At 47.6% G+C, this 143,317-nt stretch overlaps 3 protein-coding genes, 1 long non-coding RNA gene and 4 other non-coding genes across 19 annotated transcripts in view; 5 read left to right on the forward strand and 3 right to left on the reverse strand.

Moving 5' to 3' along the window:
• LOC142499439 (uncharacterized) overlaps positions 1 to 17,422 on the reverse strand; it is a 30,103-nt gene extending 12,681 nt beyond the window's left edge. The window contains exon 1 of the transcript XR_012802673.1: positions 13,755 to 17,422. The gene's annotated coding sequence lies outside the window, so the exon portion shown is untranslated. The remainder of the gene's footprint in view (positions 1 to 13,754) is intronic.
• Positions 17,423 to 22,242: 4,820 nt separating this feature from the next.
• FOSB (FosB proto-oncogene, AP-1 transcription factor subunit) lies at positions 22,243 to 45,583 on the reverse strand. Of its 7 annotated transcripts, none has more exons than XM_075608788.1 (5): positions 44,338 to 45,583; positions 38,646 to 38,918; positions 38,143 to 38,250; positions 23,545 to 23,748; positions 22,243 to 23,453 (listed from the first exon to the last, which is right to left on the reverse strand). In XM_075608788.1, exons 1-5 carry the CDS (start codon positions 44,440 to 44,442, stop codon positions 23,352 to 23,354), a joined length of 792 nt encoding a protein of 263 aa, XP_075464903.1. In that variant the 5' UTR covers positions 44,443 to 45,583; the 3' UTR covers positions 22,243 to 23,351. The 7 variants fall into 7 exon arrangements, with proteins under 7 accessions (XP_075464903.1, XP_075464906.1, XP_075464905.1 ...); XM_075608791.1 differs by lacking the exon at positions 44,338 to 45,583 and adding exons at positions 40,332 to 40,482; positions 40,551 to 40,825 and having other exon boundaries at positions 22,243 to 23,748; positions 38,646 to 38,947; XM_075608790.1 differs by lacking the exon at positions 44,338 to 45,583 and adding exons at positions 40,332 to 40,482; positions 40,551 to 40,824 and having other exon boundaries at positions 22,243 to 23,748.
• Positions 45,584 to 67,018: 21,435 nt separating this feature from the next.
• TRNASTOP-UCA (transfer RNA opal suppressor (anticodon UCA)) lies at positions 67,019 to 67,105 on the forward strand. The gene has a single exon. It is a non-coding gene; the product is annotated as a tRNA-Sec (tRNA).
• A 14,858-nt stretch (positions 67,106 to 81,963) lies between these two features.
• On the forward strand, positions 81,964 to 82,050 carry TRNASTOP-UCA (transfer RNA opal suppressor (anticodon UCA)). The gene has a single exon. It is a non-coding gene; the product is annotated as a tRNA-Sec (tRNA).
• Positions 82,051 to 87,798: 5,748 nt separating this feature from the next.
• On the forward strand, positions 87,799 to 99,191 carry LOC142499443 (uncharacterized). The gene is made up of 3 exons (XR_012802678.1): positions 87,799 to 88,093; positions 94,486 to 94,581; positions 98,858 to 99,191. It is a non-coding gene; the product is annotated as an uncharacterized LOC142499443 (long non-coding RNA).
• TRNASTOP-UCA (transfer RNA opal suppressor (anticodon UCA)) lies at positions 94,249 to 94,334 on the forward strand. The gene has a single exon. It is a non-coding gene; the product is annotated as a tRNA-Sec (tRNA).
• TRNASTOP-UCA (transfer RNA opal suppressor (anticodon UCA)) lies at positions 98,620 to 98,706 on the forward strand. The gene has a single exon. It is a non-coding gene; the product is annotated as a tRNA-Sec (tRNA).
• On the reverse strand, positions 98,794 to 117,866 carry LOC142499441 (calpain-1 catalytic subunit-like). 6 transcript variants are annotated; one of them, XM_075608794.1, is made up of 22 exons: positions 117,845 to 117,866; positions 116,919 to 117,042; positions 116,627 to 116,696; positions 116,359 to 116,483; positions 115,758 to 115,891; positions 115,349 to 115,520; positions 113,107 to 113,190; positions 112,850 to 112,935; positions 111,602 to 111,676; positions 108,834 to 108,973; positions 108,373 to 108,563; positions 108,092 to 108,106; positions 106,837 to 107,039; positions 103,775 to 103,814; positions 101,999 to 102,052; positions 101,339 to 101,384; positions 100,985 to 101,046; positions 100,520 to 100,588; positions 100,038 to 100,116; positions 99,561 to 99,677; positions 99,047 to 99,093; positions 98,794 to 98,956 (listed from the first exon to the last, which is right to left on the reverse strand). In XM_075608794.1, the coding sequence occupies exons 2-22, from the start codon at positions 117,039 to 117,041 to the stop codon at positions 98,930 to 98,932; spliced, it is 1,959 nt and encodes a 652-aa protein (XP_075464909.1). In that variant the 5' UTR covers position 117,042; positions 117,845 to 117,866; the 3' UTR covers positions 98,794 to 98,929. The 6 variants fall into 6 exon arrangements, 2 of the variants coding, with proteins under 2 accessions (XP_075464909.1, XP_075464910.1); XM_075608795.1 differs by lacking the exons at positions 101,999 to 102,052; positions 117,845 to 117,866 and having other exon boundaries at positions 116,919 to 117,454; XR_012802675.1 differs by lacking the exons at positions 98,794 to 98,956; positions 99,047 to 99,093; positions 99,561 to 99,677; positions 117,845 to 117,866 and adding an exon at positions 101,634 to 101,701 and having other exon boundaries at positions 100,048 to 100,116; positions 116,919 to 117,460.
• Between the last annotated feature and the right edge of the window lie 25,451 nt (positions 117,867 to 143,317).

The raw sequence follows: 143,317 nt of genomic DNA on the forward strand, positions 1-143,317 counted from the left end.
AAGTGCGTGTGGCAGCAAATGACTCCACCAGGTTAACCACTCCTGGGGTGCCATGATAAAATAGCCCGGGCTACATATCCGCACTTCCCGGCCATGACCAGAGGACCAAGTGCACCCTTTTAGGTCTGTCCTTCACAGAACAGACCCTACACTTGATCTTAGCCAAAAGGCAGAGAAGTGACCGTCAGCACTTCCGCGTCTGCTTGCGCAGCAGGGTACGGTGGCTCACGAGGGACTGGACTCTTCCTCACAAGCTACGGAGTCTTCAGAGGGCCAAAAACCCTACGCGTTTCGCCTACTTTCCAGTTTGGCTTCCTCAGGGGTTATGATTGACTGGGCAGTTACTAGATACAATTTGTGCACTGTTAGAGAGAGGGCGGGACTCAAGAGCCAGAGCCTATCAGAAGGGGAAGGGGGCAGTCACTTTGGAAATGCTTCTTACATTAGAAACATTAAACATTTCTTTAAAACATTTTTTTTTTAAATTTAAATGCTACAAGTATTTTCTCATAGTGCAGAACTGATTTATAAAAAAAAACACACACACATAGAATATTGCTTTAACTTCTGCTTTAAGTTTTGGGACACCTTGGGGTGGGTGGGGCTACTGGATGAGTGACAGTTGAGTGGGTAAGCAAGGGAGGTGATAGGTAAGTGTTGTTGGCAGTGTGATCTCATAAGCTGGAAGAGTAACAGCATAATGCAAATGCAAGGCAGTCTCACTCAGGAACCAGTCACTCATTATAAAGTAACCTCACTAATTAGAAAGTAGCCTCACTAATTAGAAAGTAGTCTCACTAATTAGAAAGTAGTCTCACTAATTAGAAAGTAGTCTCATATGAAGGTTGGTACTCATTGGAAGGCAGTCTCAGTCATTGAAGGAGAGTGTCACTCATTACAAGACAGTGTCACTTAAAAAGCAGTCTTAATTCATTAGAAGACAGTCTCACTCGCTATAAAGCAGTCTCACTAATTAGAAGACAGTCTCATTATAAAGCAGTCTCAGTAATTAGAAGGCAGTCTCATTATAAAGCAGTCTCACTAATTAGAAGGCAGTCTCATTCATTATAATGGAGTCTCGCTAATTAGAAAGCAGTCACTCATAACCAGTCTCCCTCATAGTGTAGTCTCACTAATTAAAAGGCATTCTCACTCTTTATAAAGCATTCACTCAGAAGGCAGTCTCCTGCATTATAAAGCAGCCTCACTAATTAGAAAGCAGTTATTCATTACAGAGTCTCACTCAGGAGGTAGTCTCACTCCTTATAAAGTAGTCTCACTAATTAGAAGGCAGTTTCACACATTACAGTACTCACTCATTTAGAAGTCACTGAGTGATGGTGACACCCAGTGGTCCCTTTGTGTATTGTATGCTTATAGTTGTATAGGCACAGATTTACTACAGGTAATCACTATATATACAGTATAACAAGATATATTCGAATAATATTTTTTATTTTGTATTTATGTATAATATATATATATATTTAGATTTTTTGCTTAAATATATCATTATATTGTCCTCACCCCCTTCCTAGACTCTTATTATATATTGAGGCGCATTAAGGCACTTAGGAGCTAGGTTACAGGAGCAATAGAGCACTCAGGACCTGGGTTACTGCAGTGTTACAGGGGAAATAAGGCACTCAGGAGCTGGGTTACTGTTGTGTTACTGCTGCATTACAGGGGAAATAAGGCACTCAGGACCTGGGTTACTGCAGTGTTACAGGGGAAATAAGGCACTCAGGAGCTGGGCTACTGCAGTGTTACAGGGGAAATAAGGCACTCAGGAGCTGGGCTACTGCAGTGTTACAGGGGAAATAAGGCACTCAGGAGCTGGGTTACTGTTGTGTTACTGCTGCATTACAGGGGAAATAAGGCACTCAGGATGTGGGTTACTGCAGTGTTACAGGGGAAATAAGGCACTCAGGAGCTGGGTTACTGCAGTGTTACAGGGGAAATAAGGCACTCAGGAGCGGGGTTACTGCTGCATTACAGGGGAAATAAGGCACTCAAGATCTGGGTTACTGCTGCATTACAGGGGAAATAAGGCACTCAGGACCTGGGCTACTGCTGCGTTACAGGGGAAATAAAGCACCCAGGAGCTGGGTTACTGCTGCATTACAGGGGAAATAAGGCACTCAAGATCTGGGTTACTGCTGCGTTACAGGGGAAATAAGGCACTCAGGAGCTGGGTTACTGCTGTGTTACAGGGGAAATAAGGCACTCAAGATCTGGGTTACTGCTGCATTACAGGGGAAATAAGGCACTCAGGACCTGGGCTACTGCTGCGTTACAGGGGAAATAAAGCACTCAGGAGCTGGGTTACTGCTGCATTACAGGGGAAATAAGGCACTCAAGATCTGGGTTACTGCTGCGTTACAGGGGAAATAAGGCACTCAGGAGCTGGGTTACTGCTGCGTTACAGGGTAAATAAGGCACTCAGGACCTGGGTTACTGCTGTGTTACAGGGGAAATAAGGCACTCAGGAGCTGGGTTACTGCTGTGTTACAGGAGCAATAAGGCACTCAGGAGCTGGGTTACTGCTGTGTTACAGGAGCAATAAGGCACTCAGGAGCTGGGTTACTGCTGGGTTACAGGAGCAATAAGGCACACTAAAGAATTTTTAAATTATCCATCATGTGGGGAGGGGAGAAGGCAGTGAATGGTTATATACAAAGTATAATTTGGTTATTCGATCAGCAGACAGCAGGCAGATGCAATTTGCATCTTACAGGTAAACGGCAAACAATGTCAGCTATAAGGTAAATCAGTTTTTTAAAAGGGGTTCCACAGGCAACCCTAAAGGGTTCAGTGTGATTTTCAGGCCATTTAACAATTGTACCAAATACAGAAGAATTTACAATGCATCTAATCTCAGACGCGCTATTAGAGAGGGTTGGGGTTCCTTACAATGCATCTGATCTCAGACGCGCTATTAGAGAGGGTTGGGGTTCCTTACAATGCATCTGATCTCAGACGTGCTATTAGAGAGGGTTGGGGGTTCCTTACAATGCATCTGATCTCAGACGCGCTATTAGCAGGGTTGCCACCTTCTACTGAATGCCAACCTGGAGATAAATGTTTTAAAGAATTCTCTTACGTGGTGTGGCGGCGTCTCCCGGCATCTTCCTGCAATTCCCCCTCCAGCTGCAGTGAACATGGCTGCGCGGAATTGCAGGAGAGGGGAGGGGGAATTGCAGGAGAATGCCGGAGGATACCAGAGACGCCATCTCGCCATGCCGCACCCCGCCACCACCTGGAGATTGACATGCTAAACCCGTAGCCCGGAGGTAAGTGCCCAAAACCCAGAGTCTTCGTGTCAAACCCGGGGAGGTGGTAACCCTGGCTATTAGGGAGAGGATTGGAGTTCCTCACAATGCATCTGATCTAAGATACACTATTAGAGAGGGTTGGGGTTCCTTACAATGCATCTGATCTCAGACGCGCTTTTAGAGAGGGTTGGGGTTCCTTACAATGCATCTGATCTCAGACGCGCTATTAGAGAGGGTTGGGGTTCCTTACAATGCATCTGATCTCAGACGCGCTATTAGAGAGGGTTGGGGTTCCTTACAATGCATCTGATCTCAGACACGCTATTAGAGAGGGTTGAGGTTCCTTACAATGCATCTGATCTCAGACGCACTATTAGAGAGGGTTGGGGTTCCTTACAATGCATCTGATCTCAGACGCGCTATTAGAGAGGATCGGGGTTCCTTACAATGCATCTGATCTCAGACACGCTATTAGAGAGGATCGGGGTTCCTTACAATGCATCTGATCTCAGATGCGCTATTAGAGAGTTGGGGTTCCACAGAATTTCACAATATAATTATGGGGTTCCTTAAGCCCAAAATGGTTGAAAACCACAGAGGTAAATGAAAACCAATAACGTTAGCTACAAAGTAGTTGGCAGCCAGGGCAGATTTAATAACAACTGTAGTTATTAAAGCATCAGTCCAACCTGACGTTAAAAAAAAAAGTGCGCCGCACGGCTGAAGAAGAGACTGACAAAAATTTTTTTTCTGGCGACGGCCGTATCACGTGAATGGTTCAGCCAATGAGGGCGAACCGCTCATGGCCACGCCTCCAAGCCGCCTCTGCCCTGTCTCCCCGGTATAACCAAGATGCTGATCGGCAGCAGCGCTGGGTGATGTCACAGAATAGCGCTGCTGCCCTGCCGCTCTTGGTATAATCACAGCCTAAGGTTAGCATCTAGAGATTAGCCTTTAGTTACTTTTGAGAGACGGATGTGCAGTGGATGCCCTGAGCCTCCATAGAGTTCTGGCCGGCTAATCACCACCCAACCTACCTGGAATGTCTGTAACTAGCTTCTTACTAAGGGCTCGTGAGACAGTGGATTAGAGCAGGGGTGTGGAAAGTGGTGGGCGCGAGATGTTGTTGGGGGGGCGTGGCGGTTACAGAGGCCCCGCACTTTCCCAAAGGCATTTAAATTAAATGTTGGTTGGGGTGGGGGGGCGAAGCCTCTGTACCTCACTTACCTTGGTGTCGGGCGACACGTCGCCATGGCAACCCGGTGTCAAATTACACCGCGGGTCACGTGATATTGCATTTCCATGGCAACGTGACATCCCATGACCCCTACAAAACCTCCTCATACATTCTCTTTCTATCTATGCTTCTCCTCCTTGCTTCTGGGGATATCTCTCCCAATCCTGGTCCCTGTCTTATTCCTACATGCGCTCGTCCTCGCCTGCCAACTGCAACCTCTACGCCTTCTGGTGTCAACCCCTCCAACCTCATACCCATCCCCTGCCACCCTCCCTCCTCTCTCCCTTTCTCCTGTGCCCTTTGGAATGCTCGCTTTTTCTCTAACAAGTTCCTCTCTGTGCATGACTTCTTTCTCTCTCACTCCCTGCTTCTCTTTGCTATAACTGAGACCTGGCTCACTCAGTCTGACTCTGCTCTGGAAGCTGCCCTCTCCTACGGTGGCCTTTCCTTCTCCCACACTCCGCGCACTGATGGCAGGGGTGGAGGCGTGGGGCTCCTGCTCTCCTCTCTCTGTCGTTACCGAACCCTTGCTATTCCTCCCTCTCTTGCTTTTCCCTCCTTTGAGGCTCACACTGTCCAGATTTTCTCTCCTCTCCCTGTTCATGTGGCGGTCATCTATCGCCCACCTACCTCTACTCATCCCCCTTCTGCCTTTCTCTCTCACTTTGAATCCTGGCTCTCTTTCTTCCTCTCCTCAGACTCCCCTGTTCTTCTCCTTGGGGACTTCAATTGCCACATTGATGACCCCTCTCTCCCTTGGGCTTCCCGCTTTCTTTCTCTAACCTCTTCTTTTGGCCTTCAACAGTGGACTGCAGCCAGCACCCACAAGGATGGCCACTACTTAGACCTGGTTTTCACTAAGAACTTCTCTCTCTCCGATTTCTCCATTTCCCCTTTTCCTCTCTCTGACCATCATCTCATCTCATTCTCTCTATCTCGCTTCTCCCCTTCACCTCCATCTACACCCCGGTTCTGCAGAAACCTGCTCTCTATTCACTTACCTGACTTTGAGTCCACTTTACGCTCCTCCCTCTCCTCTCTCAGCTCTGAAACAGACCCCGACAACCTGGTCAGGAACTACAACTCTGTCTTGTCCTCCTCTCTTGATCTACATACCTCACTTTCTCTCTGCCGCACTCGCCCTTCTAACCCTAGACCCTGGCTAAATTCCCACACACGCATGCTGCGTTCCTCCACTCGTTCCTCTGAATGCCTCTGGAGGAAATCTCATACTCTCGCAGACTTCCTTCACTACAAATTTATGCTATCCTGTTTCAACTCTGCCCTCTCGCAAGCTAAACAAGCCTACTTTTCTGCACTAATCAACATGCACAAGTCTAACCCACGCCGACTGTTCTCTGTCTTTGATACTCTACTCAAACCACCCTCAGCTGCCTCTCCTTCCTCCATCTCCGCTCAGGACTTTGCTGACTATTTTAAGGAAAAGGTGGAATCCATACGTCAGAACATCCCCTCTGTTTCTTCTTCCCATCCTACACCTCTTCCTAACTCTCCTCCTGCCTTTCTTGACTCTTTTTCCACTGTCTCAGAGGAGGATGTGTCGCTGTTGATCGCCACTTCTCCCTCTACCACTTGCCCTCTTGACCCCATTCCCTCCCATCTCCTAAAACCTCTTGCTCCTACTATAATCCCTATGCTCACACACATTTTTAACTCCTCCCTCTGCTCTGGAACCTTTTCATCCTCCTTCAAACATGCAACAGTCATACTATTACTCAAAAACAGCAAGCTTTACCCTACCTGTCTTTCTAACTATCGACCTGTCTCCCTCCTGCCTTTTGCCTCTAAACTCCTTGAACGTCTTGTATTCTCTCGCTTGCTCCATTTTCTCAACACCTATTCTCTCCTAGACCCTCTACAATCTGGCTTCCGCACTGCTCACTCCATGGAAACAGCCCTCACTAAAATAACTGACGACCTCCATGCTGCCAAAGACAGAGGTCATTACACTCTGCTCATATTACTCGACCTCTCTGCAGCATTTGACACCGTGGACCACCCTCTTCTCCTTCACATTCTCCATACTCTTGGTATTCGGAACAAAGCTCTATCCTGGATCTCATCCTACCTCTCCCATCGTACTTTCAGTGTCTCTTCTGCTAACACCTCCTCCTCCTCTATTGATCTCTCTGTGGGGGTACCCCAGGGCTCTGTCCTGTGACCTCTTCTCTTTTCTCTGTACACACTCTCTCTAGGTGACCTAATAACATCTTTTGGGTTTAAATATCACCTCTATGCTGACGACACACAAATATACTTTTCAACACCTGACCTTACACCTGCTATACAGACCAAAGTTTCTGAATGTCTCTCTGCTATATCATCCTGGATGGCCCTCCGTCGCCTTAAACTCAACATGGCTAAAACAGAGCTCCTCATACTTCCTCCCAAACCTGGCCCTACTACCTCCTTCCACATTACTGTTGGAACTATGATCATCCACCAAGTAGCCCAAGCACGCTGCCTAGGGGTCACACTCGACTCCTCTCTCACATTCGCCTCTCACATTCAAAACATTTCTAAAACTTGTCGCTTTTTCCTCCGCAATATAACAAAGATACGCCCTTTCCTCTGTTGCTCGACTGCTAAAACTCTGACTCAGGCCCTCATTCTCTCCCATCTTGATTACTGTTACCTCCTGCTGTCCGGCCTTCCTGCCTCTCACCTGTCTCCCCTACAATCTATCCTAAATGCTGCTGCCAGAATCACTCTACTCTTTCCTAGATCTGTCTCAGCATCTCCCCTCCTGAAATCCCTCTCCTGGCTTCCAATCAAATCCCGCATCTCACACCCCATTCTTCTCCTCACTTTTAAAGCTTTACACTCTTCTGCCCCTCCTTACATCTCAGCCCTAATTTCTCGCTATGCACCACCCCGACTCTTGCATTCTGCTCAAGGATGTCTTCTTTCTACCCCCTTTTTATCTAAAGCCCTCTCCCACCTTAAACCTTTTTCACTGACTGCCCCACACCTCTGGAATGCCCTTCCCTTCAGTACCCGACTAGCACCCTCTCTATCCACCTTTAAAACCCACCTTAAGACACACTTGCTTAAAGAAACATACGAATAGCACTGTGAACATTCTGAACACATGATACATAAAGTTTGGCCCCCTGCAGACGCACTTACCAGAACTCCCTCCTCCTGTCTCTGTATGTTCTCCCTACCTACCAATTAGATTGTAAGCTCCTCGGGGCAGGGACTCCTCTTCCTTAATGTTATGTTTGTCTAAAGCACTTATTCCCATGATCTGTTATTTATATTATCTGTTATTTATTCGATTACCACATGTATTACTACTGTGAAGCGCTATGTACATTAATGGCGCTATATAAATAAAGACATACAATACAATACAATACAATATGCCAGAGCACTGTCTGAGTCGCCTTGTAATAGGACATTAGGCAAGCGAGCGCTAATCCGCCCACACTGGATGGCTAGGTTAGGATTTGTCTACGGATACATGGTCCTTTATTGCTCCATATGAATTTAGTGATCAGAGCTTGGAGGTTGAGAATATTTTTTATTAACAATTGGAATTGGAAGAGTCTGAAATAGATATAGTATATGGGCCAGGAGATTCATCTTTACGGACTATATTCTACCTATCTAGGAGATGTTATAATTTGTTCAGGTAAGAAAATCATCTCTAACAACCTATAGCAACTTGGCGAATTTGACTTTGAATTGAGTACAGGGGATAAAGGGCTTGTAAGTTTCAGATTGAAATAAAGCAGCTTTAACATCACTTTAACATCACCAAACATCAGCGAACGGCAGCAAACGGCTCACACCCTTTGGCTGCTCTTCAGCTGCGCCAAGAGCTCTCCGCCTTTGGGGCAACGCAGATGCACACTGGGGTGGTTGAGATTCAATGCAGCTGTGAACACAAAGTTCTTTGTGTCCTCTTGGCTCATTAACATTCCAGTGGGTGGAGTTGACGTTCCACAAAGTACAAGAAAATTTTAAGCCTTAGCACGCTGGTCCCATGCAGAGGGGAGTAGCTCTTGGGGAGCCCTATCAGGCTGTCCGCCTTTGGGGCAACGCAGATGTACACCGGGTGGTTGAGATTCAATGCAGCTGAGAACTTCCAATTTTCAATTATTGATCTTGAACCCTGACAGGCTATTAAAGTGTGAAAGTTTGCTTATTGGCCAGAGAGGTGAGAGGGCGAGACAGAGAGAAAAATACATAATTGGAGAAGGCTAGTTTAAATTCCTCCGAATCCCAGAGATATCGGGATTTTTTCTAATGTGAGCCGCTAGTGGCTCCATACAGAGAGCAAATATCAAAGGGGAGAGTGGGCAGTCCCATCACGTGCCACTTTTAATGGAGATTTGGTTTGAGGGGAATCCCTGGCTTATGACTTTAGCTGACAGGGCTGTGTATAGAAAAAGGGTTGCTTGTAGGAAGATGCCTCTGAATACCGAAGGCTTTTAGAGACTCTTCCATGTAGAGCCAATCGACTCGATCAAACGCCTTCTTGGCGTCCAAGCCAAGCAACATCAAGGGGGCATTGCTCTTCCTTACGAGAGCTATTAGATCCACCGTGCACCATATACTATCAGGGGCTTGCCTGCCAGGTATAAAACCTACCTGATCATTATGCATGAGGGAGGGCAGAACTGTAACGATGCCTATTTGCCAGACTCTTGGAGACATTTTTTTATACTGAATTTATTAGTGACATTGACCTATAGCTGCCACAAAGGCACTGGATGGCGCTCTATCTATAGCCAAAAAGTGCTCAGGGAAGAAAACAGTGAATACAGTGATAGTTAAAACAAAGGCTTAGAATTAATAAACAATGAAAAAAATTCCAATGAAGTGATATAAAAATAATACAAAATGCAACTTCTCTCAACCATTGGAGGTAGACTGTTTCCAAAGTCTAAGTAGGTATCGAAGCTTCAAATCTCAGGGGAGCGTAGAAGTCACGTGAAAAAGAGAAATAAAAATATAGTGCAATATGCTATAAACAAGTAGTGATAAGCAGTGGTTGACAAATCACCAAAAAATCTACTCGCCACACAAAAAAATCTACTCGCCACCTAGTACCAAACGTGTGCTGCTTGGGCCAATATTTACTCGCCCGGGGGTTAAATCCACTCGCCCGGGGCGAGCAAATGTATAGGTTTGTCGAACACTGGTGATAAGTGTGAAAGGCTCCCAGTATACCAGTCAGTGCTGGTGGTATCTCTGGATATCCAGGAATGGTGTAGCCAAGGTGGGTGAAGTATCAAACAAGTGCTGGAAGTGGCACTTGTAGATGGGGAAGAAAGTCTCAGCATTCTTGAAAAAAGAGAGGGCAGACCATGGTGCAGGTCAAATACAATTGATCCCAGTAAAACAAACTCACAAATGGAGGCTTACATTAAAGAGATGAACAACAAGCATGAAAACAGTATGCAGGGTGAAGGAAAACCGTTATTCCTCGCCTAGGCTTCAGAACTGAGAGGAACCTTTCCTCTGCCAAGAAAGCTGAAGGCCTTATGACTGGATACACAATCTGCACCGTTTGCAGCAGACTTCTCGAGAAGCTTTCACGCCCTGCGACTTGTTATCTCAGATTTTTGTTAAACTTACAGGCCCGGGGATATGAAAGAAATGAAACGTAACGCACGCCAGGTTTCAAATCTTTTGTCTCAATTTATTACTCATAGGGTAATGACTTTTATACAGGAAAAAGAAGATATTGGTTAGAGGCGTAACATAGGCATAACATAGGCATAACCTGGGTGTGTCTTGGGCGTAGCTTTGATTAGAGGCGTGATTTAGGGGCAGGACATATTAGTGGCATGATTTTGGGACGTGTTTCTCCCAATACAAGCAATGTCTGAATACATAGCTTATTCATTGTCTGTTATCAAAAGAGACCTTGAATCTTTAGCAACTAAATGACACTATTTTACCTCTTTAAGAGAATCAGTCTATTATATTCTAACTAAAAGAGCAGGAGACTGACGATACAAAAAGTATCTTAGCAATATCCTGAGCAGGAAGAAAGGAAATGTAATTTGGCAGAAATTGAGTGCATTTAGGAATTATATTTCAGCAAAAGGCTGACTACAGAATCTTAACTAGTTATGATCAGACAAAATGGAAGCTTAACACAAATGTAGATTCTGGCCTGACCTACTGGTCCTAACACAGGGGGTACAGGTGAGTAGCGATCTCACTGCTCCGTTGTTCCGTCTCGCGTGCCGACACTGTCTTCCGCATCTGTCTGCGTCCTCTCCGTCACATCCGGTCGACGCTTCACCGCTGCATACGTGATGGACGCCGGGAATGCCTCTGATGCTCTCTCTCTCACAAACTGCCTCAAAGCCACGCTCTGCGCGTTTCGCCGTATAGGGGTGGACGGCTTCCTCAGGAGTCACAACAGGCTGGGTCCTTGCCCTCTGTGTATATCAGGGAAATTAAATCGTGAAGCATATTTGGTGGAAAGGAAGATTCCTTTAGAGTCAAGTTAAAAAGGTTCAGAAGATGGGGTGTGAGAACTTGTGAGAAGTTTTTATAATAGATATTTGCAAACTTGCCTGGGCCAGCAGCTTTAGAGGATTTTACGTTTTTGATGACAAAAGCCAATTCTTCTAGGCTAATTTGTTGGTCTAGTACAGACTCATCTGAAGTGGATAAGTGAGGCAGATTAGCCATCTGTAGATAATTAGAGAGCAAAGCCATCTGTTTGGTGTTATGGAAAACCTTTTCCCTATCGTATAAATTGTTATAAAATTCCTGGAATTCAGAAACTATTACATCTGCCGGGCGGAGATGGCATCCCAGCTGAGTTATACACGAAACTGTGGGACCTGATCAGCCCGGACCTGCTCGAGCTTTATAGGGAGATGAAAGCAGAGGGTAGGATGCCCCCCAACGCTGGGAAGGAATGCTTACGCTCTTGTACAAGCGAAAGGGAGAGAGGTGCGACCTCAAGAACTGGCGTCCCACTTCGCTCCTGAACGTGGACTACAAGATCCTAGCGAAAGTACTGCCAAACAGACCAAAGAAGGTCATCCAACAGATCATCCACCCATACAAGACGTGCGGCATCCCAGGCCGCAGGATCGCAGACAGCCTCGCCCTAATCAGAGACACAGTCCACTACATCAAAGACCGCCGCATACATGCGGCCCTGGTCAGCTTGAACCAGGAAAAGGCCTTCGACCGTGTCTCCCACGATTTAATGGGCAGGGTGCTGCGGGGGTGGGATGAGGGAGATGTCTGGTTTGGTGTGGGTAGCGAAGGCGCAGCCCTGAAGAGCTGGAATGAAAGACTGAACAAAGTGAAGGAGAAATTTGGAATGTGGTGCCTAAGACCCCTCACCGTAGAGGGGAAAAAAGTGGTGCTGCAGAACGGGGTTCTTCCTGTTCTGCAGTATGTGGCCTAGGCATGGCCACCCTCGAGCAGAACCTGTCAGGCAATCTCCATGGCAGTGTTCCGCTTCATCTGGGGTAAAGTAATTCCTGAAATCCCTACTATGTTGTGTGCTTTCTTTGCAAGCAACTGTGTGCGAATCACCCTGAGACTGCGACAAGGACTCTTCGGGCTACTCCATATCCCGCTTCCTACTCCTGCCGCACTGGAGAGCACTGGGGTGGGACAAGTGGGACAGCTCCATACCTTACAACTGGCACATGCCCTGGTTCTATAAGGACTTGAGGAGGTTCGTGAGCCAGATCTGTTTACAAAATGATCAGGGCAAAGGACATCATAGAGTCGGTCCCAGGACTCCACCCCAACCCTTTTGAACGGTGTGGAGGAATGTGGCATCGAAAGAACTAATGAACAAGTATAAGGACATTGCATGGCAGGCCATACACGGGGGACTTCCCGTGGGGGCAGACAAGTATGAAAGTAGACTTAGCCTTGTGAGGGACTGCCCCAGGTGCAACCCATTGGAGAAAACTGTTCTTCACCTCTTCTGGAACTGCCCCTTTGCGCAGGCCTTGTTGTAATCTCTGGACTCTGAACGAAGGGATTGTATACCGAGGAAGTACATTATGTACTATTCGTGTTCTACAGACTTTTTTCAGGAACACACACAGAGGACGCAATCGAAACTGGTTGGCGTCTAATGTGTTGTTTCAAGGACATTTTGCTATTCGCCAGGGAACGTTTGACCAAGGGGAAGAAGAGGATGTCGGTACAGGACTGTCACAGGCTGATTCACAGCCTGCTCAAAGACTATTCCATCATTGACGGCCTTGAGAAGGACTAAACCCGCTCCCCCCACCCATCCTCCAAAAGGTTTTTCTGTGCAAATAAAGTTTGAGATGTATGTATGACATGTATTAAACTAAACGCATGACACATGTATAGGTAATGCACTAGCCCGTGGTGCACGTCACAGATTTTTTACTTTGGAGAAAATATTCATAAAAGTTAATGTATGAGAGATGTGTGGGTTATGCACTGCACCGTTGTACATGTCGCAGTTTATTTTTGTTTGGAAAATGATTTATGTATTGTTATGATCTTGTTGTAAAGATTCACTGCATAATAAAAGAATTTTCAAAACAAAAAAGCTACCTGTGAGTGGTTTGACTGGCTATGCATCGTAACCCAGGCTGTGCCGAAAAGCTGTGCAATGCAGCAAGCATAAGGTTATAGGGGTCCATGTCAAAATGGATTTTAAGAAAAAGGTGGCACTGTGTGCTCATTTTCATGTCATTTCCGAGAATCCCTTGCTACAGTGGAAGCACTGTATGCTGGGCGATAATGGTGAAAGACAGGGTTGCAGACCTGCCTGTGAGCACACAGTAATATTTCATATATATATGTAACACCTTCCCCCCCCCCCTATCGCAGATGGGGACCATGTGGGGAAATCTACACTTATGTTACCTGGTGTGGTGCATTACCTGATAGGCTCACAGAAGACCTGAACCTCTGCCACTGGGAGCCTGGGGTTACCTGATTCGTCGTACACAGCGCCTCCACCTGTAAGGGTTCCCACCTGAGTGGGATGGTCCTCTTACAGGAACCACAATAATAAGACACGCACACAGTGTATGCTAATAACTGTTTACTATTGCTAATACTAATAACTTCGGTACCTGTACCACACAGAATAATGCATATAGCCGTACACATAGAAGTGCACCGGGTGCACACATCAACATAAGTATTCCCCAGAGTACCTTATGTCCAAACCCACCCACGTGTGATGGAGATAGCGCTATCCCTGGACGTGTTGGTGCACTATTTATAGATACCTGCCCGGGGCTCCAGCCCGCGGGTACCGCTATACAACCGGTATGGATCCGTCTGATCCGACGTGATGTCCTCCTACGCGTGGGGTGACTTCCAGCGTGGATAATATCACCACAGCTCCACACCGTCTGTACCTTGACGGGGATCCGCCTGTAGCCGGCAGGCCACAGTCACTGCTTGGCTTGGCCTCCACGAAGATAGTCTCTATGTAACTGAGGGGTCTGGGCCCAGACCCAGCAATCAGGCTGCTGGACACAGGGGGTGTCCTAACTTAACCAAATAGCTAAAGGGGCAGATCTCCTTACGTAGGGCCTGTCCCTGAAGCAACCACAAACTGGGGAATGGTAACTTATCTGGGACCTCTTGGGGTAACTAGGCCTAGTGCTAGGGGCTACTGCTCCCTGCACACACACCCTAACTCCCCCAGCTCCCAGCTCTAACTGACACTCTTTTTAAAAGCTGTCTAAAACTGTAATCTCTCACAGCTTCACTGGTTGCCTAGCAACATGTAACTGCAGCCTCTGTTAACTGTCTCTATTCAGAACTGCCAGCGCAGGCTCCCTTGCACTGAAAAGGCCTCAATTGCAAATGCAGCCGCCCTATTGACTAAGCCGCAGCATGTGACAATCCCCTGAGGAATACGGGGGCTATACACTTCCCCTTGTAAAATCCCAACGGCCTCGCTTGGGTAGCAGACATATAACAGAGATTTATATAATGAAAAATGCATTGCATAAGTTATACAGCAAATCACATGCACTTGATCAACGGTACCCAACATCATCACGTTGATACCCGAGGCCAGCTGAGTCTCATAGTGGGGTACCCCTGACAAATTGAGTGACTGACTCCTGGGAGTCTTTTGGAGCTCATGATCTGGGGATACAGTCTCTAATCCCAAACCCTCTCCTCCCCCTGGTAGAAGGAATAGTAAGGGATCTTGGTGCCAGACATTTGCCCGGCCATCCGCAGCATGGATGATACAGGCCAGGGGGTCTCGCCCCTTGCCTCGGTCCACCACATGGTGAATGAAGCGCTCCATAGTGCGCATGAAGGAGGCAATAATTACCCGAGCGGTCTCAGCACAGTCTTGGTTCGCTCCAATAATCTCTTGAGCGGCGACGTCTTCTGGGGACATCACAATATCTACGGGCAGGTCCATGTCTTGGGACGAAAGAACTTGAAGCTTCCTCTGGTAGGAGTAAGCACCGCGCATCGCCGCTGTACTGGATATCTTGATGGGGTCAAATCTGCTCACTGGTCTGCAGAGATATTCTAAGGGGGACACCTCCACCAGGACGCGATGACAGGGTGAGCCTATCGCCCGCTTGACCCTACCTTTGGAGCCACCATGCTCCACGATCACTGGGGAGCTCACACCTGACACCCCTGGGGCAGTCAACTTACCCCTGTCGTCATTGGGAGGTACTGATCCCAAGCCTGGGACCGATGGTACCATCGTTGTAGGCCTGACCGGCCGCAGTAGGGCACACGGGCCCACAGCAGAGTCTGCAGTAGGTGGGGCAATCAGCTCGTTGTCCTCAGCTTCACTTGAGTGGTCTGCCGGCAGGCGCATCACCACGGCTGATTGACTACTGTTGTCAGTAGAAGAGAATGGGGGTAGGGACGCCTTACCCTTCGTTGGTTCAAACACCTGAGGTTCCGGCATTGGAACCGAATCTGGAACCGATTCTGGAGTTGAGTCTGGAACCGCTGTTAGGACGCACGGGCCCTCCAAAACCTCTGCTCTTGAGGTAGGTAGATTGGCAGCATTGAAAGACCCAGTAGAGGGGTCTGTCGCATCTTTCTCTGCGGTTTCCGTGGGCCGCAGCAGCATGTGTTGCAGGAACTGTGCTCCGCAGCAAGCACTCTTGGGTCCCCAAGTCAGTTCTCCATCTGGAAAATCACATTTGCTGCAGAAACATCGTACGCACCCCTGCCTGTCCACTTTTGCCACCAGAAGTTCTACTGGTAGGTGATAAGGGTCAAAGTCCATACCGCCATACTTATTCAACTCCTTTTGTAAGCACGGGCACAAAAGATAGGGTGCTTTCACTCCTTTTACTCGCCAACCTCTGTATAACTGAGGGTGCAGTTCGCTGCATCCTGTTTCTCCCTGCCGGGGAACAGAAGTGGTGGACTGAGACTCACTTACGTCACGGGGGTGGAGCTCTGGTTCTCGCGCCAGACCCGGGCTGGTTACTGTAACGCATTGTGGCGCAGCCTGGCCGCCATTAGCACGTGCGCTCTCCTGACTTGGTGGGAGACGCCATTTTGAGTGGGACTCATTATTAGCCTCCCCGGATGCGGGAGCCAAAGAAACTTCTAGGTCAGGATAGATAATTGGGCACCCATTAATCGGACCCTCGGGCAGAGTTAGGAATTGGGGACCGTCTTCCTCACATATGGCATGGCCTACCTTTATTATCATGGCACTCCATTGACAGAGGGAATCATACTTTCGCCCTATGACCCATGCTTGTGCCAGTCCAGGGAGTTTGCGAACATGCGCCTGGATGTCTGACGCGAATGCGGATGCAGGAACTCCGCCCACAACGACCAGGCAGTTCGGGGTCGGGCTAAGTTTTGTGGCCCATGCGTGGACCTCCTGACTTGATGGCACCCACATAGTGGAAAAGTAAATTGGACAATTTGCATGAAAAATAGGACAGGGCACCCCAGGTCTGAGATCTCAGCAGCTGCCTCCAAATGTAACACCTTTCCCCCCCCCCTATCGCAGATGGGGACCATGTGGGGAAATCTACACTTATGTTACCGGGTGTGATGCATTACCTGATAGGCTCACAGAAGACCTGACCCTCTGCCACTGGGAGCCTGGGGTTACCTGATTCGTCGTACACAGCGCCTCCACCTGTAAGGGTTCCCACCTGAGTGGGATGGTCCTCTTACAGGAACCACAATAATAAGACACGCACACAGTGTATGCTAATAACTGTTTACTATTGCTAATACTAATAACTTCGGTACCTGTACCACACAGAATAATGCATATAGCCGTACACATAGAAGTGCACCGGGTGCACACATCAACATAAGTATTCCCCAGAGTACCTTATGTCCAAACCCATCCACGTGTGATGGAGATAGCGCTATCCCTGGACGTGTTGATGCACTATTTATAGATACCTGCCCGGGGCTCCAGCCCGCGGGTACCGCTATACAACCGGTATGGATCCGTCTGATCCGACGTGATGTCCTCCTACGCGTGGGGTGACTTCCAGCGTGGATAATATCACCACAGCTCCACACCGTCTGTACCTTGACGGGGATCCGCCTGTAGCCGGCAGGCCACAGTCACTGCTTGGCTTGGCCTCCACGAAGATAGTCTCTATGTAACTGAGGGGTCTGGGCCCAGACCCAGCAATCAGGCTGCTGGACACTGAGGGTGTCCTAACTTAAGCAAATAACTAAAGGGGCAGATCTCCTTACGTAGGGCCTGTCCCTGAAGCAACCACAAACTGGGGAATGGTAACTTATCTGGGACCTCTTGGGGTAACTAGGCCTAGTGCTAGGAGCTACTGCTCCCTGCACACACACCCTAACTCCCCCAGCTCCCAGCTCTAACTGACACTCTTTTTAAAAGCTGTCTAAAACTGTAATCTCTCACAGCTTCACTGGTTGCCTAGCAACATGTAACTGCAGCCTCTGTTAACTGTCTCTATTCAGAACTGCCAGCGCAGGCTCTCTTGCACTGAAAAGGCCTCAATTGCAAATGCAGCCGCCCTATTGACTAAGCCGCAGCATGTGACAATCCCCTGAGGAATACGGGGGCTATATATATATATATCCAATAAAGAATATCACGTGAGCACATTCACATGTCTTGAGACAGATCTGCAACCCTGCCTTTCACCATTATCACCTAGCATACAGTGCTTCAACTGCAGCAAGGGATTCTGGCAAATAGGCACACAATGTGTCACCGTTTGCCTGAAATCCATTTTTACATGGAACCCTTATAAGCAAGTGCAATGCTGTTCCCATAGCTTTTAAGCACAGCATGGGATTAGATGCAAAGCCAGTCAAACCATTGACAGACAGCTTTTTTTTTTTGTAGAAAATGTTCACCCTAAAAAGCCGTGCTCCTGGTCCACAAAGGGTACCAGGTGCGCTCCACTTGTGACTGTCTTTTCCGCAGATCAGGCCATGACTTTATCAGTCCTCTTCAGCCAAAAGGCCAGAAAGAGTCCCGACGTTACACTTGACGTCGTCATCCGAAGATTCCAACGTCCATCCTGTTTCCTCCTTGGCCAGAAGGCCTGACGGGAGGGTCCAAGTCTTAAGGGTATTCAGCCTGATGGCCTACTAACCCACTGCAGTCGTGTCCCGAAGGAGGGGCGACCACAGACCAGCATTCAGTCTTTCTCTCTCCGCAGAAAGGTAGGTGATTGTTAACCCAACACCAAAACAAACCCATGGTGCGAGTGCTTCGCTGCGCTGTGCAATGCAGTGCTGAACTGCTCCAAACAAGCAACAACAACAAAAATATGCAGGAGTGTGCACCCCGGCCAAAAGGCCAGGCAGGTACAAAAATATTAGCTTCCTCCCAGCCCGAAGGCCAGGGGAGGTGCCGGTGCAGAAAAACATAGGGGTCGTGCAAAATTATCCGTGCAGGTGCCAAGTGCTCTAGTGAAGGTTGCTTCGCCTCAACCAACACAACCCGAAGGTGCAGCTAAATGGTCCTCACCAGGTTGACTAGACCTGGGGTGCACCAGAAGCCACTCGCAGACAGCTGTTTCAGCCTTTTGGGTCTCATCAGTGGGAGGTTGGTTGTACTGGCTTTGCCAGTTTCAATCTGGGTAGGTTTACCATACACATTAAGTTATGGTGGGTGAAAAATGTGACAAAAAACCTCCCCCGTTAGCATATAGCCAATAAAGAATGTCACTTCTGAGCATATTCACATATGTCTTAGACTGGTCTGCAACCCTGCTTTTCACCATTATCACCTAGCATACAGTGCTCCCACTGCAGGACGGAATTCTGGGAAAAACATGCAAAAGGACACACAATGTGTCACCTTATGCCTGAAATCCATTTTTACATGGGACCCTTATAAGCAAAGGCTCGCTGTTCACACAGCTTTTAAGCACAGCATGGGTTTGCAGACCTGTCTAAGACGTGAATGTGCACACAAGTGATATTCTTTATTGGCTATATGCTAACGGGGGAGTTTTTTTCGCCTTTTTCCCCACCATAATTTAATTAATGTGCATGGTAAACCTACCCAGCTTGAAACTGGCAGAGCCAGCCTCACACAACCAGCCTCACACAACCAGCCTCACACTGAGGAGACCCAAAAGGCTGAAATAGCGTCTGTGAGTGGCTTCTGGTGCAATGGAAAAAAACGGTAACGCACTACCGATGAAAAAATGAAGAGAACGAGGGTGACTCGAAACTAAAAAAGTTTATTGGATCAACATAGAACATAGAACCAACATGTTTCGCACTTATGGCGCTTTCTCAAGGTCCATATATACACCATTCTCAACTCATTTTATAATATGTAAAAGGATATATATATATCCTTTTACTGTAATGCCTGCGCTCACCACGAACAAGGCGGGACCCTGGTACTGAGGTGGGAAAGTATTAAACTGCGCACCCACAGCAGCAGAGGCGCGCCTGGAGGGTGGATAGTCGAGATCGCCGGGTCTGTGTTGGAGAGAGTGGGTTAGTCTGGATACTTGCCGAGGTCGTAGGTAGGTGCCAGGAGAGTAGTCAGTGTCCGGAGTGCCGTGGTCAGGGGTTGGAACCAGTAGGAAGGTAGTTAGTCCGATAGCCGTGGTCAGGAATTGAGAAGTGCGGATGGTTTGAGGCAAGCCCGACGTCGTCAATAAATAAGGAAATGATGTATGCTACTTTAGATCGGGAAGACATGAAACGAGAAGGCATCAGCTCGAATTGGATGAAACATTGATTGAGAAACCCACGACACCCATGTGGGTCACCGCCGTAGCGATTGGGGGTAGGTAGTCATGGTTCAGAAGCGGTAGCCTCAGGGATGAGTGTAGAAACCGCCGCCATGGGGTTGCCGAAGGAGAAGAAGAGTGTTGTGTTAGGGAGGTAACGGGTTGAACAGACTGTTGGAGCATGTCCATGCGCTGGTTATTTAACTCCTGAATTTTGTCCAGTCTGTCAAACATGTTGGCGTGCGCTGTCAAGAGTCGACTCACCTCAGCGGGGTCAATGTTTGTGGGGCTGAGCATACTGTCAAACAAGGCGGGACCGTGAGGCTGAGGTGGGGATATTGATAGCCACCGACCAACAACCAAGCACACACGTCCAGAGTGCAGAGTGGTAGGCGGTCCCCGCGGTGTCAGTCTTCCTTGTGGCGGCGCCTGCGCGCAGGCTGTGGCTGACGTGCGTCACCTGTGATGTCGTGGGATGTGTTAGGGGCCGGAGCCAGAGAACAGTCCCTGCGGTGTCTGCCCTTCCAGCAGCGCGGTGCCTGGGCGCAGGTTGGTGACGTCGCGAGATGCGTGATGGGGGCGGGACCTTGCGCTGATCCTCACAGGTCTCCTCTCCACCCCTCTCATCTAAAACCTTTCCCCCCCCTTCTCGTCCCCCATACCTGTGAAACTCCCTCACACTTGGTATACACCAAGCACCTTCTCTCCCTTAAAATAATCTTAAAACATTCCTTCTAAATGAGCATTTAAGTAGCCAGGACTCGTGGTTACTGTCCCACATCCACAGTCCCACTAACCAACCATTGTGGCCAAGCACTGCCATCTTCTGCACTTATTTCCTCACCTGCTGTCTGTCAGCAACGGAGCGCAAGGAGGAGCGTGCGCCCGTGCGATCTGTGGACTCAGGTGCACTCGCGACGGGGAGTTGTGGCCATGGTGTCACCAGGCTGGTTCACACTGATTGGCTCAAGCGCTCACGTGACGCGGCCGTCGCGCAAAAAATCAAAAAAAAATTTGTCTCTTCAAAATTCTGCCGTGCTGTCGCGTGCGGCATCGCGTCCACTATGGCCGCAGCCTTACTTCAGTGCTACAGGGACAATAAGGCACTCAGGAGCTGGGTTACTGCGGTGCTACAGGGGCAATAAGGCACTCAGGAGCTGGGTTACTGCGGTGCTACAGGGGCAATAAGGCACTCAGGAGCTGGGTTACTGCGGTGCTACTGGGGCAATAAGGCACTCAGGGGCTGGGTTACTGCGGTGCTAATGGAGCAATAAGGCACTCAGGAGTTGGGTTACTGTTGTGTGATAGGACAATAAGGCACTCAGGAGCTGGGTTACTGCGGTGCTACAGGGGCAATAAGGCACTCAGGAGCTTGGTTACTGTGGTGCTACAGGGGCAATAAGGCACTCAGGAGCTGGGTTACTGTGGTGCTACAGGTGCAATAAGGCACTCAGGAGCTGGGTTACTGCGGTGCTACAGGAGCAATAAGGCACTCAGGAGTTGGGTTACTGTTGTGTGATAGGGCAACAAGGCACTCAGGAGTTGGGTTACTGTTGTGTGATAGGGCAACAAGGCTCTCAAGTTTGTGTTTTTTAAAAGCTTTATTAATCACTGTTCCATATAGACTCTTTAACAGACAAATACTATAATGCAGTCAAAAAAAATATATAGTAATATTTCTAGTTACACAATATAACTAACACATTAACCTAGGGCTAAAAATACTTACAATACTCCGCCTCCCACAGCCACTGTATACAGTATAATATATATATATATATAATATATATATATGGGATTTAAAGGTGCAATCAGTCTTACAGATGAAAAATACATTGGAATATATAAATACATACTGAGGGAACTTTAACTTATGTTACGACTTTACAAAATATTCATGTTCTGGTTTTATCAAAACTGTTTGGTTTTGGATTTTTATCAAATTATGTGAAACAAAAATCTCAAAATAAGTAGGAAAATGCTAAAATAGCACGTAAAAAGGACGACAAACGCTTAAAATAAGTATAAAATCATAAAAACCATCAGGAAACTTAAATAATATAACTAAAAAAAAAAAAGATATGGCGAGAATGACCCCTTAAGTTTTCCATTCCACTGGTAACCCTACAATAGCACTAAGTCACCCCAAAAATGAGAACATGTAATAGTAATCTTGACTGTACACTTGTAGCTTTAATGATGATGCAAACTGTATAGATGGGCATCTGACCTGGCGTTCTGGTTTTGGAATGTAAGGTTCTGGTAGGTTCTGATTTCACATACGCGGTTTTCTGGTTTTGCCCATCCCGAAAATATATACACAAATATATGTATATAGTCTCTATAACAGCAATGAAATATATATATATATATATATATATATATATATATATATATATATATATAATATGCACATACATGTGTGTATATAAATATTTCTATATGTATAGAAAAATATAATTACAAATATGTATATCTTACTATATAAGGGTCTACACACAAATATATATATATATATATATATATATATATATATATATATATATATATATGCATGCGTCAATATATTTATTCAAAAATACATAGAAAAATATAAATATATTGATATAAAATTTTGGATATATATGTTACATATATTCTCGCTTTCTGTATATAATGCAATATGTATACATATTTATAGTTAATGTAATGTACGTATACACACACATATATTTAAAAAAATAGCATTTGTAAGAATAATTGCACCTGCTGTTTGTGCATGTGTGTGCGCATGTGTGTGTATATGTGTATACACACACACACACACACAATAACACTTCTGATCAGATCCTCAGTACCCCCAATAATCATATATTATTGGGTGTCTCACTGACCACTCTCATCTTTATGATTATGAAAGGGCCTGAAATGCGCCTGTACCCCTTTAAAAATTAAGCTTTGCAATGCACCCAGATCCCTGTCATACTGTGAGCGCTCTGCAGGTATCTCTATGGCAGGTGAGGGGTTAAGAGCTCTGCAGGTGTCTCGCGCTCTGACAGGGGAGGGGTTAAGTGCTCTGCAGGTCTTTGGCAGGGAAGAGAGGTTAACTGCTCTGCAGTTATATCTCTCTGGCAGCGGAGGGGTTAAACACTGTGCAGGTGTCTGGCAGTGACATAGTTAAAGGAGCCCTCCCTTAAATCGGATATTATCTCCCTCCCACCATACATACACATACATCTTTGTGGGTCACATGACAGTTCACGGGGATCAGTGCATTCTAGGTTGCGTAGTCTTCACTTTGCAGCAGAGGATTCTGGTCCCTGTGGGTCCTGGGGGCTGGAGTTCAATGCTTGCTGGTCTTTGAAGTGGAATGCAGCGAAGCGAACCTTCTTGACAGCGCTCGCCTCTCCACCACACATCAGGGGGGGGGGGGGGGGTGAGGTGTATGAAATGTCTAGGATGGTGAAGGGGAAGAGGGGGAGAGGAGAGGATAAGAGAGAGAGGAGTAGGGGATAAGAGAGAGGAGAGAGAGAAAGGCAGAAGTAGGACAGGAGGGGATAAGAAAGAGAGAAAAAGAGACAGGCGTAGGAGAGGAGGGGATAAGAGACAGGGTGAAGGAGAAGACATGGGGGGGAAAGAGGAGGAGTAGAGGAGTAGGGTGGAGGAGAGCAGGGGGGGGGTGGTAGTTTACGTATCAGAGGGCCATGAGTGAGGGGGAGCTGAGTGAGTCGGAGGATGAGCGCTCACTCCCGCTGCTCCGCTGGTATCGGACTCCACAGGCTCCTCCCTCTGGGTAGGTGAAGACAAATGAAGAGGTATAAGAGGCCACAGCTGCACAGTCTAACTCCCGTGGCGGCAAACAGACAGGGAAGGTGGCTACCTCCGGCTGGGGGTAGGAGGGCAGGAGGGCTCCGGGGGGGTACGAGGCCGGGCCCGGAAGGGGCAGGTCGGAGTCCTCGTCATAGGGTAGTTTACACCCCGGCCGGTGAGATAGCAGTGTAAACTCCAATTGCTCCTTCTGTCTGCGAAGGTCACTGATCTCCGACTCCAAGGTGGACTTCTCCTCCTCCAGGAGGTCTGTCTCCTGAATGGAGAGAGGGAGTGAGAGAGAGAGAGTGTGAGAAGAGAGGTAGGGGGGGAACAGAGGGGCACAGATAGGGAAGGGAGAGAGGGAGTGTGAGAGGAGTGAAGGAAAGGGAGATAAGAGGGAGGAGAGGGCATCTAAGAGATAGATGAATAGGTGATGAAGATATATACACACTCTGCAGTCTGACAGAGGGATAGATACAGAGGGATGACGGAGGTATACACACTCTGCAGTCTGACAGAGGGATAGATACAGAGGGATGACGGAGGTATACACACACTCTGCAGTCTGACAGAGGGATAGATACAGAGAGATGACGGAGGTATACACGCTCTGCAGTCTGACAGAGGGATAGATACAGAGGGATGACGGAGGTATACACACGCTCTGCAGTCTGACAGAGGGATAGATACAGAGGGATGACGGAGGTATACACACGCTCTGCAGTCTGACAGAGGGATAGATACAGAGAGATGACGGAGGTATACACACGCTCTGCAGTCTGACAGAGGGATAGATACAGAGAGATGACGGAGGTATACACACGCTCTGCAGTCTGACAGAGGGATAGATACAGAGAGATGACGGAGGTATACACACGCTCTGTAGTCTGACAGAGGGATAGATACAGAGAGATGACAGAGGTATACACACGCTCTGCAGTCTGACAGAGGGATAGATACAGAGAGATGACGGAGGTATACACGCTCTGCAGTCTGACAGAGGGATAGATACAGAGGGATGACGGAGGTATACACACGCTCTGCAGTCTGACAGAGGGATAGATACAGAGGGATGACGGAGGTATACACACGCTCTGCAGTCTGATAGAGGGATAGATACAGAGGGATGACGGAGATATACACACGCTCTGCAGTCTGACAGAGAGATAGATACAGAGAGATGACGGAGGTATACACACGCTCTGCAGTCTGACAGAGGGATAGATACAGAGAGATGACAGAGGTATACACGCTCTGCAGTCTGAAAGAGGGATAGATACAGAGGGATGACGGAGGTATACACACGCTCTGCAGTCTGACAAAGGGATAGATACAGAGGGATGACGGAGGTATACACGCTCTGCAATCTGACAGAGGGATAGATACAGAGAGATGACGGAGGTATACACACGCTCTGCAGTCTGACAGAGGGATAGATACAGAGAGATGACGGAGGTATACACACGCTCTGCAGTCTGACAGAGGGATAGATACAGAGGGATGACGGAGGTATACACGCTCTGCAGTCTGATAGAGGGATAGATACAGAGGGATGACGGAGGTATACACACTCTCTGCAGTCTGACAGAGGGATAGATACAGAGAGATGACGGAGGTATACACACGCTCTGCAGTCTGACAGAGGGATAGATACAGAGAGATGACGGAGGTATACACACGCTCTGCAGTCTGACAGAGGGATAGATACAGAGGGATGACGGAGATATACACACGCTCTGCAGTCTGACAGAGAGATAGATACAGAGAGATGACGGAGGTATACACACGCTCTGCAGTCTGACAGAGGGATAGATACAGAGAGATGACGGAGGTATACACACGCTCTGCAGTCTGACAGAGGGATAGATACAGAGAGATGACGGAGGTATACACACGCTCTGCAGTCTGACAGAGGGATAGATACAGAGAGATGACAGAGGTATACACGCTCTGCAGTCTGAAAGAGGGATAGATACAGAGGGATGACGGAGGTATACACACGCTCTGCAGTCTGACAGAGGGATAGATACAGAGGGATGACGGAGGTATACACGCTCTGCAATCTGACAGAGGGATAGATACAGAGAGATGACGGAGGTATACACACGCTCTGCAGTCTGACAGAGGGATAGATACAGAGAGATGACGGAGGTATACACACGCTCTGCAGTCTGACAGAGGGATAGATACAGAGGGATGACGGAGGTATACACGCTCTGCAGTCTGATAGAGGGATAGATACAGAGGGATGACGGAGGTATACACACTCTCTGCAGTCTGACAGAGGGATAGATACAGAGAGATGACGGAGGTATACACACGCTCTGCAGTCTGACAGAGGGATAGATACAGAGGGATGACGGAGGTATACACACGCTCTGCAGTCTGACAGAGGGATAGATACAGAGAGATGAAGGAGGTATACACGCTCTGCAGTCTGACAGAGGGATAGATACAGAGAGATGACGGAGGTATACACACGCTCTGCACTCTGATAGAGGGATAGATACAGAGGGATGACGGAGGTATACACGCTCTGCAGTCTGATAGAGGGATAGATACAGAGGGATGACGGAGGTATACACGCTCTGCAGTCTGATAGAGGGATAGATACAGAGGGATGACGGAGGTATACACGCTCTGCAGTCTGATAGAGGGATAGATACAGAGGGATGACGGAGGTATACACGCTCTGCAGTCTGATAGAGGGATAGATACAGAGGGATGACGGAGGTATACACACGCTCTGCAGTCTGACAGAGGGATAGATACAGAGAGATGACGGAGGTATACACACGCTCTGCAGTCTGACAGAGGGATAGATACAGAGGGATGACGGAGGTATACACACGCTCTGCAGTCTGCAGAGGGATAGATACAGAGAGATGACGGAGGTATACACACGCTCTGCAGTCTGACAGAGGGATAGATACAGAGGGATGACGGAGGTATACATGCTCTGCAGTCTGACAGAGGGATAGATACAGAGGGATGACGGAGGTATACACACGCTCTGCAGTCTGAAAGAGGGATAGATACAGAGGGATGACGGAGGTATACACACGCTCTGCAGTCTGAAAGAGGGATAGATACAGAGAGATGACGGAGGTATACACGCTCTGCAGTCTGACAGAGGGATAGATACAGAGGGATGACGGAGGTATACACACGCTCTGCAGTCTGACAGAGGGATAGATACAGAGGGATGACGGAGGTATACACACGCTCTGCAGTCTGACAGAGGGATAGATACAGAGGGATGACGGAGGTATACACACGCTCTGCAGTCTGACAGAGGGATAGATACAGAGGGATGACGGAGGTATACACACGCTCTGCAGTCTGACAGAGGGATAGATACAGAGGGATGACGGAGGTATACACACGCTCTGCAGTCTGACAGAGGGATAGATACAGAGGGATGACGGAGGTATACACACGCTCTGCAGTCTGATAGAGGGATAGATACAGAGGGATGACGGAGGTATACACACGCTCTGCAGTCTGACAGAGGGATAGATACAGAGAGATGACGGAGGTATACACGTTCTGCAGTCTGATAGAGGGATAGATACAGAGGGATGACGGAGGTATACACGCTCTGCACTCTGACAGAGGGATAGATACAGAGAGATGACGGAGGTATACACACGCTCTGCACTCTGATAGAGGGATAGATACAGAGGGATGACGGAGGTATACACACGCTCTGCAGTCTGATAGAGGGATAGATACAGAGGGATGAAGGAGGTATACACGCTCTGCAGTCTGATAGAGGGATAGATACAGAGGGATGACGGAGGTATACACACGCTCTGCAGTCTGATAGAGGGATAGATACAGAGGGATGACGGAGGTATACACACGCTCTGCAGTCAGATAGAGGGATAGATACAGAGGGATGACGGAGGTATACACACGCTCTGCAGTCTGACAGAGGGATAGATACAGAGAGATGACGGAGGTATACACACGCTCTGCAGTCTGACAGAGGGATAGATACAGAGGGATGACGGAGGTATACACACGCTCTGCAGTCTGCAGAGGGATAGATACAGAGAGATGACGGAGGTATACACACGCTCTGCAGTCTGACAGAGGGATAGATACAGAGGGATGACGGAGGTATACACGCTCTGCAGTCTGATAGAGGGATAGATACAGAGAGATGACGGAGGTATACACACGCTCTGCAGTCAGATAGAGGGATAGATACAGAGGGATGACGGAGGTATACACACGCTCTGCAGTCTGACAGAGGGATAGATACAGAGAGATGACGGAGGTATACACACGCTCTGCAGTCTGACAGAGGATAGATACAGAGGGATGATGGAGGTATACACACGCTCTGCAGTCTGCAGAGGGATAGATACAGAGAGATGACGGAGGTATACACACGCTCTGCAGTCTGACAGAGGGATAGATACAGAGGGATGACGGAGGTATACACACGCTCTGCAGTCTGAAAGAGGGATAGATACAGAGGGATGACGGAGGTATACACACGCTCTGCAGTCTGACAGAGGGATAGATACAGAGAGATGACGGAGGTATATACACGCTCTGCACTCTGATAGAGGGATAGATACAGAGGGATGACGGAGATATACACACGCTCTGCAGTCTGACAGAGGGATAGATACAGAAGGATGACGGAGGTATACACACGCTCTGCAGTCTGACAGAGGGATAGATACAGAGGGATGACGGAGGTATACACGCTCTGCAGTCTGACAGAGAGATAGATACAGAGGGATGACGGAGGTATACACACGCTCTGCAGTCTGACAGAGGGATAGATACAGAGAGATGACGGAGGTATACACACGCTCTGCAGTCTGACAGAGGGATAGATACAGAGGGATGACGGAGGTATACACACGCTCTGCAGTCTGACAGAGGGATAGATACAGAGGGATGATGGAGGTATACACACGCTCTGCAGTCTGACAGAGGGATAGATATAGAGAGATGACGGAGGTATACACACGCTCTGCAGTCTGACAGAGGGATATATACAGAGGGATGACGGAGGTATACACACGCTCTGCAGTCTGACAGAGGGATAGATACAGAGGGATGACGGAGGTATACACACGCTCTGCAGTCTGATAGAGGGATAGATACAGAGGGATGACGGAGGTATACACACGCTCTGCAGTCTGATAGAGGGATAGATACAGAGGGATGACAGAGGTAAACACACGCTCTGCAGTCTGACAGAGGGATAGATACAGAGGGATGACGGAGGTATACACACGCTCTGCAGTCTGACAGAGGGATAGATACAGAGGGATGACGGAGGTATACACACGCTCTGCAGTCTGACAGAGGGATAGATACAGAGAGATGACGGAGGTATACACACGCTCTGCAGTCTGACAGAGTGATAGATACAGAGAGATGACGGAGGTAAACACACGCTCTGCAGTCTGACAGAGGGATAGATACAGAGAGATGATGGAGGTATACACACGCTCTGCAGTCTGATAGAGGGATAGATACAGAGAGATGATGGAGGTATACACACGCTCTGCAGTCTGACAGAAGGATAGATACAGAGGGATGACGGAGGTATACACACGCTGTGCAGTCTGACAGAGGGATAGATACAGAGAGATGACGGAGGTATACACACGCTCTGCAGTCTGATAGAGGGATAGATACAGAGGGATGACGGAGGTATACACACGCTCTGCAGTCTGATAGAGAGATAGATACAGAGGGATGACGGAGGTATACACACGCTGTGCAGTCTGACAGAGGGATAGATACAGAGAGATGACGGAGGTATACACACGCTCTGCAGTCTGACAGAGGGATAGATACAGAGGGATGACGGAGGTATACACACGCTCTGCAGTCTGACAGAGGGATAGATACAGAGAGATGACGGAGGTATACACACGCTCTGCAGTCTGACAGAGGGATAGATACAGAGGGATGACGGAGGTATACACACGCTCTGTAGTCTGACAGAGGGATAGATACAGAGGGATGATGGAGGTATACACACGCTCTGCAGTCTGACAGAGGGATAGATACAGAGGGATGACGGAGGTATACACACGCTCTGCAGTCTGACAGAGGGATAGATACAGAGGGATGACGGAGGTATTCACGCTCTGCAGTCTGACAGAGGGATAGATACAGAGGGATGACGGAGGTATACACACGCTCTGCAGTCTGATTTAGGGATAGATACAGAGGGATGACGGAGGTAAACACACGCTCTGCAGTCTGACAGAGGGATAGATACAGAGGGATGACGGAGGTATACACACGCTCTGCAGTCTGACAGAGGGATAGATACAGAGGGATGACGGAGGTATACACACGCTCTGCAGTCTGACAGAGGGATAGATACAGAGAGATGACGGAGGTATACACACGCTCTGCAGTCTGACAGAGGGATAGATACAGAGAGATGACGGAGGTATACACACTCTCTGCAGTCTGACAGAGGGATAGATACAGAGAGATGACGGAGGTATACACACGCTCTGCAGTCTGACAGAGGGATAGATACAGAGGGATGACGGAGGTATACACACGCTCTGCAGTCTGACAGAGGGATAGATACAGAGGGATGACGGAGGTATACACGCTCTGCAGTCTGACAGAGAGATAGATACAGAGGGATGACGGAGGTATACACACGCTCTGCAGTCTGATAGAGGGATAGATACAGAGAGATGACGGAGGTATACACACGCTCTGCACTCTGATAGAGGGATAGATACAGAGGGATGACGGAGGTATACACACGCTGTGCAGTCTGACAGAGGGATAGATACAGAGAGATGACGGAGGTATACACACGCTCTGCAGTCTGATAGAGGGATAAATACAGAGGGATGACGGAGGTATACACACGCTCTGCAGTCTGATAGAGAGATAGATACAGAGGGATGACGGAGGTATACACACGCTGTGCAGTCTGACAGAGGGATAGATACAGAGAGATGACGGAGGTATACACACGCTCTGCAGTCTGACAGAGGGATAGATACAGAGGGATGACGGAGGTATACACACGCTCTGCAGTCTGACAGAGGGATAGATACAGAGAGATGACGGAGGTATACACACGCTCTGCACTCTGATAGAGGGATAGATACAGAGGGATGACGGAGATATACACACGCTCTGCAGTCTGACAGAGGGATAGATACAGAGAGATGACGGAGGTATACACACGCTCTGCAGTCTGACAGAGGGATAGATACAGAGGGATGACGGAGGTATACACACGCTCTGCAGTCTGACAGAGGGATAGATACAGAGGGATGACGGAGGTATACACGCTCTGCAGTCTGACAGAGAGATAGATACAGAGGGATGACGGAGGTATACACACGCTCTGCAGTCTGACAGAGGGATAGATACAGAGAGATGACGGAGGTATACACACGCTCTGCAGTCTGACAGAGGGATAGATACAGAGGGATGACGGAGGTATACACACGCTCTGTAGTCTGACAGAGGGATAGATACAGAGGGATGATGGAGGTATACACACGCTCTGCAGTCTGACAGAGGGATAGATATAGAGAGATGACGGAGGTATACACACGCTCTGCAGTCTGACAGAGGGATATATACAGAGGGATGACGGAGGTATACACACGCTCTGCAGTCTGACAGAGGGATAGATACAGAGAGATGACGGTATACACACGCTCTGCAGTCAGACAGAGGGATAGATACAGAGGGATAGATACAGAGGGATGACGGAGGAATACACATGCTCTGCAGTCTGATAGAGGGATAGATACAGAGGGATGACGGAGGTATACACACGCTCTGCAGTCTGACAGAGGGATAGATACAGAGGGATGACGGAGGTAAACACACGCTCTGCAGTCTGACAGAGAGATAGATACAGAGGGATGACGGAGGTATACACACGCTCTGCAGTCTGACAGAGGGATAGATACAGAGGGATGACGGAGGTATACACACGCTCTGCAGTCTGACAGAGGGATAGATACAGAAGGATGACGGAGGTATACACACGCTCTGCAGTCTGACAGAGGGATAGATACAGAGAGATGACGGAGGTATACACACGCTCTGCAGTCTGACAGAGTGATAGATACAGAGAGATGACGGAGGTATACACACGCTCTGCAGTCTGCAGAGGGATAGATACAGAGAGATGACGGAGGTATACACACGCTCTGCAGTCTGACAGAGGGATAGATACAGAGGGATGACGGAGGTATACACGCTCTGCAGTCTGATAGAGGGATAGATACAGAGAGATGACGGAGGTATACACACGCTCTGCAGTCAGATAGAGGGATAGATACAGAGGGATGACGGAGGTATACACACGCTCTGCAGTCTGACAGAGGGATAGATACAGAGGGATGACGGAGGTATACACACGCTCTGCAGTCTGACAGAGGATAGATACAGAGGGATGATGGAGGTATACACACGCTCTGCAGTCTGCAGAGGGATAGATACAGAGAGATGACGGAGGTATACACACGCTCTGCAGTCTGACAGAGGGATAGATACAGAGGGATGACGGAGGTATACACACGCTCTGCAGTCTGAAAGAGGGATAGATACAGAGGGATGACGGAGGTATACACACGCTCTGCAGTCTGACAGAGGGATAGATACAGAGAGATGACGGAGGTATATACACGCTCTGCACTCTGATAGAGGGATAGATACAGAGGGATGACGGAGATATACACACGCTCTGCAGTCTGACAGAGGGATAGATACAGAGAGATGACGGAGGTATACACACGCTCTGCAATCTGACAGAGGGATAGATACAGAGGGATGACGGAGGTATACACACGCTCTGCAGTCTGACAGAGGGATAGATACAGAGGGATGACGGAGGTATACACGCTCTGCAGTCTGACAGAGAGATAGATACAGAGGGATGACGGAGGTATACACACGCTCTGCAGTCTGACAGAGGGATAGATACAGAGAGATGACGGAGGTATACACACGCTCTGCAGTCTGACAGAGGGATAGATACAGAGGGATGACGGAGGTATACACACGCTCTGCAGTCTGACAGAGGGATAGATACAGAGGGATGATGGAGGTATACACACGCTCTGCAGTCTGACAGAGGGATAGATATAGAGAGATGACGGAGGTATACACACGCTCTGCAGTCTGACAGAGGGATATATACAGAGGGATGACGGAGGTATACACACGCTCTGCAGTCTGACAGAGGGATAGATACAGAGGGATGACGGAGGTATACACACGCTCTGCAGTCTGATAGAGGGATAGATACAGAGGGATGACGGAGGTATACACACGCTCTGCAGTCTGATAGAGGGATAGATACAGAGGGATGACAGAGGTAAACACACGCTCTGCAGTCTGACAGAGGGATAGATACAGAGGGATGACGGAGGTATACACACGCTCTGCAGTCTGACAGAGGGATAGATACAGAGGGATGACGGAGGTATACACACGCTCTGCAGTCTGACAGAGGGATAGATACAGAGAGATGACGGAGGTATACACACGCTCTGCAGTCTGACAGAGTGATAGATACAGAGAGATGACGGAGGTAAACACACGCTCTGCACTCTGATAGAGGGATAGATACAGAGGGATGACGGAGGTATACACACGCTGTGCAGTCTGACAGAGGGATAGATACAGAGAGATGACGGAGGTATACACACGCTCTGCAGTCTGATAGAGGGATAAATACAGAGGGATGACGGAGGTATACACACGCTCTGCAGTCTGATAGAGAGATAGATACAGAGGGATGACGGAGGTATACACACGCTGTGCAGTCTGACAGAGGGATAGATACAGAGAGATGACGGAGGTATACACACGCTCTGCAGTCTGACAGAGGGATAGATACAGAGGGATGACGGAGGTATACACACGCTCTGCAGTCTGACAGAGGGATAGATACAGAGAGATGACAGAGGTATACACACGCTCTGCACTCTGATAGAGGGATAGATACAGAGGGATGACGGAGATATACACACGCTCTGCAGTCTGACAGAGGGATAGATACAGAGAGATGACGGAGGTATACACACGCTCTGCAGTCTGACAGAGGGATAGATACAGAGGGATGACGGAGGTATACACACGCTCTGCAGTCTGACAGAGGGATAGATACAGAGGGATGACGGAGGTATACACGCTCTGCAGTCTGACAGAGAGATAGATACAGAGGGATGACGGAGGTATACACACGCTCTGCAGTCTGACAGAGGGATAGATACAGAGAGATGACGGAGGTATACACACGCTCTGCAGTCTGACAGAGGGATAGATACAGAGGGATGACGGAGGTATACACACGCTCTGTAGTCTGACAGAGGGATAGATACAGAGGGATGATGGAGGTATACACACGCTCTGCAGTCTGACAGAGGGATAGATATAGAGAGATGACGGAGGTATACACATGCTCTGCAGTCTGACAGAGGGATATATACAGAGGGATGACGGAGGTATACACACGCTCTGCAGTCTGACAGAGGGATAGATACAGAGGGATGACGGAGGTATACACACGCTCTGCAGTCTGACAGAGGGATAGATACAGAGAGATGACGGTATACACACGCTCTGCAGTCAGACAGAGGGATAGATACAGAGGGATAGATACAGAGGGATGACGGAGGTATACACATGCTCTGCAGTCTGATAGAGGGATAGATACAGAGGGATGACGGAGGTATACACACGCTCTGCAGTCTGACAGAGGGATAGATACAGAGGGATGACGGAGGTATACACACGCTCTGCAGTCTGACAGAGAGATAGATACAGAGGGATGACGGAGGTATACACACGCTCTGCAGTCTGACAGAGGGATAGATACAGAGGGATGACGGAGGTATACACACGCTCTGCAGTCTGACAGAGGGATAGATACAGAAGGATGACGGAGGTATACACACGCTCTGCAGTCTGACAGAGGGATAGATACAGAGAGATGACGGAGGTATACACACGCTCTGCAGTCTGACAGAGTGATAGATACAGAGAGATGACGGAGGTATACACACGCTCTGCAGTCTGCAGAGGGATAGATACAGAGAGATGACGAAGGTATACACACGCTCTGCAGTCTGACAGAGGGATAGATACAGAGGGATGACGGAGGTATACACGCTCTGCAGTCTGATAGAGGGATAGATACAGAGAGATGACGGAGGTATACACACGCTCTGCAGTCAGATAGAGGGATAGATACAGAGGGATGACGGAGGTATACACACGCTCTGCAGTCTGACAGAGGGATAGATACAGAGAGATGACGGAGGTATACACACGCTCTGCAGTCTGACAGAGGATAGATACAGAGGGATGATGGAGGTATACACACGCTCTGCAGTCTGCAGAGGGATAGATACAGAGAGATGACGGAGGTATACACACGCTCTGCAGTCTGACAGAGGGATAGATACAGAGGGATGACGGAGGTATACACACGCTCTGCAGTCTGAAAGAGGGATAGATACAGAGGGATGACGGAGGTATACACACGCTCTGCAGTCTGACAGAGGGATAGATACAGAGAGATGACGGAGGTATATACACGCTCTGCACTCTGATAGAGGGATAGATACAGAGGGATGACGGAGATATACACACGCTCTGCAGTCTGACAGAGGGATAGATACAGAGAGATGACGGAGGTATACACACGCTCTGCAATCTGACAGAGGGATAGATACAGAGGGATGACGGAGGTATACACACGCTCTGCAGTCTGACAGAGGGATAGATACAGAGGGATGACGGAGGTATACACGCTCTGCAGTCTGACAGAGAGATAGATACAGAGGGATGACGGAGGTATACACACGCTCTGCAGTCTGACAGAGGGATAGATACAGAGAGATGACGGAGGTATACACACGCTCTGCAGTCTGACAGAGGGATAGATACAGAGGGATGACGGAGGTATACACACGCTCTGCAGTCTGACAGAGGGATAGATACAGAGGGATGATGGAGGTATACACACGCTCTGCAGTCTGACAGAGGGATAGATATAGAGAGATGACGGAGGTATACACACGCTCTGCAGTCTGACAGAGGGATATATACAGAGGGATGACGGAGGTATACACACGCTCTGCAGTCTGACAGAGGGATAGATACAGAGGGATGACGGAGGTATACACACGCTCTGCAGTCTGATAGAGGGATAGATACAGAGGGATGACGGAGGTATACACACGCTCTGCAGTCTGATAGAGGGATAGATACAGAGGGATGACAGAGGTAAACACACGCTCTGCAGTCTGACAGAGGGATAGATACAGAGGGATGACGGAGGTATACACACGCTCTGCAGTCTGACAGAGGGATAGATACAGAGGGATGACGGAGGTATACACACGCTCTGCAGTCTGACAGAGGGATAGATACAGAGAGATGACGGAGGTATACACACGCTCTGCAGTCTGACAGAGTGATAGATACAGAGAGATGACGGAGGTAAACACACGCTCTGCACTCTGATAGAGGGATAGATACAGAGGGATGACGGAGGTATACACACGCTGTGCAGTCTGACAGAGGGATAGATACAGAGAGATGACGGAGGTATACACACGCTCTGCAGTCTGATAGAGGGATAAATACAGAGGGATGACGGAGGTATACACACGCTCTGCAGTCTGATAGAGAGATAGATACAGAGGGATGACGGAGGTATACACACGCTGTGCAGTCTGACAGAGGGATAGATACAGAGAGATGACGGAGGTATACACACGCTCTGCAGTCTGACAGAGGGATAGATACAGAGGGATGACGGAGGTATACACACGCTCTGCAGTCTGACAGAGGGATAGATACAGAGAGATGACGGAGGTATACACACGCTCTGCACTCTGATAGAGGGATAGATACAGAGGGATGACGGAGATATACACACGCTCTGCAGTCTGACAGAGGGATAGATACAGAGAGATGACGGAGGTATACACACGCTCTGCAGTCTGACAGAGGGATAGATACAGAGGGATGACGGAGGTATACACACGCTCTGCAGTCTGACAGAGGGATAGATACAGAGGGATGACGGAGGTATACACACGCTCTGCAGTCTGACAGAGGGATAGATACAGAGGGATGACGGAGGTATACACGCTCTGCAGTCTGACAGAGAGATAGATACAGAGGGATGACGGAGGTATACACACGCTCTGCAGTCTGACAGAGGGATAGATACAGAGAGATGACGGAGGTATACACACGCTCTGCAGTCTGACAGAGGGATAGATACAGAGGGATGACGGAGGTATACACACGCTCTGTAGTCTGACAGAGGGATAGATACAGAGGGATGATGGAGGTATACACACGCTCTGCAGTCTGACAGAGGGATAGATATAGAGAGATGACGGAGGTATACACACGCTCTGCAGTCTGACAGAGGGATATATACAGAGGGATGACGGAGGTATACACACGCTCTGCAGTCTGACAGAGGGATAGATACAGAGGGATGACAGAGGTATACACACGCTCTGCAGTCTGACAGAGGGATAGATACAGAGAGATGACGGTATACACACGCTCTGCAGTCAGACAGAGGGATAGATACAGAGGGATAGATACAGAGGGATGACGGAGGTATACACATGCTCTGCAGTCTGATAGAGGGATAGATACAGAGGGATGACGGAGGTATACACACGCTCTGCAGTCTGACAGAGGGATAGATACAGAGGGATGACGGAGGTAAACACACGCTCTGCAGTCTGACAGAGAGATAGATACAGAGGGATGACGGAGGTATACACACGCTCTGCAGTCTGACAGAGGGATAGATACAGAGGGATGACGGAGGTATACACACGCTCTGCAGTCTGACAGAGGGATAGATACAGAGAGATGATGGAGGTATACACACGCTCTGTAGTCTGATAGAGGGATAGATACAGAGGGATGACGGAGGTATACACACGCTCTGCAGTCTGACAGAGTGATAGATACAGAGAGATGACGGAGGTATACACACGCTCTGCAGTCTGACAGAGGGATAGATACAGAGAGATGATGGAGGTATACACACGCTCTGTAGTCTGATAGAGGGATAGATACAGAGGGATGACGGAGGTATACACACGCTCTGCACTCTGATAGAGGGATAGATACAGAGGGATGACGGAGGTATACACACGCTGTGCAGTCTGACAGAGGGATAGATACAGAGAGATGACGGAGGTATACACACGCTCTGCAGTCTGATAGAGGGATAGATACAGAGGGATGACGGAGGTATACACACGCTCTGCAGTCTGATAGAGAGATAGATACAGAGGGATGACGGAGGTATACACACGCTCTGCAGTCTGACAGAGAGATAGATACAGAGAGATGACGGAGGTATACACACTCTCTGCAGTCTGACAGAGGGATAGATACAGAGGGATGACGGAGGTATACACACGCTGTGCAGTCTGACAGAGAGATAGATACAGAGGGATGACGGAGGTATACACACGCTCTGCAGTCTGATAGAGGGATAGATACAGAGGGATGACGGAGGTATACACACGCTCTGCAGTCTGATAGAGGGATAGATACAGAGAGATGACGGAGGTATACAAACGCTCTGCAGTCTGACAGAGGGATAGATACAGAGAGATGACGGAGGTATACACACGCTCTGCAGTCTATCGGTTAGCTCTCTCCGCCGGTTCCTGCATTTTGCAGCCGCCAGTTTATTCCTCTCTCTCCTCACTCGTCTCTTTTCTTCCTCCTCCGGTGTCAGCTGGGGGGGAGAAAGGCATATATAGTCCTACTGGTGCCACATTCAACCAGTCCTAGAGGTCCCGCACATTATTACAATTCTAGAGATCGCCCATATTATAACAGCCTTAGAGGTCCCCCGCATTACCCCAGTCCTAGAGGTCCCTCACACCATACCTGTCTAAGATGTTCCTCCACAATACCCCAATCGTAAAACTCACACATTACCCCACTTCTAAAGGTCCCCCACGTTTTTCCAGTTCTAGATGTCCCCTACATTACACCAGTCCTAGAGGTCCCTCTTAATTACATTAATCCCAGCGGTACAGCAAAATTACCCAACTCCTAGAGGTTTCCCCACATTAAACCAGTCCCACAGGTCCCAAACATTACCCCAGTCCTAGAGGTGCCACTCACCGCCTCATCCCTGGATCGCTTGGCCCGAGCCCGTGCTGGCCGGGTCCCCGCCCCTGGCCCCTGTGGTGGGGGTGGTCCGTACCCCCCTGGGAGGGAAGAGTAGCTGGTGCCCGGGAGGTCGTAGGGGTCAACGGAAGGACCCGGCAAGGGTTGTGACTGAGCCATGGAGGAGATGAGGGCTGGTGTGACCAGCCACTGCAAGTCTTGGCTACTGGTGATGGCCGTGACAGTGGGGACAAAGGAGGTGGGGACATCACACAAAGCCACACACTCCTGGGGGGGGAGAGAGAGAGTGTCAGCTCCTGGGGAGAAATTGAGAGGTAGGGAGATACATACAGAGACATACAGTAGACAGACACACACAACGACAGACACACAGATACATAGAGACACACAGACACAGATAGACAGACAGATACAGGTAGTCCTCGCTTTACGACGTTCCGCTGTCCGTCATACGCGTTTTCCGACGGCGGCTAATGCAATACAAAAACTGCATTATCCGCCGCAAATTTCACGTATCCGACGAAATCGTCACCGGTTAACATTGGTCACGCTTTCCGACAATCTGTCATCCGACGGGGGTTTTCGGGAGGCATTGTGTCGGATAAGCGAGGACTCACTGTACACACAGATACATAGACAGACAGTATATACAAAGATATACAGACAAAAACACACACAGCATTAGACAGATACAGATAAAGACACAGATAGGTTGATCGATATCACAATATATATTTTATACACTGTGTTCTTCTATATTTCACACTCAATTCCCATGAAAATGCGCACAATTGTAGGTCTGTTATGTAGATTAACCCTATGTAAGAAACACAACGGAGACAATCAACTGATGTTAACTAAATTAATGTCACTGTATTAAGTCAACAAGTACCACATACACTGCGGGAGGTTCAAGTTCATTAAACGAGAAATAGATTTTTCTTTGTAGCTCGTAAATGTGTTAAACTGTTGTAATTTAATCTGAAACACTAAAATTACTATAAAGTTTGAGTTCAAAATATGGTTTAACATGTGTGTTCAAAATGTCCTTCTGCCGAAACGCCCGAAGACGAGAACGCCGCTGACTGATTACATAATCGATAACGCGCTGATCCAGCTGCTCCCATTCCTGAACGATACGTTGTTTTACGAATTAGTTTTTTCAGTCCTAGCGACCATTCTTTATCAGGAAACATTTTATGGAAGTGTTTTGGACCATAATTCTTGCTCTGTCTCACCACTTTATACCGTGCTTATCGTCTTCACTTAACACCATTCTGTAACGATGCACGTGATGAGGTCATCACGCCGTCACCAATTCCAAAGAATATTGATTAGATTATAAAATAATTCTTAAATGTAATAATCTCTGTGACAGACCTATAATTAATCATTGTCATGAAAACGTAGTGATTTTTCTGCAAGATATGACGAAAAAATAAAAGGGGTCCTATGTTTTCTGAACAGTGTCTGTGTGTTTGTGTGTCAGTACTCATAGGTAAATATTCTGATAATGCAGAGAAGGGGTAGGGGAGTAATTACCCACTTTGGGAAATAGGGGGTGTGATGGGTATATGTTCCCAGGGTATTTATATGGTGTGTGTGGTCCCGGACAGGAATTCCCTAAGACTTTAATGTGATTATCTGCCCAGTGACATCAAAAGGCAGGGCAATACTGACCTTTATCTGCCCCCTCTATCTCTAGCGGCACCTCTGGATCTTTATTTGCCTCCTCCACCTTATTGTCCCTCCTATATAATAATAATGTCCTCTTCTATTTATTTTCCCTACCCCTAATTACCACTCCTATCTACCCCCTCTCCCCAATTACCTACCAGCCCCTTTGCTTATTTACCCCACCCTAATTACCACTCCTATCTACCCCCTCTCCCCAATTACCTACCAGCCCCTTTGCTTATTTACCCCATCCTTCCTGACCCTTCCCCTAAATACCATCCATATCTACCACCTTACCCTAAATATACTTTGTATCTGCCCCTTTCCACTGATTATTCTCCTTTCTATCTCATTCTCCTATATATCCCTCCTATCGGACCCTTTCCCCTTAATACCACTACTATATACCCCCTTGCCCTAAATACCCCCATCTGCCCCCATCCTCTAAATACACCACCTATCAGCCCACTTCTCCTAATTATCTCCTATATGCCCCATTCCCCTAAGTATCACTCCTATCTGCCCCTTCCCCTAGCTACCCCCAACTACCCATTTTATCTGCCCCTTCCCCTAATTACCCCTTCTATCTGCCCCTTCCCCTAACTACCCCCAACTACCCATTTTATCTGTCCCTTCCCCTAATTACTTCTATCTGCCCCATTCCCCTAACTAACCCTCCTATATGCCCCATTCCCCTAACTAACCCTCTTATCTGCCCCGGCCTCCTCCTAAATACCCTGCACATCTATCCGCACCCTAAATATCCATTGTATCTGCCCTTTAACCTAATTACCCCTCCTATCAGCCCCTTCTAAATATCCAGCATATCTCCCCCTTCCCCTAACTACCCCTCTTATCTGCCCCTTCCACTAAATACACTTTCTATCTGCCCCCTTCCACTAAATACACTTGCTATCTGCCCCATTCCACTAAATACATGTCTATTTACCCCATTACACTAAACACACGTCCTATCTGCCCCATTACACTAAACACACTTCCTATCTGCCCCATTTCTCGACTTAATTTTCCTATGTGTCATATTCCCCTAATTACATCCCTATCTGCCCCTTCCCCTAATTACATCCCTATCTGCCCCTTCCCCTAATTACCCCCTATTTTCCCAATTATCCTAAATACCCCTACGATATTCCTCATTCTAGTTACCACATTCCCCTAATTCCCACTCCTATCTGCCGCATTTCCCCTAAATTCCCCTCCTATCTGCCCCTGTCCTAATAACCTCATATTCTTCCCCTAAATACCCCTTCTGTGTGCCCAATTCCCCTAATTACGCCTCCTATTTGCGCCCTTCATCAGATTGCCCTACCAATCTACCCTCCCCCCATTTCTCTCAGATCCGACATCAGGGTGGGTGTGGCCTCCTATAACCCAGCCCCTTGTCACTGACATCATTAGCTAATCCTGCCCCCTTCGTCGGCGCTGCGTTCCAAAATAGAACGCGCGTACGTTAAGTGAACGCAGCGTGTGTGCCGAGCGTCACCCGGGGGGAGCTCCCCTACGTCACGAAGCACGCACAGTACGTCAGCCCCGCCCACAACTGCTGAAGAGAGTGTGTATACGATGTATATACAGCGACTATATATACACACACATTTATATATAGAGGATATGTATACTATGTATATACAGCGACTGAATATATACACACACATTTATATATAGAGAGTGCAAACTAACTGCATGTGCTAGGGAGTATATATATATATATTATTGCTGTGTATATACTCACTGATACTTTAATACTACAATAAATATATAGTGGTCTATATATATATATATATATATATATATATGTATGTATGTATGTATGTATGTATGTATGTATGTATGTATATATATATATATATATATATATATATTTACACCCATTGTGATACTATACAAACACTCACGTTTTCTTATAAGCTGTAACTGTTAAACGTTTTCATTGTGTCTAATTCTTATTAATATATATTTATACATCTCTACATCTATCTATCTCTCTATCTATCTACCTATCCACTCACACATGGCACACACATTATATATAATTATGCATATTGATATATATAAAATCCTTTCTGTAAAATACTGTAAGTACCTGATATGTATTAGAAATAAATATATTTAACTATACCATGTATATATAAAATGGGTTGATTTTAAAATGACTATATTTTTACATTGAAAGTGTATGTGTATGTATCTATATATACACAAGTTATGGTGGGTAAAAAAAAAAGTGACAAATACCCTCCACAGTAAAGCATATAACAAATGGAAATATTACTGTATGCTCATTTGCATGTCTTAGACATATATATATATATATATACGTTAATAGTTTTGAAGCAAAAATGTGCTCATTTGCATGTAATTTCCCAGAATCCCTTGCTGCAGTGGAAGTGCTGTGTGCTGCGTGATAATGGTGAAAGGCGGGGTTGCAGACCTGTCTAAGACATGCAAATTTAATTTGCTATATGCTTTGCTGTGAAGGGTTTTTGTCACTTTTTTTTTACCCACCATAACTTAACCAAATATATATATGTCGTAAAAGATCACTGGCACTGCTATATAGGTTTAGTGGTGAACTGGTGCACGTCCCATATAAGTAATAAAGTTATACATTACCAAAAAGCGGCAAGGAGGCGACAGCACACAAGTAGTAGGTAACAAAACGTATGTATCAAGCACAGCACAAAACTCCAACGTTTCGATCCCTCTGGGGGAAGATCCCCCAGAGGGAAAGAAACGTTGGAGTTTTGTGCTATGCTTAATACATAAGTTTTGTTACCTACTACCTGAGTGCTGTCGCCTCCTTGCCGCTTTTTGGTAATGTATACATATATATATGTCTATATGTCTGTGAGGATCCCTACAGATCCAATATACTGGCACAGCACAAGAGACAATCACATAAAAGTAGTTTATGGGGTCCAAAATGCACATATATGCCCAATGTTTCGGTCCCCAGGGGGACCTTCTTCTTCAGAATTGCTTACCAGCACGAGAGGAGACAAAAATAACATTTTGAATATTGATATTACTTTCTCATAACATGCATCACACCCAGACCCGACGTTTTGGTTCACAGGGAAACCTGATGAATATCTATATTAAAAATCTATTTTTATATATGTATGTATGTATATATTTATTTTTATATATATATATATATATATATATATATATATATATATATATATATATATATATATAAATAACAAATGCTCCACCAGATTAGAGTTGAATAGTAAAAAGGATGTTTACTGTCCAGAATAAACCATAAACCAACGTTTCAGTCCTCCCTGGGACCTTCCTCAGGACCATGGGACCTACCTCTCTCAGAGAGAGTAAAAAGATGGATACTCCTAAACAAAAGTGTGTAACGATTTTCAGGGTAGTGATGAAGGTCCCATAGCAGACCGAAACGTTGGTATCACTTCTGGACCACAATACAATTGATCTACTTCAAAATACTGAGTGTGCTATGTCGTTTATCCAAATATATATTTTTAAAATATATATATATATATATATATATATATATATATATATATATATATATATATATATATATATATATATATATATATATATATATATATATATATATATATATATATATATATATATATATATATATATATATATATATATATATATATATATATATATATATATACCCTTCTGGAGACTTGTTGGACTGTTTTCACTCTGGTATATACTAACTGTACTGTTTGGGGAGTCTCTCAGTTAATTTGTACTTTTATTTCTATATGCATATTATATATTTCTATAGGTGTATATATCACACACACTCATACAGTACACATAATACTGCATATTTACAAACAGACTGCACTGCAGTATAAACACACACACACACACACACACACACACACACACACACATAACACTTGAATCAACTCTATGCAATGCTGTCCCACTCATATGCCCACTCTGCCCCACGATATCACCACCTGTACCATGACGTCACACTCACCTGCGGGGCTGTGGCGGTGGGGGGGCTTCCAAAGGAATCCACTGATGACAGGTACTGAGACTCAGCAGAGGGAGAAGAGCTGGAGGAATCGTATCCCTGGTACATGTCCTATTGGGGTTTGGGGTAAAATATTGGGGGGGGGGGGGGGGGTTGAACCAGAAAACCCAAATTAAAAAAAAAAACTTAAAATCCGAAATTCCTGGAAGGACCAAATCCACCGAAACTGACCCCACAATGCAATGTATCCACTTAGAAAAAGAACCTTTAGCCAGAAACCCAATATATCAAAGTGGAACTGTAAAATTATTCCAATGAAGAAGTTGAAGTGTGCTGCTGGAGGCTGAAGAAAATGACTTCCACGTGTGTAAAATTCCAGGTATTTCGCAGTACTCAATCATTTAAAATGTTTTTTTAAATAGGAAAATATACAAATAATGAAATTATTAACCAAAACTAGCTATTTGGAGTCTTGAAGCTGGTGGAGATGTGAAATATGCAGCATATAAGCATATAAGCTAGTCTGTATTGACTTTTGTTTGTGTTCAGAAGTAAATAAGGTATTCAATCAGTAAAAAAAAAATACATATTGTTCCCAAAATAATTCTAAATAAGAATTACACTATTTGAAAGACAGCTATAGAAGATTGTTGTAGGGTAAAACAATTGGAAACAACCCTACAATCGCAGCAAATCCCCTATAACCAGGATCTCTTCATTATTTCCTGGCAGTGATGCTTATTGGGGAATGTTTGATACCCAAAATCGTAAGCCAGATCACCTTTCAAAGTCCTTTTAGTGTTGAATCCAGCCCTCAACACCCCCCCAACTTTAAGAATTCAAATCTTCTGCCTTCCCGGTTATGGGTTAAAAAAAAAAAAGAAAACTTGAACTACTCAAAACCCTTTTATTTTACCCCAAAACAGAATTCTTTCTCTCCAGTCTGATCCCCTATTAAAAGTATTTTCAGTGCTGATTGCACCCCCACAATATCAGAATTTCCTCTTCTCCCCTTCTTTTGTGGCAGATTTCCTTGTAGGAGTTCCAAAAATAAGGTTTTATAGGGTTTCCATGAAAACTAAGGTTTTGTTTTAGAATATTCCCAGTTAAATCGTTGTGCGTTCTGTTGTTCTCCAGAAGAAAATCCCATCAGATAAGTGGAGGGGGGTAGAAAAATATAAAATCCTATTAAAATCCCATAGACTGCAATAGATAAACACACAAGATCAGCTCACAGATTTATGAATGAAACTCACAGCACCAACCGTATTTATACAATAGGTGCCCACCCCTTGTTGACGTCACCACCCCCTTTGCTTTCCAATATCTCAGGACAGGGGTGACCCATGAACCCCAAACTTGACATGACTATAGCTGACCTGGAGCTGCCACAGACCTGTAAAAATCATCATGCTACCCCCCAGGCGAAAAGGGATATCGGGGGCAAAAGGGATGTAAGGCTTGCCCCGCCTACCCGGAGTTCCTGTGACGTAGATAGCCATATATGGTATTGTCTTTGCTGTGTTTATCTGGTTACCTAGCAGTGACGTCGGAGGGAATCCCTGTTCTCAGCTACTGGAGGGAAAGGCAGATAGAGAAGTATTTATAGCATTCTTTACTATGCTCTAGAAAAGAGAGAGAGAGGTGTATACAAGAATACAAGCATGAGCGTGTATAACACACACTGTGAATGGATTGGGGACAATAATATAATTTTCGTGCATATTTATGGCGTGGTTATCCCTATATATATATATATATATATATATTTTTTTTTATACACTGTTGTTACTACAGTATGTATGGGATACTTGCTACTTTATGGATTAAATAAGCCCTTTTAATGATTTTCCACAACCTTTGTCAGTGCCGCTATCTTACATCCACCACCAGCCTAAGTTCTTTCAAATCTAAGGCTGTCACACATTTTAATCTGGTCTGTAACTGTTTCATTCGCCCATAATATAAATTATCTTTAACTGTGCATGCAATGTCTTGTATATAATGTATACCCTGCTCATTATGTAACTGTATTTGTAACAATGTATTATTTGTCTTAACTCTGTGCCCAGGTCATACTTGAAAACGAGAGGTAACTCTCATCTTCCTGGTCAAATATTTTATAAATAAATAAATAATGTATTATTTATACACTTACACCCCTACCTATATATGTGAGTATATATAGAACATATATAGAGCGGTGTATATATTTATTGTGAAATATAATATAATTTAATATTAACTTATAGAGGAGCATATATAGGATACTTTACAATGCTCTAGAACAGGTAGTGGAGTATATATAGAGATTCAAAAAGGAGTGTGTATATATATATATATATATATATATATATATATATATATATATATATATATATGTGTGATAAAAAATCACTGGCACTCCAATAGAAATTCAATAATGAATAGGTGCATGTCCCATATAAATAATAAAAGTATACATTACCGCATAGCAGCAAAAAGGGAGACAGCACTCAGGTGAATGAAAATAAATGTATTAAATACAGCACATAACTCCGAAGTTATGTGCTGTATTTAATACATTTATTTTCATTCACCTGAGTGCTGTCTCCCTTTTTGCTGCTATGCGGTAATGTATACTATATATATATATATATATATATATATATATATATATATATATATATATATATATATATATATATATATATATATATATATATATATATATATGCAAATATAGCTGTATGCTCATCTGCATGTCTTAGACAGGTCTGCAACCCCGCCTTTCCCCATTATCACCCAGCATACAGCACTTCCACTGCAGCAAGGGATTCTGGGAAATGACATGCAAATGAGCACACAGTGTCACTTTTTGCCTCAATAACTATTTTTAACATGGTTCCCTATAGGCTTAAGCTTGCTGCATGGTCACAGCTTTGAGCACACCCATCAAGGTCGAAACAGCTGTCTGTGGGTGGTTTTCTGGGTATGCACCTTTACCCTGGCTGTGCTCAAAGCTGTGACCATGCAGCAAGCTTAAGCCTATAGGGAACCATGTTAAAAATGGTTATTGAGGCAAAAAGTGACACTGTGTGCTCATTTGCATGTCATTTCCCAGAATCCCTTGCTGCAGTGGAAGTACTGTATGCTGGGTGATAATGGGGAAAGGCGGGGTTGCAGACCTGCCTAAGACATGCAGATGAGCATACAGCTATATTTGCATATTTGCTTTCCTGTGGAGGGTTCTTGTCACTTTTTTTACTCACCATAACTTAACTCAGTATTATGGTTTATCTATCTATCTATCTATCTATCTATCTATCTATCTATCTATCTATCTATCTATCTATCTATCTATCTATCTATCTATCTATCTATCTATCTATCTATCTATCTATCTATCTATCTATCTATCTATCTATCGCAGTCCACGACTGGAATACAGAAATGATGGAAGCAGGCTCTCCAGGACTTAGACAAATAAATAAAGACCATAGTCTTGAGAAAGACTCCTGTAGAGAGCCAAAATGTTAATAGATTTGCAATGAACTTTCCTGCTTCCATCTTATATATACAACTGAAACGTTGGGATATGTTTGCATGATGGACTGTGAATTTAAAATATTCTAGCGGCTCAGTGAGTAAAGACTCAGGCACTGAGTTTGAAACAGGGGAACCTGGTTTAATTCCCAGGGTTAGCTCCTTGTGACGTTGGGTAAGGTACCAAAAAACATAGATTGTAAGCTCTACTATTATTATTATTATTACTCACTGTGTTGGTATTCTGATCACTTTTGTGATCTTCCATTAGTATTGTGACTAACTTTTACCATGCAACACCTACACCTCTACTGAGGGATCTCACTCAGTGTTTGCGAAAAAAAATTGTTTTATATATATATCTCAAATAAAAAGATCACTTGTGAGCACATTCACGATAAGTCTGCAACTCTGCCTTTCACCATTATCACCTAGCATACAGTGCTTCCACTGCAGCAAGGGATTCTGGGAAATGACATGCAAATGAGCACACTGTGAAATCCATTTTCAGGCAAAAGGTGACACGGTGTGCTCATTTGCATGTCATTTCTCAGAATCCCTTGCTGCAGTTGAAGCACTGTATGCTAGCAGAAAATTGTGAAAATCAGGGTTGCAGACCTGTCTAAGACGTGAATGTGCTCACAAGTGATCTTTTTATTTGCTATATGGTGGAGGTTTCTTGACACTTTTTTCATCTACCATAACTTAAAATGTGTGTGGTGTATACACACACGCACGCGCGCATGTATATTAATATTATAATAATAACTGGATAGTATCATATTTATTATTCAATAAAAAAGAGTATATATATATATAGGTTCTCTAGAACATGATTGATGTTATATATGTAACGGGTGTTCCCTCTAGTCTGACCCACCCAATCTCATATTGGCCCCTGTGGTCTAACCAGTCCCCCATTACATGGTCGTGTCTGATGGTGCACCTGTAGGCAACAGGACTCCTGAGTCTCCCGCATGATGGTATTCAGGGATTGTCAACCCAGACAGGTAGCTGAGGTAGTGTGTGCGAGTCCTACCTACATACAGTGCAGCGCCTCCACCTCATCAGGATCTCGGCGTCCGCCAGGAGATGGGTCTGATGAGGAACTCCTCGGTGGTGCCTTCCGCTGGAGAGTAACTTCAGTCTCACACAGTGGAATGTCTTTGACCAAGGGCATCTTTATTATAGTGGTATGGGCAAGCTGCCCCTCACAGCCAGCTGTCTCAGCCGCACATATTCCTTTGCTATCCCTTTGACAGGTACACCCTCCCAATGGAGTGGGATCCCCTCTCCCCGCAGGGAGATCACCCCTGTGCCCGGTCCCTGGACACAGTGTGGCTCTTATCCAGCTTGCCGTAGAAATGGACCACTAGTTACGGCACTAGTGGGTCCTTTCGTCCCAACGCACTCCAACAACTCAGTAACAATTCAGCAACACTAAATTTGGGCAGCGCTATGCCTTATATACTTCAGGAACTGTCACAGCTCTGATGTCACTAATAATGGACTCAGAGTATGCAGCCACTCCCATCCATACATAGGGCACCTCACCAGGGTGTGAGGGCAAACCTCCATGATTACTGCTGGCATCCCTGTAACTTACCAGGTTTACTGCCAGCAGGGGAGACAGCTGCAGACCATTTCACAGCATGGCACATATATACATATATACATATATATATAGAAGCAGTAGTATATGTAACCCTCCTCCTAAAGGGTTACTAACATGACTATTGTATGCTGAGACCCACCGTGGGTTGCTATGGGGATCCAGACAACTTTAAGTAGGAGGGACTATGAAGGGACTATTCTAGAAGATTAAGTTCCAGGAGGACATGAGGGGAGGAGCCTCGGGGAGAGTAGATCAGTAATGCTTATAAAGTAATAATATAGATCAGACCCCCCCCCCCCCCCTGTTTATTATGGCCCAGATTCCAGCGTGAAAGAGAGGCAGGCCCGGCGTGGGAAGAGGCAGGCAGCAGCTGGGAAGAGCCAGTATCCAGCAGCAACTAGAGGTAAGTGGTAATTTGTGTGTTGGTAATAATTATAATGGTAATATTGAATCTGGGGGTAATAGTGGTGTTTGTATCGGTATCTGAGGGGGGTAGTGTTGTATTGGGGTGGTAATTGTTGTGGGGGCAGGGGTTGTATGGGTATTGGGGGGAATTGTGTATGACCAGGGAGAAATTAGTCTTGGGAGGGGAGATCAAGGGAGCGGGGGTAATTGAGTGATAGCAGAAGGGGGGGGGGGGGAGTGAGAGGAGAGAAATACAGGTGGCCCTATAAGCCCACATTGGTTGAAGACTAGTTTGGTAGCTGTGAACCACCTTAACTTATTTTAGCTAACCACCGGGACCCGGCTGGGGAGTTCCCTACGGCCCTTGGTTCCACGCAGTGGGCAGCTTTAAAGCTTCTCTTTCTCACCACCGCCGATGACCATGCTCAGCTCACTAACTTTATGAAATGTTTCTACTGGTTCCCTTTATTGTGTCTGACAGTGACACTAACTGTGTGTAACCTGTCTAACTGGTGCATGATATCTACGTGTTCAGATATGTAAGGGAATCCTCCCTTCTCTCGCTTTCGTCTTTCTGACGCTCTTACACTTCACTCTGGCCCTCTGCAGACTTGTCTGTCTGTCTCCATCTGTATTTTTAATCTCTATCATCAATCTTACTTATTATCTACTATAACTACAGTATATATACCTATTTATTGAGAAACATTGAATTTTAAAATAGCACTTTACTCCCAATGGGACAGTGCTTTACAATTACAGTATAGCACACAGCACGTTTTACAGTCCCAGTCCCTGCCTAGATGAGTTTACAATCTATGTTTTTCGTGCCTGAGGCACAGGGAGATAAAGTCACTTTCTCAAGGTCACAAGGAGCTGACTCCGGGAATTGAACCAGGTTCCCATTGCACACATATGTTATTGCTATCAGACAGTACCTTTACTCACTGAGCCACGCCATATGAACCACACAGCCCCCACAGCCCCCACAGCCCCCACAGCCCCCACAGCCCCCACAGCCCCCACAGCCCCCAAAGCCCCCACAGCCCCCACAGCCCCCTCAGCCCCCTCCCCACTATTTGCCCTGTTTTTTCTCTTTATATAGCCTGGCCTTCCGCAGCTATTGCTAATTCTGGGCCTTTCCTCTGTCAGTCCTGTTAGTACAGGCAGTGGAAAGGTTAATTCCTTCACATGGCCTGCATGTAAGTTTTCAGCCTTGAATCATGTAGCAATATTCGAGGACGGGCTTTTCAACATGAGGTATGGCAATCAAAAGGGTGGATATTGGTTGGAACGCCCCCTGCTGTGTGTGAGCCAATCTGTATCCAGCTTTGTCTTGTAATGATTCAAAGTTAGAGACACTCCCCTGAGATGTTCAAATTGGGATATACCTCCTAAATTAAGTTATCATTTATGAAGAGAAATCAGTTAGTAGGAGAAGAGACATTGAGTAGAGCTGATAGAGAAGCGGTCTCTCCCTCTTACCCCACCTGGGTAAGGAGGGAGGGAAATCATGCTGCCATAAGCAGAGGGCAGAGAAGCAAGAGCAGGCCTATGCTGTGTTGCTGTACTACTGTATGCTGTGTATGCTGCTCTGAATAAAGAACCACAGAAAGAAGCTGCTGTGTGAGGAGGATGGAGTGTCAGTGGGGGTCTCTCCTCTGGAGACCCCAGGGGATCCCTACTGTCTGGAGGCGCTGTGCACCATGAGATGACAACACAAGGTAATCTGTCCCACACCACCTCCTGTCCTGGTCCTCCCCACAACACCGCAAAGCCCTCAGCCCTCCTGTTTGCCAGCAGGTCACAGCACCAAGACCGTGTACAGTAACCAGAAGGAGTGTACCCCACCCAATCTCATGTCGGGTGGGGTGAAAGAGGGTTACATTTATATCATTGATTCTTTCTCTCTTGCTTCTTTCTTGCTCTCAATCTCATTTCTAAACTTTCTTGATTCCCTGACCCACTCACTCTTTATTTATTCCCTTGTCTCTATTTTCCTCTTTGTTTTCACTCCTTCATCTCTGCTGCTCGCATCCCTTACTTCTTTTTCCTCTAATCGTCTCCCATCTGTCCAATGGTTCTCTAACCATCAGACTACTCTGCCACACACATCACCGACACACCCGCGTGCAAGTGGCTCACAAGAAGGGGGTGTATGCAGAGGGGCTCCCAGACTAGATGCCCCTTCGGATCAAAAGTATTACCGGAGTACTGATACAACAATGGGGAAAGGGGAAGGGGTGGAAACCCTCGCATCAGCCTCTAATCAAGTAAAGTCAACAACGGTGCAATAAGGGGAGAGAACAGAATTATAACTAAAAAACAAAAGACACCCTGTGGGCAGCACTCGTTGTATGCAAAGATGAAATGGTGATAAACTTAAAATTCAAATACTTTAACCTTGTCATTGCTGAACTAGGGGGTTGACTATTTCGTCTTTGATTGTTCATCTCTGCTAATTAGCAGTTAGGTGGGAATTCCACCTTCCCCCCCTGAATCTCAGTTGTAGTATTGTATATTTTTGTCTGTTTTTTGTGTTGTGTTACCACAGTCAGTTATCCATTTATTTCAACGATTTTGACACTTATTTTAACAAAACATAATTAAAGTATTTGAATTTTAAGTTTATCACCATTTCATCTTTGCATACAATGAGTGCTGCCCACAGGGTGTGTTTTGTTTTTTAGTTATATTACCGGAGTACTACAGGAAGTGTGTGCATATATTATTAATATAATAATTATAGGTATAATAGCTAGAACGCCTTGGGTTCCACGGGCATCCCTTAAGGGTTCCCTGCCATTTTCAGGCCATTTGAAAAGTGATCTCAGACGTGCTATAAAGAGGGTTGGGGTTGCTTACAATGCATCTGATCTCAGACGCGCTATTAGAAAGGGTTGGGGTTCCTTACAATTCATCTGATCTCAGATGCGCTATTAGAGAGGGTTGGGGTTCCTTACAATGCATCTGATCTCAGACGCGCTATTAGAGGGGGTTGGGGTTGCTTACAATGCATCTGATCTCAGACGCGCTATTAGAGAGGGTTGGGGTTCCTTACAATGCATCTGATCTCAGACGCGCTATTAGAGGGGGTTGGGGTTCCTTACAATGCATCTGATCTCAGACGCGCTATTAGAGAGGGTTGGGGTTCCTTACAATGCATCTGATCTCAGACGCGCTATTAGAGAGGGTTGGGGTTCCTTACAATGCATCTGATCTCAGACGCGCTATTAGAGGGGGTTGCTTACAATGCATCTGATCTCAGACGCGCTATTAGAGAGGGTTGGGGTTGCTTACAATGCATCTGATCTCAGACGTGCTATTAGAGAGGGTTGGGGTTCCTTACAATGCATCTGATCTCAGACGCGCTATTAGAGGGGGTTGCTTACAATGCATCTGATCTCAGACGCGCTATTAGAGAGGGTTGGCGTTCGTTACAATGCATCTGATCTCAGACGTGCTATTAGAGGGGGTTGGGGTTCCTTCCAATATGTCTGATCTCAGACACGCTAGTAGGCCTCGGACATGGTGTTCGCGTCCATGCGGCGTGCGGGCGTGTGGAAGCAGGAAGGGGCGCGCGTTGCATGAGAAATCAGAAAAACTGATTTCTCAGCGCGACGGACAGGTCACGTGAGCGGTTCACCCAATGAGGGCGAACCAGCTCCGTGATGTCACTAGGAACGCGCCCAGGAACGCGGCAGCCAATATGGACCTGACTTACTGCAATCTAAGTTCCTAAGACTTGGTGCTTCAGCCATTGCCAAACCACTTGCTTCCCTAGTTAACTCTATTCTGTGAGTTGTCTCAATCTTCAAAAGTGGGGATAAAAACACTGTCTCAAACTACAGGCCAATTTCTCTTCTCCCAATACTATCCAAAGTTATGGAAAAACGTGTTCAATCCCAATTAAGCAATTACTATACCAAGACAAATTTCCCTAGCCAATTCCAAGCTGGTTTTCACCCCAAACACTCCAAAGCTGTCTCACATTGTAATCTGTTCTATAACTGTTACATACGTCTATGACATATACTATCTGTTACTGTGCATGCAATGTCTTGTATATAATGTAGAACCCTGTTCACTTAATGCAACTATGCATTTGTAACCATATATCTGTCATCATAACTCTGTGCCCAGGACATTCTTGAAAAGGAGAGGTAACTCTCAATGCATTACTTACTGGTAAAACATTTTATAAATAAATAAATAAAATCTTTGATCTGTCTGTCAGACAGTCTGTCTAAGTGTGTCAGTCTGTCTGTCAGTCTCTCAGTCTGCCGGTCTATCTATCTGTCTATGTATCTCAGTCTGTCTGTCTGTCTCTCCCTCACTTTCTCTCCCCCGCCCCCTTCCTCTCCCCTTTTCCTCTGTCTGTCCCTGTGTGTCTCCCCCTTTTCCTCTCTTCTCCCCCTTCCTTTCCACCACCCTCCCCCCCCCCCATTTTCTCATCTCACTCTCTCAATCAAATCAAATCAAATCAAATAAGCTTTATTGGCATGATGAATGATGAATAATAGGGGGTGGGGTACAATGATTACACAGTACATGAATAATAAATGGTAGGGTATAATGGTTACACTACATGAATTATAGGGGGTAGGATACAATGATAACACAGTACATGAATAATAGGGAGTAGGGTATAATGGTTACACAGTACATGAATTATAGGGGGTAGGATACAATGATAACACAGTACATGAATAATTGGGGGAGGGGTACAATGATTACACAGTACATGAATAATAGGGGGTAGGGTATAATGGTTACACAGTACATGAATAATAGGGAGTAGGGTATAATGGTTACACGGTACATGAATTATTGTGGGTAGGGTATAATGGTTGCACGGTACATGAATTATAGCGGGTAGGGTATAATGGTTGCAAGTACATGAATTATTGGGGATAGGGTATAATGGTTACACGGTACATGAATTATAGGGGGTAGGGTATAATGGTTGCAGGGTACATGAATTATAGCGGGTAGGGTATAATGGTTGCAAGTACATGAATTATTGGGGGTAGGGTATAGTGGTTACACGGTACATGAATTATAGGGGGTAGGGTATAATGGTTGCACGGTACATGAATTATTGGGGGTAGGGTATAATGGTTGCAGGGTATATGGGTAACAGTTACATACAGGGATGTGGGGTTCGTGGGCGTCTCTCAGCCTGTGGCAGGTGCTGATATAGTGTGCAGCCAGTTCTGCTGTGGTTTCATCTCCTCCCAGTCTGGCTGTGTCATGATGTCAGTTCCCTTTGGAATGCTGAGCACACAGTACAGTATGTTTGTGTGTGTGTGTGTGTGTGTGTGTGTGTGTGTGTGTGTGTGCGTACATGCGTCTGTGTGTGTCTGAGTGTGTCTATGTCAGGCACAACTTATAAAGTGAAACGGGCCAAACTACTCCAAGGAAAGCAGATTCGGGCCACACTTTACCGCCCCCCCCTCACAACTCTTACCCCCCCCCTCACAACACTTACCTACCCCCCCTCACAACTCTTACCTCCCCCCTTCACAACTCTTACCTACCCCCCCTCACAACTCTTACCCCCCCCCCCCTCACAACACTTACCTCCCCCCTTCACAACTGTTACCGGCGGTGGGGTGCGGCAGCAGGGTGTGGCGATCTCTGTCTTCTCCCCTGAAAATTCTACAATTTCCCCTGCAGGTCATGAAAAAAATGGCCGAGCGGTGTCAAATGATGCTGCGTTGCCATGGCAACGGGACGCCGTGACGTCACGGTGCGACGCAAAATGGTGCCGTGTGACTTCACGACGTCACAGCGTCGCATTGCCATGGCATTTGTTTCAGGACCTGTAGGGGAAACAGTAGAATTTTCAGGGGAGAAGACGGAGATCGCCGCACCGGCCGCCGCTGGACCCCGCGGGCCGCACAGTGAGTCAGGGCGGGCCGCATGCAGCCTGCGTGCCATATGTTGTGCAGGCCCGCTCTATGTGCATGTGCGTAACTCTTTCTGGAAATACAGCAGGGCCCCACTTCTCGGCGCTTCGCTTCTCGGCGATCCGCTGATACGGCGGCACCGAGAAGGGAGCCGCCATGTTGATTTGTAAATCGCGCAGAACGGGCGGGTGCGCCCGGCGCGCATGCGCAGACCGCAGGTTGCGCGTGCATACCATAGGTTGCGCGCGCATACCATAGGTTGCACATGCTCAGAACGGCAAAAATGCCGGTTTGCGCATGCGCAGAAGTGAAAATCTCCGGATCCGCTTTCCGCCGATTTTCACTATACGGCAGGCCTCTGGAACGGAACCCGACGTATACCCGGGGCCCTGCTGTATATTTCTTTGTCTGTGTGTGCTTAAATGTTTGTCAACATATTGTTTGTCAGTGTAAATATATGTGCGTGTCTCTGTCTGCATCTGTCCAGTGTGTGTATCTTGTAGTTTAGTGGTATAGTTGTGTTGTGATTGTGTAGTTGTGTTGTTATGTACTGTGTAAGGAACATGTGCAGAGGTACACACATGGAGACAGATTTGGGGAAATGAAAACATGGCTTTATTCAGCCTGTCCCTTTAAACAATGTACAGCATACAAAATAAACAAATAAATAAACAGCCTATCCCTGTGTAAGGGCTAACTCACTTCCCCTGTCCCTATCTGCAAGGCTGGGAGGAGAAGCCCCTTACCAGCCTATCACACCAAATTCTCAAGAAGTACCTCAAAGCAGGTGGCCCTTCAGGACAGTCTCTGGTTCTCGATCTGGATGGGTGTTCATTGAGGGGCCAGCCTCTGGTAGGTTCCTGGCTTTGCTGTACCCTGGAAGAGTGGTCTGTTCCCTTTGTGTCTTGAAATCAGTACGCAGTTAATCCTGTGTGCTCAACAGTCTGGTCTGATTAACCAGGTGGAGACTGGTTAATTGTTTTTAGTTGCAATTAACCAGCTCCCTGCTGTATTCCTCAGACCACTGAGGCTTTCTTGTGAAGCCTCATTGAGACAGGGTTAATTCCCTGTTACATACTGATTGTGCATTAATCATAATAGTCGTGTAGTTGTGTTCTTGTTGTGTTGTGTAACTGTGCATTGATCACAAACTGGTGTTAGTAGCAGTTGTGTTACGGTTGTACACTTGTGTTGTGTTACAGTTGTGTAGTGATTGGGCACTGATCACATACTCTGCTGGTAGTTGTAGTGGTGATGTTGTGTAGCTGTACAGTGATGTTGTGTAGTGATTTATGTAGTTGTGTTGTGATTGTGCACTGAGCACACTGCTGGTACTGGTGGTAGTAATAGTAGTGATGTTGTGTAGTGATTCTGCAGTGATCACACACTGTTGGTAGTTGTGAAGTTGTGTTGTAGTGCAGTGATTGTACACTCATAATACTGGTAGTTGTAGTAGTAATGTTATGGAGTTGTGGTGTGGTTGTGCCCTGATCACACATTCTGCTGCTAGTAGTAATGTTGTTTTTTTAGTGTTGTGTAGTTTTGTTGGGATTTTCAGTTGTGTAGGGATTTTGCACTGATCATAATCTGCTGGTAGCAATTGTAGTGATGTGTACTGGTGGGTAATTATGTAGTGATTGTGCACTAATCACACACTCTGCTGGTAGTTGTGTAGTAATATGTAGTTGTGTAGTGATTGTGCACTCATCACATACTCTGCTAGTAGTAGTAGCAGTAATGATGGTGTGTAACTGTAGTGATTGTACACTGATTACACTGTTGGTAGTAGTAATGATATTGTGTACTTGTATAGTAATGTGTAGTGATTGTGGGCTGATCTTTACACACTGCTGGTAGTAGCCGTGATGGTGTTTGGTGATTTTATGTAGTTGTGTAGGGTAGTTGTGTAGATATGTAATGGTGTTGTGCAGTTATTTAGTAATTGTACACAGATCACACTCTGCTGGTAATTGTAGTTGTGTTGTGTATTGATTGTATGTAGTTGTACTGGTAGTGGCAGATTTTATGTTATGTAGTTATGTGCAGTTCTGTATTGATTGTGCACTGATCACACACTCCTGGTAGTAATTGTGAGGTTGTGTAGTGAGTTTGTTTAGTGATGTTAATTAATTGTCACAAACTGCTTGTAGTAATAGTGATGTTGTGTAGTGATGTATAATTGTGTAGTGATGGTGCACTGATCACACGGCTGGTAGTTGTGTAGTTGTGCAGTGATTCTGTATTGATTACATACTGCTGGTAGATGTGGAGGAATTGTGGACTGCTCACACACTGGTCTTGTAAATGTGCAATTATTGTGCACTTAGCACAAACTCAGGAAGTTGTAATAGTGATATTGTGTAGGTATTGTGCATACATCACACACTTTGCTGTTAGTTGTGTAGTGATTACCACTGATCACACACTTTGCTCGCAGTTGTAGTAGAGATGTTGTGTAGGGGTTATGCACGGATCACACACTGCTGGTAGTTGTGCAGTGATTGTGCACTGACCACACACTGCTGGTAATGTTGTGTGGACTGTGCTCTGATGCATTCTCGAGAGTGGAGATTCACACCAACTGGAATTGCAGATGCGGGGTGCACATTCACTGCGGTCCTGCAGCTGTATACATGTAATCAAAAATATAAAAAATCGAATTGCACACCAGTTTAATGAAGAAAAATTCAAACTCATTAAAAAAATTTTTTTTTAAAAATCACCTTAAGATAAACCCCCAAAAATTCAAAGCACCTTGGTCTACTAGCCCCCCCAAACAATCGGAGAGCAACACGGGGACACCTCTGGGCAAGCCCACATACCCCCCCTCCCCCCTTTTCCCCTCCCTCCCATGTTTGTCTCCTCCCCAACCCCCCCCCCTCCTCTCCCCTTTACTCTTTCTCCTACTGAAAACAGTTATTGGTCCCTCTCTCAAAGTAATGAGCCGAAATGTTGTGGGCCCACTGTATGTAAACTTATCTATGACTGTGACCAATAAAAAAATTGTTACAAAAAAAAAAAATCACCTTTGCAGTGCAAAATTAAACCTTCATCAGGACTTCATACCGCGAGGAAATGTACATTGTATTGTATTGTATGTCTTTATTTATATAGCGCCATAAATGTACATAGCGCTTCACAGTAGTAATACATATCATATAAATAACAAATAATATAAATAACAGATCATGGGAATAAGTGCTTCAGACATACTGTAAAAGTAACATTAAGGAAGGAGTCCCTGCTCCGAGGAGCTTACAATCTAATTGGTAGGTAGGGAGAACGTACAGAGACAGTAGGAGGGAGTTCTGGTAAGTGCGTCTGCAGGGGGCCAAGCTTTATGTATCATGTGTCCATGATTATCCAGTGCTATTCATATGCTTCTTTAAGCAGATGTGTCTTAAGGTGAGTCTTAAAGGTGGATAGCGAGGGGGCTAGTCGGGTATTGAGGGGAAGGGCATTCCAGAGGTGTGGGGCAGAAAGTGAGAAAGGTTTAAGGCGGGAGAGAGCTTTAGATACAAAGGGGGTAGAAAGAAGACATCCTTGAGAAGAACGCAAGAGTCGGGATGGTGCATAGCGAGAAATTAGGGCTGAGATGTAAGGAGGGGCAGAAGAATGTAAAGCTTTAAAAGTGAGCAGGAGAATTGAGTGTGAGATACGGGATTTAAATCGGAAGCCAGGAGAGGGATTTCAGGAGGGGAGATGCGGAGACAGATTTAGGAAAGAGTAGAGTGATTCTGGCAGCAGCGTTTAGGATAGATTGCAGGGGAGACAGATGAGAGGCAGGAAGGCCGGACAGCAGGAGGTTGCAGTAATCAAGATGTGAGAGAATGAGGGCCTGAGTCAGAGTTTTAGCAGTTGAGTAATAGAGGAAAGGGCGTATCTTTGGGATATTGCGGAGGAAAAAGCGACAAGTTTTAGAAACGTTTTGAATATGAGAGGAGAATGAGAGAGAGGAATCAAGTGTAACCCCTAGGCAGCGTGCTTGGGCTACTGGGTGAATGATCGTATTTCCAATAGCAATGTGGAATTGCATCTTTAAATAAGAGTCATTCAGTCATGTTGCCTGTTGGTGGCGGTACATCGACGATATCTTCATGGCGTGGCAAGGCTCCCAGGAGGCTCTTTTGGACTTGACATCCTGAATCAACAGGATAGATGGGAATATTGTTTTTAACCAAGAGATCTGCAACAGCACCTTCAATTTTCTTGATGTAACAATCACCAAAATGGAGGGTCCCATACATACAAGACTATTTAAAAAAAACGACAGGCTGTAATACCACATTGAGGGCAGACAGCTTCCACCCAACCGGGTTGCTAGAGGGGTTGCCTATTTCTCAATATCTTAAAGCAGTGGTGCTCAACTCCAGCCCTCAAGACCCCCCAACAGGTCTTCGACTGAGCCATTGATTGAGCCACCTGTGCTGAAGCTGGGAAATATCCTTAAAATCTGACCTGTTGAGGGGTCAGGAAGATTGGAGTTGAGCACTCCTGTCTTAGAGTAATGCGCATTTGCAGCGACCCAGCAGATAGTGAAGTAAAGATGAAAGAAATGGAATATAGATGTTTAAGAAGAGGGTAACAGCAAAGCATTCAGATGAGGAAACAGTACAAGGAACTCCCCTGGCAATCAGTTTAAATGTTGTGGGGAAGAGTGCGGGGCGAACGCACACATGGAACCGCCATCAAGATGGCCCTGACTGCGTGAATTGCATTAGCAATTACTGTGTATACATATTCAAATGGCCATGTTGTAAAATCTATGTGGGCAAAACTATTAGGCCATTCGAACGGCGCTTTGCCGAACACAAAAGCAACATCAAAGAGCGAAGGAGCACATAGAAAAGGGAATAAAGAAGGATGATGAATGCTGTGGCGTTACACTTTATTCAACAAAACCACCCTGATTGCTCTTCAAGGGGTGTGATTATTGAACAGATACACCCCTTTGGCGGGACAGAGACGGATGTCGTCTATTAATACAATGTGAAGTCTACTGAATTTCTAAGTTGGATGCTTTGGCAGCAAAGGGCATAAACATCAGCTTAAACTACAAGTGTTGTCTTAACCACAGGGGAAGTGAAATGGCCTTAGGGTACCGGTCGTCATTGTGGTGTAGACAGTTTACACAATACACAGCATCCATTTGCTCAATCAAGGGTAACGTATGTGATAGTGGCTTCCCTTTGGCGGGCACCGCATAGGAATTTGTAAAGGCCAAAGGTAAAGGCCAAAGGTCCTTGAACCGATGACCTGTGACACCTTGTCCTGGCCGTTGACGCAAGTGGGCCCCCAGAACTCACGTTTTAATGAGCCCTGACCACTAGTCACTCGCAGCCCCACCAGGCTTAACCAAGCACAGAGCCCCATCTTTTTATTTATTTATAAAATATTTTACCAGGAAGTAATACATTGAGAGTTACCTCTCGTTTTCAAGTGTGTCCTGGGCACAGAGTTAAGACAAATAATACATGGTTACAAATACAGTTACATACATGAACAGGGTATACATTATATACAAGACATTGTGTGCAGTTAAAGAAAATATATATTATGGGCGAATGAAACAGTTACAGACCAGATTAAAATGTGAGACAGCCTTAGATTTGAAAGAACTTAGACTGGCGGTGGCTGTGAGAGTCTCCGGTAGGTTGTTCCAGTTTTGTGGTGCACGGTAAGAGAAGGAGGAACGTCCGGATACTTTGTTGAGCTTTGGGACCATGAACAGTTTTTTGGAGTCAGATCTCAGATGATAAGTGCTGCATGTTGTTGGGGCGAGGAGCTTGTTCAGATAGACAGGTAGCTTACCCAGAAAGTATTTGAAGGCAAGACAGGAAAGATGAACTTTGCGCCTAGACTCAAGTGATGACCAATCTAGTAAGGATGGCCACATCTGGTAAGGATGGCCACATGTACCCCCCAACTTCCAACACCTATGGGGCAATTTAATTCCCTTTAAACTAGCCCCGTAACGCCATACCCGCCAGGACCCTCTCAAGCAGTTCTTGCATGGTATTATTAAATAAATCAGACCCGATGTGTGACAAATGTACCCCATCATCCATGGACAACGCTCTAGTAACAGAATCAGTCAGGATGGTTTAGTACCCAACCCACGAACTGCGACACGAACCTTCCGATCACTCTATTAACCTTCTTACACGTGCGGTCGACGGCCGTGCAACCTGGGCCCCCCTCCACAATTCCCTGTGAATGATGTTGGACCATACGATCTGCACCCCTCACCAACCCCCATGGGTCGCATTGCTCACACCAGATCCATTGAACGCGCCACCGCCAAGTCGTTACCCCACGGCCTGCGTCATTTTCCCCTTTGTTTGACCTGTACCCCTCCAGGCCATGAGCCAGCCCATCCACCCGCACTGTGGGTAGATGCACCCCAGTCCCAGAACACACCTCCGGTGGACCAGCCACAACCCCAGGGCAAAGTGGGAACCTCAGGGGATCTGGGGGAGAAACAGGGGTAAAGCCCTCTTCTTACCCCGTCGTACTCTGACCTGTTACATTCCTCCTGAAGCCCGTCTATGATCTCCTGCCACTTGCCGGCATCTTCCGCGCAGCTCTCCTCCCAGCTGCATGATCCAACATGACCCGCACCTCAGGCGGCGTCACGTGAGGCCCACCATGACTCCCCTCCTCCAAAAGCCGCGCGGGCGTCCTTGCCAGCCTGCCCGGCCGCCGCTCTGTCCTCCACCGTCTGTACCCACCTATACCTACGGCTGGGCCCAGCTGCCTCCTCTGCACCTGCCGGTGGTGATCCGACGGCCCGCTCCACTCTCCTCCGGGATAGCTACTCCCAGTAGCCCGGATTACTGGCGCTAAAGCCACCCCTCCTAGTGGCTCAGCCCTAGGGTTGCCAGGTGTCCGGTATTGAACCGGACTGACCTGTATTTGAACACTCTGTCCAGTAAAAAATGAGAGGTACTATAATACTGGACATGTATGTGTCCGGTATTTTCCTCCCTGGACATAGTGACCTTTCACTATTGAGTCCAGTATTTTTGGAGAAGCCACCTCTGCCCCTACTCTGCCCTTCGGCCTGCAGGTGGTCTATAAGTTCGGCTAATGCCATCTCGAATTGCTGGCAGGGTGTGGATTGATCACACGCCCCTGCCTCTGCCTTATGTAACCTTTCTGGCCCCTCCCCCCTGGCCGTGTCAACCCCGGCGTCCGAGGGGAGGGGGGAAGGCCAGGGAGGACGCTACCCAAGAGGTAAGAAGGGTGCCTTGTCCCCTGGTCCTGATGCCCGGCCTGAGGCTCAAAGCTACTTTTTTAGTAGTTTTATGCACTGATCACACACTGCTTGTAGGCGTGCAGGGGTTGTGCACTGATCTCACACTCTGCTGATAGTTATGTTGTGATTTTGCAGAGATTACACCCTCTGCTGGTAGTTGTGTAGTAATTGGGCACTGCCAATGATCATACTGCTAGTTCTTTACGATTTGTACACCGAACATACCCTGCCAGTAGTTGTGTAGGAACTGTCGCACTGACCACACCCTGGTAGTTGTGTATGACTTGCGTGGTGATCACAAATTCTGACAGTTATGTAGGGATTGTGCTTGTGCTGCTAGTTATTTAATGATTGTGAACTAATCACACACCGCAACTTGTTGTGTTGTGCAGTTGTATAATGATTGTGCACTCATCACACACTCTGCTGTTAGTTGTTTAGTTATTGTGCACTGAACACACACTCTGCCAGCAGTTGTGTAGTGAGTTTTCAGAGATTACACACTCTGTTGGTAGTTGTGTAGTAATTCTGCAATGATCCCACAATGTTGGTAGTTGTGTAAGCATTGTGCATTGATAACTATAAGGGTAGTTGTGTAGAGGTTGTACATTGATCACACACACTGCTGCTAGTTGTTCAGTGTCTGTGTACTGACCACACATTATAATATGTTTTTTTCTGTGCTAACAGGGTTTTTTCTGTGCTAACAGTGTACACGGCGCTGTACATAGAATTTTTGCCGACACAATTCCCCCCACACTCTGGTAGTTGTGCAGTTATTGTGTACTGGTCACATGCTGCAGGTAATTGTGTAGTTATCTTGCACTGATCACACACTCTGCTGGTAGGTGTGTAGTTATTGTACATTGATCACACACTCTGCAGGTAGTTGTGCAGTTATTGTGCACTGATCACACACTGCAGGTAATCGTGTAGTTATCTTGCACTGATCACACGGCTGGTAGGTGTGTAGTTATTGTACATTGATAAATGATCACACACTCTGCTGGTAGTTTTGTATTGTACATTGATCACACACTCTGAAGGTAGTTGTGCAGTTATTGTGCACTGATCACACACTGCTGGTAGGTGTGTAGTTATTGTGCAGTGATCACACACACTGCAGGTAGTTGTGCAGTTATTGTGCACTGATCACACACTGCTGGTAGGTGTGTAGTTATTGTGCAGTAATCACACACTGCAGGTAATTGTGTAGTTATTGTGCAGTGATCACACACTGCAGGTAATCGTGTAGTTATTGTGCACTGATTGCTTTTAGTTGTGCAGGGACTGGGCACTGATTACACACTCGCTGGCTCCCACGTGCTCCCCAGGCCTCAGATAAACAACCCTCCCATTGCCATGGACACGGCGTTCCATCCTGCGCCAACGTCACTACGTCCGGCTTGGCTTTGTTTACGTCTCCTGGCAACCGCTGCTGCCTCTTCAACAAGAGGAGGGGGTGGGACAGCCAAGCTTCTGGGGGCGGGGCTCTGTAAAAAAGGGGTGGGATTGGTGTTAAAGGCACAGGCATCTGTTTAACTCTTGTGAACAACACTCAGGAGCTGGGTATATAGCGGGGCTGTTTAACGCATTTAGAAAAAATTATAAGTAGAAAACCCAAAAGTGCAGATCAACATATTTATATAAAAAGGACCATACTTCCAATGTTTGTAGCTGTGAACATATGCACTGGGTAAATCTGTGTGTACACACACACACACACACACACACACCACACACGTGTAAGGCTGGGGCCATGGTGCCTTCTCCCGTGCGGAGGCGCGAGGAGGCTGAGGGAAAGCGGGTGCTTTTCCTGGCCATGCTAGACACGCCGTGGAGGGCGTTCCAGGAGGCCTTCATAGTGACGCCACGGAGCTAGTTCGCCCTCATTGGGCGAACCGCTCACGTGACCTGTCTGTCGCGCTGAGGAATCAGTTTAACTGATTTCTCACGCAACGCGCGCGCCGCATGGACAAGAACACTGCCTTAAGGCAGTCTGTTCGCTCAGCTGCGGCACCATGCCCGAGGCCTTCGTTTAGCGGCACTCCACCAAAATAAAGAGATAACTGCCTTGGCGTAAACTGCAAAAATACAGTAGTAATAATACAGATAGACAAACAGATTGTTAAGAACAGGCACTTCCAGGTGTTAATCAGAATAGTGAAAAAAAAGTTTATATACAACAGATCAATCTTGATCAAGATTGATCTGTAAATAAACTTTTTCACAATTTTGATGTAGACCTGGAGTGCCTGTTCTTATCTATCTATTAATCTATCTATCTGTGTGTGTATCTATCTATCTATCTATCTATCTATCTATCTATCTATCTATCTATCTATCTATCTGTGTGTGTATATCTATCTATCTATCTATCTATCTGTGTGTGTATATCTATCTATCTATCTATCTATCTATCTATCTATCTATCTATCTATCTATCTGTGTGTGTATATCTATCTATCTGTGTGTGTATATCTATCTATCTATCTATCTGTGTGTGTATATCTATCTATCTATCTATCTATCTATCTATCTATCTATCTGTGTGTGTATATCTATCTTTCTATCTATCTATCTATCTATCTATCTATCTATCTATCTATCTATCTATCTGTGTGTGTATATCTATCTATCTATCTATCTATCTATCTATCTATCTATCTATCTATCTATCTATCTATCTATCTGTGTGTGTATATCTATCTATCTATCTATCTATCTGTGTGTGTCTATCTATCTATCTATCTATCTATCTATCTATCTATCTATCTATCTATCTATCTGTGTGTGTATATCTATCTATCTATCTATCTATCTGTGTGTGTATATCTATTTATCTATCTATCTATCTATCTGTGTGTGTATATCTATCTATCTATCTATCTATCTATCTATCTATCTATCTATCTATCTATCTATCTATCTGTGTGTGTATATCTATCTATCTATCTATCTATCTATCTATCTATCTATCTATCTATCTATCTATCTGTGTGTGTATATCTATCTATCTATCTGTGTCTATCTATCTATCTATCTATCTATCTATCTATCTATCTATCTATCTATCTATCTATCTATCTATCTATCTATCTATCTATCTATCTATCTGTGTGTGTATATCTATCTATCTATCTGTGTGTGTATATCTATTTATCTATCTATCTATCTATCTATCTATCTATCTATCTATCTATCTATCTATCTATCTATCTATCTATCTATCTGTGTGTGTCTATCTATCTATCTATCTATCTATCTATCTATGTGTGTGTTTATCTATATATTTATATATACACGTGTGTATCTATTAATATGCGTGTATATATACACACAGGTCTATCACTGCAGCTCTATTCCTAGAGGTGGTGTGAACTGGCTGGTCCTAGAGGTTTGCATGAATCCTCAGGTCCACCCCCCACCTCTCACCACACACAGTATCCTCTGCGCTGACGTCACACGGCTCTGCTACACCGTGTGGTTAAATATAGCAGAGAAGATAAAAATAGACTGTATCCTCTATTACTCGTCTCCTCCTCCTCTCTCTCTCTCTCACTCTCTCTCGCTCTCTCTCTCTCTGTCTCCCTCTCTTTCTGAGTCAGAGCCTGACCCCGATGTGTCTTTAAAGGACTAACAGCATCTGCAGAGCATTGCTCCCTTAGCCCCTCCCCTGCCAGAGCTCTGCAAAGCATCGCCCCTTATGTGTAAGATATTATTGCCAGGTGAGCATTACCCAGCATGCAGCAGGCTCGTTTGCATAGCTGCCTTCACACAAAGCCCTGTCCCTTGTCTGCACATAACAAGAAACTGCTACTAATTAACCAGATAAACTAATTGCAGGGAGGTTGAAGGGAAGTAGGGAAATCATGGCATGATTAGAACAGGATTAGGTAAAAAATCTCTCTAATTTAGAAGAGTCACAGTTTTAGGGCTTTATATACCCATTAGGTCGCCTATATTTTTGCCCGGATGAGCCTCAGTGGTCTGGGGTGCAGGCTTCAAACCTGTAGCTGTTTAGGGACAGAGTGGTTCAATTCCACCCTCCGGGCGGCAAAATAAGATTAACATTTTGTTAATGAGCTGTAGGAGCGAGGCATGCTGGGAGATGTAGTTCTAGGGAGACATAAATATAGAAACTGTTTTTTTTCAGTTCAACATATCTCATTATTCTAATGTCTTCATTCATTTTTCTGTCCTCCAATTATCTCGTCTCCTGCGGCAGGAAAAGAGCCCCTAGCCAATCAGTCACCATTGTGCTCACTTTGGAGTCAAGGAAACGTAGTAGCCACTGGAAGATGACACAGCCACTGAGCACACGTGGGATAATAATATGATTGTGCTGGCTACTTTAAAAATGTCCGCCCTCCCTCGTTAATGTCTTGGATCCTGCAGAGGGGGCTGCAGGGCAGGATGGAGGTGAAGTGCGTGTGAGTGGGGAGTCGTACAGGAATAGGAGAGGGCACTGTAGTGGGACTGGGTGGAGGTGCAGCGACAGAGATGGATGTATGTGTGGGGAGCAGTACAGGAATAGTAGAGAGAGCAGTGACAGAGCTGGATGTATGAGCGGGAGTAGTACAGGAATAGCAGAGAGCAGTGACAGAGCTGTGTGTGGGGGTTGTCAGCGCACAATAGTACAGGACGCATACCAAATATTGTATTTACTTTGGTGACAGTGTATGAAGTCATTAAATGTCACAGTGAGGTCACCAGTTTGATAACGTAACCACAGAGACTCCAACGCTCTGCTACTCAGCTCAAATGCTGCACTGGGTCAATAAGGCACCCAGGAGCTGGGTTACTGTAGTGTTACAGGGGCAATAAGGCTCTCATGAGCCGGTGGGCTACTGCAGTGTGACAGATTCAATGAGGCATCTCAGGAGCTGGGTTACTGCAGTGTGACAGGAGCAATAAGGCACTCAGGAGCTGGGTTACTGCAGTGTGACGGGGGCTTTAAGGCATACTGCAGGCTTGCTGAAGTGTGAAAATGCGTTAAGGCACTCAGGTGCTGGGTAATTGACTCTTACCTGCCTCTTGTAGGGCCAGGGGCAACTCATAGGAGCTTAGAAGGTCAGAGGAATCAGTGGAAAACTTCATATACACCTCCTATGAATCCTATGTATACACCTCCTATGTATGTTGTCACGGGAGACCAGTTCTTTTAACACCTTTTACCTTCCGGGATCACTTTCACTAGGCAGGACACAGATTGTGGAATAAAATTAGGTTTATTCTGGTAAACCAGCAGGAATACAAAATAACACAAAACGGGAAAATACACATTCACTGGGGGGGGGGGGGGGGACACTATCCTCAACTAGGTGCAGGGCGCCAGCTTCAGGAAGGCTTACCCTGTCCGCTCCACATCCAGGAACACCACGGTACTATATTCGGTATTGCTACCTGGGTCTCCCCGCTGACCGGGTCTTCGTTCGTTTGAAGAACGTGGCCGCGTCTCTAGAACTTGTCCTCAGCTTGGCCAGGCTTCGCCGGCACCCCAATGACGAGCACTTTTGAGAAGCCTGCCTCTGCTTCACCAGACCAAACCTAGGAATAGTCTGGTACTCTGATCGCACCCGTCGTCACGTCCGCTCCTCGATGCGTGATGACGTCACGCCTGAAGAAGCGTCATATGACGCGAAACGCGTAGAGGTGACGTCATCACGCATCGAGGAGCGGACGTGACGATGGGTGCTCGGTCGATTGCTGTGGTTTTCCCCTGACATTGCATGAAAGCTGGTCCCTGTTTCAACCACATGTAAGCTAATAACATCTAGCTATGTCCCAGGATCTTTTCCATCACTAGATCTATGGGCCTTTGTTGCAGGGATCCTCATTAGTGCCTTGTCATTGTGGAATTGTGGGTTCATGTGAATCCTTTTTATGTACTACCTTTATTATGAAGACTGGCTACCCCCACCGTCACATATGTGATATCAAATGTATATATGCAGGGCCGCCAACAGATATCCCGGTGCCCAAGACTAGAGTTTCGACACTACCCCCAAATACATACTTACACTACCCCCCCAAATACATACTTACAACACTACCCCCCCAAATACATACTTACAACACTACCCCCCCAAATACATACTTAAAACACTACCCCCCCAAATACATACTTACACTAACATCCCCCAAATACATACTTACACTACCCCCCCAAATACATACTTACACTAACATCCCCCAAATACATACTTGCATTAACCCCCCCAAATACATACTTACACTAACATCCCCCAATACATACTTACACTACCCCCCCAAATACATACTTACAACACTACCCCCCCAAATACATACTTACAACACTACCCCCCCAAATACATACTTACACTAACATCCCCCAAATACATACTTGCATTAACCCCCCCAAATACATACTTACACTAACATCCCCCAATACATACTTACACTACCCCCCCAAATACATACTTACAACACTACCCCCCCCAAATACATACTTACAACACTACCCCCCAAATACATACTTACATTACCCCCCAAATACATACTTACACTAACATCCCCCAATACATACTTACACTACCCCCCCAAATGCATACTTACAATAACATCCCCCAAATACATACTTACACTAACATCCCCCAAATACATACTTGCATTAACCCCCCCAAATACATACTTACACTAACATCCCCCAAATACATACTTGCATTAACCCCCCCAAATACATACTTACACTAACATCTCCCAATACATACTTACATTATCCTCTAAATGCATACTTACACTACCCCCCAAATACATACTTACACTACCCCCCAAATACATACTGTACTTACACTATCCCCCCAAAAACATACACTACCCCCCCAAATACGTACTTACAACACTACCCCCCAAATACATACTTGCACTAATGCCCCCAATACATAGTTACACTATCCTCCAAATACATACTTACACTACCCCCCAAATACATACTTACACTACCCCCCAAATACATACTTACAACACTACCCCCCAAATACATACTTACACTAACGCCCCCAAATACATTCTCTAAACCCCCACATATATACTTACGCTATCCCCCAAATACATACTTACATTACCCCCCAAATTCATACTTACACTATCCTACCAAAAACATACACTAACCCCCAAATGCATACTTACACTACTCCCCCAAATACATACTTACACTACCCCCCAAATACGTATACTAACCCCCCCAATACATATTTACACTGCCCCTCCCCCCCCCCAAATACATACACTTACTGTACCTTGGAGATGGTCTCATGCTACCAGGCACCGGCTCTCCCCAGCTGATGTGGGCGTACCTCTCCCAAGCTGCTGCGAGCCTCCCTCACTCTCCCACGCCGGGCCTCTCTCCCACGCCGGGCCTCTCTCTCACGCCGTTGCGCACCGGAGACTGGGTCCAGCTTCTGGGATGCACCAGCATATGAGGCCCGGTGCGGGAGTGAGGTAGGCCCGTAGTAGCGTGGGAGAGCTGTCGGCGGCCCTGTATGTATACATACAGGTGTATATATATATATGTAGCACCTATCACCCCTCCCCTCCCCCTATGGGAGATCTGGCATCTACAGGGTGTGCTCTGGTGCTGTTTAGCTCACCAGTGGTCTTTCAGGAGGTCTGAGGGCTCCGCTGGTGGTATATGAGAGCAGCAACAGGACAGGGTTTCTTATGGTGCAGCGCCTCCATCCCATGAGGGTCCTGGCAGAGGCAGGATTGGTCCCCACAGGTACATACTCTCTCCAGCAAGACACTGAGGGGGCTATGCAGAAAGCTCAGATAAGTAAGTTTTCGCCAGCTTCTCGCCAAAAATGCCTATAGCAATTCAGTAAGCAACGAGAAGTTGGTGAGAATCTCAAAAATCTGCATTTTCTTTGGCAAGAAAAAATATTTGCCAAACGGGCGACCAACTGTGTGTCTCTCCCCCCATGCTGTGTGTGTGTGTATCTTTCCCCATGCTGTGTGTCTCTCTCCCCATGCTGTGTCTCTCCCTCCATGCTGTCTCTCTCTTTCTCCCCCCCCATGCTCTCTCTCTCTTTCTCCCCCCCATGCTGTGTCTCTTTCTCCCCCCCATGCTGTGTCTCTCTCTCCCCATGCAGTGTGTCTCTCTCCCCATGCTGTGTATGTCTCTCTCTCCATGCTATGTCTCTCTCTCGCTCTCTCTCTTTCCATACTATGGCTCTCTCTCTCTCCATGCTATGGCTCTCTCTCTCTCTCTCCATGCTATGGCTCTCTCTCTCTCTCCCCATGCTGTGTGTCTCTCCCTCCCCATGCTGTGTCTCTTTCTCCCCCCCATGCTGTCTCTCCCTCCCCATGCTGTGTGTGTCTCTCTCTTTCTCCCCATGCTGTGTGTCTCTCTCTTTCTCCCCATGCTGTGTGTCTCTCTCTTTCTCCCCATGCTGTGTGTGTTTCTCTCTCTCCATGCTGCGTGTGTCTCCCACTCCCCATGCTGTGTGTGTGTCTCTCTCTCCCCATGCTTTGTGTGTCTCTCCTACATGTCTGTGAACCCTATCTGTCTGTGGAACATGAGTGGGGGGGGGAAGCCATTTTGAGCCCTGGCAGCAGACACCAGAAGTTCTCACTGCTGGGGCTCCGCTGACACTAATCCCGCCCCCACACTCTGCAGCTCAGACCCGGTCTCTGCTCACCTCCTGCTCTCCTCCCTGCATTCTTGCTCCCTGCTGCCCCCCCTCCCCCCCCCGCTCTGATGGTCAAAACTGGGACAGCAAGAAAAAAACGGGACATTTTAAAGAATGTCGGTCAGCTGGGACAGACATTAAAAAAACAGGACTGTCCTGGCTAAACTGGGACATCTGGTCACTCTACCTATCAGGACTTATAGTGTTGAGGCCAGTGGAAAGGCTATAGCCAGGGGCAGTAGGCTACATCTATATATATGTAGCCCCTGCTACAAATATATGTATACTGTGAACAATACAGAATTAATCTTTTCCACCTGTCACATGCAGGGTTGCCGCCACCCTGGTTTGAACCAGAGACTACGGGTTTCGGCTAGGTATCTGCGGGCTACGGGTTGAGATATGACATTTCCGGGGTACTGCAGGGCAGGCTGGGATGTTTGGTGCAGGGCTTCGGCTCTTACCTTCTCCGGCGGCGGCGGCGGCGGCATCATCCGGTGGCATCTCTCCCTGCATGGTACTGTCAAGGTGGCTCCGCGACGTCAAATGGCATTGTGTTGCCATGACAACGGGATGTCACCTGACGTCGCGGTGCCATGGGTTGTCACGTCGTGCTGCAGGGCATCCTATTGTCATGGCCACGTGACCCCGCATGGTGCAGTTACGTCCCATTACTAAAAGTGTGTGCCCCTATTAGTAATGCAACAATCTCTCACATTTCCACACCTACCCACACCATTAATATACACTCCCACTCCACACACACCTTTTGTAAAGCACTGTATACACTGTGGGCTCTTCATTCATTTATATTCACGTAGATACACACACTCTTACATCACTAACATTCAGGAACCATTTTACACCTCAAGTCATAAATCGCATCTACACACAGGGAGGGATAAGCACAGATAACATTCCAAGAGACACTGTTTTTAAGTAAACCCCTTGCTTGCTTTATTCATTGTAACACCGCCGGAAGAAGAGATCAGTGTATCTCGAAAGCTCGCACAAATAAAAGCATTTCGTTAGCCACAGAACGGTATCGTCTATTTATTTTTGATTATTAAATATATATATATGTAATGGGTATTCCCTCCTGTCTGACCCACCCAATCTCACATTGGCCTGTGTGGTCTAACCGGTCCTCATTACGTGATCGTGTATGGTTGAACACCTGCAGGTAACAGGACTCCTGAGTCTCCCGCATGATGGTATTAGGGGATGTCATCAGGAACAGCTAGCTGAGGTAGTGGGTGCGAGTCCTACCTATATCATGTGCAGCGCCTCCACCTCATCAGGATCTGTGCTTCCCAGGGAGATGGTCCTGGTGAGGAACTCCTTCTTGGTGGTCTCATCCACTGTTGAGTAATCTCACTCACACAGTGGGGGTATCTTTAAACAGGGCATCTTTATTGACGTACTCGATGTAGTAGACTGCCCCATGCAGCTCTCAGCTCTAGCCGCACATTTCTCCGTGCTGTCCCTTTGCCAGGTACGCCCTCCCAATTGGAGTGGGATCCCCTCTCCCCGTAGGGAGATCACCCCTGTGCCAGGTCCCTGGACACAGTGTGGCCTTGACAGGCTAGATTTGGAAAACCCGTGCCACTAGTTACAGCACTAGTGGGAACCTAGCTATCCCGAAATCCCTTTCACAGGAGCCAAACACATCAGCAACAACAACACTAACTTGACAGTGTTGTGCCTTATATACCTCAGGGGGCAGGCACTGTCATGGAACAAGAACTGCATTTCTGATTCACCCCCCTCTCTCCTTTGCAGCTTCTGCCTGTCAGTTCTTATTTTCAGCTGCATGGAGTCTGCACACACATACGGTGCCTGTGTGATATGCAACAATGTTGCATTTCTTGCCTCTGGGCATGTAATCAGTGAACTGCTACTGCAGCCTCTCCAGTCCTCCTAGGTAATGGGCTTTCCCATTTTCTCCCCTGTCCTTGCTGACAGTTAGTATAGTCTCACTTCCCATCTAGTGTGACCCTTGCTCCTCACTTCCTTTTCACCCTGGACTCTGAGTGAGTAACTGCCTGCTATTTACCCCAGCAAGGCCTTTTTGTTTTACACTGTCTCATCATTGATACACTGCACATCAGACAGAGAAGCACTCTCTCCCAACATTACATCTACAACCACCTATCTCCCTGTGATTTCCCTCAATAAAACTAAGAAAGAGAAAAGGACTTGTGTGTGCTTTGGAAGAGGTGAGACATGAGTTAAGCTAACTGTAGTCATTCATACACCATTCGTGACCCTGGCTTCAGGATAGTAAAACAAAGACCTGTGTTAGGGAATCACACAGGAGCTACTACTCACAGACTTATACTATACAGAATAGTCTCTGCACCCCAGGACAAGCAGCAGCTTTACTCTGCCAGACAGGGCAGCAAGCTTTATACAGCAAACTGCACACAGCCTGCAACCTTACAGATAAGCAAGCAGATTTACACAGGACACAGCCAGCACCAACCCTGCACCCAAGGCAGCATCTTTGCAGACTGACAGTGCACCTTACACACAAACCTAATTGCCTTTCTCTGTCTGAGTTCACCCCCTGCACAGCCCCATAGTGAGGAGCCACCATCTCACCTACCCCTGCGCACGTCCCCACGGCAAGCGCCATCAAGAGCCACGCTACCGGACACCCACCAGGGCATGGGTCAGAGCTACCGGACACCTGTGAGTACAGCTACCCCTACGCTGCACGACACCGCTCGGCATCATCTGAGACAGACGCCCATCGCTAACACAGGTAAAAGACCGCACGCCACACGCACTGGCTAAAGGCTTACACACACCTACAGCATGGCAGAACTCAGAGCCTCACCAGACATCACGCAGGAGAGCGATCACTCAGACACAGAGACCGCTGCGCAACTGCAACAGGCGCAGGCAGAGGCAAGGCCCAAACGGACGGTCACACTGACACAAAAGGCCCGCAAAAAATATGAGACTGACATTGAAGCGCACCGCGCTAAATTAGAGTTGGCCTGGGAAACAACCACACTTGGGATACGCAATGTCGCCGGCGCTGGCAATTCTGTACAACAGCTCGAGCAGGCAATAACTCAATTAAAGATAGATCACGAACGCTACCAAGAGCTGTCAGAGGCATACGTCACTTACTTGGCCAGGGCTAACACCGGCGAAAGCCTGCATGAAAGGGACCTACAGCATAACATTGACTTGACACGTGACAGCCGCGTGCGAACCTCTATCACGGAAGCCGAGAGTAAGAGGAAAGACCTTTTGCTGGAAACCGCATCGCAGCGCTCAAGCACATCCAGGCATTCTTCAAGGTCAGCAAGATCAGCGCAATCTCACGCGTCAAGCGCAAGCGCAAACGCCACCAAGGCGCGAGCCACCGCAGAGGCCGCACATGCCAGGGCCGCATACGCTCAGAAAGAGGCAGTCATGAAACTAGAAAGGGCCCGCTTGGAAGAGGAGGAGCAGACAGCCACTGCCACCGCCGCTGCCACCGCTGCACGGAAAAAGGCAGAGGTGGACGTCAACCTAGAGGCCCTAAACCAAGAGAAGGAAGCCGCCGCCAACCATAGCCCAAGCTGAAGTCCTAGAAGCAGCCGCGAGACAGGACGGCGGGGAGCAACCGTACAGAAGGATAGCCTCAGAGGATCCAGCCCAACGCACTGCAGACTACGTAAGGAGCCTCTTCAGTGTAAACACCAGCGCACCATCTCAACACGGATGGAGCAACTCCACAGACACCAAAGACTTGCTAGGCCCACGAGGAGAATGCGCTGTTCCTTCAATGGTACATGCTGCCTGGGATAGCCACAGCCGCAACAGTGATCCACACGCCAGCGCGCACATGGATGCACTACAACAGGCTCGCCATCCAAGTACACCCACACGGGAAAACACAGCCCCTCACACTGACCAGCAGTCACCACGCGTCCACTCCAAGGAAGAGGCGACCGCACGGACCCTCCCAGCAACTACCTCAGAACGGAACAAACATGCCGATGCCTCAAGCCTGACAGACATAGCCAAGTACATGATCCGGCGTGACCTGGTGCAAGCAGGACTCATCAGCTTCGACGACCGCCCTGAGAACTACCGGACGTGGAAGTTCACGTTTAAAGACGCAATCAACAGCTTGGACTTCTCAGCAAGGGAGGAGCTCAACCTGCTATTCAAGTTCCTGGGGAACGAATCCAGGGAGCACGCAAAGAGACTTCGGGCGGCCAACGCGCACCAACCCCAAGTAGGTCTTGATCTAGTGTGGGAAAGGCTAGAAGAGTCCTACGGTAGCCCCGAAGCAGTCGAGGATTCGCTCTTCAAAAGAATCGACAGCTTCCCCAAGATCACAACTAAAGACTACTCGAAGTTACGAGAGCTTGGGGACCTGCTGCAAGAACTGGAGTTCGCAAGGAAAGACCATTCCTTAATAGGTCTCAACGTCCTAGACTCAGCTCGGGGAGTGAGACCCATCCTGGAGAAGCTACCCTTCAACCTCCAAGAAAGGTGGATTTCACAAGGTTCCAAATACAAAAGGGAGAAGCAAGTCGTCTACCCCCCATTCTCATTCTTCTTGAGCTTCATCTGCGAAGCGGCAAGGACAAGGAACGATCCCAGTTTCATCTTGGGTGCGCAAACCACATACAGTGCAAGCAGCCTGAGGAACGAGAGACCAGCGACGAGATATGGTAACACCCAAACACCCATCTCGGTCCGCAGGACGGACGTGCCTCCCACGACCCAAACTACTCCCGATCAGTCGGTCGCCGGAGGCAAGGAACCAAGGGACCCAAACAGGGAATGTCTCATACACAAGAAGCCACACCCACTCAACAAGTGCTTTGGGTTCAGGATGAAGTCCCTAGAGGAACGCAAGAGGTTGCTTAGAGAATTCAGAGTTTGCTTCAGGTGCTGCGGTTCCACGACTCACCTAGCCAGGGACTGTAAAGAAGAGATCAAATGCACAGTGTGCGAAAGTGACAAGCACGTGACAGCGTTACACCCAGAGGCGCTGACATTCCACCAACTCAACAACCCATCCTCCGTAGCGGAGCATGGTGGGGAGAAAGAAGAAGGAGAGTCAAGATCCGTCACATCTCAGCGCACTGAGGTTTGCGGAAAAGAAGGTGACAAAATGTCCTGCTCCAAAATATGCCTTGTCACAGTGCACCCCCAGGGACAACCTGAGAAGGCTATTCGGATGTACGCAATCCTCGACGACCAGAGCAAGCGATCGCTGGTCAGGTCAGAGTTCTTCGACATGTTTAACATACAAGACGGTGCTTCTCCTTACACTCTCAGAACGTGCGCAGTGGAGACCACAGGGAGAAGAGTGAATGGCTACACCATATGCTCAATAGACGGCAAAGTTAACATGCCCCTTCCCACACTCATCGAGTGCAGCCACATGGCCACAAACAGGGACGAGATTCCCACACCAGACATGGCACGCCATTACCCGTACCTCAAGGGAATAGCCAAATACATCCTGCCGGTAGAACAAGGCGCCAAGATCTTGCTGCTGCTCGGCAGGGACATCATGAGGGTACATAAAGTCCGTAAACAGCATAACGGACCCCACAACGCGCCATACGCCCAAAGACTTGACCTAGGATGGGTGATAGTGGGCAACGCGTGCACTGACAAAGAGCACGGGCAAGACTATGTTGACGCCCGCAGAATGGTAGTAACAGAATGTGGACACACATCTCTCTCTGAACCATGTCTTGGCCATCTCCAAGTGACTGAAGGGCCAAGTGAAGAGAAAAGACAAGGTCATAGCCCTGAGGTCAACAAAAACATCCTTGCATCGGGGGGTTGTGACAATGGCCTAGGATGCTTAGCGTTTCAGATAACCAAGGATGACGAGTCGACTCCCCTGAAGGAAGAAAGTAACCTCCCAAAGGTGACCGACAATGGGGTCATCCAAAAGACAATAAACAATCGGACGATCCTCTCGCGAGCAATGGCATGGCTAGGACGTACAGTCGTTCCTCTCCACAGAGTATCCAGCGATAAAGCAGCCAGCTGTCACAGCTGGCATAACCGCAAAAGATTGCGCCCTACAGGTGAAGCCACAGTGTCAAAAAGACTGTCCTCTCACACGTCTAAAAAAAGACAATCTCAGAGACATCTCATAAAGGGATTTACTAGGGCAAAAGAGACTGTTTTTCGTCATGTCCAAGGAGAGAACAACTTCCTGAGGGCAGTCAACAAAGAGATACAAAGGCGTATCACCAAAATACGTGGAAACGTTCTCTTACAAGAGGAATGCACCAATGACTTAGGGTGCACATCGTTCCAGACCACAAAGGACGACGACAAGCAAACACCATTGATGGGAGATGGAGAATTCCTGATGTCAACGGTCAAGGAGCTCGTCAGAAACGGACCTGGCAGTTGGGCGAACCCGCTACCATTCCGTTCACCAAGAAGGCGCTTCCCAAACAATGGAGAACATGCCATCTCTAGGTTCACTTCGCTCCTATGCGACCTACAAAGGGAACCAGAGACCAAAAACAACTTTGTGGCCTTCATCCAGAAGATGTTCCTTACCGGCCACGCAAGGCCAGCACCTCTAATGAAGGAAGGTGAAGAATGCCGTTACCTCCAATCATCTGGGGCCTACCACCCTCAGGAACCCGATCAAATCCGGATAGTGTTCAGCCCCAGCGCTCAGCTCCAGGGAGTCCCCCTGAACGACGCCCTCTTTACTGGACTAGACTCGACAACCAGTCTTCCAGGAGTGTTGTTCCGCTTCCGCAAGGAGCCAAAAGCCATCTCCTTCTGCCAAACGCCAGGTGATAGAGCGACAGGCTACCACGACTGGCATACCTACAAGGGGATGCACTCTGTGGGTAAAACTACAGAGACAAAAAGACTGCTCTCTCACAAGGCTAAAAGGAAACAGTGCCAGAGACTTTTACACAAAGACATTGTGGTGCAACCAGCAAACCTGGAGCTGTGCATCCACCCTGCATCCTTTGCCAAAGAACCTTGGCCAAGGGACCTTAATACCAGTGATACCGGCCGGTGTCACATCGCTATGTGGACATGGACTCTTGCATTGTTTGAGAATGTGATGTTATTTTTGTTATGCATATTCAAATTATATAGTGGTATCTCCAGACACCAGACGGGGAGTGTCATGGAACAAGAACTGCATTTCTGATTCACCCCCCTCTCTCCTTTGCAGCTTCTGCCTGTCAGTTCTTATTTTCAGCTGCATGGAGTCTGCACACACATACTGTGCCTGTGTGATATGCAACAATGTTGCATTTCTTGCCTCTGGGCATGTAATCAGTGAACTGCTACTGCAGCCTCTCCAGTCCTCCTAGGTAATGGGTTTCCCATTTTCTCCCCTGTCCTTGCTGACAGTTAGTATAGTCTCACTTCCCATCTAGTGTGACCCTTGCTCCTCACTTCCTTTTCACCCTGGACTCTGAGTGAGTAACTGCCTGCTATTTACCCCAGCAAGGCCTTTTTGTTTTACACTGTCTCATCATTGATACACTGCACATCAGACAGAGAAGCACTCTCTCCCAACATTACATCTACAAGCACCTATCTCCCTGTGATTTCCCTCAATAAAACTAAGAAAGAGAAAAGGACTTGTGTGTGCTTTGGAAGAGGTGAGACATGAGTTAAGCTAACTGGAGTCATTCATACACCATTCGTGACCCTGGCTACAGGATAGGCACATCTCTGAGGTCACTATCCAGGGACTCAGAGCATGCAGCCACTCCCATCCATACATAGGGCACCTCACCAGGGTGTGAGGGAAAACCTCCATAACTAATGCTGGCATTCCTGTACTTACCAGGGTTTACTGCCAACAGAGAAGATGTTTGCAGTCCACTATTATCATGGCTACATATATATAGAGAGACAGAGACAGAATAAAAAGAAAAAAAGAAAAAGATCACTTGTGAGCACATTCACAGGTCTTAGACAGGTCTGCAAACCTGCCTTTCACCATTTCACCAGATGCAGTGATGCACGACTAGTCACGACCGGTGTGAGTGGGCTCCGGCTGAAAAACAAAAGTTTTTGACTTTCTTGTGGGCCTTCTGGCCGAAGAAAGGAAGAGGAGGAGGTCCAGAACCCTGATGGAGGACACGTCAAGAAACCCTCGGACCTTCCTGGCCATCAGGTTGAAGATCCATGGGAGCAGTAACAGGACTTGTTCGACTTTGGGAGGACAGTCTCAAGCAAGAGCACCCAAGATGCTGAAGCGGCTTGAGTTCACAGGGAGGGAATTAAAAAAAAAGTCTGTGAGTGGTTTCTCTGGCTTCTACAATGGAAGCACTGTGTGCTAGGTGATAATGGTGAAAGGCAGGATTGCAGACCTGTCTAAGACATGTGAATGTGCTCACAAGTGATCTTTTTATTTGCTATATGCTATACGGTGGAGGTTTCTTGTTTCTCACCCACCATAACTTAAATTGTGATGAGAGAGAGGTGAAAGATGAAAGAGAGAGAGAGAGGTGAAAGATGAAAGAAAGAGAGAGAGAGGTGAAAGATGAAAGAGAGGTGAAAGATGAAAGAGAGAGAGAGGTGAAAGATGAAAGAGAGGTGAAAGATGAAAGAGAGAGAGAGAGGTGAAAGATGAAAGAGAGAGAGGTGAAAGATGAAAGAAAGAGAGAGAGGTGAAAGATGAAAGAGAGAGAGAGGTGAAAGATGAAAGAAAGAGAGATAGAGGTGAAAGATGAAAGAAAGAGAGAGAGGTGAAAGATGAAAGAGAGAGAGAGAGAGGTGAAAGATGAAAGAAAGAGAGAGGTGAAAGATGAAAGAAAGAGAGAGAGAGAGATGAAAGAGTGAGAGAGAGAGAGAGAGAGAGAGAGAGAGATGAAAGAAAGAGAGAATAAAAAGATCACTTGTGAGCACATTCACATGTCTTAGGCCTGGTCCCCGCTGGCTACTGCAGCGCCCGCTGTGGCGGACGCTACATGGACGAGAGCCCTCCCCTCAATGGCGCCGGGCCCGCTGCGAGGGGGGGCCGCAGCGCTGTGGCGAGAGTTGCTCCTGCTCTCAATAGAATTGAGAGTGGGACTCGCGACGGAGCGCTAAGCCACGCCCCCCGGCGTGAGCCAATGAGGGCGAACCTGCCGGGTGACGTCATGCCCGCGCCCCCGTCACTCCCCCGCCACGCCCCCCCCCCCCCCCGGTCTTTCTTCTTGCAGCTCACTGCAGACCGGGGAATCGGCTGCACGCGCCGCCAGTCTTGCGGGCGTGCGTGCAGCGGAGGTACTGGGGCCTCAGCCTTAGACAGGTCTGCAACCCTGCCTTTCACCATTTCACCAGATGCAGTGATGCACGATTAATCACCGTCTCTCTGCGGAGAGAAAATGACCGGTGTGAGTGGGCTCCGGACGGAAACCAAAAGTTTTGATTTTCTTGCGGGCTTCTTGCCAAAGAAAGGAAGAGGAGGAGGTCCAGAACCCTGATGGAGGACGCGTCAAGAAAACCTCGGACCTTCCCGGCCATCAGGCTGAAGATCCTAGGGAGCAGTAACAGGACTTGTTCGATTTCGGGAGGACAGACTCAAGCAAGAGCATCCAAGACGCTGAAGCGGCTTGAGTTAACAGGGAGGGAATAAAAAAAAAGTCTGAGTGGTTTCTCTGGCTTTGCATATAATCCCATGCTGTGCTTAAAAGTTGTGTTAACAGCGAGAGAGACAGACAGAGAGAGAGAGGGAGGGAGGGAGAGAGAGACAGGGAGAGAGAGACAGGGAGGGAGGGAGGGAGGGAGAGAGAGACAGACAGAGAGAGAGAGGGAGGGAGGGAGAGAGAGACAGACACAGAGAGACACAAAGAGGGGGGTGATGATATCGATCTATCTCACCCCCCTCTTTGTCTCTCACCTCGCTGGTGCTTTTGGACTAGCCTCGGATTGGGGCGTCTCGTTAAAGACCGCTGTAAAAGCAACACACAATGACTATCCCTCTCCCCCATGTTCCTAAGTGCAATGTGAAGATAGAGAAGCAGAGACAGAGATAAGAATGGAAGGAGATGCTGACCGCAGCTGTCTCCGAGAGACATTATGCAGAAGCTCTGTATGCAAATGAGCTCACCTTACACTTGCTGCCTGCTTTCTGCTCTGTAACATGCTCTGTGCCCAACAGGGGTGAAACTAAAACTTAATTAACCATGTGTGCAAAGTCCTTCTTATGCCACAGTATCCCATCATGCCCCTCACACTGGCTCTCCCTAACTTGTAAGACTCATAAAATCAGGACATTATATACAAATTGAAGTATCTTTAGTTATTGCCCGGATGAGCCTCAGTGGTCTGGGGTGCAGGCTTCAAACCTGTAGCTGTCTAGCGACAGAGTGGTTCAATTCCACCCTCTGGGCGAAATGAAATTCATTGATTTTTTAACTGCAGGAGCAAGGCATGCTGGGAGATGTAGTTCTAGGGAGATAAATAAATACAGACTAGTTTTCAAATCAACGTATCTCTTGATTCTAATCATTCTTAATTCGTTTTTCTGTCATCCAAATAGCTCATCTCCCGCTGCGGGAAAAGAGGATCATGTGACCGAGCCCCTAGCCAATCAGTCGCATCTGCGCTCTCCTTAGTGCACAAGTAAGTGCAGTATCTACTAGAAGATGAGACAGACACAGATGAGGTGGGGGTGCAGTGACAGAGCTGGATGTACTACCCCTGTCACACTGCAGTAGCCCAACTCATGAGATGCCTTATTGCCCCTGTCACACTATAGGAACCCAGCTCCTCGGTGCCTTATTGCCCCAGTGCAGCATTTGAGCTGAGTAGCAGAGCGTTGGAGTCTCTGTGGTTACGTTATCAAACTGGTGACCTAACTGTGACATTAACTGACTTCATACAAAGTACTTAAAATATTCAGTATGTAACCTGTTCTACTTGTGCTCTGTCAACCCCCACACACACACTGCTCTCTCTGCTATTCCTGTACTGCTCCCCACACATACATCCAGCTCTGTCACTGCACCTCCACGTTATTCGACAGTCCTCTCCTATTCCTATACTATTCTCTCCCCCAAACACACGCACTGCACCTCCATCCTGCCCTGTAGCCCCCTCTGCTGTTTTCTATCTCCCGCTTCAGTGCTGCATTGCTTGGAGGACTCATCACGATCCCGAGACATTAACAAGTTGAGGGCGGCCATCTTTAACGTAGCCAGCACAATATATTAAAATCCCATGTGCTCTCTGTGGCTCATCTGTGTCTGTCTCATCTTCCAGTGGCTACTGTGCTTCCTTACGCTATAGAGAGAGCGCAGCGCCAACTGATTGGCTAGGGGCTTGGTCACGCGATTCTCTTTTCTCGCCGCAAGAGACGAGCTAATTGGACGACAAAAAAACGAATGAAGAATTATTAGAATAAAGAGATAAATTGATCTTAAAACAAGTCTCTGTATTTGTCTCCCTAGAACTACATCTCCCAACATGCATTGCTCCTGCAGCTCGTTATCAAAAATAACCACTTTTTCTTCATCCTGAGGGTGGAATTGAACAACTACTAGTCTCTAGGCAGTTACAGATTTGAAGCCTGCACCACAGACCATAGAGGGTCATCCAGATGGTTAATGAAGAAACTCCAATTGGTATATCAATTGGCATATAAAGCCCTGATTTTCTGGGTGTTACAGGTCAGGGAGAGATGGTGAGGAGCATGACCAGGAAGACTGCGAGAGAGCTCCCTTCCCCTCCCGTCATTACCCGATACCCACTAACAAATAACAACAAAGACCAGGTCTGGAGGTACAAAGGCAGCGGCTTTTTATTTAAACATTAATTAATTGGATAAATGCCCGTCCTGCCAATGTTCGCTCAATGGGTGAAAGGTCAAAGGTCCTTGAACACAAAACCTTTTTTTTTTTTTGCATGCCCAGCCCCACGTTGGGCGTCAAATTTAACAACCCTTGCCCGGCTCCTAAGGAGTTTACATCAAATGTCTCTTTAATTGGCTTACTCAGTGTTGGTTACCTTGTCAGGGTGCTGGATTCGTGCCGGCTGGGCGTTGGTAATGCCATGATGGGCGCCAGGAGCTTTGTTCATACAAACAGAATATTTATTAATCACCGTTGATTAAATCTCAATCACAGCATATTCGTTACATCTTGAATAGCCTCATTAGTGTCCGCTGTTTGTGCTGTTTGTATTCTCTTCCTTAGGACTGTTCTATTCTGCGTGCGCGCTACGCCGTGTGCCAGCCTTTCTATAATAGGGCCGCGCTCGCGGTCGGCAGGGAGCTTGGAGCGGAGCGACGAGGGAGAAGATGAGGAAATGAATGATTTTGCGCCGCTACCGGCGCTGTAACGTATTTATGTGTGTGTATGTGTGTATGTATGTATGTTTGTGCGTGTATGTGTGTATGTATGTATGTTTGTGCGTGTATGTGTGTGTGTGTATGTGTGTATGTATGTATGTTTGTGCGTGTATGTGTGTATGTATGTGTGTATGTATGTATGTTTGTGCGTGTATGTGTGTATGTATGTATGTTTGTGCGTGTATGTGTGTATGTATGTATGTTTGTGCGTGTATGTGTGTATGTATGTATGTTTGTGCGTGTATGTGTGTATGTATGTATGTTTGTGCGTGTATGTGTGTATGTATGTATGTTTGTGTGTGTATGTGTGTGTGTGTATGTGTGTATGTGTGTATGTATGTATGTTTGTGCGTGTATGTGTGTGTGTATGTATGTTTGTGCGTGTATGTGTGTGTGTATGTATGTTTGTGCGTGTATGTGTGTATGTATGTATGTTTGTGCGTGTATGTGTGTGTATGTGTCAAAGTTAAATAAATAAAAATTATTTTTATTACATTTTTTTTTATTTAAAAAATATTATTTAATACATAACTCACAATCTCTACACACACATACACACATACACACATACACACATACACACATACACACATACACACATACACAGTACCTTCACTCACAGCATGCACATGAAAAGCATGCGGCACATGCACATGAAAAGCATGCGGCACATGCACACGCGTGCGCACGGCTGCACACAGTATTGAACGGCCCTTAGCTGCCCTAATCTCGGCCCACTAAGTTGGTGCTAAAACTTGACTGCTTATGGGTTACCTAGTTGACCCCTCTGCTGTGCAGTTTAGGTAATGCTCCATCTCCTGTGGGTCCCTGCCGGGCCTTGTACTCCTCTCTCTGCTGTCAGTATCGCCGTCTCGGGTACTGAATGCTACAGTATCTCCTGGCCTTCTGGGTGAGAGTCAGCTATGGACCCTTCGATTGGGCTGATCGAGCTATGCCTCGGGGCTGCAGCTTGTTGAACCCCTACAAGGCATAGGCTTCCTCTATGTCAGGAGTCAGCAACCTCCGGCTCTTTCCTCTCCTACTTGCTGCTCCCTGCAGGTTGCCGATCCCCAGCTGCTGCCTCTCTCCCTCACTATCCTGGCGGTAGCTGCGGTGGGCCTGGCTGGTGCTGGTCGGGCGTTTTGTTGCCGCCGGGCCCGATGTTTCCCCAGCTGCTTGCCTGCCTCTCTCCTGTACTGTCCCACGCCAGGCTCTCATGTGGTGTGCGCCGGAAGTGCATGTCACAACGTCACAGAGCCCAGCAAGCAGCTGGGGAGGCGTCAGGCATCTAATCTGAATATCACAAGTATTTGTCAGATTAAGCTATATATACATCTGCTGAATGGTCACAATAATGTTATTGGATGTGTAGGATTCACTGCTGCAAACAGAAGCAGACACACATTTTGTAGTCAGGATTGCAACACTATACCTTACTTTGTTTCAAACATTGAAACTATTAGTAGCAACCATCTGATATTTTCCTCCATGCCATAACCCAAGGTTGGGTACTCTATACTTCCCAGACTGTTTTGCATATATATCATTTCATAGAGAATATTATAATCAGTGGACATTTGGCACTGCGTTAGAAGGTATATGCAGAGTCTGGTAGATACTGTGTAAACAATAGTGACGTTGGTTTTAACCTTTTATTAGAGTGTATATGTAAATATATTTTTTGGATAGATGAGTTTAATAAAATGTTATTATTTTTCTGCACTTACCTCCCTGGTGCTCGCATTTATCAATGCGTTTTCTGTACACCTACGGTTCAGTTATATATACTATAAATAGGCTGAGTGCAACTAAATGGGAATCTTCTGGTGATCACCTCTTGATCACTTTTTGCAAACTGCCTCTCTCCTGTACTGTCCCACGCCAGGCTCTCATGCGGTGTGCGCCGGAAGTGCATGTCACAACGTCACAGAGCCCAGCAAGCAGCTGGGGAGGTGTCAGGTCGGCGGCTCAAGAGGCCCGACCAGCACCAGCCCCCCTCCCCCCCCCCCGCCACAGCCCAGGACAGTGAGGGAGAGAGACCCAAAGTGTGTGTGTGTATTTAGGGGGAGGGTAGTGTATTGTATTGTATGTCTTTATTTATATAGCGCCATTAATGTACATAGCGCTTCACAGTAGTAATACATGTGGTAATCGAATAAATAACAGATAAAAATAACAGATCATGGGAATAAGTGCTTTAGAAAACATAACATTAAGGAAGAGGAGTCCCTGCCCCGAGGAGCTTACAATCTAATTGGTAGGTAGGGAGAACGTACAGAGACAGTAGGAGGGAATTCTGGTAAGTGCGTCTGCAGGGGGCCAAGCTTTATGTATCATGTGTTCAGAATGTTCACAGTGCTATTCGTATGCTTCTTTAAGCAAGTGTGTCTTAAGGTGGGTCTTAAAGGTGGATAGAGAGGGTGCTAGTCGGGTACTGAGGGGAAGGGCATTCCAGAGGTGTGGGGCAGTCAGTGAAAAAGGTTTAAGGCGAGAGAGGGCTTTAGATACAAAGGGGGTAGAAAGAAGACATCCGTGAGAAGAACGCAAGAGTCTGGATGGTGCATAACGAGAAATTAGGGCTGAGATGTAAGGAGGGGCAGAAGAGTGTAAAGCTTTAAAAGTGAGGAGGAGAATGGAGTGTGAGATGCGGGATTTGATCGGAAGCCAGGAGAGGGATTTCATGAGGGGAGATGCTGAGACAGATCTAGGAAAGAGTAGCGTGACTCTGGCAGCAGCGATTAGGATAGATTGTAGGGGAGACAGGTGAGAGGCAGGAAGGCCGGACAGCAGGAGGTTACAGTAATCAAAACGGGAGAGAATGAGGGCCTGAGTCAGAGTTTTAGCAGTCGAGCAACAGAGGAAAGGGCGTAGTGTGTGTACTTGAGGGGGGGGGGGGGGGTAGTGTGTGTATGTATTTGGGGGGGGGGGGGCAGTGTGTGTATTTGGGTGTAGTGTAGGTGGGTTTTTTTTGTTGGGGGGGGGGGGATAGTGTATGTTTGTATGTATCTATGTATGTATTTGTAAATTACACTGTTTTGCACAGAAAAACAATGGGGAAAAAACGAAATAAAGGGACTTTATATAAAAACTTATTATTGTGAGATGCATTTTATTCCCCCACATATTTTGTCGTATGTTAATGCTTATACAGTATATATCTATTAGTGTGTGTACAGTATGTGCATGTGTTTGTGGGGGTGTAATATTCATGCATGTGTTCAAAATATTTTGGAGAAAGACATTTTTTATAAAACGGCTCTTCTTCCTCGAGAGGTTGCAGACCTTGCTCTATGTGAATTTCTGGGGATGCTATGTAGGGAACTGGCCCTAGCTATAAAACAATAAAGGGGATCCTTACCCTATATCTTGACTCGCCTATATTATAGGAGAAAAAAAGACAGCGCGCGACTCATAGTGTATTAAACACATTTCAAGTGCAAAATTGCGAGCAGGTAAGTATTTCACGTACAAGATATTACTATCATTCAGGTATTACATGTCAGGTGAAGAAAGTGTTATTAAATCGGCACACTATACAAAAAGGTGAAAAATGAAATATTATTTCAGTGATCACAAATCGTGGTATAATGATTAATAACAATGCAACGATGTGCAAAATAGGTGCAAAATTATGAAATATACAATCTTCTTAATATATAAATTTGAAATTTGTGAGTCTGGTGGTAGATGTGGTGAATCTGATTGGTCCTCAGCCTCTGGCCAATCAGATTGGTGGCTCTATGACGTCACCCAACTGCCATTCTCTTCTTCTCCTCACCCGCAGCTCACCTTCCCCCTCGACCTCATCCAACTGACACACACACACACACCTCTTCACCCTGCTCACCTCCCCCCCATCACCCCCCCCAGCTCACCTCCCCCCAGGCTCACCCGAGCCCCGGCCAGCAGCAGCATGCGGGTAGTGTCGCCACCGACACAGCTCCGCGCGGGGGGGACAGACAGTGGACAGGCAGCCTCAGGAAGGACCCCCTTCCTCCTGCAGCTGCCTCTGGTAAGATGGCGGCGCTGAGTGGACAGGCAGTGGGCAGGCAGTCTCTGGAAGGACCCCCTTCCTCCTGCAGGGAGGTAAGATGGCGGCGCCCAGCGGACAGGCACTGGCGCAGGGTGGGGGGGAGGGAGTCAGGAGAGAGGGGGGGGAGGGAGTCAGGAGAGAGGGGGGGAGAGAGGGAGTCAGGAGAGGGGGGAGAGGGAGTCAGGAGAGGGGGGGAGAGATGGAGTCAGGAGAGAAGGGGGGGAAGCCCACTGACTGACACACACACTCACTGACTGACTGACACACACACTCACTGACTGACTGACTGACTGACACACACTTCCCCCCTCAGTCAGCTCAGCTGCCAAACACATGGGGGGCACGGATCTGTGAACAGGGGGGGGAGGGGGTGGAACGGAGCTGTGAACGGGGGGGGGGGGAGGGGGGAAACAAAGCATTGAATGGGGGGGGAATCGGAGCTGTGAACAGTGGGGGGAGGGGGGCGCAGCTCTGAACAGCTGTGAAGAGGGGGGGAAGTGAGTTGAGAGGGAGGATGGGGGAGCCAGAACATTACATCACGGGCAATGCCGGGTATATCAGGTAGTACTATATAAAGTGCTGCTCCAACCCCCCATAGAATTGCTTCTTCAATCCTCAGAAATGTGTAGTCCAATCGGTGGGGAGTGCAGATATGTGAATAAAAAATATAGAAACACAAAATAGTGCAATATGTCTATTTTTAAATCAATAAACTTCAGTGTAACCTATAGACTGCGTACAGTCAATCTATCTGTTCTTTTAAACATTTCCATCAGTGGCAACAAATGACCGGTACCTCTGGGTGTGTGCAAACCTTTTGGATAAAAAATGAAAGCCCCAGTAGCGTAGGCTGATAAATGATTTATCAGGAAGGTATATAAAAGCGTTTACACACTCGCATGGTGCCAAGAAATAACAGGCACATAAGTAGTGATCAGGACCGAATAGACGCCATCTGGGTTTTTCAGCATTCAGCGTTCACCCTCCCGCTCACGTCCACGGGTCTTCATGCGTCTCTCCTCCTGGTAACACTTGCCATTAGCTGACCTCCGCACCTCCTCGTCTCAATGCCCGGATGCTGATTTGGGGAAGCACAAGCGCCGTGATCGTCAGTACAACACAGCTGCGGTCTGCGTTTTTTTCTGGCTCTACGCGTTTCACTGGATCGCCCAGGTTTCATCAGGAGTTTCACTCACCAGGTTATGTGGAGTAACAAAATGGCAAAAATAACGCTACACGGACTTGTGATGTCACAGACAGCCGCACAGTATATCAGTGGAGTACCTCTGGCGTTCATCACCACCAATGTTGGGAGTTCCCTGCAATATTGTGCAAGTTCCATTTTGCATGCCCCTTACTAACAAACTATTACCAGAGAATTTTAATATGAATTTCTGTATTTTCATTTTGTTTTCATATATTTCTTTTTGTTTATGTATTCACAGCATTAGGTATTAAATGTTGTGTGCAATTTGTGTACATATTATTTATACTAGGATATCAACTTGTTGTCATCTATTTATAATAATCATTTATCTTTAATTGTGTCATTGTTTCATGTCTCTCTCTGCTAATGCCATTTTATGTTGTCATGTAGTTTAGGTTGTATTGTATACATATATTTTATTTAGTACAGCTCAACCCCGTTATAGCGCGATCCGTTACAACGCGGATCCGCTTAAAACGCGATGCAAGGGTGGCTCCCAATTTTCGTAATTATGAATACTTTACAACACGATTATTGGCGTCTTAAATACTTTATTGTACAATGCATACAATTGTATATTATTTCTAACGCGATCCGCTTAAAGCGCGATGTGATTCATTGGCCCCCAAGCACAGCGTTATAAGGGGGTTTAGCTGTATATTGTTGTTTGTTTAGTATGCTAATTCATTCACAGACACTCATATAACCCCATTAAGGGTTACATTGTATTATCAATTAAATAATCATGCTTGGACTATATAAGGGATATATATATATATATATATATATATATATATATATATATATATATATATATATACCATAATACTGAGTTAAGTTATGGTGAGTAAAAAAAGTGACAAAAACCCTCCACAGGAAAGCAAATATGCAAATACAACTGTATGCTCATCTGCATGTCTTAGGCAGGTCTGCAACCCTGCCTTTCCCCATTATCATACAGCACTTCCACTGCAGCAAGGGATTCTGGGAAATGACATGCAAATGAGCACACAGTGTCACTTTTTGCCTCAAAAACCATTTTTAACATTGTTCCCTATAGGCTTAAGCTTGCTGCATGGTCACAGCTTTGAGCACAGCCAGGGTTAAGGTATATATATGTAACCCTGCTTCCCCCCTTCCCCCAGACTCTACGGTGGTATCTCGGGTGCATGAGGGCAGATTACATGCGGTGTGGTGCATACCTGTGAGGAACAGGAGGGCCTGAGCTTCCCGCGATGTTATTGGGGAGCCAGGACCGGGCTTCTGGGGTGGTAGCCTCCATGATCTCTTAGTGGTGCAGCGCCTAAATCTTCTATACTCCCAGGAATATGGGACAGGACCTGTATAGAAGAACCCCTTGGGTCCCAGGGTAATAGCTTCCAATTCACACACAGTCTTTGGTAACAAAGGATAGTCTCTTTTATTAGCAGATCAGCAACTCCCCACGGTAGTGGCGTCCAGTAGCCACAACAATAACAGCCAAGCTGTACTTATTACTCCGCTCTCATCCAACACAGATAATTCCTCCTCTCCTTCCCTCCAAGTCTCTCCTCCGACAGGATGGTCTGGGCTAGGGCTTCAATACCCCGTGGCCCACCCCCGAGGTTATCCTCGCGGTGGGGCTTGGATTCTCCCCATCACCCCTGGCAGTGGGGTGAGGGCATTGGTCCACCAAGTCTATAACTCTATCAGCTCTACTAAAGGAAGCTGAATCTCTCCACTCCTCTCTCTCTGCTCCTGCACTCTGCGCAGGGGAGACCGCGGTCCCCTCCAAATCCTCGGACCCATCCGCAGGACTCTTCGACTCACGGCATACTAACTGAACTGCATTCTCTCGTCATCAACTCCAGCATAAAACTACTCACAGGAGTTGGCTGCTAAATATAGAGCTAGCCCCGCCTCTCATGATGTCAGCAGAACCTCCCCTCTTGCTCACGCCTGCAGCAGAGTCCAGGCCTGCATCTACCACTCAGGACAGGGCTATGAAGGGGGAAAACCCATGATGATTACTGGTGCCTGATCTTAACATGACTTACCACAGTAGAAGGAAGATAGGTATAGCCTGTGCTGTTTACAGGGGGCTACACATATATATAAAGTCCCTCTATCCTTTAACCCCTGAAGAAGTCGCTAGTATTGTAGAAACTAAACGCGTAGGGCCTTTGCAGTTGGACTGTCTATCAAGAATCTGTGTAACTCAGTATACGGAGAGGAGTTGTGGAACCAGGGGAGAGCTACTGCTGTTGTGCCGAGGGACCAGTGTGTGGAGTCTGTGGACGCACACCTTTGGAGTTACCTAGATCCAGAAGCGGATACACATCACACGCCTCCAACCACGAGACTCCAGCTGCCCACCGGCAGACCACGTAGATTAATTTCTTGTACAGTTCCAAATTCGCTTGATCTACCTACCTTTGTGAATGGCCAGATTTTATGTTGTTCATATTAAAACCATTAATTGATTTAGACTATGGAGTCCGAGCTGTCCTATTTTGTTTTATAGATTATCGAGGAAGGGGGTTGTTCCTGTGGATAGCTCTTCGGATCATCCAGCGTTTTTATCTACATTTTTGGTTTTTCATTGTTGGCATATTTTTTTCCTTGTTATTCAGTTATACCACCTTCCCCCATACATTGTTATCTACAGTTTAGCCTTTCCTGTTCCATTTTTTCATTCATTTGAGTTATTTAGGTAATAAATTATTTATTTATTATTATATATTTGTTTAATCGGCGCTGCAATTTTCTTTTTCTTATATATAAATATATGTGTGTATATATATATATATATGTATATATATATATATATATATATTAAAACATATATATATATTTTCATACTTATGTGAACATACAATATACAGTATATACAAATAATGCAACTTGTGCTAGATTCTCCTTGCTTCTGTGGTGCCTGTTATTGAACAGTGCAATTCAATAAATATCATCGTAAACATGGACTGGATGTTTAATATAAACTGTGTATGTCATGATACTTTATCAATCTGAAATTGTATTATAATTATGTACACATTTTTCTTTATGTTAAGCATAATACATGGTTCATCTTCCTTTCCTATATACCCTTATTATTATTAATATATATATATTTTTAAAAGATGAGTATACTAATGAGCGATTGTAATGATGATCATTCAATGATTTAATCTCCATTTGTAACCATGGTAACTGTGAGGTTATATATGGATATCTTACACCCAACTGAGACCCCCCCCCCCGAGGAAGTCGCCTAGTGTGACGAAACGCGTTGGGACGATCTGATTGTGACACACAATGAGACACGGCTGAGCTCGTCTACTCCGGTAAAGCCCAGCCCCACAATGACGTAGGTGAAATCATAGGCGTGTTTCCCTGGAGGCTGACTTAGGCCTCGGGGATGGTCAGCGCGTAAGTGCTGACCCGTGCTGAGGCGTGCTGGTGCTTACCAGTGAGCCCCTACAGCCGCAATGAGAGCGGCTTTAGTAGGGGCTCGCCTACGCTTCCGCAAGCGTGCGGAAGCGTAGGTCTTATACAAAATTTAGATTTGACGCTCGCCGGAGCGCAGGGCCGGTCACGTGAGCGGTTCGCCCAATGAGGGCGAACCAGCTCCGTGACGTCACTGGCCCGCCCCCCGACACGCCCAAGGACGGCGCGCGGACCAAGGCCAGGAAAAGCACCCGCTTTCCCTCAGCCTCCGCGCGCCTCAGCACGGGAGAAGGCACCATGGACGCAGCCTAAGAACTCTGAAACAGCGCGGTTCATACAGTGGCTGGAAGTTCACTTTACCTGTGGCCTGATCCGGCGCTTCACAACTGCATTTGCATCTAAAGGTTGGCGCTGAGGGAAGATGCCACAGCACGCTGAGACTAGTGGATTGGAATCCTTAACATCATGGTCTGAATTTGATCCATCTACATCCCCGAGATTCCACGCTGTGTACCAACAGCCGATTACTTCCTGACCCCAGAGTATATATACTGTACATGCAAATGTGCCTACCCTTGTTTGTGAGTGCATTTGTATAGCCCTCCTTTTTATTCATTTTTATTAAATACATTGACACTATGGAGCATGCGCTTTTCTTTTGTTTTCTAGATGTCTCTATGGATATCGTGCATCCTTTTTGATGCGGCGATGCCTCCATTTGCATAGTCCAGTTTTCCGGGGTACTTAATTTGGAATAATCTCTTGGGACAGTTGCTTGTATTACAAATCCATGTGCTCATTTCATGTATATATATATGTATATATATATGTATATTTATCATTGAATATGATTAGTTGTTAAGTGATTGCTTATCACCTAAAGATCACACTGAGAATTTGTGGACACATTGGCACTACAGTTATTGATAATTAGTGAAAAGTATTTTAGCGTTTATATATATCATCTTGTAATATTTATGTGTATATATATATTCTCTCTCTCTCTCTCTCTCTCTCTCTCTCTCTCTCTCTCTCTCTCTCTCTCTCTCTCTCTCTCTCTCTCTCTCTCTCTCTCTCTCTCTCTCTCTCTCTCTCACAATGTTAATAAATATTTATTTTTACCAATATAAATGACACACACACACACACACACATATGTTGCTTTTGCACAGGCTCGCACGCGTGCACAGCCGCACACAGTATATAACAGCCCTAAAACGAATATATAATTACTTTCTCTTCCTTCTCCCCACCCCCATGTTCCTAAGTGCAATGTGAAGAGAGAAGCAGAGACACAGATAAGAATGGAAAGAGATACTGACCACAGCTGTATCCATGAGTCATTTTGCAGCAGTTCTGTATGCAAATGAGCTCACACCTTACCCTTGCTGCCTTCTTTCTGCTCTGTAACATGCTCTGTGCCCAAAAGACGTGAGACTAAAACTGAATTAACCATGTGCGCAAAGTCCTTCTTATGCCGCAGTATCCCATCATGCCCCTCACGCTGGCTCTCCCTAACTTGAAAGACCTAGAGAATCAGGGCATTATATATAATTTGTAGTATCTTTAGTTATTGCCCAGATGAGCCTCAGTGGTCTGGGGTGCAGGCTTCAAACCTGTAGCTGTCTAGCGACAGAGTGGTTCAATTCCACCCTCTGGCGAAATAAGATTCATTTATTTTGTTAACGAGCTGCAGGAGCAAGGCATGCTGGGAGATGTAGCTCTAGGGAGATAAATAATTACAGAGCTAGGTTTTACATCAACGTATCTCTTGATTCTATTCTTAATTCGTTTTTCTGTCATCCAAAATAGCTCATCTCCCGCTGCGGGAAAAGAGGATCATGTGACCAATCAGTCGTAGCTGCGCTCTCTTTAGCGCGCAAGGAAGTGCAGTATCTACTAGAACAGGTTTTCCAAACTTTTTTTTCCGTTGACCCGGTTATTTTTGAACTTCTCCTGTGTGACCCACTAAAATTTTATCGCCTATAGGGCCTGCACAGACACACACACAGCCACTGATACACACACACACACACAGACACACACACAGCCACTGATACACACACACAGCCACTGATACACACACACAGCCACAGACACACACACAGCCACTGATACACACACACACACACACAGCCACTGATACACACACACAGCCACTGATACACACACAGCCACTGATACACACACACAGCCACAGACACACACACACAGCCACTGATACACACACACAACCACTGATACACACACAGCAACTGATACACACACACACACACACACAGCCACTGATACACAGTCCCCACACTTTCCCCTCTCCCCCTTTCCCCTCTCTCCCCTTCCCTCCTCTCCTGTCCCCTCTCTCCCCCCCTCTCTCCTGTCCCCTCTCCCCCCTTCTTTCCTGTCCCCTCTTCCCCCTTCTTTCCTGTCCCCTCTCCCCCTCCTCTTTCTCCCCCCCATCCCCCACCACTCCGTTTGCCCCCACCCCCTCCACCCCCCCACCACCACTCCATTTGCCCCCCACGCCCCCCCCACCACCACTCCGTTTGCCCCCCCCACCACTCCGTTTGCCCCCCCCCCCACACACCACACCACCACTCCGTTTGCCCCCCCCCCCCACACCACCACTCCGTTTGCCCCCACCCCCCCCACACCACCACTCCGTTTGCCCCCCCCCACACCACCACTCCGTTTGCCCCCCCCACACCACCATTCCGTTTGCCCCCACCCCCCCCCACACCACCACTCCGTTTGCCCCCACCCCCCCCCACACCACCACTCCGTTTGCCCCCACCCCCCCCCACACCACCACTCCGTTTGCCCCCACCCCCCCCCACACCACCACTCCGTTTGCCCCCACCCCCCCCCACACCACCACTCCGTTTGCCCCCACCCCCCCCCACACCACCACTCCGTTTGCCCCCACCCCCCCCCACACCACCACTCCGTTTGCCCCCACCCCCCCCCCCACACCACCACTCCGTTTGCCCCCACCCCCCCCCCACACCACCACTCCGTTTGCCCCCACCACCCCCCCCCACACCACCACTCCGTTTGCCCCCACCCCCCCCCACACCACCACTCCGTTTGCCCCCACCCCCCCCCACACCACCACTCCGTTTGCCCCCACCCCCCCCCCACCACCACTCCGTTTGCCCCCACCCCCCCCCACACCACCACTCCGTTTGCCCCCACCCCCCCCCACACCCACCACTCCGTTTGCCCCCACCCCCCCCCACACCACCACTCCGTTTGCCCCCACCCCCCCCCACACCACCACTCCGTTTGCCCCCACCCCCCCCCCACACCACCACTCCGTTTGCCCCCACCCCCCCCCACACCACCACTCCGTTTGCCCCCACCCCCCCCCCACACCACCACTCCGTTTGCCCCCACCCCCCCCCACACCACCACTCCGTTTGCCCCCACCCCCCCCCACACCACCACTCCGTTTGCCCCCACCCCCCCCCCACACCACCACTCCGTTTGCCCCCACCCCCCCCACACCACCACTCCGTTTGCCCCCACCCCCCCCACACCACCACTCCGTTTGCCCCCACCCCCCCCACACCACCACTCCGTTTGCCCCCACCCCCCCCACACCACCACTCCGTTTGCCCCCCCCCCACACCACCATTCCGTTTGCCCCCCCCCACACCACCATTCCGTTTGCCCCCCCCCACACCACCATTCCGTTTGCCCCCCCCCACACCACCATTCCGTTTGCCCCCCCCCCACACCACCATTCCGTTTGCCCCCCCCCCACACCACCATTCCGTTTGCCCCCCCCCCCCACACCACCATTCCGTTTGCCCCCCCCCCACACCACCATTCCGTTTGCCCCCCCCCCACACCACCATTCCGTTTGCCCCCCCCCCACACCACCATTCCGTTTGCCCCCCCCCACACCACCATTCCGTTTGCCCCCCCCCCACACCACCATTCCGTTTGCCCCCCCCCACACCACCATTCCGTTTGCCCCCACCCCCCCACACCACCACTCCGTTTGCCCCCACCCCCCCACACCACCACTCCGTTTGCCCCCACCCCCCCCACACCACCACTCCGTTTGCCCCCACCCCCCCCACACCACCACTCCGTTTGCCCCCACCCCCCCCACACCACCACTCCGTTTGCCCCCACCCCCCCCACACCACCACTCCGTTTGCCCCCACCCCCCCCACACCACCACTCCGTTTGCCCCCACCCCCCCCCCACACCACCACTCCGTTTGCCCCCCACCCCCCCACACACACCACTCCGTTTGCCCCCACCCCCCCCCTACACCACCACTCCGTTTGCCCCCACCCCCCCCTACACCACCACTCCGTTTGCCCCCACCCCCCCCTACACCACCACTCCGTTTGCCCCCACCCCCCCCTACACCACCACTCCGTTTGCCCCCACCCCCCCCCCACACCACCACTCCGTTTGCCCCCACCCCCCCCCCACACCACCACTCCGTTTGCCCCCACCCCCCCCCCACACCACCACTCCGTTTGCCCCCACCCCCCCCCACACCACCACTCCGTTTGCCCCCACCCCCCCCCACACCACCACTCCGTTTGCCCCCACCCCCCCCCACACCACCACTCCGTTTGCCCCCACCCCCCCCCACACCACCACACCACCACACCACCACTCCGTTTGCCCCCACCCCCCCCCACACCACCACTCCGTTTGCCCCCACCCCCCCCCCACACCACCACTCCGTTTGCCCCCACCCCCCCCCACACCACCACTCCGTTTGCCCCCACCCCCCCCCACACCACCACTCCGTTTGCCCCCACCCCCCCCCCACACCACCACTCCGTTTGCCCCCACCCCCCCCCACACCACCACTCCGTTTGCCCCCACCCCCCCCACCACTCCGTTTGCCCCCACCCCACCACTCCGTTTGCCCCCACCCCACCACTCCGTTTGCCCCCACACCACCACTCCGTTTGCCCCCACCCCCCCCCACACCACCACTCCGTTTGCCCCCACCCCCCCCCACACCACCACTCCGTTTGCCCCCACCCCCCCCCACACCACCACTCCGTTTGCCCCCACCCCCCCCCACACCACCACTCCGTTTGCCCCCACCCCCCCCCCCACACCACCACTCCGTTTGCCCCCACCCCCCCCCACACCACCACTCCGTTTGCCCCCACCCCCCCCCCACACCACCACTCCGTTTGCCCCCACCCCCCCCCACACCACCACTCCGTTTGCCCCCACCCCCCCCCACACCACCACTCCGTTTGCCCCCACCCCCCCCTACACCACCACTCCGTTTGCCTCCCCCCCTTCACATCTTTCCGTTTTACCCCCTCTTCACATCTCTATCTACCTTAATTGCCTTTATTCACTGAAAACAGCAGCTATTATAGCTGAATGGTTAGTGCAGCTGCCTTTTAGTTGAGTGAACCAGGGTTCGATTATTGGCTCGTATGTTTTTTTTTTTTCCATTTTATTCGCAGTAGAGTGTAATTAGCCGCTTGGCACTATTTGCACTCGAGTGGGAATAGCCAATCGGCTATTTACACTCCATTGTGAATATCCACTGCCTTTGAATTGGTCTTGGATCTTGGGTGTCTTGATCTGTAAAATGTATGCATAATGACTGTCTCTCCCCACCTTCATGTTCCTAAGGACATGCCCAGGACATACTTGAAAACAAGAGGTAACTAACTCTATGTATTACTTCCTGGTAAAACAGCAGCTGTCTCCCAGAGTCATTATGCAGCAGTTCTGTATGCAAATGGCCTCACACCTTGCACTTGCTGCCTGCTTTCTGCCCTGTAACATGCTCTGTGCCCAACAGGGGTGAAACTAAACGTTAATTAACCATGTGCACAAAGTCCTTATGCCACAGTATCCCATCATACTCCTCACAGTGTTTCTCCCTAACTTGTAAGACACAAAGAATCAGGGCATTATATACAAATTGGAGTATCTTTAGTTATTGCCCGGATGAGCCTCAGTGGTCTGGGGTGCAGGCTTCAAACCTGTAGCTGTCTAGCGACAGAGTGGTTCAATTCCACCCTCCGGGCGAAATGCAATTCATTGATTTTGTTAATGAGCTGCAGGAGCAAGGCATGCTGGGAGATGTAGTTCTAGGGAGACATAAATACAGACTAGTTTTCAAATCAACGTATCTCTTTATTCTAATAATTCTTAATTTGTTTTTCTGCCGTCCAATTAGCTCGTCTGCTGCGGTGGGAAAAGAGGATCATGTGACCGAGCCCCTAGCCAATCAGTCGCAGCTGCGCTCTCTTTATAGCGCAAGGAAGCGTAATATCCACTGCAAAATGAGACAGACACAGATAAGCCACAGAGCACACGTGGGATTAGAATATATTGTGCTGGCTACTTTAAAGATGGCCGTCCTCACCTCGTTAATGTCTCGGGATCCTGATGAGTCCTCCAAGCGATACAGCACTGAAGAGGGAGATACAGAACAGCAGAGTGGGCTGCAGAGCTGTGTGTGTGTTTGGGGGGAGAGGGTAGTACAGGACTAGAAGGGGGGAGTGACAGAGTGTTTGTGTAGATTGGGGGTAGTACAGGACTAGAAGGGGGGCGTGACAGAGTGTTTGGGTGGAGAGGGTAGTACAGGACTAGAAGGAGGGAGTGACAGAGTGTTTGGGTGGAGAGGGTAGTACAGGACTAGAAGGAGGGAGTGACAGAGTGTTTGGGTGGAGAGGGTAGTACAGGACTAGAAGGGGGGAGTGACATTTGTGTATATTGGGGGTAGTACATTAATAGGCGAGAGGAGCGCAGAATAATGTGGAGGTGCAGTGAGAGCTGGATGTATGTTTTGGGTAGTAGTGTAGGAATTAGCAGAGAGCAGTGGCAGAGCTGTGTATGTGTGTGGGGTTTGTCAGCGCACAATAGAACAGGTTACATACCGAATATTTTATGTACTTTGGTGACACAGTGTATGAAGTCACTAAATGTCACTGTGAGGTCACCAGTTTGATAACGTAACCACAGGGATTCCAACACGTTTCTACTCAGTTCGAAACCTGCACAGGGGTAATATGGCACCCAGAAGGCACCCAGGAGCTGGGTTACTACAATGTGACAGGGACAATAAGGCACTCAGGAGCTGGGTTACTACAATGTGACAGGGACAATAAGGCACTCAGGAGCTGGGTTACTACAATGTGACAGGGACAATAAGGCACTCAGGAGCTGGGTTACTACAATGTGACAGGGACAATAAGGCACTCAGGAGCTGGGTTACTACAATGTGACAGGGACAATAAGGCACTCAGGAGCTGGGTTACTACAATGTGACAGGGACAATAAGGCACTCAGGAGCTGGGTTACTACAATGTGACAGGGACAATACGGCACTCAGGAGCTGGGTTATTGACTCTTACCTGCCTCTTGTAGGGCTAGAGGCAACTCATAGGAGCTTAGAGGGTCAGAGGCGTCAGTGGAAAACTTCATATACACCTCCTGAAGGGTGATAGATATACGTACATGCAGGTGCATACATACAGGTACAAAACTATATACTGTATATATATATTTATTTTTTAGTTACATTTGGGGCACTTGAGGTTTTATTAGAGGGGTTAGCAAACAAGCTTTTTGTCTTGAAGGGCAGATGTATACAAATGCCATAAATGGACAAAAATAATGATCCTTTATCAATAAACTTCACTTATTCTTTAAAAAGTTCCCGTACCAATTTAGGTAGGTCAAGCGTGACAAAAGGCCACAGCGGCACGAAACGTGGCACGGTTGTTTTAATGTTTGGATTTTGATGGCTTAAATAATGTTTCATAACATTTTATCTTTGTAATACTTTGCAGTACCCCATTTTTGTTGACATATAAATTCTGGTCTGTGGTGTTACCTGTAGGAATCGAACCCGTGTCAGGATTAGCTCCGCCTCCTGCTGGGTAACTCTGCCAGCCAATGGGGACTGAGAGAGAGTAAAGGAAACATGGAGGGAGGGGGGGAGAGGAGGGGGGAAGAGGAGATGGGGGGAGAGGAGGGGGGGAGAGGGGGGGAGAGGAGGGGGGGAGAGGGGGGGGAGAGGAGGGGGGGAGAGGAGGGGGGGAGAGGAGGGGGGGAGAGGGGGGGGGAGAGGGGGGGAGAGGAGGGGGGGGAGAGGAGGGGGGGAGAAGAGGGGGGATGAGGAGGGGGGGATGAGGAGGGGGGGAGAAGAGGGGGATGAGGAGGGGGGGGATGAGGAGGGGGGAGAGGAGGGGGGATGAGGAGGGGGGGAGAGAGGGAGGGGCGGAAAGAAACAAGGAGGAGGTTGGGAAACAGGAGGGAGGAGACAGCCTGCGCTCTCTTTATCTCTTGCAAAGGATACATCCACATCAAACATTAGACTGCGACATGTCTCAAGAGACAGACAGAATCTGTCAGTGAGACCTGAGAGAGTAAGGGGGAGAGAGAGACAGGGGGAGAGGAGGGAGGAAGAGAAAGTGGAGAGAGGGAGGGAGAAACAGGGAAAGAGGGAGAAAAGTTAACAAATCTCTTAAATATTTACCGTATTACAATTATTTAAATTAATACTACAGGAAGGGGGTATTAAGGTGAGAGTGGTATTAGGGGTTATTAAAGAGAGAAGGTTATTGGGGGTTAATAAGGGGCAGAGGGGTATTAGGGGTTCCCCGCTTCCCCCATATTATTCTTTAAGGGCTTCAACCCCCCCGAAACGCACCTGAATTAACAAGTTGTTGGAAGTGAAGAGCATCCAATGTATCACCCTGTGGGGGGAGAGCATATGTATCACCTAATATATATACAAAGAACCCCTATCGCGTAGACCCTCTCTCCAGGAAACAGGCAATGGGTCTTGTTGGGTCTTGTAGGCAAAAACACCTCCTCGCAGCGTGTGTTGGATGGGCGCTCCGCCCAACTGGATCTCCAAAAGGCAAGAAGAAATACACAGCGCACCAGAGGTCAATATCCACATAGGTGTATTGGGACACACACAACGTGTATCAGAAACTTACATTTCATATAATAAAAATGCGCTCAGCTGAAGATGCAGACAGGAATAAGAATGGAATTCAGGCAGAACCTGGTGCATTGGGTTCCCGGACCCCCACTCCAAGCGGACAGCAGCGAGGGCACAAGCCAACATATGAAGTGAGACATGTTAAAGGGAGAAGGAGTGGCTCAGTGAGTAAAGACACTGACTGGCACTGAGAGTTTGAAGCAGCGGAGTTCACCAACAGCATGCTCCTTACATGGAGAAGCGCGGTGAATATATATTTGTTATATATATATTTGTTATATATATCACCCTGTTTATAAACCATATACTGTGTGTATATACAGTATATATAAATATATTTCACCCCTCTCTTGGTCTCACCTCGGTGGTGCTTTTGGACTGGTCTCGGATCTGGGGCGTCTCGCTAAAGACCGGCTGTAAAAGGAACACACTGACTCTCATTCCTCCTCAGTAAAAGACAATAACAAGGGTCCAAGTTAAAACATTGTTCTGTATCTCTCCTTCGTCCCCGGTGGGCACGACGTCGTGCGTCGCACACGAGGTACAGCCCTCTATGGGGCAGACCCCACTTGGCGTGTGTGTGCGTGGGCGCACAAGGCGCGATGCGTGACTACCTTTCCCAAAAGACAAGATTTTTGGCGCGGCGGCCGAGCATTGGCCCTGGTTGGCTATCTGTAGTAACCTGGGACATTGCTGCCCGTATGTGTGATCTGTTAGGAGCGGTCAGTTTAGTCCCTTTGAGAGTCTGCTGAGCTAGTGTATTACCCTACAGAGTATGATCCAATCATTTTTTTTTATTCCAAATCTTTTTATTATTTTTGGTGAAAACAACAAAGGAGTTCTATGAAATTATCTATACTACAGCACAGTAAATGCCACTTTTAACCTTTTTCTTTTTTAAACTTCCGGAAACATACAGTGATATTAGATCAAAAAAAAATTCAAAAGAAAAAGGTTAGAACTTATTTGGGCCATTTTCTCCTATTCAATTTGTTCTTGTGATTTGCGTATTTTTCCTCTATTAAATTAAACATGGATGATATTATAAAAAGAAAGGAAGCAAGAAAGGACAGAGGAGAGGGGAAGAAGAGAGAGGGGAGAAAAAAACAAAAAAATTGGGTGGAAAATGGCTCAGATGGTAGGGGAGTGGGGACTCGTCCCGTCTTCCCGCCCGGATCCAATCATTTGAATATTGTTTAGTGCCAAGGTCAATAATGTTACTTTGCTACTGTAACATGGTGAATGTATACAGTATATACAATGTAACATGTGATCTATTACAGAAATATTGAGACCTGTAAATTATGTTGTGTAAAATGATAAATTATGCCAAGGGGATGTGGTAACCATCCATGTGGTCCCTAAGGGATTACATTATTAGGATTGGGCCTTACGCTGTCCCATTGCAAGTGGTACCTAGTCAGATGGGCCATAGAAAACGTAGAAATGGTTACGTTTCCCTGAGTTTGGGAGCCTTGTAACATATAGGACTAAAAGTACAATAACTCCAAAATGACAGAGAAAATGCCACGTCTAAGGACTATATTGTCCAAAGCAGTCATTTGAGCCATTTTAGCTACAACTCCTCACTGAAGTTAATATAGAGTAAGGCCCTTAGACCCAAGTAGGATATCTCCAGGTAACCAAAAAGCTGAGCTGAGCTTAATTATGCAGTTTAAGGCAAGTAGCCAGGAGGGCTAGCAAGACATGCTGGGTGATATCTTGGATACATTTAGATGAGCACAGAAAATAGGCCTTGTGTCTCAAATCACAGGATCACCTAATCCAAGTTTGCACAAGTCTCTACGTTGGGTAGCAGCCCCTGCTCCTCACAGGTTCAATGCCCGCACTAAGGGAAGTCTGGGAACCCCGGTGTCCCTTGATGGGTGAAGTTTTATTTTGATTTCTAGAGATGGGTGTTATCTTTAATTGTTGAAGACGTTCTTATAATAAATCGCTTTTTTTTTTTGGTTAGGTAAAAGTCCCTGTCACCATTCATTTTCCTAAATCCTCCCCTGTTCTCTACCGTCTAAATCCTGGACCTGCCAGACCAGTCGGTATTGTCCACTGATCACCCTGACCAGTATCCACCATATCCCGGCTGCTTGTCTGGGCTTCATATATACCACTGCTCACCTGGACACAGTTGTAAGTTGAGAGGAAGTTGTCATTAACCCTGAAATTGAAAAGAAATAATATACTGTATGTATCAGAGTCAGAAAACGTCGCAGTGTATGTAGTAGTGTACGTGTTAGTGATGTAGTACAATGGTGTCGCGGTGTTGCGTATTAGGGTGGTGTAGCAGAGTGATGCGTTAGAGCAGTGTATTAGACATGTGTATTAGAGTTCTGTTGCAGTGTTGTATAGTAGAGCGGTGTATTAGAGAGGTGTAGCAGTATTGTTTGTTGGGGGATGTGTATTAGAGTGGTGTAGTAGTGTTGTGTATTAGAGAGGTGTAATAGTGTTGTGTATTACAGAGATGTAGTAATGTTGTGAATTAGAGAGGTGTAGCAATGTTTTGTATTGGAGAGGTGTAGGAGTGTTGTGTATTAAAGCTCTGTAGTAGTTGTCATGATGGGCTTGCCAGGCGTGTAATAAAGGGGTCAACCCCCAGTTGGCAGCCCCTACAATCGTGCAAGATGCGAGGGGTTAATGGAATCGTATACATGTATTTCTGCAGTCCCCTGCTTCAGCACAAATTGTATTCCCTTTTGTTTTATGTGTTCCCGCCATGTGACGTGATTGCACCAAACATCTACACTGGGATCAGGCCGGGAGGGAAGGGGTTAACTGTTTGTTTATGGCACTTTGTTCCCCTTCCCGCCTTTTTGGCCACAATTTGCAGTGACATACAGAATGCCATGTATTCCTATGCAGAGGTTACAGGGCTGTTGCAATTACTGCTGGTTTTGAAATGAGGTTTCGGACCTAAAAACATTATGTCTGGGTTGGTAATACCTGGAGGGCTGAAATTTGGCCACGAGGCAGAACCCCATGAGTCAGGATTGCATGGCAGGTTTCAGCCCTCAGATTAACCGAACAGAGTATTTTTGATATATATAAATTGTGATATATTTCTGTATAGTCAGGGCTACCCAATTAGCCCACGAATGTTCCTGGCGCTGTGGAATTGTAATGAGCCATCGGGCGCCGGTGTGTCTGCGTGCTTTGTCCGGATCAAGGCTTCACCTCCCAGATTGAGTGTGCAGGGGGGAGAGATAGCAGGACCTGGCTGTGTATGTTTAAGGGCCACAAATCACACTTCCAGTCAGCCTTTCCTCTGTGAAGAAATACCGATGGTAGACTCAGAGGCACCAGGCTTAAGAGTGGGGTGCACTAAATGGGACTCTGACTGACAGTGTGTGCGCATGTCCCACCTACCAGGGGGCATGTACCAGCTTGCTTCCCACGTGAGCTGGCAAGAGTTAATTGGGTTCAGATAATTGTTCTCCAATACCTGGGTCCCAATGTTAAGGAGTAGAGGCTAAAATATATTTAAGAGACTGTAAGCCCTCTACCCAGGGTCTTCGTTTGTATCCTGTATTGTTGAATGAATTGCTCGCCTGAATCCTGGCTACTTCATGGTCCCCATCCCATGTAAGTGTATATATTCAGTTTGTTATTTGTCCAACATTGTATGTCCACCTTATTTGAAGGAATAAAATCTCTTTATCATATCACAGTCGTATTCAATTCAACCCAGTAATTTGGTGTATATTATAACCCTGTAAGCTATCGTGACAGTAGTGTTGAATATTAGAGAGATGTAGTAGTGTTGTGTATTAGTGAGGTGTAGTGGTGTTGTGAACTAGAGAGGTGTTGTATTGTTGTGTATTAGAGCAGGGGAGTGCAAACTGGGGGGCGCAGGATTTTCGGGGGGGTGGAGGGGGCACAAGCAGGGGGTGCAGGGAGAAGAGTTTGCGCACCCCTGTATTAGAGAGGTATCGTAGTGTCGTGTGTAAACCTCCCCCCTGTGGGTTTACTATTGTACTTCAAGGGGTTAATGGTAAGCAGTAAATGGTAAGCTCCACCCTGCGGTGACACAGGGGTACTGTGTCATAAGAGGTATAAAAGAGGGAGAGAGAGTTCTGGAAGGTTAGGTCAGTGGAGGGGAGGGGAGAGGAGCCGAGGAGAGGAGCCTCTGAGTAAAGGTAGGGGAAATGTTACCACGTTATAGAAGAGATCGTGCTCCCCTTTGTTGTGTTTTAGCTTGGGACAGTGCCCTATCAGCTATACCACAAGAGACAAGCAAGTCCCAGAAAGGGAATGCAGACAGGCCAAAGTGGGCTACGCAGAGAAGGCTCCAGGATGTCAGGGGATCAACCCTACAAGTAGATCGCCATCTCCAGTGTTCATAGTCCCCGAGGAAGTGGCAGTTCCACAACAGGGCTGGAGATTTAGAGTAACTTGCACAGAACAGGCCGGATATCATCAAAGGCCCAACATAAGTGGGATCCCATAGAAGATGATGGAAAGGGGGGCCTGGTACAATGAAGAGGAAGTAAATGCACCTCCCAAGGAGTGTTGAGTGGGCACTTAGGGAAGAAGTCTGTGATAGCGGTGTTGATGAGAAAATGTACAACTAAGTCAATATGATAGAATACGTGAGTGAAGTGTGCCCATGCCAGCTTCTGGCACCCATTATTCTCATCGCCCAGCCAACCGCCTCCAGCCCTAAGACAAGGTGAATCTATGCTGGCCTGGACATACACCATACACCAATGTGAACTCCCTAGGATTAGAGTGGTGTAGTAGTGTAGTGTATTAGATCGGTGTAGTAGTCTTGTTTATTAGAGGGGTGTAGTAGGCTTGTGTATTAGAGCGGTGTATTAGGTTTGTGTAATAGAGCGGTGCAGTAGTGTTGTGTATTAGAGCGGTGTAGCAGTCTTGTTTATTAGAGTTGTGTATTAGAGCGGTGTAGCAGTCTTGTTTATTAGAGTTGTGTATTAGAGCAGTGTAGCAGTCTTGTTTATTAGAGTTGTGTATTAGAGCGGTGTAGTCGTGTTGTAGTATTATTCTGCATTAGAGCTGTGAATTACAGTTTGCAGGTGATTGGTGTGGTGTAGTTGTGTTATAGTGGCGTAGAAGCGTGATGTAGCAGCAGTGTGTAGTAGTGTGAAGTGTGATATAGCAGAGCAGTATATGTGTGGTGTAGTAGTGCAGAGTATTAAGAGTGGTGTAGTAGAGTAATCCGTCACCTGCTCTTGGTCCCTTTGTCACAATACACTCTTATGTAGAATTCGCCCTCCTGGTTGTGACCATCAGTGGAAGGGACAATGACATACTCCCCTGGTGGCAGTGACACGCGCAGAGTGACACCGCGGCTGTTCTGGGGCTGCCCCGTGTCACCCACTGGGCGATTCCGTGTGAAGAAACCACGGTCCAGCCGGGGGCGCTTGACCTAAAAGATGTCACTGTGTGAGGGGACAGACTGCCAGCCCCCCTCGGTCTGTGTCACTGTCCTTCTGCAGGGAGAGGGACAGACTCCCGGGCCCCTCTGTCTGTGTCACTGTCATTCTGCAGGGAGAGGGACAGACTCCCGGCCCATCTGTCTGTGTCACTGTCATTCTGCAGGGAGAGGGACAGACTCCCGGCCCATCTGTCTGTGTCACTGTGTCATTCTGCAGGGAGAGGGACAGACTCCCGGGCCCCTCTGTCTGTGTCACTGTGTCATTCTGCAGGGAGAGGGACAGACTCCCGGCCCCTCTGTCTGTGTCACTGTCATTCTGCAGGGAGAGGGACAGACTCCCGGGGCCCTCTGTCTGTGTCACTGTGTCATTCTGCAGGTAGAGGGACAGACTCCCGGCCCATCTGTCTGTGTCACTGTCATTCTGCAGGGAGAGGGACAGACTCCCGGACCCCTCTGTCTGTGTCACTGTCATTCTGCAGGGAGAGGGACAGACTCCCGGGGCCCTCTGTCTGTGTCACTGTCATTCTGCAGGGAGAGGGACAGACTCCCGGCCCATCTGTCTGTGTCACTGTGTCATTCTGCAGGGAGAGGGACAGACTCCCGGCCCCTCTGTCTGTGTCACTGTCATTCTGCAGGGAGAGGGACAGACTCCCGGGGCCCTCTGTCTGTGTCACTGTGTCATTCTGCAGGGAGAGGGACAGACTCCCGGGCCCCTCTGTCTGTGTCACTGTGTCATTCTGCAGGGAGAGGGACAGACTCCCGGGCCCCTCTGTCTGTGTCACTGTCATTCTGCAGGGAGAGGGACAGACTCCCGGACCCCTCTGTCTGTGTCACTGTCATTCTGCAGGGAGAGGGACAGACTCCCGGGCCCCTCTGTCTGTGTCACTGTGTCATTCTGCAGGGAGAGGGACAGACTCCCGGGCCCCTCTGTCTATGTCACTGTCATTCTGCAGGGAGAGGGACAGACTCCCGGGCCCCTCTGTCTGTGTCACTGTCATTCTGCAGGGAGAGGGACAGACTCCCGGCCCCTCTCTCTGTCTCACCTGCTCCTCAGGAACCTATATGGGAGATAAAGATAAAGAATGTTGTTAGTGGGAGATTAAAGAGACACAGTGACACTATACAGTAGGTGACACAGTGATAGTAAGTGTGATGACATTTTAATGACTTGGTGGCGTTAGTAGTGCCATTATCAGTGACACTGTGAGTGACGAAGTAACACTATAGGCAATACTATGAGTGACATGGTAACACGGTTATGCAATGACATTATAGGTGACATTTTAAATGACAGTGACACTGTGAGTGACATGGGGACACTCACCCTATACAGGTGACATGCGATGTGCAGATTCTCAGTCTGTCTGTTCGTCTGCAGCAGCTGCAGCAAAACCAGATGAAGCTCTGCCTCATGCGCTAATTTAGGCTCCACCCCACGCCCAGAGCCAGGCTCCTCCTCCTGAGGCAAAGCTCCTCCCACTTGTAGCCGGAACTGTGGGTTACTGAAAAAGGACTCTGATAGATAGGAAGTTATATACACTGTATGAGTGTGTGTATATATATATATATATATATATATATATATATATATATATATAGTGAATGCACACTCGTATACGCACTCATATACTGTATACACACTTTTATTCATAGATGTACATTTACACTCACAATCATACTTCAGCGCAATCACGCACAGATACTGACACTTATAAACATACACGCTCACTCACACTCGCTCAAGCACACACACACACACGCTCACATTCAGGTATGTGTAATTACTCAGTCTCCGCCCGCCTCCCGCGCTGACGCCGACCTTCCAGCGTCCCCGGAGCTGAGTAACGCCCCAATGGAGCGAGTCCAGAGTCACCCCGCAGAGGAACAGGCAGGAGAAGAGGCGGGAGAAATCATGGCAGAGCATCCTGTGTGTGACATGCAGAGCGTCAGAGACACGCAGAGCATCCTGTGTATGACATGCAGAGCGTCAGAGACACGCAGAGCATCCTGTGTGTGACACGCAGAGCGTCAGAGACACGCAGAGCATCCTGTGTGTGACACGCAGAGCGTCAGAGACACGCAGAACATCCTGTGTGTGACACGTAGAGCGTCAGAGACACGCAGAGCATCCTGTGTGTGACACGCAGAGCGTCAGAGACACGCAGAGCATCCTGTGTGTGACACGCAGAGCGTCAGAGACACGCAGAGCATCCTGTGTGTGACACGCAGAGCGTCAGAGACACGCAGAGCATCCTGTGTGTGACACGCAGAGCGTCAGAGACACGCAGAGCATCCTGTGTGTGACACGCAGAGCGTCAGAGACACGCAGAGCATCCTGTGTGTGACACGCAGAGAGTCAGAGACACGCAGAGCATCCTGTGTGTGACACGCAGAGCGTCAGAGACACGCAGAGCATCCTGTGTGTGACACGCAGAGCGTCAGAGACACGCAGAGCATCCTGTGTGTGACACGCAGAGCGTCAGAGACACGCAGAGCATCCTGTGTGTGACACGCAGAGCGTCAGAGACACGCAGAGCATCCTGTGTGTGACACACAGAGCATCAGAGACACGCAGAGCATCCTGTGTGTGACACGCAGAGCATCATGTGTGTGACACGCAGAACATCAGAGATACGCAAAGCATCCTATGTGTGACATGCAGAGCATCCTGTGTGTGACACGCAGAACATCCTGTGAGTTACACGCAGAACATCAGAGACACGCAGAGCATCATGTGTGTGACACGCAGAACATCAGAGACACGCAAAGCATCCTATGTGTGACATGTAGAGCATCATGTGTGCGACACGCAGAACATCAGAGACACGCAGAGCATCCTGTGTGTTACACGCAGAACATCAGAGACATGCAGAGCATCATGTGTGTGACACGCAGAACATCCTGTGAGTGACATGCAGAGCATCAGAGACACGCAGAACATCAGAGCATCATGTGTGTGACACGCAGAACATCAGAGACACGCAGAGCATACTGTTTGTGACACGCAGAACATCAGAGACATGCAGAGCATCCTGTGTGTTACACTCAGTGTCACGAGACACGCAGAGCATCATGTGACTGACATGCAGAGCATCCTGTGTGTGACACGCAGAGCATCCTGTGAGTGACATGCAGAGCATCAGAGACATGCAGAGCATCCTGTGTGTGACACGCAGAATATCAGAGACATGCAGAGCATCCTGTGTGTAACACTCAGTGTCACGAGACACACAGAGCGTCAGACATGCAGAGCATCGGAGACATACAGAGCGGCAGACATGGAGAGCATCAGACACACGCAGTGTCCGACATGCAGAACATCAGAGACATGCAGAGCGTCAGACATACAGAGCGGCAGAGAAATACAGAGCGGCAGACATACAGAGCGGCAGAGACATGCAGAGCGGCAGAGACATGCAGAGCGGCAGAGACATGCAGAGCGGCAGAGACATGCAGAGCGGCAGAGTCGGGGAGCAGCAGAATTACACTATGGCAAATAGTAGAAAATCTGTTTTTCCCTCAGTTAGAAAGGGTTCTATTACATTTAATATGTATGCGTCCGGGAAGTTCCCCTGAGTATGATGATGTGATGCCATACATCTGCTAACCACTAGGAGAGAGTTATTTAGTATTTTATAATCCCTGACAAAACTGGAAATGGAAAAATCCCACATCTCCCTGATCTCAGGCTCTGGTGGTAATCCAGTGGGGTGTAGTGTGCTGGTTTTGGGGTGTAAGTGCTCATTTATAGTGTCCAGCAGGGCGGTGAGGGACGCAACTGGGAAGCTAGTTATTGTTAACCCTCTCAGACACACATATACACATGGGTAAGCGACATATGACAATCAGGATGTCTTCTTTCTACCCCCTTTGTATCTAAAGCTCTCTCCCGTCTTAAACCTTTCTCACTTTCTGCCCCACACCTCTGGAATGCCCTTCCCCTCAATACCCGACTAGCCCCCTCGCTATCCACCTTTAAGACTCACCTTAAGACACATCTGCTTAAAGAAGCATATGAATAGCACTGTGGATAATCATGGACACATGATACATAAAGCTTGGCCCCCTGCAGACGCACTTACTAGTATTCCCTCCTACTGTCTCTGTACGTTCTCCCTACCTACCAATTAGATTGTAAGCTCCTCGGAGCAGGGACTCCTTCCTTAATGTTACTTTTACAGTATGTCTGAAGCACTTATTCCCATGATCTGTAATTTATATTATTTGTTATTTATATGATATGTATTACTACTGTGAAGCGCTATGTACATTTATGGCGCTATATAAATAGAGACATACAATACAATACAATCAGCAACAGCAGAGCATCAGAGACGAGCAGAGCTTCAAAGACACACAGAGCATCAGACACACAGTCAGACACGCAGAGCATCAGACACACAGTCAGACACGCAGAGCATCAGAGACACACAGAGTGAGAAGCAGAGCAACAGAGACAGGCAGGGAGTCAGATACGCAGAGCATCACATCCAGAGTCGGACACGCAGAGCCTCAGAGATATGCTGTGTCAGGTAGAGCATTGCGCCTTTTACCAAAACTCCCCATCTTCTTTCTGCAGGTTTAACTCCTTCCGCTCCGTCTCTGCCACAGACTCCCACTCCAAAGACCTAAAAGGGAGCAGGGAGCTCATTCATTGGAAGACAGTCTCACTCATTGGAAGACAGTCTCACTCAATGGAGGACAGTCTCACTCATTGGAGGACAGTCTCACTCATTGGAGGACAGTCTCACTCATTGGAGGACAGTCTCACTCATTGGAGGACAGTCTCACTCATTGGAGATCAGTCTCACTCATTGGAGGACAGTCTCACTCATTGGAGGACAGTCTCACTCATTGGAGGACAGTCTCACTCATTGGAGGACAGTCTCACTCATTGGAGGGCTGTCTCACTCATTGGGGGTCAGTTTCACTCATAGGATGACAATCTCACTCTTTGGATGACAATCTCACTCTTTGGATGACAGTCTCACTCTTTGGAGGACAGTTTCACTCTTTGGATGACAGTCTCACTCTTTGGATGACAGTCTCACTCTTTGGAGGACAGTCTCACTCATTGGAGGACAGTCTCACTCTTTGGAGGGCAGTCTCACTCATTGGAGGGCAGTCTCACTCATTGGAGGGCAGTCTCACTCATTGGAGGGCAGTCTCACTCATTGGAGGACAGTCTCACTCATTGGAGGGCAGTCTCACTCTTTGGAGGGCAGTCTCACTCTTTGGAGGGCAGTCTCACTCATTGGAGGACAGTCTCACTCTTTGGAGGGCAGTCTCACTCATTGGAGGACAGTCTCAGTCATTGGAGGACAGTCTCACTCTTTGGAGGGCAGTCTCACTCATTGGAGGGCAGTCTCACTCATTGGAGGGCAGTCTCACTCATTGGAGGGCAGTCTCACTCATTGGAGGGCAGTCTCACTCATTGGAGGACAGTCTCACTCATTGGAGGGCAGTCTCACTCTTTGGAGGGCAGTCTCACTCTTTGGAGGGCAGTCTCACTCATTGGAGGACAGTCTCACTCTTTGGAGGGCAGTCTCACTCATTGGAGGACAGTCTCACTCATTGGAGGACAGTCTCACTCTTTGGAGGGCAGTCTCACTCATTGGAGGGCAGTCTCACTCATTGGAGGGCAGTCTCACTCATTGGAGGGCAGTCTCACTCATTGGAGGGCAGTCTCACTCTTTGGAGGGCAGTCTCACTCATTGGAGGGCAGTCTCACTCTTTGGAGGGCAGTCTCACTCTTTGGAGGGCAGTCTCACTCTTTGGAGGACAGTCTCACTTGCTCTTACTTATCACTCCAAGGTCCCTTGTACTCAATAAAGCCCCAGGGGTTTCGCAGACGCAAGAGACAGACCTCCTTGGAGCGACAGCGCACCTAGAGTGGGAGAGTGGGAGGTTGTGAGAGAGATGGAAGGAGAGAAAGACAGGGGGAGAGTGATAGAGAGAAGTGGAGAAAGAGGCTGGAGTGGGGGTCAGAAAGTGAGGGACGGAAGAAAAGAGAAATAAATGAGGGAGATAGATAGGAAGGTGAGGAGAGAGATCTCACTTTGCTCGCTCCTATCACTGTGTACGCATGTCCCAGCACTAAACCCTCTTCATTAATCCGTCCGATGTCAGAGGCCTGGGACACCTGGGGAGGAGGGAAGTCAGACTAATAAAGGGTGCTGTGGAAGTGATTAGTACAGGATATTGTAATAATAGCTTTATTTCATATAGCACTTTTCTCCCATTGGAACTCAAAGCGCTTCACAATGACAGTATAGTGCACAGTACCTAGGAAGTTTTACAGACACTGTCCCTGCCCCGTGGAGCTTACAATCTATGATTTTGGTGCCTGAGGCACAGGGAGATTAAGTGACTTGCCCAAGGAGCCGACTCAGTGTCATTGTTATCAGGGTCAGTGTCTTCTCCTTGTGCATGGGTGATTAGAGCAGGATAGTGTGTGTGTGTGTGTGTGTGTGTGTGTGTGTGTGTGTGTGTTTAGTATACAGTATGATACTGTTTCTGTATGATTAGTATGGGATGCTGTCTATGTGATTAGTTGTTGTGTGACACTGGCCCAGGTTAGTTAATGATAGCGCAGGTCTCCTTAGTACAGATTGCTGTGTGTGATTAGTAGAGGATACAGTGTGATTAGTAGAGGATACAGTGGGATTAAAGCACCAAAACATGTAGTACTGCACAATTGAACATTTTTGAACTGCGTTAATTTCAGCTCCGGGGACCCCTGCTTCCAGAGATGGGCTGCCGGTGTCTCTGTGAAGTTTACATATCCAGGTCACGCTGGCCAATAGGAAGCAGCAAGAGATGACATCACAGTTCCTATTGGCCCACGTGACATGGGACATTTAAACCGCCATTTCGTTAGTCACACAAGCTTCCTGGCTGCAGAGAAGCGGCACCCCTACGGAGGTAAGTATTTCTGGAAGCAGAGGGTCCCGAAGCTAAATTTAACATGATTCAGCTCCAGAAGACCCCCGTCTTCAATCCTGTAAAAAACATTGAGTATTGCTACGTTTTGCTGCTTTAATACAGGATACAGACCCTGATCTGCAGAGGTCTGTAGGGTTTTATTGAGGTACTAACCCAGTGTTTTCCAAACCTCTCTCATCGTGACCCACAGCTACACCAGGTTTCGGGAATAACCAATGACCTTGCATCCAGGTTAATGCATTTTTTTGCATACTAATAGAATAGGGTGATCATATTTTCCCCGGGATAAATTTCGCACATACGTGGCTAGCAAGCGCAATTCATGCACGCAAGGCCACCAAGCGCCCATTGCGCATGCGCACGAGCAGTTGGCAACTTGCCACCAAGCACCGGAAAAAAACGACTTTAAAAAAAAACAGTTCCCGGGACAAAAACGGGACAGTCCCGGCCAAACCGGGACATCTGGTCACCCTACAATAGAATGTTAGGTGGTTGTCTCAGAAACCTGGTGTGGCCACAGGTTACGAGGAGTGGTTTGAAAAACACTGCACTAAGCTAAATGAATGTCTCATTAAGTGCTAACATGTATCTTTAAAGCTCACTAACACAGTGTTAAGTGCTGTGTTTCGACGGTAAGGGCCTTGCATTAACTGTAACGGCCATTAGTGCTGATGAAACGTGAAATATGTGTTCCCTGTAACAACGCATATGCACACAGCAACGTTATAGTTACAGTAGCGCAGGAATTTAACCAGACATTCGCTGTGTCATTCCTAACGGTGGCGTTACTCCCACCCAGACCATGAGATATAGGTTTTGGAAGAGAGGGAGGAAGAAGTTGAAGAGAGGAAGGGGAGGGGAAGACATGGAGGAAGGGGCGGGGGGAAAGAGGGGGAAGGCGAAGATTTGGGGTGGAAGGGGCGGCAAAAGAGAGATGGAAAGGATGGGGGTGAGAGAGAAGGAGGGAGAGAGAGGGGGTGGGAGAGAGCAAGAGAGGCAGATAGGGAGGGAGGGAGACAGAGAGAGGGAAAGAGATGGGGAGGGGGGAATGAGGAAGTGGGAGGGAGAGAGACCACCTTTAGTTAAGACAGACATAACATTAAGCTTATGCTAATCAGATAAACAAGTGCCTTTTTTTGCAAGTTATTAGCTTCGTGGATATGCATTAACCTCAGGGAAACGAATGTTCGTTAATGATTTTTATAACCTCTGGGCCATAGTGTGTATGATTGGTAAAGGATGCTGTGTGTGTGTGTGTGTGTGTATTTAATAGAGGATGTGGTGTGATTAGTACAGGGTGCTGTGTGTGCGATTAGGAGAGATGTAGCGCGAGATTCATAGAAGAGGCTACGCACCTGTATGCAACAGCCCATGAGGACCGCGCCGTGCTCTGATTGGCTGACGATGGCCCAGGTCTCCTCGGGGGTGAGGGTGCTCACATTCACACACTCTGCTATTCCGCCCGTGAAGTCCTCCAGAGCCTCGGAGATACACCCCCCCTGCAGTGTGGGATACCCCCCACATACCCTGTATACATAGGCAGAGGTAATAAGGTGATGTGTGACTGTGTTGAGTTGTATATAGTTGTATAGTTTTGTGTCTGTATATAGCTATGTCTGTACAGTAGGCCTAGTTGTACCGTTGTGTGTATAGTTGTTGTGTAATTGTGTATTTATGTTGTGTTGTATAGTTATATAGTTGTGTTATTGTGTAGCAGTGTTATGTAGTTCTATAATTGCGTAGTAGTTGTGTTGTGTGTCTCACTTTGCATATGCCTTTTCAAGCAGTGCGCTCCACATCTCTCCCTTGGTGTCACTCTTTGTGTACAGGAGCTGTCCTCTCTTTGTCGGGAGTGTGTCATCTACCACAACGTCCACCCAGGAGCCGAAGTGCCACAACTGCGGGGACACAACAGCCACATGACAATTACACTACCACACAACACAACAATGTCACAACACAACTACACAGCCACAACACAATAGCATCACAAGACAACTACACAACCACATTACTACACAATATGTAAACTACACAACCACAACAGGACATCAAAACCATGACACAACTACACAACCATGACACACAACCAGAACAGAACAACACAACCTCAAAATAACATAATTATGATACAGATACACACCACAGTGGCACAAATGATGACATGGGCCATTATGCATGTGTAACCCATCTTATGAGTGTCTTTCTGTCCATCTTGGGGGTATCTCAAGCTCTTCCTGGGCTAATTATCCCATTTATTGCCTGTTTATGGGGTAGTTACCCCCTTGTTGCCCCTCTGGGGGTGGGGGTGGAATTATCCCCTTGTTGCCCCCCTGAGACTATTAAAGCCCTTGTTGCTCCTCACCCTGAAGTGGAAGATGCCGCTGTAGCCCTCGATGGCGGAGAAGCTCTGACCCTCCGGCACCACCCGGGAGAAGAGAGAGGGGGAGAGAGTGAGGGCCGAAATGGAGGACAGGAGCCAGCAGTCACCTGAGGGGGCAGAGTAAAAATGTGACACTGTGTGACAGCGTGTCATAATTGTGCAGTAGTGGTTTCGTAATTGTCATGTGGTAGTGGTGTAGCAGCAGCAGTTGTGTAGTAGTTGTTGTGTAGCAGCTGTACAATTGTGTTACCCAGCTCCCCCTGACATATATCCGTTGTACTAGCTCCTCTCTCGATGAATTTCGGGTCCGTGCAAAATTCCTGGGAGAGAAAACGAGACAGAGTGACCCCCTGACCCCTGACCTGAAAATCTGACCTGCCTAACCCAACCCATGCCCCCCAACCGTTTAAACACCAACGTTTAACCCATAAACAATTCATTTCCCTGACCCTTCACCTGCCGGCTCCTTACCCTCTAGATTTATAACCTTTTGACCCTTTACCGCCTGACCTTTCCTATATGACCCTTAACCCCAAACTCACATGTGGTCGCTTCCAGTCGACCTCGGGATCAGAGGTCACGTGGGGGAAGGCGGGGTCAACAAAGAGCTGACCCTCCTCCAGACAGGAAGTGCGGAGAGACTGGTAACACTGCCCCCGCCACATCCTAAAGGATGGGTATATAATTTATATATATTTATATAGAGGGAGATAGAGGAGGGGAGAGGGGCTAAGACAGGGTGAGAGAGGGACGGTGAAAGAGAGGTGGGAGAAAGAGGGAAATATAAAGAGCTGGGGGAGAGCGGTAGAGTAGGAGGGGGGAGACGGAGAAAGAGAGGGGAGGGAGAGAGGAAGGGGAGAGATAGGGAGAAGGGGGGGGGGGGAGTGAAAGAGGAAGGGGAGAGATAGGGAGAAGGGGGGAGTGAAAGAGAGGGGAGAGAGTGGTTGTGTGTAAGAAAGGGGATCAGAGAGATGGAAGGGGCCAATGAAGAGCCAGACCCTATCCAGACAGGGGCTTAGGGAGGGAAAATAAATTGGAGGAGAGAGATCAAGAGAGGGGAGAAAGGGATGGAGGGAGAGAAAAAAGAGAGAGAGAGAGAGGGGTCGGAGAGAGAGGTGCAAGTTGAGGGAGAGAGAGTGAAGGAAAGGGAGGAGTGGAAGAGGGAATGAGAAGGGTGGAGAGGGATTAAGTGGGAGAGAGGAAGGGGGAAATAGATGGGTTGGGGAAATGGAGAGAGAGGGTGTCAGATAGATTGAGGTGATAAAGCAGGAGAGCGGTGGTTAAGGAAGAGCCGAGCCCCCTCCAGACAGGAAGTGGGGAGAGATTGGTAACATACCCTCCGCCCCCCCCCCCCCCCAGATTCTGCATGGTGAATAAATAGTGTATATACAGGTAGAGAGTGGGGTGATAGGGGGTGGGGGAAAAGAGAGGAGGGGGAGAGAAAAGATAGACATAGATATGTATATACCTCTGTATCTGTCTCTGTCCACTTTCTCTCTGTACACAGTATATGCAGTATATATACTCTACTCTGTTTATATACGCCCTGCTTTTATGTATACAAGGATAAAGTGTACAGTACCAGAGAAGAAGAGGGAGGAACAGTCACCTGAGGTGACACCCTAGTAACTGTGTGTGTGTGTGTGTGTGTGTACAGGTAGTCCTCGCTATCCAACGTCTCACTTTACAATGAATGGCATATCCAACGCTTTACAATGGAGCCCTATGGAACGTTTTCCGACGCCGGAATGCGTTGTCCGACGCTCACCGCCACTGATTAACATGGGACTCGCTTTACAACGGTTTCACTGTCCAACGCCACGTCCAGACCGGATTGCGTTGGATAACCGAGGACTGCCTGTATAAATATATATATGTGTATGTGTGTGTGTGTGTGTGTGTGTGTGTGTGTGTGTATGTGTAGATATATATATATGTGTGTGTAGCCAAGTTCTCCCCTCTGAGGTTGTGCCCCTTGCTGTGTACCTCCGTTAATGCAGGAGAGTTGCGTCCGGTTGCGGGGGCGTGCGGATGCGCGGTCACGTGTGTCGGGAGCTCCGAGGGAGGGGGCGGGCAGCGGGAGGTTGCTGGTGTGCGCCGATGGGGCGATCGTGTCACCGGGGGCTCAGGTGATCGCAGAGAGGGATGCCGCCATCTTAGGGAGGCTTGCGCATGCGCAGAGGAACGGCGGCAGCCATTGGAGGTCACGCATGCGCAGTGGAAAAGCGCGCGAACGCTAGCCAATTAGGGAAGGCTCTGGGAAAGGACTACAAGTCCCATGAGCCTTAGGAGTACCCCACCTGATGCCTGGGAGCGAATAGGAGCTGGAGAAGTGCTGCAGGGAGTAATAGGAAGTGTGTCACAGGAGGTAGCGTGGCAGAGTGTGACAGGGAGAGGTAGGGGACAGAGGGTCCGTGTGGAGGGCAAGTAAGCCTCTTCACTAGGCCAGCACATACTCCCCTAGGTCCAAGATAGACCCTGAGTCATTCATAGCTTGTGGCTGCTACAGGGACAGGGCCCAGCTTAGGGAACGGATCCCTGTAGTGACTAGATATATTAGGGACACAGCAGATGCTGAACTCCTTGCAGAGAGGCTTGAGATCAGGCTTCGCTGGAGAGACTGCAGAGACATTGCCTTGGTGGGATCACCTTGACGACGTCGCGGAGAGAGGGAGGATCGGCTGATCCTTTGTGAAGCTTCATCAGACCATGTGCTGTCGCGCCCAGTAGGTAATAGTCTACAAGTGCACTAACATACCGGTGTATACCCAGGCACTGATCACGCCTATAAGGGTGGGTTCTTTGTGTGAGATACACATTTCTCTGGACACGGTGTGGGACACGGTGGTGGGTAGCACTGCAGGAGAGTAAGCCCTGCGAGGTGTGTGGTATTTGTATATATATATCTTGCTCTTAAGGGAGAATAATCCTTTAATCTATACTTATTGCATCACAGTAAAGGTTGTGTGATTTTACATTGCGTGGGTGTTTATTATTGTGTCCTGTGAGGGGCTGCTTCCGCTCTGCTGGGATCCCTCACAGGTGGAGGCGCTGCACCAGAGTAAGTACACACCCCAAGCTCTCTGTGGCAGAGGCTCAGGCTCCTGGAGCCAACAGGTATAAGAGCAGCACTAGGTAGTTTCCTGTGTTCTAGGGGAAACATGGCTACATGTGTGTATATATATATATATATATATATATATATATATATATATGTAGCCGAGCCCCCCTTTTCTCCTGCCGTAAGGTGCGGGGGAGCTGGCGGCTAGGTGTCGGAGCCCAGCATGATCGGGGAGCTGCTCCGGTGCAGGCGGTGGCCATCTTGGAATGTTGCGCAGTGCAGGCAAGGCGCATGCGCAGTCAGTGCGGCAGCCATCTTGTTCTCACGCATGCGTAGAAGAGGCGAAGCACATGCGCAGTGAGACGATAGTTGCAGCTGCCACCTAAGCGGCTCCGCAGGACACTACAGCGGCACACCAAGTCCCAGGCTCCTTTAGAGTGGGACCCACATGGGGGCAGAACAGCCAATAGGGCTAGAGACCAGGAAGAGAGAGTTTGGCGTGCAAACGGAACACACGCCAGTCAGAAGAATGAGGGCAACCAGAGAGGTAGTGCCCGGGGAGCAGTGCTTCTCTGGATTAGGCCTAGGGTTGCCCCTTAGGCCCCAGCTAGGCCCTGAGTCACAACCAGCTGAGTGTTGTAGGGAAGGCCCCAGAAAGGGACGCTTCCCCATTATTACTTAGTAACCGGTGATCGGATGGCCACGCGGTGATCGGATGGCCACGCGGTGCCGGTGATCGGATGGCCGGGTGATCGGATGGCCGGTGATCGGATGGCCACGCGGTGCCCTGCAGCTTGGGACCAGGCCAGGGCCCTATAGGCATTGTGTGAGACCCTCCAGCTGGAGCTCGCACTTCACAAGGCGGATCGGACGCGTAAGGAATGAGGGGATTAATGGAGGCCCCACGTCGTGGGACCTGACTGATCCTTTGTTTCATCCAGCGGTACCTAGGTAGAGTGCCCAGGGAGGTATATATAAGTGCACCAACAGTCAGCAGGGGTAGCGCTACCTCACAGTTGGGTGGGACTGACATTGGGAAGAACACCAGGGTTATTGGTGCCACTGCACCCTCAGTACGTTGGGGCATTGGGCTATACTGTGGGCTGGGATACTGTTATTGTATTGTGTGTGTACAGTAAATATCCGTTATATACCTATGTGTGTATTCATTACTGTAATAGTTCCTGTGAAGGGGTTATCCCGCCAACGCTGGGATCCCTCACAGGTGGAGGCACTGCACTAAGGAGAAAGAGCTCACCCCAGGCTACCAGCGGCGGAGGGTTAGGCCTCCTGTGAGCAAACAGGTATAGCAGCACATGTAGTTTCCCTTAGGCATAGGGAAAGGGGACTACATATATAACGAAAAGAGAAGCGCGTGTCACATAGTATAACGCTGTAAAACATTTATTGCCAGAATAAAAAAGAATGAGGTAGCACACTCACAAAGGGAGCTATATCATGCGCATTTAAAGAGAAATGTCTGTCGGATCGCACTCCTCTGCAGGGGATCCACATTGAACTTTCAGACCTCCAGACTGTTGTAACAGCAGTGTCCAGGAATCCAATACAGCCCCTATTCCAATGGTTGGCTGAGCTACTGTGTAACAAAGATGTAGCAGCGGTGTCTCGATACACAGACTGCTCACAGGCACTCACAAGCGTCTGGAGGTCTGAAAGTGCAACGCGGATCCCCTGCAGACGAGTACAATCTTTTTCTCTTTTCAATAGATTCATGTGGATGCAGGTTATCCCTCTAAGGCTACGTCCCCGCTGTCTGCGCTTCACGCGCGCCTGCTATAGCGGGCGCTGCAGCGGGGACCTGGCCTAAGGAGCTGCGGATCTGCCAAAGTCAACTCATATCCTTTTTATATCTATTTTGGACATTAACACCATTGTCCATTCATGGACATTTGTTTGTCGATACATATTATGTTTATCTTTCTAAAATATATATATATATTAATTGATTAGACACTCCTTTGTTTATATATGTAACATTGGCAATTTATATTGCCTTTAGCATATGTAAAAAACAGAAAAAATACTGTGCGCTACTACCTAACTAACTAACCTAAAAATAAAATATATGAATATATATAATATATAATATACAGTGCAGTGACTAAACCAAATAAATGTGTGGAAAAGAATAAACCACAACTCCCACAGTGAGGTATATAGAAAATAAATAAATTATATCACATAACCGTGTTGCTGTTAAGGGCGTCTGCTGCTATAAACACGGGGTGGCTCAGCACCCCACACACTCTAAGAAAATGGAAACAAAAGAAAACAGCGCACAACGCCAAATAGTGAAGCAAATTTTACAATATATTATCAATTAAAGGGGTAATAAATCTGCGTACATAATAAAGGTTGGTAAAGTGCATTTAGTGTGTTTCACACTGATTACCACTCGGCAGCTGTTGTCAGGAGAGTCTGGTGCTTGCTTCTCTCAGGTAGTGCCACTCCGTTGGTTCTGGGGCAGGGTTCTTGTCTGGACTTCTCATCCGTCGGTACTTTGCTCCCAAGGGAGTTTCCCTTTAAGCAACCAGGCTCCGCTGCAGGTATTGGTGCTCAGTGGGACCACTCAAGCTTCCAAGCCGTCTGGAGCAGCTCATGTAGCTCAACAGATGAATCCTCTGCATGGAGGTTAAACCGCAGCTTGCAGGGGCACACTCGGCGTGCCACGATGCCGCTCCGTCGCGGGACGCTGCGTGATGACGTCACTGTCTCCGCAGCAGTGATGGAATCGGCAGGGAGGTAAATAAAGTCTTGCAAAGTCTCTCAAAAAGGCTCAAATCAGCACACAAGAATGATAATAGCAGGGCAAAGCCAATAAATAGGCAAATAGCAAATATAAGGCAATAGAAATATGTCATCCAACGCGTTTCGTAGAATAAACTACTTCAGGGAACAATTAGGCCATTACCCAGAGGTCTTATATACCTCACAAAGATACCTTATTGGTTGACCAATTAAAAGTAAACCAATCATCTAAAATAGGTAAAGGTCAGTGTGATAGGGAAGATGGGTAATTTACTTTTAAAACAACAACTTTATTAACAAAATCGAAAAATACATATTAAATTGAAACCTACACATAAACAAAACCTAGCATAAATAATTAAAAACATGCTGGAATAAAAGAAACACAATATTAGTAACTTAAAATAGACACCATCATTAAATATATATAAAAGATGTAACTAGAAATATAGAGTAAAGCAAAGCAGGGAAAACAGAGATACAATGATTAGTAGCACATCCCCTGGGTTCAAAGGGGGGAAGGGCTAGAGATTTAATAAAGTGCCCAAATATCCACATCCTCATTTAACCCCTTAGGGGACATAGTATCTAACTTATGTATCCAATAAGTCTCTTTAGAAGACAATATTTTGACTCTGTCCCCACCTCTCCTATTTACAGGAATAAACTGAATCCCCTTAAAAGTGAGACTAGATGGATCTTTATTATGGTGTACCAAAAAGTGTCTGGATACACTGTGTTTTTCAAAACCATTTTTAATATTTCTGACGTGTTCCTGAATACGGACCTTAAGGCTGCGTGGTTTGGTGTTTGGTGTTTGGTGTTTGGTGTTTAGATGTGATCCCAAAATAGGATCATTGCACAATATACCCCAGTGTTTGTTAAAAACCTTTTCAATGTCCCTATGAACAGAATTAAAATCTGTAATAAAGGCCACATTGAGAGTATCGTTTTTTATATTTTGTCCTTCTTTATTTCTAGTCTTGGATCTATTTTGAATTAGCATATCCTTACGATCCATATTGCGTACCCTTATAATCTCTCTTTCTAGAAGTTCCTTAGGATATCCCCTCTCTCTAAATCTCAAGAATAGTTTATTAGCCTGCTTGTTGAAAACCTCTAAACTACTGCAGTTACGTCTGAGTCTAACGAATTGCCCTCCTGGTATATTATTTATCCATGTACTTTTGTGATTGCTATTCGCCATCAGCAAGTTACTAGTATCCACCTCCTTAAAGAAGGTCTCAGTCTCCACAGTACCATCCACTTTGGAAGTAAGTCTTAAATCCAAAAAATCTATCTGGGTGGCATCCACCTTGTGTGTAAACTCAAGATTGTAGTCATTCCTGTTAAGGTTAGCTACAAATGCACTGGCCGAATCGCAATCACCATCCCATACGCACAGAATGTCGTCTATGTAGCGTCTCCACACAACGACATTCCTGTGGTAGGGTTTATCGGGCATAATAAACTGAGACTCCCAACTTCCCACATACAGGTTTGCGAAGCTGGGGGCAAACCTAGTACCCATTGCAGTTCCGCAAACCTGTAGGTAGAAAGTGGAAAGAAACAGGAAATAATTATGTTTCAATATGAAACTAATAGACTCAAGAATAAATTCCCTATTTAATGGGTGCAATGTAGAGTCTAATTCCAAAAAGGAATTGACAGCATCCAGCCCTTTCTGGTGAGGTATGTTAGTGTAAAGGGCTTTTATGTCACATGTAAACCATACATATGAACTCTTCCATTTGAAATCTTTAAATAAGTTTAGAACTGCAGTAGAGTCCTTCAAATAAGAGGTTAATTTACCAACATACGGCTGGAGAAACAAATCAACATATTGACTAAGGTTGGCTGTCATAGATTGTAAAGAAAACAAGGAAAAGAGAACAGCGCAAAGAAAAACCTCATGGTGTAGTATATTAAGAAATTCAATTTATATTTAAAAAGGGTGAGTATTGCACGTACATCTAGTAAAAAATCACAAAGCATGACATGTTTGGGGCATGTTACCCATCTGTAGACAGCTGTTCGTCAGTGGCAGAGGTTCGCATGGATCAGCTCGCCGTTGGAGATCACTCAGCAGTAGCAGGGACTCTCCTGGATCAACTCGCTGATGGAGATCACTCCCAGCGTCTGTAGTTATCACCGTGGTCTCCGTTGAGCTCCTTCACTTCCTGACACGTGCACAAAAGGCGTCTGACGTCATCAGATGGCGTCCGGTAGTGTCTTAGTGTCTTTAGTTCGTTGCGCTGAATGGCGCTAACCGGCGAGAAAGTCACAGAAGGACAGCAGGTCCCAGGCAGGCAGTGTGATAAAAAAGTACCACAATGGGTATATAAAGCATAAGTAGGGAATGCGCCCACTCCTACGCGTTTCGTTATAAATAACTTCTTCAGGGCCTGAAGAAGTTATTTATAACGAAACGCGTAGGAGTGGGCGCATTCCCTACTTATGCTTTATATACCCATTGTGGTACTTTTTTATCACACTGCCTGCCTGGGACCTGCTGTCCTTCTGTGACTTTCTCGCCGGTTAGCGCCATTCAGCGCAACGAACTAAAGACACTAAGACACTACCGGACGCCATCTGATGACGTCAGACGCCTTTTGTGCACGTGTCAGGAAGTGAAGGAGCTCAACGGAGACCACGGTGATAACTACAGACGCTGGGAGTGATCTCCATCAGCGAGTTGATCCAGGAGAGTCCCTGCTACTGCTGAGTGATCTCCAACGGCGAGCTGATCCATGCGAACCTCTGCCACTGACGAACAGCTGTCTACAGATGGGTAACATGTCCCAAACATGTCATGCTTTGTGATTTTTTACTAGATGTACGTGCAATACTCACCCTTTTTAAATATAAATTGAATTTCTTAATATACTACACCATGAGGTTTTTCTTTGCGCTGTTCTCTTTTCCTTGTTTTCTGTATTAGCCTGGAGTGCTGAGCTCTCCGTTTGAACAGCTGCATCAAACCTCATCCTACAAGGTTGTATTCACAGTTATTTTGAATCACATCACCATTATTTTATCCATTTATGAGCGCAGTTTTTATTTTATGTCATAGATTGTATACCTGACACAATTGGGCGTCCAGTTGGATCCACCAAAGCCTTATGAATTTTCGGCAGATGGTAGAATATGGGGATCCTTGGAAATTCAGAAAATAAGAAAGCAAACTCTGTTGTGGTGATGACGGATAAAGCTACTGCGTTATCTAATAGTGCTTTTAGCACCCTTAGAAATTCAGCTGTAGGGTCTTTAGGTAATTTCACATTGAAAGATGATAAAAGCCTGATTATAAGACAGGCAGACAAAGGTGGGGGCGTAGTAGTCCAAAACAGGTGTGACTACGAAAAAGAAGCTTTAAGGCTCCTTAACGACACATCGTCCTATGTGAAATTACCTAAAGACCCTACAGCTGAATTTCTAAGGGTGCTAAAAGCACTATTAGATAACGCAGTAGATCACATCTAAACACCAAACCACGGTTTATTTATAGGAGAGCCAAAAATATTAAAAACTTGTTAGCACCTAGTGATGTTTTTATAAGTAAAAATAATACTACATCGCAAAAGAATTGGCTAGGGCCTAAACCAAAGGGCAACTTTATCTGTGGTAAGTGCACAATTTGTAAATACCAACATCCTGACAAACATACATTTTATTCCAAAATCACAAAGGAAGTTTTTAATATTGATGACTTTATTTTATGTACATCCACACATATTGTTTACTTATTGGAGTGTGCGTGTGGGTATCAATACGTAGGCAGAACCAAACGCAGCCTTAAGGTCCGTATTCAGGAACACGTCAGAAATATTAAAAATGGTTTTGAAAAACACAGTGTATCCAGACACTTTTTGGTACACCATAATAAAGATCCGTCCAGTCTCACTGTTAAGGGGATTCAGTTTATTTCTGTAAATAGGAGAGGTGGGGACAGAGTCAAAATATTGTCTTCTAAAGAGACTTATTGGATACATTAGTTAGATACTATGTCCCCTAAGGGGTTAAATGAGGATGTGGATATTTGGGCACTTTATTAAATCTCTAGCCCTTCCCCCCTTTGAACCCAGGGGATGTGCTACTAATCATTGTATCTCTGTTTTCCCTGCTTTGCTTTACTCTATATTTCTAGTTACATCTTTTATATATATTTAATGATGGTGTCTATTTTAAGTTACTAATATTGTGTTTCTTTTATTCCAGCATGTTTTTAATTATTTATGCTAGGTTTTGTTTATGTGTAGGTTTCAATTTAATATGTATTTTTCGATTTTGTTAATAAAGTTGTTGTTTTAAAAGTAAATTACCCATCTTCCCTATCACACTGACCTTTACCTATTTTAGATGATTGGTTTACTTTTAATTGGTCAACCAATAAGGTATCTTTGTGAGGTATATAAGACCTCTGGGTAATGGCCTAATTATTCCCTGAAGAAGTAGTTTATTCTACGAAACGCGTTGGATGACATATTTCTATTGCCTTATATTTGCTATTTGCCTATTTATTGGCTTTGCCCTGCTATTATCATTCTTGTGTGCTGATTTGGGCCTTTTTGAGAGACTTTGCAAGGCTTTATTTACCTCCCTGCCGATTCCATCACTGCTGCGGAGACAGTGACGTCATCACGCAGCGTCCCGCGACGGAGCGGCATCGTGGCACGCCGAGTGTGCCCCTGCAAGCTGCGGTTTAACCTCCGTGCAGAGGATTCATCTGTTGAGCTACATGAGCTGCTCCAGACGGCTTGGAAGCTTGAGTGGTCCCACTGAGCACCAATACCTGCAGCGGAGCCTGGTTGCTTAAAGGGAAACTCCCTTGGGAGCAAAGTACCGACGGATGAGAAGTCCAGACAAGAACCCTGCCCCAGAACCAACGGAGTGGCACTACCTGAGAGAAGCAAGCACCAGACTCTCCTGACAACAGCTGCCGAGTGGTAATCAGTGTGAAACACACTAAATGCACTTTACCAACCTTTATTATGTACGCAGATTTATTACCCCTTTAATTGATAATATATTGTAAAATTTGCTTCACTATTTGGCGTTGTGCGCTGTTTTCTTTAGCATATGTACCCTTTACTATTGGGTCTATAGATTTCAACTATAGATACCATCTTATCCTGGTGTTGGATGTCTAGTTAGCATTGATTTGTTTTTTCTGTTATATAGAGGTGGGATTCTAACATTTTAATAAACGGTTCTTACCTCCACCAGTCCGGGCCGCGGGCGGCATCTCCCAGCATGCAACCCTTGCAAATCTTCTCAAAATAGCTGTGCCTCGTCACCTGGCGCGGCGTTGCCATGACAATGAGACGATGCGTAACGTTTCATTGCCATAGGAACGGACGCCACGTGATGCGGTTACATCGCGTGGCATTCTAGTTAGCATAGCAACATGGGGCCATTTGACGCCGTGCGGCCATATTGACAAGACATGCAGGGAAAAGATGCCGGGAGATGCTGGTAGATACCGCCGCCCGCACGGACAGGTAAGAGAATTAAGCACCGGTTCGACGAACTTGTGAAATTTTAGTAACAGGTTCGGACGAACCGGCTGAATCCCACCACTGTTTGTGTGTGTGTGTGTGTATATATCTACTTCTACTATATATTTCTGAAAGGACTGTATGTTTGTCTACATGGCCTGTGTCCCTAGGGGAAATCTCATTGGTCCCTTGGGCCGCCCGCCCCCGCACCTCTCATTGACCTGAGGCGGAGTGACGACACACACACACACACTGCTCATCTCCCGGTTTCTTAACCGCCGGTCCCGGAGGCTCCGCCTCTCCCCGTGTCTCCCTGTTTCCCGCGCTTCCCCCCCCCCCACGCCCCGGCGCCGCTACAGTCAGCGGGGGAGTGAGCGCCCGGGACACCCCCCACAGCTCTCAAGCACGCGCCGCGTGCCCCCGCGCTCTCCTCCTCCCCGGGATGCCATGCACGCACCTCCTCCTCTCCCCGTGTCAGGTCCCCCCGGTGCCGATGCTCCGCTCCCCCCCTCCCCCGTGCTCCACTCCCCCCCTCCCCAGTGCTCCACTCCCCACTCACCTCCGCTCCCGCTCCACTCACCTCCGCTCCCGCTCCACTCACCTCCGCTCCCGCTCCACTCCCCCCCCCCGGCGCGGGAACAGGCAGTGGGCGGGCAGCCTGCCGCTGCCACGCGGCACCTAAGATGGCGGCGCCCGGAAGGACCCCCTTCCTCCCTCGCGGAGTAACTAAGATGGCGGCGGCCGGCAGGAGAGGTGATGTGTGTGTGTGTGTGTCTCACTGTGTGTGTGTGTCTCACTGTGTGTGTGTGTGTGTGTGTGTGTGTGTGTGTGTGTGTGTGTGTGTGTGTGTGTGTGTGTGTGTGTGTGTGTGTGTGTGTGTGTGTGTGTGTGTGACACTGTGTGTGTGACACTGTGTGTGTGACACTGTGTGTGTGTGTGAGAGACACTGTGTGTGTGTCTGTAGGGTGGGGACCGGAGCTACACATGGGGGGGGGGGATACAGGGGGAGTGGAGAGGAGGGACCCGTAAATTTAAAGCAAACCAACCACCCTCCTGTCTACTGTCCCCCCCCCTCCTGTCCACTCTCACCCACCCCTCCTGTCCACTCTCACCCCCCCTCCTGTCCACTGTCACCCCCCCCTCCTGTCCACTGTCACCCCCCCTCCTGTCCACTGTCACCCCCCCTCCTGTCCACTGTCACCCCCCCTCCTGTCCACTGTCCCCCACCCCGTCCACTGTCCCCCCCCTGTCCACTGTCCCCCCCCGTCCACTGTCACCCCCCGTTCACTCTTCCCCCCCCATCCACTCTTCAATCCCCCCGTCCACTCTTCCCCCTCCCCGTCCACTCTTCCCCCCCCCGTCCACTCTTCCCCCCCGTCCACTCTCCCCCCCCCCGTTCACTCTCCCCCCCCTGTCCACTCTCCCCCCCGTCCACTCTCCCCCCCCTCCTGTCCACTGTCACCCCCCCTCCTGTCCACTGTCACCCCCATCCTGTCCACTGTCACCCCCCCTCCTGTCCACTGTCACCCCCCCTCCTGTCCACTGTCACCCCCCCTCCTGTCCACTGTCACCCCCCCTCCTGTCCACTGTCAACCCCACCTCCTGTCCACTGTCAACCCCACCTCCTGTCCACTGTCACCCCCACTCCTGTCCACTGTCACCCCCACTCCTGTCCACTGTCATCCCCCCCTCCCCACTGTCCCCCCCTCCTGTCCACTGTCATCCCCCCCTCCCCACTGTCATCCCCCCCTCTCCACTGTCATCCCCCCTCCTCCCCACTGTCCCCGCCTCCCCACTGTCCCCCCCTCTTGTCCACTGTCCCCCCCCTCCTGTCCACTGTCCCCCGTCCCCTCCTGTCCACTGTCCCCCGTCCCCTCCTGTCCACTGTCCCCCGTCCCCTCCTGTCCACTGTCCCCCGTCCCCTCCTGTCCACTGTCCCCCGTCCCCTCCTGTCCACTGTCGTCCGTCCCCTCCTGTCCACTGTCGTCCGTCCCCTCCTGTCCAGTCGCCCGTCCCCTCCTGTCCACTGTCGTCCGTCCCCTCCTGTCCACTGTCGTCCGTCCCTCTCCCGCCTGAAACACACCTCGGCGCACCCTTAACATGCCGGCGGGGGAGCAGAGCAGTGGCGGCCGCAGCGGGGCTGACCGTCCTCACTCCCCCCCCCCCTCCCCGTACCTCCCTGTCGCCTCCCCAAAGGTTCCTCTCCGCGTGAGGTGGGGGGGATGCCTAACCGCTATCTTCATGCCGCCTGAGGTGTGGGGGATGCCGGGACGCTAACTATTTGCATGCCGCTGCCACGTGAGGTATGGGGGGTGCGGGGGGGATGCCGGCCTGCCCTCTAGCTTCATGCCTCACCCACTCACTAACTCACCCAGTCACTAACTCACTCACCCACCCAGTCACTAACTCACCCACCCACCCAGTCACTAACTCACCCACCCACCCAGTCACTAACTCACCCACCCACACAGTCACCAACTCACCCACTCACTAACTCTAACCTAGTCACTAACTCACTCACCCACCCACCCAGTCACTAACTCACTCACCCACCCACCCAGTCACTAGCTGAGACCCCGCTCACTAACTCACTTACCCGCCCTCACTAACTCACCCGCCCGCTCACAAACTCACCCACCCAATCACTAACTGACTAACTCACCCGCCCAGTCACTAACTCACCCAGTCACTAACTCACCCACCCACCCACAGAGAGAGGGCAATGGGGAGCAGAGATAGGGGGAGCGGGACCATTCAATCCCGGGCAACGCCGGGTATATCAGCTAGTATATATATATATATCACATGTGAGCACATTCACATGTCTTAGACAGGCCTGCAACCCTGCCTTTAACCATTATCACCTAGCATACAGTGCTTCCACTGCAGCAAGGGATTCTGGGAAATGACATGCAAATGGGCACATCTAAGACCTGTCTAAGAAATGTGAATGTGCTCACAAGTGATACTCTTTGTTGGCTAATGCTAACGGTGGAGGTTTTTTGTCGCCTTTTTCACCCACCATAATGTCAACTTATATATATATATATATATATATATATATATATATATATATATACATACTCCTAATGAGGTACAGTTATCTGAAGAGAAGTTTAATTAGTTAATTAAAGCACCTGGTGCTAATTAAGGTTCTATGCTAACAAGATCCTATTAGTCCATATAACTACTCCCTATAACTTTGTCTATTACTTAATATAACCACTTAGTGTAGCCCCTCCTATTGCTCCATGTAACCACACCCTATAACTGCTCACTGTAACTCTTTCTAATGCTCCATGTAACCGCGCCCTATAACTGCTCACTGCAACTCTTTCTAACGCTCCATGTAACCGCGCCCTATAACTGCTCACTGCAACTCTTTCTAACGCTCCATGTAACCGCGCCCTATAACTGCTCACTGCAACTCTTTCTAACGCTCCATGTAACCGCGCCCTATAACTGCTCACTGTAACTCTTTCTAACGCTCCATGTAACCGCGCCCTATAACTGCTCACTGTAACTCTTTCTAACGCTCCATGTAACCGCGCCCTATAACTGCTCACTGCAACTCTTTCTAACGCTCCATGTAACCACGCCCTATAACTGCTCACTGCAACTCTTTCTAACGCTCCATGTAACCACGCCCTATAACTGCTCACTGCAACTCTTTCTAACGCTCCATGTAACCACGCCCTATAACTGCTCACTGCAACTCTTTCTAACGCTCCATGTAACCACGCCCTATAACTGCTCACTGCAACTCTTTCTAACGCTCCATGTAACCACGCCCTATAACTGCTCACTGCAACTCTTTCTAACGCTCCATGTAACCACGCCCTATAACTGCTCACTGTAACTCTTTCTAACGCTCCATGTAACCACGCCCTATAACTGCTCACTGCAACTCTTTCTAACGCTCCATGTAACCACGCCCTATAACTGCTCACTGCAACTCTTTCTAATGCTCCATGTAACCACGCCCTATAACTGCTCACTGCAACTCTTTCTAATGCTCCATGTAACCACGCCCTATAACTGCTCACTGCAACTCTTTCTAATGCTCCATGTAACCACGCCCTATAACTGCTCACTGCAACTCTTTCTAATGCTCCATGTAACCACGCCCTATAACTGCTCACTGCAACTCTTTCTAATGCTCCATGTAACCACGCCCTATAACTGCTCACTGCAACTCTTTCTAATGCTCCATGTAACCACGCCCTATAACTGCTCACTGCAACTCTTTCTAATGCTCCATGTAACCACGCCCTATAACTGCTCACTGCAACTCTTTCTAATGCTCCATGTAACCACGCCCTATAACTGCTCACTGCAACTCTTTCTAATGCTCCATGTAACCACGCCCTATAACTGCTCACTGCAACTCTTTCTAATGCTCCATGTAACCACGCCCTATAACTGCTCACTGCAACTCTTTCTAATGCTCCATGTAACCACGCCCTATAACTGCTCACTGCAACTCTTTCTAATGCTCCATGTAACCACGCCCTATAACTGCTCACTGCAACTCTTTCTAATGCTCCATGTAACCACGCCCTATAACTGCTCACTGCAACTCTTTCTAATGCTCCATGTAACCACGCCCTATAACTGCTCACTGCAACTCTTTCTAATGCTCCATGTAACCACGCCCTATAACTGCTCACTGCAACTCTTTCTAATGCTCCATGTAACCACGCCCTATAACTGCTCACTGCAACTCTTTCTAATGCTCCATGTAACCACGCCCTATAACTGCTCACTGCAACTCTTTCTAATGCTCCATGTAACCACGCCCTATAACTGCTCACTGCAACTCTTTCTAATGCTCCATGTAACCACGCCCTATAACTGCTCACTGCAACTCTTTCTAATGCTCCATGTAACCACGCCCTATAACTGCTCACTGCAACTCTTTCTAATGCTCCATGTAACCACGCCCTATAACTGCTCACTGCAACTCTTTCTAATGCTCCATGTAACCACGCCCTATAACTGCTCACTGCAACTCTTTCTAATGCTCCATGTAACCACGCCCTATAACTGCTCACTGCAACTCTTTCTAATGCTCCATGTAACCACGCCCTATAACTGCTCACTGCAACTCTTTCTAATGCTCCATGTAACCACGCCCTATAACTGCTCACTGCAACTCTTTCTAATGCTCCATGTAACCACGCCCTATAACTGCTCACTGCAACTCTTTCTAATGCTCCATGTAACCACGCCCTATAACTGCTCACTGCAACTCTTTCTAATGCTCCATGTAACCACGCCCTATAACTGCTCACTGCAACTCTTTCTAACGCTCCATGTAACCACGCCCTATAACTGCTCACTGCAACTCTTTCTAACGCTCCATGTAACCACGCCCTATAACTGCTCACTGCAACTCTTTCTAACGCTCCATGTAACCACGCCCTATAACTGCTCACTGCAACTCTTTCTAACGCTCCATGTAACCACGCCCTATAACTGCTCACTGCAACTCTTTCTAACGCTCCATGTAACCACGCCCTATAACTGCTCACTGCAACTCTTTCTAATGCTCCATGTAACCACGCCCTATAACTGCTCACTGCAACTCTTTCTAATGCTCCATGTAACCACGCCCTATAACTGCTCACTGCAACTCTTTCTAATGCTCCATGTAACCACGCCCTATAACTGCTCACTGCAACTCTTTCTAATGCTCCATGTAACCACGCCCTATAACTGCTCACTGCAACTCTTTCTAACGCTCCATGTAACCACGCCCTATAACTGCTCACTGCAACTCTTTCTAACGCTCCATGTAACCACGCCCTATAACTGCTCACTGCAACTCTTTCTAACGCTCCATGTAACCACGCCCTATAACTGCTCACTGCAACTCTTTCTAACGCTCCATGTAACCACGCCCTATAACTGCTCACTGCAACTCTTTCTAACGCTCCATGTAACCACGCCCTATAACTGCTCACTGCAACTCTTTCTAACGCTCCATGTAACCACGCCCTATAACTGCTCACTGCAACTCTTTCTAACGCTCCATGTAACCACGCCCTATAACTGCTCACTGCAACTCTTTCTAACGCTCCATGTAACCACGCCCTATAACTGCTCACTGCAACTCTTTCTAACGCTCCATGTAACCACGCCCTATAACTGCTCACTGCAACTCTTTCTAACGCTCCATGTAACCACGCCCTATAACTGCTCACTGCAACTCTTTCTAACGCTCCATGTAACCACGCCCTATAACTGCTCACTGCAACTCTTTCTAACGCTCCATGTAACCACGCCCTATAACTGCTCACTGCAACTCTTTCTAACGCTCCATGTAACCACGCCCTATAACTGCTCACTGCAACTCTTTCTAACGCTCCATGTAACCACGCCCTATAACTGCTCACTGCAACTCTTTCTAACGCTCCATGTAACCACGCCCTATAACTGCTCACTGCAACTCTTTCTAACGCTCCATGTAACCACGCCCTATAACTGCTCACTGCAACTCTTTCTAACGCTCCATGTAACCACGCCCTATAACTGCTCACTGCAACTCTTTCTAACGCTCCATGTAACCACGCCCTATAACTGCTCACTGCAACTCTTTCTAACGCTCCATGTAACCACGCCCTATAACTGCTCACTGCAACTCTTTCTAACGCTCCATGTAACCACGCCCTATAACTGCTCACTGCAACTCTTTCTAACGCTCCATGTAACCACGCCCTATAACTGCTCACTGCAACTCTTTCTAACGCTCCATGTAACCACGCCCTATAACTGCTCACTGCAACTCTTTCTAACGCTCCATGTAACCACGCCCTATAACTGCTCACTGCAACTCTTTCTAACGCTCCATGTAACCACGCCCTATAACTGCTCACTGCAACTCTTTCTAACGCTCCATGTAACCACGCCCTATAACTGCTCACTGCAACTCTTTCTAACGCTCCATGTAACCACGCCCTATAACTGCTCACTGCAACTCTTTCTAACGCTCCATGTAACCACGCCCTATAACTGCTCACTGCAACTCTTTCTAACGCTCCATGTAACCACGCCCTATAACTGCTCACTGCAACTCTTTCTAACGCTCCATGTAACCACGCCCTATAACTGCTCACTGCAACTCTTTCTAACGCTCCATGTAACCACGCCCTATAACTGCTCACTGCAACTCTTTCTAACGCTCCATGTAACCACGCCCTATAACTGCTCACTGCAACTCTTTCTAACGCTCCATGTAACCACGCCCTATAACTGCTCACTGCAACTCTTTCTAACGCTCCATGTAACCACGCCCTATAACTGCTCACTGCAACTCTTTCTAACGCTCCATGTAACCACGCCCTATAACTGCTCACTGCAACTCTTTCTAACGCTCCATGTAACCACGCCCTATAACTGCTCACTGCAACTCTTTCTAACGCTCCATGTAACCACGCCCTATAACTGCTCACTGCAACTCTTTCTAACGCTCCATGTAACCACGCCCTATAACTGCTCACTGCAACTCTTTCTAACGCTCCATGTAACCACGCCCTATAACTGCTCACTGCAACTCTTTCTAACGCTCCATGTAACCACGCCCTATAACTGCTCACTGCAACTCTTTCTAACGCTCCATGTAACCACGCCCTATAACTGCTCACTGCAACTCTTTCTAACGCTCCATGTAACCACGCCCTATAACTGCTCACTGCAACTCTTTCTAACGCTCCATGTAACCACGCCCTATAACTGCTCACTGCAACTCTTTCTAACGCTCCATGTAACCACGCCCTATAACTGCTCACTGCAACTCTTTCTAACGCTCCATGTAACCACGCCCTATAACTGCTCACTGCAACTCTTTCTAACGCTCCATGTAACCACGCCCTATAACTGCTCACTGCAACTCTTTCTAACGCTCCATGTAACCACGCCCTATAACTGCTCACTGCAACTCTTTCTAACGCTCCATGTAACCACGCCCTATAACTGCTCACTGCAACTCTTTCTAACGCTCCATGTAACCACGCCCTATAACTGCTCACTGCAACTCTTTCTAACGCTCCATGTAACCACGCCCTATAACTGCTCACTGCAACTCTTTCTAACGCTCCATGTAACCACGCCCTATAACTGCTCACTGCAACTCTTTCTAACGCTCCATGTAACCACGCCCTATAACTGCTCACTGCAACTCTTTCTAACGCTCCATGTAACCACGCCCTATAACTGCTCACTGCAACTCTTTCTAACGCTCCATGTAACCACGCCCTATAACTGCTCACTGCAACTCTTTCTAACGCTCCATGTAACCACGCCCTATAACTGCTCACTGCAACTCTTTCTAACGCTCCATGTAACCACGCCCTATAACTGCTCACTGCAACTCTTTCTAACGCTCCATGTAACCACGCCCTATAACTGCTCACTGCAACTCTTTCTAACGCTCCATGTAACCACGCCCTATAACTGCTCACTGCAACTCTTTCTAACGCTCCATGTAACCACGCCCTATAACTGCTCACTGCAACTCTTTCTAACGCTCCATGTAACCACGCCCTATAACTGCTCACTGCAACTCTTTCTAACGCTCCATGTAACCACGCCCTATAACTGCTCACTGCAACTCTTTCTAACGCTCCATGTAACCACGCCCTATAACTGCTCACTGCAACTCTTTCTAACGCTCCATGTAACCACGCCCTATAACTGCTCACTGCAACTCTTTCTAACGCTCCATGTAACCACGCCCTATAACTGCTCACTGCAACTCTTTCTAATGCTCCATGTAACCACGCCCTATAACTGCTCACTGCAACTCTTTCTAATGCTCCATGTAACCACGCCCTATAACTGCTCACTGCAACTCTTTCTAACGCTCCATGTAACCACGCCCTATAACTGCTCACTGCAACTCTTTCTAACGCTCCATGTAACCACGCCCTATAACTGCTCACTGCAACTCTTTCTAACGCTCCATGTAACCACGCCCTATAACTGCTCACTGCAACTCTTTCTAACGCTCCATGTAACCACGCCCTATAACTGCTCACTGCAACTCTTTCTAACGCTCCATGTAACCACGCCCTATAACTGCTCACTGCAACTCTTTCTAACGCTCCATGTAACCACGCCCTATAACTGCTCACTGCAACTCTTTCTAACGCTCCATGTAACCACGCCCTATAACTGCTCACTGCAACTCTTTCTAACGCTCCATGTAACCACGCCCTATAACTGCTCACTGCAACTCTTTCTAACGCTCCATGTAACCACGCCCTATAACTGCTCACTGCAACTCTTTCTAACGCTCCATGTAACCACGCCCTATAACTGCTCACTGCAACTCTTTCTAACGCTCCATGTAACCACGCCCTATAACTGCTCACTGCAACTCTTTCTAACGCTCCATGTAACCACGCCCTATAACTGCTCACTGTAACTCTTTCTAACGCTCCATGTAACCACGCCCTATAACTGCTCACTGTAACTCTTTCTAACGCTCCATGTAACCACGCCCTATAACTGCTCACTGCAACTCTTTCTAACGCTCCATGTAACCACGCCCTATAACTGCTCACTGCAACTCTTTCTAACGCTCCATGTAACCACGCCCTATAACTGCTCACTGCAACTCTTTCTAACGCTCCATGTAACCACGCCCTATAACTGCTCACTGCAACTCTTTCTAACGCTCCATGTAACCACGCCCTATAACTGCTCACTGCAACTCTTTCTAATGCTCCATGTAACCACGCCCTATAACTGCTCACTGCAACTCTTTCTAATGCTCCATGTAACCACGCTCTATAACTGCTCACTGTAACTCTTTCTAATGCTCCATGTAACCGTTCACTATAACTCCTCTTATATCTCCACAGAGCTGCTCACAGAGATGGCAGCAGCAAGAATTGCTGAGGAACGGCGTGAATGAGAGAGGAGCCAAAAATAAGTCTTAGACTAAGTCCATAGCGCAGGCGCGCGACGGAGCACATGGTGCCATGTGCGCCTGCTGCTTTGGCGATCCGTGGCCTGTGGCATTACTATTCTGCGAACGACGTGGCGGAGATGTCACGAGGGCCAGTTCGCCTTCATTGGCTGAACCACCCATGTAACGCGGCCGACACTCGGCCGCCGCTCCAAAACACGAAAAAAATTGTCTTCTGGAAATGCTACAGCGCCGACGCGCTTCATCACGCGCACTATGGATGGCCTTATAGAGGAGCCGTCTCTTGTTCGCGCCGCACACGCCGTCACGATCACTATGAGCGAGGCCTTTGAGATATGGGATGGATGGTGGTGTCATTAATAGTGATTGAGAACTTTGGTATGGGGGTGGATTTGGAAGGTGGGAAAATAACGTGTTCAGTTTTGGACATTTTTAGTTCTAGGTAGGAAATGGCTGGCAGACAGTAGTTAGTGACACGAGAAAAGAAAGGATTTGCTCCCTCTTTTGCAAATCTCTACATTGAGAAATATGAAGATTATATTTATTCTTCTTGCTTCATGTCCTTCATATCTCATTGGTTTAGGTATATCGATGATTAAGGAGATAAAAAAAAAATTGTGCCAACTACCCAAAATTTCACAGTGAGGATCAATATGGTAAGAAGTTAAGATTAATAACGAGGTACAAAGAGGTATAAATACAAGGACAGGAAAATATTCAAATGAATAAAATCACTGTCAGTGGTATGAAAGTAGAAACACCCTCCACTGTACAATCATGTAACGCATATGTTTACATATGGAAAATAAATATAATAATAAAGATGAAATCAGCTCTAACTTAGTGCAATGTCCCCCAACTTTCAACATAACAAGTAAACAATAGCATGTAATGAAAACATTTTTACTGCATGGCCTCAAAAAGAATGGCTAACAGAATAAACAAATACATCTCACCTCCAGAGAATGAAAAAAGGGACACGCGAGTATCTCTCCTCCAGGAAGCAGCAAAGCGCCAGCTCATCATTAAAGAATGTCTGAAGTGAATATGCTAAGGCAGGAGTTCTCAACTCCAGTCCTCAGGACCCCCAACAGGTCAAGGTTTCAGGATATCCCTGCTTCAGCACAGGTGACTCAGTCTTTGACTGAGCCACTGATTAAGCCACCTGTGCTGAAGCAGGGATATCCTGAAAACCTGACCTGTTGGGGGGTCTTGAGGACTGTAGTTGAGAACCCTTGTACTAAGGGATTTCCTTTGTTAAAGCAGCCGGTCCCTATCACCACTCCTCCTTGGGCTCAATGCCCATCAGCCACAGGAAAAAAGCAGGGTGGTAGAACGTTTTACACTGTTGTATCAATGAAGTTATGTCAACATTAGATGGAATGCAACTGTGGTGTTTAATAGATCCCGTGGTGAGTAATGCTCTTTTGGTTTTAACTATGTAAACCGGGCCACAGGGGCCTTTGATCTGGTAGACCACATAACTGGTGGTGTAGGTGATTCTAGATTTAATCAAATAGGATGGGCCTATCCTTGGGGAGAGGGGGGAAAGGGTTTTCTCTAATCAGGAGACTATTACATACAGAACATAAACAACACCTGTAACACCCCACTTTGTGCTAACCAAAAAAAAGTGTACGCTGATATTTTGCTGGATCATCTGCCCTCATTAAACAATCAATGCGCTCATTGTCCCCCTTGTATGCTAAGAGAGGACTTGCTTCACACAAAGCTCCTATGGTGGGATCACATTGAAGGAGAGGCCGCCATTTGCAAACCCCGTGTGACAGAGGACTGATGGTGGTATCTGAAGAAGTAAAAACAAATCTTTTCTCCTTCCGTGTCTGTGTTGGTTCAGATACTCTCTGCAGTGTCTCATCCAATGTTTCAGAACAATACCCCTTGTGTTCTAAACATTGTGTCATTGTTCACTGTTGTCTCTGTGAATCCTGATCAACAATCGCCTGGACTCTTAAGAACTGAGAGTAAGGAAGTGCTCTAATCAGTGAAAGAGGATGAAAAAAATTGTCTCGTAAAACAGGATTACAGTATGTGCCTTTGCTATAAAGATTAGTATGTAAAATCCTATTCTCAATCCTTACTAATACAGCTAGAAAGATAATTCAATGTTTGTTCCAATTAGCTGCAAACGTGATGGTAGAGTCAAGCTTACTCAAGTGATCAGTAGACTCAATGAGGCCAGATTACAAAGCAATCATCAATATACCTGTGCCAATGAGATATGAAAGACACGAAGTGACTAGAGTAAATAAACTTCCTCATATTTCTCCATGTAGAAATTTGCACAAGAGGGAGCAACATTGCCACCCACCGCTGTTCCCCTTCACTACAGGAATAACATCCTCAAACCTGAAATAATTGCTGTGTAGGATAAAGTGGAATAATAATAGTAGAAAATCTGTAGGTGGATTTTTTATCATAATTATGTTGACGACTTGCATCAACCGCCACCATACCACCTGTGTGCGGAATACTACCTACATCTAGTGTCACAAATATGGTGTCTGCGGTAATGTGGCCTATATATGTAGTATGTCCAAAAGGTGGTTTGAATCAGATTCCTGAAGGAATAAATCAAGATGTTGGACTACAGGTTGACAAATAAAGATGTCTGCTGACACGTTTTGTCTACCCAGCGATTGTTTAGACTCATGCATCTTAGATAGTATATATGTAACGGGTATTCCCCCACCCCCAATCGCAGATACAGTGAATGTGGGGGGAACCTATATGTTGCAGTCAGTGGGGGAAAGGGGGGGGGGGAAGAATCCTGCTCAGCTCAAAATAGACTTTCTAGGGAGGTGCTATCAGGGTGAAACTTAGCGTATAGGAGGAGAGAGAAAGAACCCTATGTGATGCACTCAGCCCTACTAATAAAAATAATAAACTTTTATTTATTTATTGAAAAATGCAAACATAACAAATATATTAAAACCTAACAAGTGTACTGTGCAGTTCTAATGTGCATTCACTCTGAATGACTGAATTGGGATGACGTCATAGCGACGCCGGCTGTACTGTAGCAGTGTCAAACTCATAGGAGTTTGTTCACGTCCTGTAGATTAGCTTTAAACTTTGATGTGGGCCACAGATGTGGATCCCACTAGCTAGACGCTAGGCATATGAGAGTCTCTGCTGGCACTGGCTAGCTCTAAAGCATACATACACAGTAGGGGTGTGATAACATCTCTCCCCCCCCTCTGGAAGGAGCTGACAAAGCGTGAGTCCTGGCTATCAGTCTGGAGTACTCTCACGAGGCTAATAACGGGGTATACTCACCTGCACCCACCTCCTAGCAAGGCTCCCATTGATTTGTCACCAGGGGGGTCTTTTCCCTATCTGGGTCTGCATTTGGCTCCCTGTGTATGCAGCAGTGTTATGCACCTCATTGCAGCCTTGTTACACAGAGCTGCACCACCTATGCATTACTAATGCTCCCAGTGCCTGTGTATTACAACACCTGTGTAGAGTGCACATCAGTTGTTTCCCCCACAGGGTCATATACACTGTGCATCCACTAAATTTATACACTAGTGTTGTTAGAATCTACAGCCTCTTGCATCTACTGTGCATCACACGAGTTATGACACTATCTGGTCATTCAGAGTGAATGCACATTAGAACTGCACAGTACACTTGTTAGGTTTTAATATATTTGTTATGTTTGCATTTTTCAATAAATAAATAAAAGTTTATTATTTTTATTAGTAGGGCTGAGTGCATCACATAGGGTTCTTTCTCTCTCCTCCGGAACCTATATGTTACCAGGTGTGGTGCGTTATACCTATCAGGCTCACAGGAGGTCTGAGCCTCCGCCAGTGAGAGCCTGGGGTGAATCCTCTGGAACGTTCTCGGTTTCAGCGCCTCCACCTGTGTAGAGTTCTAGGGATGTAGAAGGTTTCCTACACAGGACCCGCATATACAATAACCACATACACAGGAATGTATCTAACCAGTTTATATATGCAGGATATAACACACTTAATAACATACACTACTAACACTCCCCCCTAGGGGGTAACTCCACCATGTAACTCAGTCCTCTCAGTGTCTCTCACTCCACTAGGAGTGTACCTACCCACCACCGTGTATAACCACACCGTGTCCACAGCCTAACCCCTTTTGTCCCGTGGTCAACGCTGCCACTATGTGTAATTATAATGAGTATGGTATACGTTGGTGCACTTATGGGGGTACCTGCCGAGCGCTCCTGCACTCGGGCCTGCAAGCAACTTCGAAAAGGATCTGCCACTTGCTGATTCCGTCTGATCCTGTGTTTCCTCGCACGGGGTCCGCCAGGGGCGATCCCACCCTGGAGATAGTCTCTGTCTCTGTGGGTACAGACTTGAGCCCAAGTCTCTTCTCGGGGAGCGCAGCGTCCGCTGTGTCCCTATCTATCACTGGTACTACTGTGACAGGGTCTCTAACCTAGGGCCTGTCCCTGTAGCACCACAAGCTGGGGAGTGAAGACCTATCTGGGGCCTAGGGGGGTTACTGGCCTAATCCGTTCCCCTAGCTCTTCCCGGTCCTGACTGCTAACTAATACTCCCAGCACCTGCAGCAACCCACTGCACTAACTGTACCTGCAGCAAACGGCTGCACACACACTATGCCTTCTTGTCAGCACTCACAGCACTGACAGCCGTGACACTGACAAGGCTGCACCTCACACGCACCTAAGGGCAGGGTCCCTAACCTAGGGGCCTTACCTATGAACTTACCCACTAACCTAGTGGGGAGTGGGGCCTACCTGGGGCCTGGGGTTTCTCTGGTCTAGTACAGCAGAGCCCTGCTCTGTGTACACTACCTTCCCCAATCTCTTCCTGGATCCAACTGACAAAAACCCTGTCTGCACACAACATTGTTGCAACTCTGCAGCATGAGAATCTGCCAGCTCTATTGGCTTCAATGCTGCCTGTGACCAGGGTGAAAGTGCAGTCCCCAGAGGCTGCTGGGAATTGTTGTCATTGGCACAGCTCTTTCCTATGGGGACCGCGTGCACGATCTTTACTGCGCATGTGCGACGCTGTAATGGCCGCCGCTACGCTTAACTGCGCCTGCGCAACCTCCCAGAGCTCCGGCACACTGGCGATGGCCACCACTACCCTGGCCAACCTCTGCGCATTGCGCGAACCTCTGCGCATTGCGCGAACCTCGCACCGCAACCAAGATGGCGGTGCCCGCCGGGAGAAGTCGCCGTCCCCTTCCCCCACTGCCACAGGGGTAAGGCAGGGGGCAAAGAAAGATCAGGGGAACCGGGGGTGACCCCCTTACATATAGATGGTTCGTCCACGTGGATGATCATTATGAAGACATTTGAAAGTACTATCAGATATTCATCCCTGGGAGAGTTCCACATGTACAAGTAATATATTGCTTTTTCCAAGGAATGACAGCAGGAAGTATCAGAAAGCTGTCACCTCACTACAATATTGAGCATAGTTCATAATGACCCACCTTAATAAGCTTAATTATGATACTAGCGTCACTAGCTAGATCGTGTAGCGCTGAATATGCAAGAAATGGGAAACATATTGTGACTGAGCCTTTCCCCCGGTTTAAAAAGGCAGCACACATAAAGCCTGTATGTAGCTGATTAATCTGTAGCCAGAGTCAAATTAGCCAGTCTCCACCTGGCTCACCAAGCAGGCTTTAAAT

Source organism: Ascaphus truei, chromosome 7, assembly GCF_040206685.1.
Source record: "Ascaphus truei isolate aAscTru1 chromosome 7, aAscTru1.hap1, whole genome shotgun sequence".
Taxonomy (NCBI): domain Eukaryota; kingdom Metazoa; phylum Chordata; class Amphibia; order Anura; family Ascaphidae; genus Ascaphus; species Ascaphus truei.

Coding starts and splice junctions, on each gene's coding strand:
- FOSB (XM_075608787.1), bottom strand. CDS start 44,442: ATGTACCAGGGATACGATTCCTCCAGCTCTTCTCCCTCTGCTGAGTCT. Junction 38,919..44,337: donor CCACCGCCACAGCCCCGCAG/GTGAGTGTGACG, acceptor CTCCCCCCCCAG/GAGTGTGTGGCTTTGTGTGA. Junction 38,251..38,645: donor AGCGATCCAGGGATGAGGCG/GTGAGTGGCACC, acceptor TCTCCCCCCCAG/CTGACACCGGAGGAGGAAGA.
- LOC142499441 (XM_075608794.1), bottom strand. CDS start 117,041: ATGTGGCGGGGGCAGTGTTACCAGTCTCTCCGCACTTCCTGTCTGGAG. Junction 116,484..116,626: donor TATATGTCAGGGGGAGCTGG/GTAACACAATTG, acceptor CTGCCCCCTCAG/GTGACTGCTGGCTCCTGTCC. Junction 103,815..106,836: donor GACAAAGGGACCAAGAGCAG/GTGACGGATTAC, acceptor TTTCAATTTCAG/GGTTAATGACAACTTCCTCT.